This window comes from Thunnus maccoyii, chromosome 9, assembly GCF_910596095.1.
Source record: "Thunnus maccoyii chromosome 9, fThuMac1.1, whole genome shotgun sequence".
Lineage (NCBI taxonomy): Eukaryota > Metazoa > Chordata > Actinopteri > Scombriformes > Scombridae > Thunnus > Thunnus maccoyii.
This window is the reverse complement of record NC_056541.1, coordinates 25,665,822-25,810,000: the sequence shown is the minus strand read 5'-3', so window position 1 is coordinate 25,810,000 and position 144,179 is coordinate 25,665,822. Positions and strand designations below refer to the sequence as shown.

The 144,179-nt window shown below is 39.5% G+C and overlaps 1 protein-coding gene and 1 long non-coding RNA gene across 9 annotated transcripts; one reads left to right on the top strand and one right to left on the bottom strand.

Annotated features, from left to right (window-relative positions):
* Positions 1-62,623: 62,623 nt before the first annotated feature.
* Positions 62,624-121,350, bottom strand: pbx3b (pre-B-cell leukemia homeobox 3b). 8 transcript variants are annotated; one of them, XM_042422330.1, is made up of 11 exons: positions 119,888-121,349; positions 119,175-119,248; positions 75,516-75,757; positions 74,327-74,517; positions 73,179-73,314; positions 72,337-72,366; positions 68,240-68,405; positions 67,574-67,651; positions 67,011-67,123; positions 66,026-66,115; positions 62,624-64,337 (listed from the first exon to the last, which is right to left on the bottom strand). In XM_042422330.1, exons 1-11 carry the CDS (start codon positions 120,133-120,135, stop codon positions 64,245-64,247), a joined length of 1,461 nt encoding a protein of 486 aa, XP_042278264.1. In that variant the 5' UTR covers positions 120,136-121,349; the 3' UTR covers positions 62,624-64,244. The 8 variants fall into 8 exon arrangements, with proteins under 8 accessions (XP_042278264.1, XP_042278266.1, XP_042278265.1 ...); XM_042422332.1 differs by lacking the exon at positions 67,574-67,651; XM_042422331.1 differs by lacking the exon at positions 72,337-72,366 and having other exon boundaries at positions 119,888-121,034.
* LOC121904539 lies at positions 73,592-75,512 on the top strand. The gene is made up of 3 exons (XR_006098250.1): positions 73,592-74,258; positions 75,151-75,194; positions 75,442-75,512. It is a non-coding gene; the product is annotated as an uncharacterized LOC121904539 (long non-coding RNA).
* Positions 121,351-144,179: the final 22,829 nt, after the last annotated feature.

Here is a 144,179-nt window from a genome sequence, read left to right as displayed (position 1 = left end):
CCAAACCTACATGTCAATTCCATGTCACACAGTCCACGGAGCGAAAAAAGAGGTAGAGGTGGTCTGTGATAAAGAGTGAGCTGACAGAAAGCAGAGCGATAGAGAGAGAAACGCTGGTAATTTTGGTAGAATGAACCCACATTGCCAAGCAACCTCCATCCAGGCATGAAAAACACAAGCCTGCCATGACAGTGACTGCAAACGGAGAGAAGTCACTCTGAGCCTATTCACAGCCTTTATTACATTATCAATTACAGATTATAAATGTACTCCACACGGTCTGGTTCTCTATGCCTTACTCCATCATGTTGTGCCATCATCACTCAAACTGAGGCCCACACGGGAAGGCCGGCGGAGCTCTCAGGTTCCTAGGCGCCCTCTCACCGTTGCTATGGAATGCAGTGGCTGTTTTATTGCTTGTGGCAGTAATTGCACTTACATTTGACGGTCTTTTGTTGAGATAAACCCCACAGCTGGCTTTCTGTTAGCCCCTGCTACAGGCCAATACAGTCACAACGCTCTTAAATATGTGACAACTTGCCGACCTAAAGGCAAATGCACATCTTTTACCTGCTGTGTGTACAATGTAGGGATAATAGTAGGCAGAAGTGTGTGTTTTTCTCATAAGCCAGTGGTTAAATGATTCCTCATTGTTTTTATTTAGGACTCCCAGCAACATGCCTTTAACCACTGCATTAAAGCGTCTGCTGCAGTCATTTACTGGAAGGATCAGAAGTGTCTGCTGCTGTTTGAAGTCCACATCTTTGATTTTATGGCCTTCCTATGAATGAGCCAAGCAAGTGTTCATATTGATTTGCACATTAAATATATTAGTAATAAAACAACATCCTGCTGCAAACCAATTGTAAAATCAATAGTAATTGGAACCAAAATATTATGAGTTCTTGGTCTGCAGTCTTATTGTCTCTGTAACTGACCAGTGAAATCCTGTATGTTTGTGGGATAAATGCGATAAATATTGATAACAATGTCAAATGAATGTATGGGTGTAATTCTGAGAGCCTAAATATAAATTGAATAAACTCTGGGAAGATGGTCTGTGATGGAAAAGCAGGAGGTTAACAAACCAAACCAGAACTGAACTTGATGAACTTGTACAGAAGCTGCTATCGATCCACAGAAAATTAGAAAATTTGAAGGGGGACACAGGGTTTTGAAATCATATGAGATCACACTTTGTACAAATTCAGGCCACACGCACTGTTAGCACCTGAACATTGTTTCCTGAAGTGTTATGTTATTGGTTACCAGGGTTGGCTCTAACTAGAGTAAGTATTTTGTATCAATGAGCAGAAGACATCCAAAAACATGCAAAACATTTTCTGAATATATGAACAGTTTAACATATATAATATTTCTAATAACCAAGGAACAGTTTGACATTTTGAGAAATATGCAAAACCACTTTCTTGCTGAGAGATTAGATAGAAACATTGCATGTCTGTACAGTAAATATGTAGCTGCTTACAGGGTAAGTATGTATGTATGGAAAAAATGATAACATGTTAGTTAGTGAGCTTTTCAGGTGCTGCTGGGCAGATTTTGTTACCTTTGGACAAAGCCAAGCTAGCAGCTTCCCTACTTTATGCCAAGCTAACTGGCGACTGGCTGTAGCCTCATATTTATGCCTGCCTATGCTTGTTTTCTTTCTCTCTGCTGTACTCAGGTCTCTCTTGCAAAAGAGATATTGATGTTGATATATTTATATAACAGACAGACATGAGAGTGATATCACATATTTCCCAAAATGCTGAACTACTCCCTTAAAGTCATGATATCACTGAGATTAAATGTGTGATATAAACTCCATCCCGTTTTACCTGACTTTCTTGAATCTCTGTTATGAACCAAAATTATGCACAAATTTATTAGACAAATTGTGGCTTGTCAGGACCAATTTAAACTTACAGAAAGCAGTTACCAGGAATTCTGCTTAATGTTTTAATATCCCCAACATTTCTGGTAAAATAACTTTTCTATGTATGACTTTATACATTCGATACAGTGCATTAAAAAACAAGAAAACTTTCTTTACCTGAGAGAATGTGTAAGCAAAGATATAACTTATAGTACTTTTAATAGAAAGAACTGAGATACTGCTCCTTTTATACTCTGGCTCTCCTCTGGTGTGGGATCCCGTGGAGCAGGAAAACAAAGCATGAGGTGTGTCTTATTCTCCACAGAGTGCCCTGGGGCCAAGGAGTGAGCTTGCTGCCATCCTGGAAGCTTTGAGTGCTTTATAACAGCGTACACAAAGGACTAGCTTCCCACAGCCCAGTCATTAACAAGTGGGCAGCAGTGAAGGCAAAGCCGGAGAGGGGACTTCCACTGTCCTGCCACCACACCTGCTTCCACATTCACAGAGCCAGTGCTGGCCCAACATGAAGGATGACTTGTAGTGTGCTGAACTCCAGGGAAAGCAAGCCGCCTCTCCTGTCTTGTTTGTTTGATAATTCAAGAGTTTCTGACAACAGTCTACAGCTCAGTACCACAAAAACAGCTGAATTCTGCAGCTTTGTCATCATCATTCCCATCAGTAAAGCAAGCGCAGGAATTTAAGAAGGAGCTTTTTAGGCTACAATACAATTACAGTTGAGTTTGCAGTTCAGTACTGTAGCTAATGTCACTGGAGAACAGATACCAGATTTGTCTGAGTCAATGTGAGGTATTCTGACATACTGAACATATGTTCCTGGAGGATAATGCACAAATATTAAAAAAAAAAAAAAAATCCTAATCCTCCATATCTGAGGTGTATTTCCAAACACTATAAAGGAAGACAAATCTTAAGATTTACAGCCTTGCTTAACATAGAATCTTACATACATATAATGTGAACATTTTATTAATATCTAAGCTCAGAAATTACATTTCTCAATGTAAAATGGAAACTATATAGCCTACACATTGTAAAGGAAACCACAGTGTTTCAAAAGTGGATGCCACATTACCACAGTTTTAGATAGAAATGCCAATGTCAACAAAACACAAGAGTAAAATTTTTATTTGTGTGTCATTCACACAAAAACACACATACATTTACAGGTATGAAAGATACTACCTCAGTTATCTGTTTGCTGAGACTGAAACCCTAAATTGTGTAATATATTTATATATGAGATCTTACATGTAAGAACAACTACATAAACAAACATTACATTCCCCATAAACAACCCCCCCATTCACACACACACACACTCACACAAAATGAATTCAAGTCATCTGCAGAATGATGTATAAGAATAGAGAGGTAACATTTACTTTTGACCACTTCAGATCAAATACCAAACCTGCTATGTACTCAGTGAACAATGTCAACGGGCGTCAACACATCACAGACTGGACTGGACTAAATTTTGATGGATGTCAGTTGGGACCGCTCGACTTCAAGTGAAAGCGGATATGTGACATTTACTTACAGAGACTGCTCGCCAGCAAGTCACAGTGTTATGTAAATAGCACACCTGTCCGCCCGTTGACGTGCCTGGCTTATATGGAAAAATCTGTCTTTTAGAGTTGGAATATTGTATAAGCATAACAGTTTGTACCATCTGTTAGAAAATCCGGAAAGTCAAGTGAAAATAAAGGAGTGTGTGCTTTGACATTCAAGCATAACTTTGCTTTTGTCTGATTAACTGTTGTATAAAAAAAAAAAAAACTTATTTCTTGAATCAATATAGTGTAGTTGACAGTATGTCAGCCTGTATAGTTCTGATGTTAGTATGTGTGATGGACACATAATAACCTACAACCTCTAGTGCTGCTACTTGATCATTTGTATTGCTATAATAATTCCTATTACGATTTCACTACGGTATTAACAAAGACAAATGCTGTCATTCTTCATCATAGTCAGGTTTTGATATTGAGTATGATCACTCTGACTTCCTTCTCCAGGTTCGTCCTGTCTTTGAGCAATAGTAAAATATGAAGAAAAAAAGACCAGGCTGACAAGATGGTGATAGATCACAACACCATCAATTTTATGATGAGTCCCTTCACAAGCACATCAGTCAGTTAAATTTACATTGTTAATATTGTGTAATAATCTACAGCACAGGTCTGGGATAGCAGATAAAACCATGCATAGACTCTCTATTTTTCCAACATGTGGAGATGTATTGGCATTACTCCATAAACAATGAGCTCTCTTTGTTGTAATGGCTCTTAGGTGCCCCACTTGTGTCTCTCTAATTACTTTGGTTTCATCAGGTCCTGCAGAAATCTGGTGAAGAGGAAAATCCATACTCGATAACAATGAAAAATTCATATTGTTGTTTTTTTTCCCCCCATCCCTCTCTGTCTCCCTTCCTCTCTCTCCCCTCATCTCACTCACTCACACCCCGCTCTCTCTTATTCTGTGATATATTTAAATGTTAATAACCATTCATTCCTGACACCCTATCTACCAAGCCCCAAGTTTAACAGGAAATCTATTTAATCTGAAGAATCTCATTACACGATCATGGCAGCAGCTAAAGCCCTGACTATTGTCGATAGATGGGAGGTAGGAGGAGGGAGGGGTGGGTGGAGAGAGAAAGAAAGGAAGGGCTTGCAGAGAAAGAAGATGATGCACAGAAAAAAAATGAATTCAGGAATGGATATTTAATTTAATCATTGTGCATGAAGCAACATAAAGGAGGCATAAAGAGTCTTGCTTCTTCCTTCATTTGAGTAGATAATGATTAAATGTTTTCTATTGTGCTGTACAGCTGAAAGGTTTAATCATTCCAAGCGCCATGGAGAATGGAGAAAAAGAAAAACATCACACCCTTTAGTGCATTTGACAGTATTCTAAATATGAACTTCTTTTAAGGCCATTAAAAGATTATCACTGATTTAACAAAATGCCTGTTCAGAGCATTAGCCACAGACGGTTCCCCAAAACCCTTAGAACGCCATTCTCCAAGCTTCTATTATCTCATCCACCCAGCACTATTTAATTTCATTTCCATGAATATGCAATGAATTTAATTTTGAACACTATTTTCATCTGCTCCTGTAATCACAAAAAATGCCAGTGTAATTAGTTTCTAATTACTTGGTGTAATTGTTGTAGTAATCATTTTAATTACCCAAATGCAGAGACATTAGATGCTAAAAGGAAAATAATCTGCTTGTACCTCCTACTGTGTCTCTCATTCTCCAGAGTTTGATATCTAGATTGTGACATGGACTGCTTCACAGTCAAAGACAGAAGCAATAGAGGGCTGCTGTGTGTGGATGTTTTATAGCACATGATAGGGGAGGCATGTACTGTATAGAAGGGAATGTGAGGGAGAGAGGGAGGGAGAGACAGAGGCAGACAGACGGGGCCAGACTTACATTGTAGCATCTCTGCAATCTGCTCTGTGGAAATTTGCATGCCCCGAAAAGCCATTAAGTTAAAATATACAGTTATTGTACCTTTCTGGGACCGGCGCCATACAAATGCTTATTGCATGTGCTTATAGCTCAGTCTACCAGATGGTAAATCATGAAATTTTATGAAATTATTGCACCAGTGAGGTGTTTTGAAAAGGAGCAGCTGTGAGGGAGATGGGACATTATAAACACTCACAGGTGTTCTGTCTTTCCCCACCGCCAGCCACAACATAAAAAATTAAATTATAAACAAACCAGCAAATGTTGTAATCTCCTTCACAGATACACTACTTACATGAGAAATTGCTTAAACTAAGCAAAGAATTTAATTTTAATTTGCATAAAATATTTATTGTGGCTAAGAAATTTCATAGCACGGCCCGCTCATCTGCCAAGTTTGGAAATTGCCGAAACGTACATTCCACTAGCATCTCAGTGCCATGGATGAAGATCCATTAGGGAAGGCTCTAATGGGCACTTCACCCAAGCACATATGGGCAAGTACACCTAATAAGAGGGAGCTGGTCAGTGCCAAACACCACAACAAGCTTGTGTTTCTCATTAAGATTTTATTCCTTCCTTAGTATTTAATTAGCCAGTCTAGCACAGGGACCAAGGAAGATAGCTTCACATCCACTATGTTGCCACCTTCCAAGTCTCCAAGATGTAAACTGGAGGTCTCCTGCTCCCTGGCTTACAAGTAGTGTATTATACGAGTACTTGTTGCTTGGAATGGAGTCGGATTCTCTGCAGAAACCCCGTGGCTCTGAGATACAATGTGCAGACTTGGCTTCTCTCGAATGAGCTCATTGCTATCATGCAGATGCATCTGTGCCTAGTGTTCAAGAGGGATTTGAGGCAATGGCGATGCTGACATACTCATCAAGTCATGACCTCAATCAACTGGAAATGACTGACTTGACTTCATAGATAATTATATTGTCTGTATTACTAATACTTCAGTCTGCTAAGGTAATCTCTCATATGGTGAAAGGCATTAAATCAATGGCAATTCACTTACCTAAATACTTTTCAACATTGTCAGTGAAGTAGGTGAAAGTAGGTTAACTCTCAAACCCTCAAATTACAGCTAATGGCAGTCATCCACTTGTGTGCTCCAGGACCCCAGTGTCACTTGGAGTAGTTTTGGGGTATTTCATCATTTGCTCGATAAATATTTTTCATGGACATGTATTTATTGTGCATGACAGGGCTTGTAACATATTCAAATGAGATGCATGTGTATTCTTTCTCTGAAAAGAGGCTGGTGCCTGGATACAGAGTAGTGCTGCAAGGGTAGCTGGCATAGTCATGCATATTCAAATCCACTGCTGGACATGGCTGCCCTAAATAGGCGAAGAGCGTGCAGCACTCAAGGGTGGTTTGTTTTCCATGTGTTTTTTTTTTCTTCTTCTTTCAAGCACCTCTAGCACATACTGATCAAGGCCCTTTAAGGCATTTATTTTACATTAGCTGTAGGCCGCGCATGCCCCTCGTACCCATCAGCATCACAGTTGAATGGAGGCAATGCATGAAAATCAAAGAAGCCATGTGATTAACCAACTTTGGCCTTGAATGGCAAGGCTGCTTGATATCTATCTATCTATCTATCTATCTATCTATCTATCTATCTATCTATCTATCTGTCTGTCTATCTAACTATCTATCTATCTATCTATCTATCTATAGGGTTAGGGTTAAGTTATCTATCTATTAGGAATTTAAACAAATTCAAATACATTGTTAGGATATGAAGAGATTGTGGCAATAGAGACTACAGTACCCATAATGCAGTGTAAGGTCTTCCAGGTGACTCAGTAAATTGTTGTGGTTCACCTAACTCCATGGCGTCCTGTCTTCTTCATTATACATGGTGTCAGAGAGTAAAAAAAGAACTCAAAATCTCCGTGCTCTACTCTGCTAAATGCTGCAAATGTTTTTCTCAGTGAGTAGACACTTGGGGAGCACCTTAGTAGCGCAAAATAAGTGCAGAAACAGCGATGAACGATGCATGCTCTCAAAGACAGAGAAAGCCAGCGAGTCTGCTCGACTCTGTGAGGTGCTAGGCAACGGAGCCTGGCTAGATACACACACGAGGAGAGAAGAGGAGAAACAACGGAGCGGCATAAAAGTTTTTCCTGAATGTAAAACAACGGGGGGAAAGACAAAATGGCAGTGGCAGCTGTACAAATATCAGATCAAAGCCATTTGACTTCTCAAATCTGTTAGAATGGTCAAGATGGATCAGACAATTTGAGAGATTTCGTGGGAGTTTTGTCAATGACTGATGAAAATTAAAAAAAGGAAGCATTCATCACAACAGTGCACAAGTTAGCGGAACATTGTAGCTTTGAAGTGCTTAAAGATGAACTCATAAGAGACCGAACTGTGGACTCAGAATTAACCTTTACAAAGGCAATGCAAAAAGTGAGACAAAGTGAGACTGTTAACAGTAGGGTTGGTTACCGTTCACATTTGAACCGATACCATTACTGGTACCTGAAATTCGGTACAGGTACCCAACAGTACCTTTTTTCAGTACTTTGCTCTCTCTGTAACAACTTTGTTATTGAGATAAGCATGCTAGGCTAACAGTCCGTCAGCTGTGTGACTTTATATTCATAGCGTACCGTCTTCCAGAGCACACAAACACCATAAACACACCTGTCACCTGCCCAGCACTGTCCTGTTAAACCGGAGACATAGCGGTGCCAGATCCACCTCATTTTTATACAGTCCATGGGCTACACACACCACGGCATAGTTATGCTAATGATGCTAGCTATGCTAACTAGCTGCTAGCTGCTGTGCAGGCTGGTAAATTGAATCCATTGTTTCTCTTTGTATCCACGGGTTGGTGGTCCTGTCAGTGTCGTAGCCTCCTTGTGAGATGGTAAATGTGTGTTTTTAAAACTCATTGCAGGGCTGCACTCCCACTGAGAGTAAGCTATGCTCGGGGCTGTGCTCACTCTCAGTCCCGCTTAGAGTAAGCTGTACTTGGGGCCGCGCTCACTCTCAGTCCCACAAGGTACTGAAATTTGGCACAGATTTGATCTAACGTAAATTAGACTTGGTAGTGCCGACATAATTCGGTCCCCTACTGAAAAATCCAGCTTGAACTGGTAGCTGGCAACCAGCTTAACCAGTTTGAGCTAGGTTTTTGACAGCTGGTAGCTAGTTTGAGCTAGGTTTTTGACAGCTGCTTTGAGCTAGGTTTTTGACAGCTGGTAGCATGTTAGCAACTTTAGTATACAAGCGCGGCTAAGGTAAGAGGCTAATGCTCTCCTGTGGTTTAGGCTTACATACCTTTATCTTCTTGCCTTTTCTCTTCTTCGAACCTCTTCTTTTTTCTTTCTTCATGTCCAGACAAATATTTTATTTTTGCCAGCCCTATAAACCTGAAAGTCCGTGACCTTGGATGTCCCTGACTGACTGATCAACGAAGTCTTGCCACCTCTTCCTGTATCCATTTCAAATTAAAAGGCTTTGTTTCAAATTTCTTCAAATTAAAAGCCCTTCAGCGTTTCATACAAGGTCCAGCCATCCAGGTTTTGACCTAGTCTTGTTTTGGCAGACATTGTAAGAGTCTCTGAGCCTGTGACAAGCAACAATGCAAACACTGACACTGACACACGTGCACAGCAGTTCAGGATCAGGCAAGCCTGGAGAGAGTCTGATCCTGAGCCGTCAGGGCAGCTGATTTGTCATAATAAACAACTCAATGAATAACCACTATGCTTATTATGCTTAGTATAGAGAGCTGTATTTCTTTTTATTTTATTCTTTTTTGTTTCATATGTTGGGGCACTCTGTTGGCCATGGGGCCCTATGCCACCACAAAGCTTGCTTATTGGCTCAGCCTGCTCAGCATGTTCTATGTTCAGCATGGCCATGCTGGTCTGAAACCATCTGACTACTTACACCAGCATGGCCATGCTGGTCTAAAACCATCTGACTACTTACACCAGCATGGCCATGCTGGTCTAAAAATATCTGACCAGTTACACCAGCATGGCCATGCTGGTCTGAAACCATCTGACCAGTTACACCAGCACTACCAACCTGGCTGCTCACCTCTCAACCAGCTACACAAAACTGGTCTACCAGCTGATCACCAGTTAAACCAGCTTGAACAAGCTGGCCCACCAGGTAAATCCAGCAAGACCAGCTAATGACCAGCTAAAGTTTGAAGCTGGTTCTAGCTGGATTTTACAGCAGGGTCAGTACCCTTAAAAGTACTGAGTGCGGTACCCAACCTGAGTTAAGAGACAACAGACAACACTGCACAGCAATGCAGTGAAAGGAGACCCCAAAACAAATGTGGATGCCATTAGGACAAACATGACAAAATGGAAAAAGTTCCAGCACACAGAACAAAAGACAAAGGCCAGAAGGCAGATACTCAAGGTGAAAAGGAGTGTGGCCAATGCGGAGAAGGATGCAAACATGCATGGAAAATCTGTCCAGCTAAAGATGTCGAATATTGAAATTGTCACAAAAAAGGATGTTATGCTGTAGCCTGTTGCAGTGGTCAAGCAATACACACAGTTACACAAGACCTGTCAGACAGTGATGCTCAGGACTACACTTTCTCAGGTGAAGTGGATTCACAAACTACAAGGCCATGGATGAAAAAGTTCATCTGAATGGGGAAGCCATTCATTTCAATAATGACATGGGAGCAGATGTCACATCCATACCAGAAATTGTCTTCAAACCAGAGCTGGGAAGACTGCTTAAAAGGCTGTTTGGACCAGGTCACAATCTACTGAACGTAAAAGACTGCTTCCAGAGCAGAATGATGGCAAAAGGGCACTCTGCAGATAAACGTTATTGGGCCTATTAACAATAGAGGCCACAGGACTGGTATACAGGGTAGATGAAGTGACAGTGACACAGACTAAGACTTTATGGCAGCATATCCAGCATTGTTCCAAAGGCTTGGTAAGCTGAAAGAACCATACCACATAGAGCTAGAACAGGGGGCTACACCATATGCCCTCTCAACACCTAGATGGGTTCCTCTACCTCTAAGAGAGAAAGTACGTGAGGAACTGGATAGAATGGAAAACATGGGAGTCACTAAGGAGTACATTATTTTTGTCGGTCACAAGGTTACTACAAAAGGCATCGAGCCAGATCCAAACAAAGTTAAAGTAGTTTTACATAATGCCAGAGCCAACATGTATGGATCATGCAACTATTTGGCCAAGTTTGTGCCACAGTTGGCTACTGTCACCATGCAACTACATGACCTACTGAGAGAGAAAAATGAGTGGGTCTGGGCAGAACCACAACAGTCTGTAGGGACTGAGGTTAACAAAGGCACTCGCTCAGTATTCCAACACAGAAGAGACAAAAGTAGCAGTTGATGCATTGGCATACGGAATTGGTGCTGTTCTTACATAGAAACGCTAAGCGCCAATCAAGAAAGAAGTGCTAGCAGTAATGTGGGTGTACAAAAGACCTATTACCTGCAGGGACAGCATTTCACACTACTGACAGACCATCAACCCCTGGTCCCACTGTTGAGCACCAGAAGTTTGGATGATCTGCCACCCAGAGTTCTGAGCTGCCGTCTGAGACTCTTAAGATACGACTATGACATTGTCCATGTCCCATGTAAAAATCTTATCACCACAGACACATTGTCAAGAGCTCCACTGAGTGACACTCCGTTGTCCAACGACCTACAACTAGAAAAAGATGTCCTGGTGTTTGTGGATGCTGTTGTGACTTCTCTCTCTGCAACAGACAAATGGTTGGAGGAAATCAAGCAGGCACAACAAACAGATGAAATATGTAAAACAGTGGCACACTACTGTCTAACAGAATAGCCAGAGGAACACAGACTGAGACCAGATGTTGTACCCTACTGGAAGGTTAGAACGGAGCTGTATCTTGCAAGAGACCGTCTCATGAAAGGGGAGAGAATTGTTATACCTCAGGTACTCAGAGGGGAGATAATGAATAAACTCCATGAAGGTCATCAAGGGATCTCCAAATGTCGTGCCAGAGCCCAGGAATCAGTATGGCGGCCACATATCTCTACCCAGGTCAGAGAGACAGTAGACAAATGTGAAATATGTCAGAAACACAGAACACAGCACAGAGAGCCATTGATCCAGACCACAGTCCTGGACTGGCCATGGCAAAAGGTGGAGCTGGACTTGTTTGAGTGGTCACAAAAGACATACCTGCTTATTGTGGACTATTTTTCGAGGTACAGTGAGGTAGCAGAGCTTAGGGTCACATCAACAACGGGCCGCAGTTCTTGTCAGAGACATTCAGAATATTCGCACAAGAGAGCAGCTTCACACACATCATGAGCAGTCCTTGTTACCCACAGGCAGATATCAAGGCTGAAATTACTGTTCAGACTGTCAAGAGTCTATGGAAAAAAGACACTGACCAAATCAGAGCACTACAGGCATACAGAGCCACACCATTGGAGCATGGGCTCTCAAAAAGAAACCTGCACATATAGGTATCCCAGCCTCCAAGTGGGCTGGATCCTAAATTACCAGAGTTGTAGGATTTTCGCAGGAAGGATGAGGAAGGGAGGCGTAAGCAAGCTGCACACTACAACCTCCACCACTGTTCCAGAGCACTCCCAGAACTCACCTCTGGACAGAAAGTGTGGATCACCACAGAGGAAGCTCCAGGGCTGTATTAAGAACTGCCAACATGCCAAGGTCATACTTGGTAGAGACTGACAAGGACATTCTAAAGAGAAACAGAGTCCACCTTTGAGCCACAGGGAATCCTCCTGAACAACCACCAGTCACTAGATCAAGCAGAGTTTCTAGGGCTCTTGAGAGACTTGATTTATAAGGAAAAGTGAATGTAACCTGAGTTCATATAGGAAAAAAATTAAAAGGACTTGACAAAGTGATATAAAACTGTTCCTGAGGAATGGCTTATTTTGAAAAGTCTGTTGCTGAGCTAAAAAGAGGAGGTGTAGCAGTAGAGACTACAGTACCCATAATGCAATGTGAGGACTTCCGGGTAACTGTAAATTATCGTTGTTCACTTAACACCATGGCATCCTGTCTCCTTCATTATACAAAGATATGCGTTGAACAGACTCAAACAGGACAACATCTGGATTTTTGCAGCGATGGATCAATGTCAGGATCAGTGTAAACATGTAGGTTGTCGGCTAAAAACATGTGGTATACGTAGATTGTGTAACTTAACAGTAGGTAAGAAACTGATGAGCTGAACTTAGGAACTCAAAAGTGTATGCATAAGGCCCAAGAGAACTCTTTTTGTTAATAGCTTATTCATTTTTTTATAAAGGTTTCTATCCAGAATTAACACAAATTTTAATCGAATTTCCAGAAAATCTGCAAAAGAAAATTTACTTATTGCCATTATGCGGATATTTGGCATAACAGCCAAATATCGTTGAGATAAACAGCTTGTCCCACAATTTTCCACTTAGGGGCCATTAAACTATTGCAGATGAAAAGTGTGCAACAAGATGTTACAATTAAAAAAATGCCAGTCAAACCATGAACTATGAACTATGGCATTTATTTTTGTTTCATGTATTAATTTGAGAAGCTCACAGAGCACACAGATCTTTTTTTTCCCCTTCTGCCACTATTTTGGCTCAAAACCTTTTTGATGATATTTTTTTTGTGATATTTTGGGAATTTTTCTTTGAATTTTCTGCATTTCCACTTGGGTTTTCTATGCACAAATTAAAAATGCGAACAAAAATAGGTTGATGGAAAACCAACCAACTTAATTTCATCTGAACCTCCTCCCATTAAATACACATCTATCTATCTATCTATCTATCTATCTATCTATCTATCTATCTATCTATCTATCTATCTATCTATCTATCTATCTATCTATCTATCTGTAGGGTTAGGGTTAGGTTATCTATCTATTAGGAATTTAAGTGAATACAAATACATTATTAGGATATGAAGAGATTGTAGTGGTGTATAGACTAGAGTACCCATCGGTTTATTTGTTTTTGGCAGTGTTTTCCACATAGACATTTGTACCCGTTCACTTATGTCTGATTAAATTCAGGGCTAAAAAACAAAACACAGCTTAAGAATGTCATCTTGAGTAAAACCTGGAGTTTAACAAGGTCTAACGTCCAATGATTACTTCATATGAATCCAAACTAACTCTCTAGACTTATTGTTAATTTAATTGCAGCCACATTATTTCACTCCTGAGAGGATAAACAAGGACACAATTATTCTCTAAATAAACAAGTTGAAGTGATGTATAGAATAAAAGAGTGTGTGGCTGATCCTTTTGGAAGAGAAAAGCATTGTGGCATTTTGTTTATGAGGCTCTAAAACCAAGCAGCATCTCACACCACCAAACAAAGCCTCTCACCAGGAGAATCTCATTATGACTCGTAATGACAAATTCACCCTTTGCAATTATTTGCTGCCATTTCAAAGCTCTATCTTGTGGAGAGAGGATTCAGTTTGTGCATGGTTGGCCATAAACCTGGTGAGGTAGTGCATGAGGCTGGACAGTGATATACTCTCTAACTGCAACATTACTGATGAAATGCAATAGTGTACATGGGACATAAGTGCTGTCCTTGTTTTGGCTGAATAGAAATCACCTTCTAACTTACATAAAAGAAGTTTTTCAGCTACTTGAATATGAATTATAGCACTAAAAGTTTTCTTACAACAAAAATCTCAACAATAGCCATGGAACATGGTAATTGCTAATGCAGAATATGGTAATCAAATGTGCCTGCAAATTACCTCAAACTCATCAACAAGAGCTTTTAATGAAATAACATCCTTAAATGAACACTGGGAGAGAGTGAAAAGTGAGCAATGGCTTTTCAGGGTAGTTTGAATTTTTAATTGCCTGTCGGGAGAATATTAGATAAAGCTTGATTAGAAATAAATTGAAAATCTCTGCTGAATGCATCTACTGATAGACGCACTAAAAGAGACAGGCTATGAAGGCAAGGCATCTATAAAAAGACCTTTGAAGACTTTTGATTGATTGATTTCTATCTATTAGTGTTTTTTCCCTTAATATCTTAATAACCATCTCTCACACATGCACAATTACAGTATATTTGCTTTACATAACATCTTTTTATTTAACTGATGCAACCTGAGGATTTTACTGGACACTGATATAAGTCCCACTGGTCGGCTGCTCTCCTTCTGTACATATGTCTACCTCATGCAGGTTTCCGACCTTTGACTTTTCATTCTGATTTATCCTGCATGTCTGCAGTCATCATTGCTTCCTGGGCACTGGTACAGTAATACCCAATTAAACCTAAAGGTCTACAGGATGAATCAGACTGGGAAAAAGTATTTGAACTCTAGTTATGTAATTTCCACCTCTGCCTCACATGAATTCATGGCTTTTTATTTAATAGCCAATATCAATTCTTCAAATGACTTATTAATTTCTTTAACCTCTGATAAAAAGCAGTGAGCCACACCACATTTCTCACTATTAACTCTACGAGGAGTTACAGTAACATAATCTGTATGTCATTGGTATAGGTATTTGATTTTGCTACTCATTATGGAACCTTTTTTTCTCATGTTATAAACTTAAAGACCCCCTCCAGTGAAAATCAAGTTTTTAACTTTGTTAACATGTCCATGTGGTGTTTTTCTAATGTTACAAGACATATCAGGAGCAAAATAAGCATCATGGCTGAGCATTTCTACTTTGAAACTGCAGTGTACCAGGGACAGACTCAAAACAATGATTCAGTCAGGCAGGATTTCATATGTCACAAATCTAAGGAACCAATCATTTATAATTAAAGATAATTATATGCAGAGTCTACTTCCTCTGGTTTTCCCCGACAGCTGATTCTGATCTGCATGGAAGAGTAGTAACCCATCGAGTTGAAAAGCCAGGTCTGCCATATTGCAGTTTAGTCAAGTTTCTGTCAGGAGAAAAAACTCAACAGTTCCTCATCTCCTGATGATTGCCCAGTCAGATCAGATCCATTTTGTTATCCAGTGAGCAAACGTTGACCAGAAAGAGCAATAGAATAGCTGGACTGGTCCCATTTGCTTTTAGCATGGCTAACAGACCGGCCTGCGTACCCCTCTTTTGCTTCCGTGCATAACACTTCACCTCACCGCTTCCCGGCAGATTACAACCACTGTTGACCAACATTTATTGTTCAACATTGATAGCTCCAATTCCAACATGATCCGCTCAGTTTCAGTCGCCATTGTTTGAAGTACATGAAGAAACCAGAAGAAATTCAACACAGTGGCACTGACTAGCGTTTTGGTGGTGTAATTGTAGAATTGTAGAAATGTGGTGTAATTATAGAATTACACGCAGACACACCACCACACAAGTATAAATGCTCACAACAGAGTAGGCCACTTGTGTAGGCTACGGTGTAGGTTCTGCATAGATTCAACACAGAAGTATAAATCAGGCATAACTGGGAACCAGAGAAGCTGCTGCACTGCAACATGCTTCCATGAATTTATTTGCATATTCGTAGAATCTGGAATTTTTAATGAAAAAACCATATCAGACATACATTATTGTTCCAAGCTGAGTATTTATATATGCCTTAATACATGTCTGGTTGTTGTGACATTTTAGTAGATAATATAGTTGGCAGTTTAGTTTGCGGCAAATATTAATTTATGAAGAAAATATTGCAAGTTTACAGACAGTGACTTTTAAATAGCTTATCTTGCAGAAAGACTATACCAGTGTTTTTGAAGGCTTTAGAAGAACAAATCACAAATTATTTACATTACTGCTGACTAAAATAACTTTGTAGTAAACCTTGTAGAAGCCATTGATTTCCATTCATTCAAATAAGTCTTGTTTTATTTTTGTCAACATTACTTTATTGTGTGTTAATGCAGCTAAGAGAGTACAGAGTGATTTAAAACCAATGCATTCATTTATGGAGCTTTCATGTTCTGCTGGGAAGCGTCAACACCCCAGATGTCGAAGGTCAATGGCCGGAAAATTAAACTTAAAGCCACACCACAAGTAAACATGGAGGTTATAAAAATTGATGATGTGAATTTGCTAAATTATTGCAGTAAAAGAGAATAGATTTTTGCTGACTGTTGTCATAGTGTTATAACAGGTTATTGTAGAAAAATGGCTTTACAATAGTAAAGTATCATATGTGTGTAAATGTAAACAATTTTGTGTAAATGAAAAATTATGTTTTCTCACAAATGTTATTCTTACTTCAAAAGTTGCTAACTGTCCCAAAGTAAATAGCAGTATAATACATTTTAATATCAGCCTTTCACAGCTAAATAGAAATGAAATATAGCTAACACACACTGTCTTGTTTAATACTGGTACACTTATTTTGGTCTACATGACATTCATTAGGTATTGTACAGTATACATCCACATAAATGCTGGGTAAATTATCCAATCACGGGACCACAAAAATTTGGTTAATTTGTGCATGAAACACTATAATTATACATACACACATTGTCATCCAGGTAATTAGGCAAAGAGAACACTTACACTGTAAAACATGAACACTATCAAAAGGTCATAATTTGGTGAAATGAGAATGACATGAGGGCAAATGTACGGATGTTCATGCCTTCGACAATATCCGTATACAGTAACAAACCCTACTATCCAAAGGTCAAAGAATTAAAGAAATAATTCAGAAAAAAAGGTCAATGAGAACAAAGGACCACTAGTCCTACAGTAATTTATTTATTTCATGTGTACAATTTGAAATGGGAAATCATAATTTCTACTCAATCAAATAAAGATTAAAAAGTTAAGTCATCGGACAAGATTTTAAATTCCCATCTGCAGTGATAGTTGAGTCTTAATGGATTCATAAGGGCGTATAGATCATGAAAAACCCTCAATGTTAACAAAAATATTGCTCTAAAGACGATTGCTCAAATTCCTCTCTGAGTAATCTCTTTAATGATTATTTTCAATAAAAGACCAGCAGTGAGGAAGACCATCTATATGAAATAACTGCTTCCAGATAACAGAGGCCATCACAGTGACAGGCGGGTCAAGAGGTCAGCAGACTGCAGAGCATGTGCAGTGGGCTGTGTGAAATAAAGGACACAGGGGACAGTGAGCTCGGCTCATCTGACCAGCCTCAAAATATAGGCTGCTCTTTACTCACAGCACAGAAAACAGTATAAACAAACCTGAGAAGAAAATATGTACACAGTGTATTTCACTGGATACAACATGGCACTGACATTGCTCTTGGTTAGAGGTTTGAAGCATTAAAGATATGAATTACGTATATTATTATTGTTGTGGTGTTCTATATTAGGTGTTGTATTGACCATTATTAGGGTATTGTGTTTGCAAAGATGTAGTTTTGAGGATTATCTTTCAGAAATATTAAGTTAGTCATGGTTTTGTTTCTTTCAAAATGTGTGAGTTTAAACAGTGAAAAAGGAGGCACTAGTTTTTCCGAGCCATCACTGCTAAAGCAACTCTACTGAGAGAAGGCAAGTGTTTCATTTATTTGAATCACTATAGGTACATTGTTTATTGCTTGTTTTCTATCTATATTGAATTCTGCCTGAATCTAGGCAGCCAGCAAAAAGCTACAAAAAAAATTTAAACTGCTTATTCAATCCTGAGCATCACAGCAGTTTCATGACCAAAAATCGTACTGAGTATGTGTATGTGTGGAGAGGAGGGAGAAAAAAAAGATGTATTGTTGAAATGTGTCCGTGTTGTTTCATATATCATTGATTAGACAAAATAAAAAAGCCATAACATTGGGTCAGGAGAACACGGGGCATGGGTGCTGACATTCTATCACAGCAGACACATATTGACTGGTGCTCTGAAAGTAGTCACTCACTCATCAGTGTGAGGCAGGCTGATTGAGTTGCCAGCAGCCACTAAATGAGGCCTCCATCCAGTGTGGGTCGAAATGAACTGCAATCTTTTTAGACACCTTGTTGCAGCCAAGAGACCAAGTGAGCATGTGTGTGTATTGTGTGTGTGCGTGTATTTGTGTATGTGTGTGTGTGCGTGTGTGTGTGTGTGTGTGTGTGTGTGTGAGAGAGAGAGAGAGAGGTTTAAAACCCAGGAGGATTTCAAATAAGTTTACTGGAAAAAAAAGAGAAGGAGAGAAGAAAGCCATGAAAACAAAGCAACCAGAGATGCTCTTATTTCAATGCTATTGTGCTCTCTTTGATATCTTATAGATTAAGCCTGAACTATGTCATTCTCTCATCAAAACATTTTACCACACTGAAGAATAACATAACTGGTCAGTAGAAAAGGGCCATCCCAGCACACTTTTTGCATTTTCTCTCTAGCATCTGTACCCTCCGTCTCAACTTGGACTCTCTTGGTATTGCCAAGACAGAAAGCATGCAGTTAATTATGGCTAATGAAAGCTTGTTTGAACAGAAGAGGAGGGGTGTGCATTAAGGGAGAGAGAGTCAAGCGGCTTGAACCAGAGGGTTCCACACACAATTTGTTTGAACCTGGGTCCTCCTCACTCTCTGCATGCTAATTTACCTTGGGGCTGCACCGCCTGTTTTTAAATATCGTTAATTGACTTAAGAGCTCATCAACGTGCTTCGTCTTCATTAGGTTAATGAAAAGGCCCAGTGTTTATTTTTCGTAACAGATTGTGGCAATGACATAATCTAATCGGTTACTTCCACTTCCTGAAGGATTGAGTCCTTCTCATGTGAGCTGTTGGTGCCATTCAGATGTTCTATGTTTGTGGGTGTCTGTCTCTGACAAAGCAGAGACGGGGGAGGAATTAGAATAAACACATTTAGCCCTTGGCATGAATCTATGTTGCCCTTCTCTAATCGACAGTGTGAACTAACAAGAACGTAATGGTAGTTTTGATGTGTGGGTTGTCGGGGAGGCTGGGTGAAAAAGAGGGGACAGCCTCTGAAAATGGGAGGGTTGCAGATTTGTCTCCGTAATCCTAATGGGTTGAAATAAATCAGCCATAGTGGAATGTCCATGACCCATGTCATCAACCTAAGGGGCCTTGTAAGATTCTGAACAGAAAAAGGAAAATATTCCCTGCACTTCTAGGGGTGATACGCACTCTAGGACTGTAGGCTGCAATGAAATGAGAATGTGACTGGTATAAAAATTCATTTTGATATTGTAGGGGACTAATTTCAATATGTGTCAGTTGCTTGTGCAATATGTCTTAAAGTGTTGCTTAAACAAACAAGCTATAACATTGATTACTGAGCTTTAGAGGTGATTGTTGGCAGATTTTGTTACCTTTAAGCCAGGCTAGCAGTTTCTGAGCGTGTCCTCCCAAGAAAAACAAACCCGATACATTGGAGTGACAGGTGCTATCTAGCGGCCGTTGTAATTATGACCCAGAGCAGTGGCGCAGTTAAGATGAAGTATATATACATCAAAAAATTTCCACATTCAGAAGAGGAGGGTTTGATGGGGGAATAAACCCAACAGTGGACTTTGTAATGATTTTGGAAAGCACAGACAGATGATGTTGTCCTGCTGATTACTGACAATAGGATCACTGGCAATCTGATTAGAAAGTGTGTATTGTCCTGGAGTGCATGGTCAAACATTGGTCGTTTAATTTGGAGGACTTGTTGCAGTTTCCAGTCTTTGGGCTATGCTAAGCTAACCAGCTGCTGGCTGTAACTTTACACTTACCGTACAGACATGACAATTTTATCAATCTTCTCATTAGACTCTTAGCATGAAAGTGAATGACACTATTTCCAAAAATGCTGTACTGTTTCTTCAAGGTTAGGTTACGATTAGGTCGCTAAATACACCTGGTTAAGGTTTAGCAAAAGATCATGGCTATTGTTAATAAACATGCTAACATGAATTGCAGGTCTGTGACAAGATGCAAACGCTGGTCACCAGGAATGAAATCAGAGCTCCTTCGCTACTTAGAAGAACTGCCACTTCCTGAGTTGGTGCTGAAAGTTGGCATTGGAAGGATTGTAATTCATAAGGTGTAGAATCAACCAATATGGATGTAATTCCAAAGGATACTAGGCTGATAAATTTGCAACATCAACTCCCGTCAGCATCAAAGTTAACATGGGAGAAAAAAACATCAGTGACACAAGTACCTCATTAAAAATGTTATTGGCATGCATCTTATTTTTTTGCTTTTCTATTTGTAATGACAGAAGATCTCAAGATGTAAATACAATTCTGTAATTTAACCTTCCTTCAGGCATCTCTTAGATACACATTGTGTCAGCAGCCCTTACACGGTGAACTCCGGCTGAAGCAAACATACAAAGCCAGGAGGAGCACACATTAAGTGAGTAAGTCTGTCTGAGCTGCTGTAACACTTAGGCAAAGCGCGCTGATCTTCCTCCTGAGGACAGTAACATTTGAGGCCATCTCTAGTGGTGTGGCCCATAAAGAGTGACATGGTGGTAAAATAAATCACAACGCCACCCCCCCCCTCGACCTCAGACCCCCACCATCCACCCTCCCTCACTCCTTACTGTCTGGGCCATGTGGCCATTAGAGGGCTGCAAAAGCTCATCAGTGAGAACTTGAGAATCCTCCCAGGAGCTGTTCTGGGGTCAGCTCGGCCTCTCCACGCCATAAACAGCTCCCATCGCAGTCACGTTCATCACTAACTGTTTCCCCCCACACTTTTGCTCACTGTCCATCCTTCCACTCCCCATCCATAGCACCCAATAGCAGACGTTTCCAATAAATCATTTGACCCCTCCTCTTGCCTCTTGTCTAGAAGCCCCTGTCTGTCCCCGACTTGGCCCGAGATGATGTGTTCTGCTGAAGTCACTTAAATAAAAAGATCGCAGTGGGAGACATAATGTGTTAAAGTAATAAGATGGTCTCGGGCAGGTCACGGCCCCTTTCCCTGCTCCAGTGCTCCTGTGGAGGCTCTTTGAGTTAATGGGCTGTGGTCAGTGCACTGGTGAGCCATAAAGGCTGCCCTCCGAAACTACAGCCCTATTCAGAACAGGGGATCCTCCAAAAGCCACTAACTGGCCCATCTAGATAACAGCACACCCAGCACTATTTCCACAGTGCATCTGACACTCCCAGGACCTGTAAATCTCTTGTATTTATCATCTCCTCTTGTACCTCTCCCCCCTGACTGCTATCCTTACACAACTGTCCTTCAGTGTCAGCTGTTAGCTGGATTTCACAGTTTGTCTGGTGAAATACAGGGACATGATTTTCTTTCCCAGCACTTTTCCAACTTGTCTAAATGTGCTTGCTCTGAAATTATCGGGATGCAAGCCATGCATAATACCCTTTTCCATTTAAATCTTACAACACTGAATAAAGTAACTGTGCTTACTAATTAATTAAATTGGAAGTATTAAGATTGGAAAGCTATAACAAATTATCCCATTGCATTTCAGCAGCAGGTTATTTTTGTGATGGCTAGTGTGACTTCACTCGAGTGTGCAGACTCGCTGAACGGAGGGAGTGACCGTTAATGAATGTAGCTTAGGGGATTAATAAGAAGAAGCAGGGGACGTGTCATGGAGAAGTGTTCTGGCATCATGACGACGACACTGCAGCCCCCATCCTCGTCTCCACTTACAGTGATTACATGTGAACCCCTGTCATGTGCTATAAGTGGTTTTATGAAATTGTATTAAATGCCATTGTTTATGCCTCACTTTTCACTTCCTCATTGGTCTTCCACTGTTTTTTTGTTGCCTGCCCTTAGCACGCTTCATTTGAGTCTCACTCCAGATTTCATCATCAAGGCGTTAGCATGTTAAGTCAAATTAACCAATTATTCCTCTTGCCAGATTTGTGGAACCTTGCATTTTTTAGCCTACTGAATAATTTTGCTTGTGAGTGATTTATTTGTGTGGTTCTCATAGAGCTCTATCAGTAACAACAGCAGAGAAAAAGAAGCTTTAGTAACATAGCAGTTGCTGAAGCAGGTGGATTTACCACAGCAAAAACGTGTACTAATAAAGTTTCTGTTCATTTAAAGGTGCAGTGTGTAGTATTTAGTGGCATCTAATATTAATAATATGATAAGTATGTTTTAATTAGTGTATAATGTGTATAGTGTATAATATTTCCCATGAAGATAAGAATTGTTGTGTTTTCAATACCTTAGAATGAGCCTTTTATATCTACACAGGGAGTGGCTCCTCTTCTACGGAGCCCGCAATGTTTCTACAGTAGCCTAGAACGGACAAACCAAACACTGGCTCTAGGGAGGGTGTTACGCATTTTTCGCGAGGTTCTCCTACACGCTTGAAAGGGAAGGGGAGGGGGAGGCATTTTCAGTTGGTTGCAATCTGCAGCCTCACTGCTAGATGCCACTAACTCCAACACACTGGTCCTTTAAGCCTGCAGAACAATCCAATTGTTGGCTCATTGGTGACAAGCATTAGAGCAGAGGGAAAATGAGGACCCACACCAATATTTGTTAAGCCACAGCGAGTGGTGGGCTGATAAAGTTAAGTCAAATGCATCTAGGACCCAAATCAAACAAACGTTTATAGCTACACTCCATTACAGTTCTGAGCAATTACTGTTTAATTTTCATCAGAATCATCAATCAGAAAATGTTTGATCAGAATGCACTTTATAATTTAAATACCTACATTTTGAAAAAATCAATAATTGATATTTATTGAATTCAATTATTTTGTATCAGCTATAGACTGATGTCTCTCAAACCTTCACTTTTCAACTGCAAATGCGCCTTTCCTTTTATATTCAGCTGTGTTTACATGTTTCTTAAACAATTTTCTGTCACTATCTTCCCCTCTCTGTGTAACATATAGACACATACAAACAGAGAGAGAGCAGCACACTAGACCGACGGACTGCCTCCCCCCAGCATGGCTATAATAACCTCCTGGTGTTGGAGCACACTCTCTGAGAGATATCCTTGAGCCTCACCTCCATCTCTCTAACAGGTCACGCCGAGATCCAGGAGATAGTGAGCTATAGTTAAGGTCCAGATCTGCTATCTAGACTTGAATGATGGAGGAAACCATGTGGCGACATGTTTATTGTCACCCAGATGGTCCACAATGCAGTGGCTTGGCGAGCCACATCCGTCCCTAATATAATTCATGGGGTGGCACCATTGTGGGGTGACTGATAAGGCCTTCACTTTGCCCTGCACTGGTCACTTGTCTCAAGGAGACTCCAAAGAAACTTCAGTCTGTACAAATGGTGGCCAAAATATCTAATCCCACCAAGGGTTGCACTTTACTGCTAAAACTTGTAGCGAGGTTACGGTGCTGAGAAAGGCCATTTATAACAGGAGAATTCTTGCTTTACCATTTGGCTCTTTGGAAGAATTCTTATTTAGAGGAAGAAAAAAAGCAATTTCTTGTGAGAAAACAGGACAGGGAATCTAGAGTAAATGAGAGGGACTAGAATAACTCAGTGCAAGCCCACCCAAAGTGGGACTCCTGGGCAGTTGTGGCTGTCCACACAAAATTAGGTCTCCGGAGACTTTCGCTTTGGCATGTCAAAACATTTTGGTACCTTCAACTTAAAGGATTTCACTCCACAGTAAAAAGCTGAGAAAATGTTATTCTTACAAATTATAAAATTGTGGTGTGTTTGGTGACATTTTGATAGCAAAGGACACCATCAACACAGACATTTTAGCTGGGAAGGTTAAATGGAACCAAATGCACTGTTGTCTCAGAAAAGAGCAATGTGGTCACTGATGAGTAAGATCAGAGGAGATCAGCTTGGTTCTGTGTTGACTCCTCAAATCTGTTTCCCATCAAACCACTGTGGTTCAGATTCTTCAGAGAAATTTTCTCTGACAAGGAAAATGTGTATAACTGCGTTCAGATATTTAGAAATCTGTTCACCATTATCATAGCCTGTTATCACTCTGGGACTTGACTCACAAATGTGTTATTTCACACCGTTAACACTCACAGACCTACCTGTTCATCAGTTTGCAGTTTTATAGCACATAAATTTTAACACAATCAATATGTTACAAAATGTAGAATTTACACCAATTACTGCTTTCTTCTGCACATGAAAGACAGCGAATATAAAACTCTATAATATGATCATTTATTTGGATTTTTTGTCAAAACTTTACTGAAAATTACAGTTTCTCAAAAGTCTGTTAAGATATTGTATGAAACTGAAGTAAATAAAAATTTCTCAAAACTTAAATACAAAATTTGACTTTTTAAAAAAGATGTCAACATCAAAAGCTTCTTTCCCTCAATCATCCAATAATTATGTGATTATTAGTGATTATGAAAAGGTTCAACTGTATATATCCTCCAGGTATACAGCAGATTCCAGTGCACATATCTTATACTATAGATGCTCATGTATGGCCTGGGTATAGATAGCATGCCTGGATATCTGTCTGCAACAGATATTGTGTGTCTGTCTCCATGAAGCCTTTCACAGCCATCTTCCAGATACCTAATAAATATTAATATTCTCCTTGTGTTTCTTTATCACCTTTTCGCCTTTCAGCATCACCTTTTGATTGTTTCTGAGCTATCGCTGCGTTAACAAAATACACAAATACAACAACAAAACACACTGAGCAGGAAAACAGAAACACCAGTGTGATGCAATACAATGCAATACAGTATTCCTGCAATGAATACTTCCTTACCTTTATTACTTGTTTATTGACTGCACTCCATGGTACAGTCTGAGGCTTTAGTGATGTAATTTTGTTTAACCGCCTCATATTTAAATGATGTTTTTAATACTTTCCTACTACATTTACATATGTGGAGGAGTAAAAGAGTGCAACCAGTTGTTGAAGGTCAACATAGGTCAACAGTGCATGTCCAAAAATTGCACTTCCATAGATTGTGAAAATTGCATTCAAACATATTGAGTTTAGTGTGAAACATTTTTGGCATAAATGCTGGTGTTCACTTTTTGCTCTCACCTACTGTTTTCCTGGTACATATGACTGTAATGTTGCCTTTTGTTTAGCTGAACAAACAGGAGAGTTCACTTTGGCTGTCTGCACTGGTTTCTATTTGAAGAATTTAGCTACTTGTGTTTGAACTTGTAGTTGTCTGTAGATAGTAATTTAAATTACTATTATGCTAAATATACAGCATTGCATATTAAGTGCAAAAAGTGTGTCATAAACAAACTGACAAGCAAAATATTTTATGAAAGATCATTGTTACAAAACATTAAAAATCACAATATATGTCGAGTGAATTTTCAGAGGACCTGCTACAATGCATGGTCTAGACCATGTAGCATGCAGCATAAGTGTAAATAAAAGGAGAGTTAAAGCAATACAAATGCATTTTTATAGACAAAAGCTGTGTTCATGCACTAAAAATTCAAAAGGCATTCATAACTGGACTTCCAGCCTACATCAGCAGCCAGAGATTATTTTTCAGCAAGACCAATAGTTGGAGTTCTGCCTATCGAAGCAGCATCTTTATTCGGATGGAAAATGAATCCTCAAGGAACATGGCCAGGCGCTTTATTGTGTATGCAGTGTGTGGCCAGGTTCAAATTGGCAATCAATTATCCAATTAAGACTGACAGAAATGCACATCAGGAATTCCAGCCCATCAGTCCAAGCTTCTGATTGGAACACGATTAGAGGGACTTAATTAAACCCTAGGTGCTGGGTGTTTAAACATCATTTGTGCGGCGTCGGAGGGCTTGGAAAATATAAATCTGGACTCTGGATTCTCCACACCTATCCCAGTTACAGTCCAAGCAAGACAGAAAATCCTGTAAAAATGTCCCTTTGACTCCATCCTTTATGTGACCATGTTGATTATTCAACGGGGTGCAAGGAGCATGGAATTGTAACATTAAAACACATGCCCTTGGGGAGATCAGAAGAAAGAGATAAATATTTGTGAAAATTGCACAGTACAATGCAATAACAATAGCGACCATGATATTGTGCCACATTAGTCTTAAAACCATTCCCACAGTTTAGCAGGTTCTGAATAATTCAAGGACACACCATACCATGGAGAGCACTATAAGTGTGATGTGTGAAATGAAATGCAGCTTGCTTCTGAGATTCTTAGTGGTGTTTTCTTACTTGGCCAACCTCTCCTTCTCCTGTGTGGTTGTTTAGTGCCTGTATTGATTTCTGAGCTGTTTCTTCCTCCTGTGTCAGACAGTGTGAAATGGAAGGCACTGCATTTTAATATTGGGTTGTGAATTAATCATTTTTCCTGATAGCCAAGCTCAGCTCTGTCCCTGTAGGAGAACACCTTATCACAGCAAATAGGATTCAAAGGGAGAGGAGCAGTATAATCCACAGCTAATTGGATGAAATGGCTGTGCTCTCTCCCTCCTTCCAGGGGCTAGCGTCCATGGAGCCCCCTCCACAGGGATCTTGCAGCCACCGAAGAGGTTATTACAGTTTGTCCTAAGGGAGCATTAATACCTTAGCCCTTGTTCAGACATGCAAATAATCTAATTCAAGGTCTAGCTAATTAACAACTTAGCTTCAGTAAAGATAAAGAGGCTCAATAATAAGCCACAGCTTTTTGTAGGAGGGCAATGTACCACCTACCTCAGATACACCAATGTCACAAAAACACAGTGGCTGCACTAGAAATTAGGAAACAACCTTGTATTGTAATGGAAAAGAGGCTTTAAGCGAAATGGAGAACAATTAATACAAAAGGCTGGTGTGGAACTGGTCACTTAAGGGACTGTATGGAAATTATTAAGGAAGGGTAGTCTCAATTTTTTGGGAGAATGGGGGAGAGTCTTTAGTGATTGAACGCTATGTCTCCAGAGATCACGTCATTTGTCACTATCCTTTAGCAGCTTCCACCTTCACTTTATTCTGCATCTTAACAGAAAGCAGACCTACACTAAAGAACAATGATGAAAAAAAATGGCTGGAAAATTTGATAAACATGAAGCAACATTTTATTATATTTGCAAAAATTTGGTAACTGCTTCTTCCACTTCTATTGAGCAATTTGGTGGCTATGTGAAAATTATTATTCCATTAGCATATTATAGTTTTAATTGAAGTACAAAATCTTGATTTTTTGTGCACTTTTAGTTATTAATAGAAAAAATTAATTGAACCAATCAATGGTGTTAAATTACTTTGAGATATTGTAGGGAGGGTGTTGTAATTTTTCTCCTCCAAAGACAATATTAATAATGCTTTTTTTGTTGTTGTTGTTTTTTTGTTTTTTTAAGTGAAACATTATGTTCAGCCCCTCTCCACACCCTAATAATTTTTGCACAGTCCTTAACAATAAATAATGAAGTACAGTAAGGCTGAAATGTTGATTTTGTCTTACGAAATTGAAACGAAAATTGTATTTTCTTTTATAATAACAAATGCAATTTCATATTTAGATAGGTTTATTACAGCAAATACATTTTTGGTTGTTTATAGAATAAATGTTGAAATAGTTTAGTAGCCCTGGCTATTGACCCCTGGGATTCATGTGCTACAATATGTAAAGTGATATGCATGTGATGTTTTCGGTGAGCAATCAGATGGATATGTCAACATTTTTTTGACACTTAGCATGCTTAAGTCTAATAAGAGTTTCTCCTTGAGTGCTCATGCAGCATACTATGGGCACTTATTTGAATAGCCTCTGTAGGCTGTTGTCTCATAATAAGCAGCAGAAAATGGAACATGTTTTAAGGCATCTCTGGCTTTTCCAGGGTAAAATGTTAATCCAGCTTTAGCAAGGTTACATGGTCAAGGTTGCCAAATTACCGACAAGCACTAATCACCCCTGCCTTGGAGCGAGTCTGGCTCAGAAGCAAACACTGTGGAACATTGCTCCCAGCCCCCGCTGAAATGCCTCACCACTCTCACAACCACTCTCCCTGCCTTTTCCTGTGTATGGAATTGTGATTTACAACATCAATTTACATCTGCCAATACCAAATAACTTTTCCTTAAACACATGAAATTTCTGCTCCAAAGGGTCTGTGTTCTCATTTGAGCTTATTTAAAACATATACTGTAAATATATCAGACCTAAACAAACATGAAGATCACTGACCTTTAGAAATTACAACATTACCATCAACAGGAGATCAGCATCAATTAACAGTGATATATTTCAGACTTGAAAATATGCACATATCTGTTTCTTTGTTTAGATTTTTTGAAAATTGATCATGAAAAAAAAATCACTAAATGTATTCACCCTGAATAAAAAGATTGGCATTTCAGAAAGAAAAACAATATATATTCAAACTGAATACTGCTTTCTTTGAAAGTTCAGTCTGGGAAGTATCAAAATAATAACTGTACATATGAATATATGCATGTTTTCATACGCTGTACATTTTGTACAGTATGTGTGTGTGTGCCTGTTTGTATGTATGGATGTGCAACTTTAAGTTCTTTTCATCTGTGGGATAACCATAAGGAAGATATTACTGTATAATGACCATTTAGGTTCACCCTCAAGCAATGTTCCTAACAACTGATGAGGTTCGTAATTTGTTCACACACTGAAACTGCTCATTGTTAAGGAATAGGTCTGGTGATATGCCGTATTTTTCTTATTGTCAACTAATCCCATGAAAAGACTAAACCTAATAATGGATCATTCCTACTTGTACTGCCAACCTGATAAAGTTTATTCTTCTCCTAAAACTATTAAAAGCACATCAATGAGCTACACCATTGTACCAGGTGATTATTACACTGGGTGATTGCATGTTCCTTCATTACAATGAACATGAGCACCAACAATCCTCCAGATTAAACAAAAAATGTCCTTGGCTCATGCAACCCAGAATTACACATGGAAGCGTTTTCTGATCTGAAACCGCTTTCAGCAGTTATCAGCAAGACAACATCATTTGTCTGTGACTCACAAATCTGTTACAAATCACAGTTGAAAAATAAACAGGTTTTATGATGTGACAGTGCTATGTTGAGGTTTGGTCAGGATTAGGTGCAGAAACAGCTCGGTTAGGTTTCAAGAAAGATCATAGTTTGAGTTAAAATCTGTACTTTGTTAAGGTTAGAGATACATTGTGGTTTGAGTTTAAATTACTACAAATTTAAAAACCATCCATCACTGTTGGAATATGGGAAATAAACAGCGATCTCCAGTGTTCAAGTCCAATGTTTGGTTGATCCATCCATGACCTCCCTATGTGAACTTTGTTACTATATCATAAAGTCACCTGATATCCTCCTTTGCCCCAGTCATAATTACCCCGACCAATGGAGGGTTTCTGTCATTTGAAGTAAATATATATAGTTTTAGGGCACTTTAGGACAGCCTGTGGGCAAAAATGTGTATTCATCCACAAATGAATAACAAATGCACTATTTACTCCTGTTGGAGTAACATTTGCTAAAAAAACCCCACATCAAATGGCTTAGGAAATTACCTAGGTTCCAAAAATATGCAACTATATATTTGTGACTGAGTTTTTAAGATTTACATCTTCAGTAGGAACCAGTGGGCTTGTTGCTGAGTGCAGCAGACAGGTGGGGATGTCAGAAAGTATTGTAATTTTGTATTGTAATTGATGCATTGTTGATTTTGGCCTCTTTTGATGACAATGAGCAAAATATAGAATAATGTTTACCTTATCCTTTATGAACCTGAACTTAAATAATATTATCTGAGTCTTTCAACAGAAATAGTGGTCATGAGGCAATAACTGCTCATGGCTTTATTAATGACTGAGGTGTGATGAAACACAGTGAGAATATACAGTTTCTATAAAAACAGAAGTTATGGCCCAAACACAAATAATGACTAATTTCCAAATTCTGTCCCAGCCATCAGTTGTTACCATGGAACAATGCATTTACAGCCAGCAATATACATAAACTGTACATAAGATGCATATGCATTGTACTAAGTATCATTTCAAAGGGTTAATGAAAATATAAAATTTGGTATACCAAGTCTTAGAGTCCAATCACTCTCTTTAATAGCTTTGTAGCGGCCAGAAAATCAAGTATTCATGAAGATTGAGGAAGATGATCCAGTGAACTTCAATTTAATTGGTGCAAATTAAAACAATCCATCTTTCGCAGCTGTCTATCTATCTGCTATCACCACTTCATTGCTCGTCTTGCACCTTGATTACAATTATCTTTTAATAGCAAAACTTGTCAGCAATTTCTCTCCCTTCTGATTTACGTCCCGGCCCAACACAGCGTTGTTCCACTCATATAATTCATGTTTTAGTGTAATGCAGAGTAAGCCTCCACTGGGCAGATGCAAGATGTATTGACACCATCACCTCATATCTGCTGGGTGCTATGACATATGGCAAACTGTCTCTCTGCAGTATAGGCTGCAATCCTTCCCCCATTCATACAAAAAGAGCGTGTTTGCATGCCTGGGGTTTGATCCCCTCAGACTACGCATAGAGTGTGGTACATCAATGGATTACAGAATAAATGCATATGCAGACACTATTTTTGCAGTGTCCAATAATGCTTCCAGGCAATTAGACCGAAAGATGACACACTGACTTTTAATTTGGGACAAAGTGATCTCTCTCTCCTTTTTCATCCTCCCCTGACTCTCACCTGATATGCTGAGCTAAGGCCTTTTTCAAAAGAAACATAGCTGTAGTCTTATTTTATCATAAAATGGGATCTTGCCATTTCCTCGCAATGACTGTAAGTTGAAATGCTTGTCTTAAGTGACTTAAGATTTCATAGATGACACGGGTAGTGGTGCTTTGGGAATGGAAGGCATCAATAGCTGTTGAGTAAAGCAGAACATAACAGATTTGCAAGATCCAAGCAAAACAACACCATAAAATACTGTGAGTAGCCGAGAACAAAGGGCGCTCTTTTGTATTCAGAGTATGCTCTGACCCCTTTCAAGGCAAGACTGAGCACTAACTTTTGGAAATCAAACCTAAGTATACCTCTGCAATAGCTTGAAATGTTCAAGTGAGGCCAGAGCGAGTGTCAAAACAGCCTTCATTAGAAAAAAAAATTGATATTCTGTATAAATCTTCCCTCCAAAGTATCGGCAGCAGACTCATTGTTGCAGCAATAAAATATATCCAAGTCAAGAATTTCAGCCTTTGAAATTGCTGGACATTACAGTAAATGAGCCATGCATGGACAATAATCAACAGAGAGATTGAGAAAAAACAGAGCAAATATAACTTCATATCAAGATATGTGATCAATGGGAGAAAAAATGTTGCTCTCTTGTATTATGTTGGCAATAATTATTCACTTAGCAGACATAATAAATGCATTACATAATGCATTGATGTAAGGCACTTGGCGAATGTAATTTCTTCTGTTGTAAAGCACTTTGAGCTGCATTTTTTTGTAAGAAAGGTGCTATACAAATAAAGTTATTATTATTATGCTCTTAGATTTACTTATAAACCCAATAATAAAAAGACATACAATTGACAATTGATATTTTTTTGTTTGTAACGCTGTAGTTGGATGTAAGTGTCCCCCTAGCTTAAAAAAAATAAATCTATTGGTGCTTAAGGGAATTGTTCGGCCATTTCCACTGTGCCCCAAATAAACTTGGATGTTCTCCATCCATCAGGTGACTACATGGAGAGCTGACCTGTCATAAATTCACTCTGTGGGGAAGATGACAGGGCCGGAGCCAATCTTCATGAAAGAATAAAAAAAAAAAATAAAAAAATGGCAGTAGGTTCCCATCCCCCACTCCCTGAGCCCCCTTCCAACCCCAACTCACCCTTTACCCTCAGTACTGGAGCACCTTCGCTCCCTATCTTTCGGCCTATCTCTCTCTCTCTCTGCACTTACCCGTTTCTCTCTCTCTCTCTCTCTCTCTTTCACCCCCTTTTCTCTCCATGGGTAAGCAGGTAATCATGAGCTGTCACAGAAAGGTGACCCATTAATGTGATGGATACGGTGTGAAAAACAAATGGTGTGAAACGTGTGGATTGCTGTCCTTACTGCACCTTGGCCTTTTGTTCTGTCATATCAATATCCACACAGGGCCTCATTACACCGCTGCACTACACAATGAGTGGAGAGCCAGGGTCAAGACTGCGCCACGCTCCCTTTGACTGGCTCCGACTGGGCTTTTCAGCTCAACCTCACCCCAAAGGACTCCCAGGTAAACAGTAAGAGGGCAGCCTCTGGAGCCAGAGACAGCGCACATCATCCCAGACTAAATAAGCAACCCCCTGCAGACCTGTATCCATCAGAGGTCCTGACTTTGTTGCCTATATACAGTATGTCTGCATGCAAAAATGACATGACAATACATGGAGAAATCACTGAGTTTTTGGTTGATGCATGAACTAGTCTTTTTGAATTTTAGCTACACTTGGAAAGTCGAAGTTTCCATTGTGGGGAAGCCTGGACATCATTTGTGTGTTTAAATAGTTACAATCTATTTTTATATTACATCTACAAGGTCAAAAACATCTCTTGCTCGTGCTGTCGATTTTATTTTTTTCTGCAAACTTTCATGTTCCTTGGCTATAGATCACATTTTTCCCAGACAATGGCAGGTCACATAGTGATAATTGAAACTCTACATTGCCAGACTATGTGTGAACAGCAGCAAAAGGATCAATAAGTGGGACTTATATGAATGTGTATGGACTCCTAAATTGCTTCAGGCATACTGTAAGATGGGCACTTAGATTTTCAAAGAGCCATACTGCCAGTCAAGGTCAAGAGGGGAAGGCAGTGAGGAGCTATCATAGTCCTGGCCTAACCCTGCACTGTCCATTACACTTCCCCACTGCCTGGTCAAGCACTTATTAAAGACCAAGGCTAATTCCACTGCCAAGACCTGTGGTCCACAATGTAACAGCTAATCACCGATTAAGAAATATTATGGATTACAATCAATTGATTTTATGTGCAGGATTTAGACTTATGGGCCCCAGAGAATTATGCCTGGAGCTTCAGAGTTTCTCTGAGGCTTTGAATATCCTGCATACAGGTCAGACTTGACTTTTGATAATCCATGAAAAGACTCATATTAAAGACTAAAACTACCTTTAAAAGCTTCTTCCAAATTTTCGAAGTAGAATTTTTTTAATGGTTCCTTGTCTTTGATTTGACAGTAGATCACTGCACAATTGCAAGTCTGACACACCACAGCGGTCTCTACACGTAAACCAGTACAAGGAATGTCGATACACCCTCTGTGTTCCCCCTGAGGTCTACAGTGGTGGTCTAGTGGACACCTCAGATGAAACACTGGAGACTCTATTAAGGACAGTGGTTACGGGCCACAGACTAATCTAGTATGACAAACTGGAGGTGTCCTGTTATTTCCAGACCCGGTGATGAATCGAGGGCTGTAGTCCTCCATGCTGTCATGTCAGAGTGGAGCTGAAACAGATTGAGAGGGAGCAGACAGCAGATTGATGTTCCAGGCTTCTTCCCTCTCCTCTAAAACCCACAAAATCAGTCCATTAGCCCTCCTCCCATTTGCCTTTCATTTTACACAAGCAGCTACCCCCACATTCAAATAGACTCACCTACTGTAGGGGCTGAACCAAAGACACGAAGCAGACCAGTTAAGTCTTTAGCTTTCTTAGTTCTGTAAATATTATTTTTGGTATTTATAAAAAAAAATGAAATATGTTTTTATTTACAGTAATTGTTAATTTTTTATGGAAAATTATGATTCCCTGCAAACTAAAGGTACTGTAGCTGCATGTGACCTTTAGCTTCTTGATGCTGGATAGATCTTCCCAAAGAAAAATATCAGACACAAAGGAGGAGATGTTGTAGTTAATTTGTTTAATTTGAGGAAGCACAGAATAGAAGAATTGAACATTTAGCATGGCTCAGTCCACAAGAAAATAAGACAAGAAAACACAATACTGGGATTTAGGCTACAGAAACTCAAACTTTAAAGGAATTGCTAGCATTTGGGAAATAGGATTATTCACTTTCTTACCAAAAATTAGATGAGAAGATTGATACCACACTGTCTGTTAAACATGACTTTATGGCCAGCACTGTGATTAGCTATTGGCTTAGTAAGAAAGGAAGTAGAAGTGACTGTACTTGGCCAGGAAATACTTAAGCACATGTAAAACCACAACGTGTAGTTTTTCAACTTCGGTTTTTGTATGAATTAAACAAATGAGATATAAAATATTAATTATTGAGCTTTAGAAGTCTCAGTATGTGGACTTTGATACTTGTCAGAACCAAGCTAGCTGTTCCCCCATGTTTCTAGTTTTTATGCTAAGCTAAGCTAATGGTCTGCTAGCAGTAGCTTCATATTTAACGTACCATTACAGTTTTTTACCATATCAATCTTCTCATTTAGCCTACCTCTGGGCAAGAAAGAAAATAAGCATATTTCCCAACATTCCTCAAACAGAAATAGACCAAACAATGTTGGCTGTGTCGTTTATTAAAATACACTGCTGTTTTTATGTTGCCAAGAAGAAAACTGTCAAAGTATTTCCATTTAACATTCATTATAATGCTTTAAAATGTTATGCATTTTCAAATCATTCCATTTAAACTGAGTATACACACTGTATTTCAAAATAGGTTTTATGATGTTAACTTGATGTCCTGTACAAACACTAATCTCCTAACTTTGGAAATGTTCGGAGGCTATAATTCTGAATTCTTTACACTAATAATAGCCTAGAGGGAATCTTCAGCAAAGGGGTTAACTATCGTTATCATTAATGGAGGAATGAAGACAATGACAGTGCTCCATAGCAGGTCCTGGTGTGTCTATCTCCCCCCCTCCCCCACCCTTTCTCACCCCCTCTCCCTGCGATGACCGCATCCCCACTGTAATGTACCTGTGTGTGTGAAGGACATCCCGACCGGCAGGGCTATCACAGACACAATCTCACAGCACTTTAATAACTTTGAGAGCGGTCAGCACCCTGTGCTTTAATAACACTCCCTGTCAGCTCACCCCACACTGCGCAAAATTGTCTCGTTGGAATTCTTTATGGTGGAGGCCAAAGAACTCTGGTGATGGGGATGGAATATAGCCACGATCAACCCGCTTCTGCCTCTAAATGGTTTTCCAAGAGTATGTTTTTATCTTTGGCTCAAAACAAACAGGAGAGAAGACAGACACTCACTTTATGACGCGGCAATAAGCTTTTAAAATCTGCACTTCTTTGAAAGAAATGTAGGCGTTTTCTTAGAGTGTGCCTAAAGTTCACTCACTCATATGATAAAACTGTCAGAGCTGGGAGGGCTGTTGAACGCACATAACACACACTCAAGAACTTTCCTTCAGAATAACTTGTAAACCCATTGATAGGTTAAAAAAAATAATTGGGATGCACCCCTATCTACTGTACTTAGTCACAAATATAAAGTTATTAGTGAAATATGTACTGTTTTCAAGTGTTGGACCGTCCAAATATGTTCTTGTTGTTGTGTATTTGGTATAATTTGGCATAAAGCATCAAATGTGGAGTGTTTGGGTTTACTGCAGTCACATTACATGATTTCTAGATATCGAAGTGTAACATTTTCAGTTTCCTCTCACTACAATTTGGAGCTGTTGACATCCAGAGCAGCCTGGTGTAGCTTCAGTGTTCTTATCATTATGCAAATATTTGATTATCTGTTAAGGGAGATCACAGCTAGTACCTTCACAAATGCAGCATGTTTATCTCCAGTGATACATATTAAAGGAAAATTCAAGCTGAGCATGTGAAGTGTAAATCACCCTGTGATGCACACAGTATGCAGTGGTTGTGTTTCAGAGCTAATGATGGGCTCGGGCTGTGTTTTTGTGATGCATCTGAGATTATAGCCTCTCCTGCAGCAGTGGTGCTACATTCCTGGTCATCACTGCCTGGTACTACTGATTAACATAATCAGCCAACATTAGTTATTCATGTGATGTGCAGAAGCGCTCGGGGGTCAAATCTTTGCCCTGTCTAATAACCTATGTTAAATATTAAAGAAGTACATGGGCCGCCTGATTTACATGCCTCTCATCCTGCCTTTAGATGCACAAGTAGTACAAAAAAAATCACTGTAGGCCTGTGGTCCATTACTTGGATGCAGAATATAGTGTGCTGAAGATGCATTGCTTTGAAGATCTAAGGAGGAGCTGTTGTAATATCACAATGTACAACAACTGTATCCAATAATAGATCATGTGTAAGACCTTACTGTGTGGTAACCATCATTGCCCTACATGTGTGTGTGTGTGTGTGTGTGTGTGCAGTATAAGAGGCTTTTTCCACTTGGCTTCATCTGACTGTCTGACAAAAAGGACCCCACTGGGCATGCATGAACTGACTTGCTGCATCTTTATGCCTCCATTTCTTGATTAAGAACAATGAGCAGAGAGGCTAGCCAAGCGTTGAGCTGCCCATGTTGGGTGGGCCGTGCACTGGGTGGGTGGAGGGGGAGACCCTATGGGCTGCAGAGAAGGAAGCCGGTCATGAACCCTGAGGAAGTCATTAGAAGACCAGTGACCTCACTGGTGCAGAGCTCAAAAAAGCTGCCCACTGGCATGATGTCATTCTTCACATGTCAATCTTCATTACGGCTGCACAGTGAAGAGCCCAAAACTGTGAAAACTGCACCTGGCAGCTTTACCTCCATTTGATGTGTGTGATGTGTTTGGCCTCACCTATGAATCAAGCAGATGAGCATCACTTATCTAAAAACAGTCTCTATGAGTATTAATGCACTGAACCAGAATCAAAAGGAAGTGTAAGACCCCCAAAATTGACAGTACATTTGCATATTGAAGCCCTAAGGATGCATACATACAGTACATATATTGTTGTTGTGTAGTACAAAAGTACACAGGATTTTGAAGTGTAGATGCAGGTGAAAGTAATCTTCCTGTTATTTATATATCCACTGCATTACTAAAAGAAAACTGTGTATAAACTTTAAAAACCTAAATCATTTGCAGCTTCAAAATACATTTAAAGACCATTACATACCTTGGAGTCTTTATTTCAGGAAAGTCTCTTTGGGAGTTATAAAAAAGCCCTAAATATAGATACAAACAGAGCTACAGCAGCAGGTGGATCTCAAAGGTGGCACTATATTCCAACTCCAGACTGGGCCTTTAATGACAACTTGTGTTGTAGAAGTGAATGAATGTACAATTTATCACCCATATTCCCTCACCCTGTAGGACCAGGAGGACCAAGTGTGTAGACTAATGAACTGCAAACTCTCCTCTAGGCTTCCCTTTGTAATGATGGAACTACTCAGGATGTCTTTTTTCTTTCTTTCTTTCTTTTTTTAATTTGGTCCTTAAGAAAATAACAATCCTCCTTGGCCCTGCTCATTACTGCTTGGCTGTGGTGACCATTAGGAAATGAAAATAACTTTGTTAATTTTGTGTAAAGCAAAGGCCTTTAGGCGGAGGCTCTGAGTAAAGAATTGAATTTCTAAATATAACTTCAGTGCTCACAGGCTGCAGCGCTCTCATATAAAGAAATGTTGTGATGGGCTAGTTTACAATGCCACTAAATTGCAAATAGAATCATTGTTTGGTGCAAAGCAATGAATAAGAGATTTAAATCAAAACGTAAAAAAGAAAAACTTCCTTGTGCTTTTCCTCATTATCCTTTCATGGGCAGATTACAAGCTACTGTGCGTGACTATGCAAGTGTTGAAAGGATGGGTGATCTCACCCCAAAATGGTTTCAGTTGTTTTTAGCCCTTTGGATGCAACTTGTGGGCACCCACAGTGGGTGTCAAGAGCCACACAATCTTCCTTTTCATCATCATGCTGTGATGCTGTCAGGAGACAAATTCAACTGTTTCTGTACAGCAGATCAGTCAGTCAGTCAGTCAAACATCATCACGAATCCCACTGTCATTTTCTACAAGAAAGGTCTTGATTTACTGAGCAGAATTAAGTAGTGTTATTATATTATAAAAAGTAATAAAATAATATAATAAAAAAATATTATAGAAAAAGTATATGTAAATAGGTAAAGTAAAAAAAAAATGGGTCAGGCAGAGCTTTTTTGTTCTAAAGTTATATAATGTTATTGTTATTGAATGTTATAATGAACTGAAAATGTATGTAAATGTAAGGCGCACTCTCAGGCACTTATTACTTTAAGAATGTTTTGAATCATAAAACCACATGTCATCTAATCTAATCATGAATTTTGTGAATTGTTACAACCCAAATACATACAGACAAATTAAAAGAAAACCCTGAATAAACGAGTGGAGAAACATAAGAAATGCAGATGCTTCCACACGGGTGCACTGCATGGTACAATTAAGCAATTAACATCCAATCATGCTCCGTGGCATGTATAAAAATGCTGAGTAAAACAACACATAAGAGAGCAATTTATTGTAAGGTATGTTATCTGTTTGCTAAGCTATTTTTGCTGACTTTCTGTTGCTAACATTAAAGTGAACCAATGTACTTTTTACATTTAAGGAATAATGGTGAATGCTAAAACAGTGTAAAAGTAGCACAAGTAAAGAAGAGTCATTAAGTCATCAAACTGAGTCGGTAATGTCAATCATACATAAATATCTATTTAAAGTTAGTTAACATTAGCTAATACTAGCCACCATAAGCTACTGTTCATACAAGGCTGTAGCAACAAACTGCCTGTCTGTGTTGAGTTGAGAAACAGTGCATATTATTGATTATGAAGTCAACTTTTCTTTTGTAAGAGAGAAACTGTGTTATTTCATCTTTAAAAAAATTACAGTCTCACAAGCTAGTGCTACATAATAGCCCTGTACACTTGCTATATACAGTCAGGCATTTTTCTTCATAGAAGAGATAAAAGCAGATTTTCAACAAGAGAGACAGACAACAAGATCGTATTCAAATAAAGTGTTGATTCATTGGATTCGACACTGTAACACTGAACAGCTTCTGCTCGTGTCAATATTTGTGTTAAAATTGGTTTGGTCTTGGTCTTTAGGGAGCAAGGCGCAGAAATGTAAAGTCTCACAGTGCTCGTACACCATCGATTCACTCACTCCAAACATAAATGTGGTGGCAAGCACGATGTATTTGGCAGAGACCAATGTCCAGTGGTTACTGGATGAATGGGCCACAATATTGCACTGAGTGAGCGCACTCCCACATCGAGGCTGGACTGCTGTTTAAATCAAGCGGGCGGTCACACTCGATGTGTACATCACCACTGAGGCATGGTGAGCAATGAGACGCCTGTACAAGGCCCCTGCCGGCCCATTGCAGGGCTGGACTGCTGAGGCCCCTGGGCTGCCTAATCAAATCTGAAACCATCACATTCACTAGGCTCTCAGGCAAGGATGCATGTAAAAAAAAAAAAAAGTATATCACCAATCATATACCCCTCCCCCACTGCTCTTAAATACCACCATTAAGAAGGCATTACAAATGAATATATGTAAGTAATGGAAGTATAGCATCTAATTTCTTTCTACTGGTTTCCCATCAGAGTGTGGCTTTGTGGTTAAACAGAGGTTAGAGAAATTGCAGAGCGTAGGCCTGTGCTGGTTGATCCAGCCAGTGCAAAAACACTTGTGATGTACAGTACAGTATCTGTATCATCAACCATATGCAGCTGATAACTACAATCTCCCCTCAATCTCTAACTTTCCAGACCTATGAAATTGATGTGTTTATTTAGCGTGTCCAAGCCAAGGCAGAGCAGTAATAGCCTTGTCTAGGGGGTGAAGATGGAATCCCGTTGCTTCACCATCGATGTAGGATAATGGTTTCCTTTGATGGAGATTTGGGCCATCTAAATATAATTAGGCAAGCGTGAACAATGATCTCCATAAAGTGCAGAGTACTAATTAAAACTGTTCAGCATTACAGCATTTCAAACATGACAATAAAAATAACAAGAGGACTCAAATGGATTGCACACTGTGCCAATAGTTCCAAGGAAAACATTGTATCAGATATTCAAAGAGCATTGAATTCACTCTAATGGAAATACAGCTGGGCAAAAAAATTTAATTATAGAAATATATGTGTATTAAATCAATCACTTCTCAGTAGTTTTCCTTTATCCTTGTTTCCCCTCTCTAATGGCATCTGTAAAGTTAAAACTAATTGTAAACTAATTGTAAGATTCTGTCACAAAAATCTACTCTGAGCTGCGAATTAAGGCAAAGAAAAGTTATTATATGAGAAATTGAAAATCAGATGTCATTAGCACATTTTAACATGCAACATCAGTCTGTTTTTGGTGTTAGATGTGTGGCAAAAAGAGATCCTAACTCTACAAAGCACAGCACTTTATGAATTTAGATTTTCCTGAAAGATATTACTTATAGAGTATGAATGCAAACTGTATATATTAAGTTAAAGTCTTATGTTTTGTTCACTGCTTTCACTTTGTTTTTTAAATTCTTATTAACATGTTTCATAAGTGTTCAGTTAAGCACCATTACATGATAGCATTTTGATAACTAAGTACCTGCAGTCCACTAATGCTCGCTGTCTGAAAGCATTTAAAGCCCAGAAGATCAGAATAATAACAAAAAGGTTTCCAGTTGTGTGTGTGTGTGTGTGTGTGTGTGTGTGTGTGTGTGTGTGTGTGTGTGTGTGTGTGTGTGTGCATGTGTGTGATTCAAATAGCCAGTCTCTTGAGAGGCACATTGATTCCTAAATGAATGCAAGGCTAGAGAAAAATGGATTTCTTCCTTAAGATGTGACTTTATATCTCTTCTTTAAATCCCTGCAGCACTGTGTGCATTTGATTACACACTGAGAAGGAGGAAATCTTTGCATCTTTATAAAATATTCATCGGAGTGGATGGGTGAGGCAAGGCTCTGTAGATGGTTGCTTGGTGATGGAGGAAATCTTTGGAAGTTCAAGTGGATGGAAACAGAATTTGGTGTCTGCTGTGTAAATCACATAAGTAGGTCAGATATTTTAAATGCCAAAACTGCTTAAAATCACTGTAATTTTGTAACCATGTCAAAGATATGGTCCAAAGTATCTGATGAAGTGCGTCCTTCTTTTTTTTAATAAATGATGTGCATCTAGTAAATGAGCTGATCAAGTGATTTACCGTTGTGAATCAGCCACAGACAGAAGAGGCTTTTGTTACAGCATCTTTCATCCATTTTACCCTGACAAAAGATTGATTTAAGATATGATCATGATTAAATTCCAGTTGGATCTTTTATTACCCACTTGGCAGTGTCTGTTTTGGGTTGCCCATGTTAGTTGAGGCATTTTTTATATTCTTCAAGTTTATACATCCTTTTGGTGAGATTCCTGTAGTAATTAAAGTCACACCAACTATCTCTTATATGTCTTACAACAGTGTACTATTCTGTGCTCCCATCACTGGCCTTCTGTTTGACTTATATAACAAGTAAAAATAAAGAAATACATATATTACCAAACTGGGCTCAATACAGATGTTGATCTGATAATTGGCCCACAAAATGAATGGTGAGTAATGAGGTTTTAAAACACAAACGTTGAAGCAATTAGCTAGTGTCCTCTCAGGAGTGCCTGCTGTTAGATTTATTGTCTTTTGCTGGCATGGATATGCAGGTATATCTCTGGCAAAGACAAAAAAAACATTTAAAAAAACATATGCATATGAAAGTTGTTACCGTAGCAATGTAATGAAATTACACCCTAAATCATCAATCGAGCATTTCTAAAAGCTTCTATGCATAATCACATAACTAACATAACACCAACATCATGTGTAAGTGACGGCTGATAGACAAAGCTCTCAAATTTACTTTATCATGAAAGCACACATGAGCATAAATTAATCTGAGTCTAATTCTGACTGCATGTGCCTTAACTAGCTAATAATTCATGATTTTCAATGCAAACATGTTTCTAACTTTTAGTCAGAGTTCCCTTATTTGATTCACATGTAACAATCACATAGCAGTAACTGAATTATGTGAATGGCTGGTTGAATTGTCTCCCAGTGAAGATAGAGGTACAGCAGTTAATGATAATTACTACTTTGTAGCCCTGATGCAAAGTCTGCCTGTGTGACTACAACATGTTTTCAACATGAAATAGTCAGTGAGAGAAATTTTAAATCCAGTCATACTTGGCCTTTTCAGAATGCCAGAAGGTGTCACTGTTCATGCAACACTTCCTCACTTCCACTGGGAAGTTGAAAGCAACCTCCTGGTACAGTTTGCAAAGACTGTGCATGAATCACATTTGTAACTGAGTTCCATTACAACAGTGAAAGATGAAAAATATCATATTGGAAGGTACTGATATATTATTTGGAGATTAATCAATTAATTGTTTTAGGTAAATTGATTTAAAGAAGTACACTTACAGCCTTAAAGTAATTACAAATGGGTACTTTATGTATCAATAAAATACATACATATTTTCTTTTTTGAGCTATAAACTACTATTACATAGCTACTATAATTTAATATACCAACACTGTGATATAAATCTTAGTAGTAAGTGTTAGTATTTGTAAGGAAGTAAGTCTGATTTGACTAACAAGCAGCTGATGTGAAACAACAGCTCTGAAAGTGAAGAGCCAGAGAAAAAAGTAGGCAGAGCAGAAAAGGCACACGCACACACACACACACACACACACACACAGGTTTAGTGGAGGGGCTTGTCAAACGAGTAATACCCCTTGCTTGGTATCTTCAAAACTGACTGGATGACAAACATGTCTGTCAGCGCTGTGCCAATATAGTTTAGGGCCTCTCGTGATGGGGCACACACCCAATGACAGAAGCAGGTCATTTCCGTTCCCTGGCATCATAAATCCACCGTCTGGCCCCTGTCCGGCTGCTGATGCTGCAGAACACCACACACAGTGGACCTGTCGGAGCACCATGAGCTACTGCACTGTCCCCATGGCACACAGAGACACACACACACACACACACACACAAACACACACTACAAACAATCTATCCTTACATAGCAATAGTTGTGGCCAGCACAACACTGTCCCATCTGCTGTTGTATGGCATCTCAGGTATGTGAAAATAAATAATCTGTCTGTCTGTTCTATCTATCTATCTATCTATCTATCTATGTATCTATCTATTTATCTATCTATCTATCTATCTATCTATCTATCTATCTATCTATCTATCTATCTATCTATCTATCTATCTAAGCATAACTTTTGTTATAGCTTACAGAGCGTCTTTCAGATTTTTTTTTTTCTTGTCAAAAAATAAAGCAAAGCTGCCATGCTGTGGTTCACCCGTCCTTTGTGTAGGACCTGACAGCTCATATTCCTGTCTGCAGTAAAAACTGCACTTAATATACAGTATCATAGCAAGAATACAGTGCGAGCACGTCAGCTGGGGGATGAGGGATACTGCACGTAATATATTCATGTTTGCTTAAATCAGGCTCAAGGTTAAAACAACACCTATTTCTCTTGGCGTCACATCTCTTTGGCAGAACGCAGAGTTTCAATGTGCCAAACATGACACCTCCACTCACTAATACAAGAGAAATAAAGGATGAATGATAAATAAGTCTGCATTTTCACAACCTTCCACTACACCCCACACTCACGTTCCTCTCCTCTCCTAGACAGAAATGCAAATAGGTCATTGAGCTTCATCCCCCTTTTGCCCTAACATGCAATGACAGTCTTTAAATTTCCGTTTGAAGCCACTTCCCTAAGAAAAAATATAGGAAACTCTTCCATTTAGCATGAAAAGGTACAGTATTAATGTTTCCCAACGTAAGGCTAGGGATCAAAATATGTGCTTAAGGGAAGCCATGACCGCTCTCAGGAAGCCATGACCAGGGTTGAGCGGAATGCTAAATGCCATACATCCTCAAGGTTATCTCTGAAGACAGAGCCCTTTTGGAATCTGCCTCTGCTTTATTTTCTTGAATGCATGCATCAAGTCAGCTGAACGGAAAAGATGAAGGTGACTCCTAGAACGAGTCAAATGCTTTCTCTCTGTGCACGCTGCTGGTGGTTGTAGGGTGTACACCTTGCTGTGTCTGCAATGAATGGTTGTAATTTGGTGGGTCCGTACCAGCCGCGCTCTCTCTCAGTACAGCGTGCGGTTCTGTCTGTGGACTGGGATTAGGCAGAGGTACAGTAAGCCAGGGGCTAATATAAAGCACTTAAATGTGAAAAGTGTCATTTCCATCCCCAAGTCCCTGAATATTGAAATTAGGTCATCAGTGCAGCAGAGGCCAATTTTCACCCTCATATATCATGGCTGCCCCTGCACCCAAGGTCTCATTACACCATACATGGTCAATAAGCCATTAACATGCAGCAGACAATGTGTAATGTTCACTCACACAAAGACAATGTATCTACTGTACAGTAACAGTAGTGAGTCAGTGTTTGTGACATACAATAATACAGGGCAAAAAATATACAGTTTATTGTAATATATAAGATGACTTAGAACCATCACTTGAAATATTTTGGATTATTTTGATGCTGGTGGTCGTTTGGAAAGGGAGGGAGAAGCTTTTTTTTATGCAGCATCCTTTTTCCAACATCAGTTTGCCAGTGTGATATTCATTTGTTGGAAGCTGTGCTGCATAAACAAACAACGCCCAAGGCTACCACTGGCTGGTTAAACAACCACAGGCTGTTTTCTCTTTTCTCCACCATAGCACATTGTAAATTCCTTGTTGGACCACAACATGCTCCGCTATGTTTATTTAACAAATAGCCTACATGTACTGACAATTCCAACTTACAATATTTACACCTTGCACCTTAGAAGAGTGTATGTTAGAAAGAGTTTGCTTGACTGTGTGTGTTTTTGTATGTACAGGCTTTAATTAATTAGTCAAAATGGCAGACATAAAAATGTGTCAAATATCATCTGAGGATGATAGTGGAATTGTTTTAGTAATGATTGAATGGTTTACACATCATATCCTCCCTAAGTCGTAATGATATAAACGTTCCTTTGTTTGTCGGCATCCTACATTTCTTCCTGCCATTACCGCGCAATAAACTGAAGGCATCAACATTCTTCTAACAAAGCAAAGGCAGATTGAGGCCCCTGGCTGCCACTGCTGTAACAAATGGGGCAAATCATTGTCACAACCCATGTTTCTTTCTCCTTTAACGTGGTTACATGACTGTGCTGGGACATTTATGGACTGCCTGATCCAGTGCTGGCAGATTAAAACAAAATCAAGCCAAACCGGTTTAAACCTCTTCTGTGACGAGTCATCCAGCATATTGTACTCCAAAAAAACAAACATTTTATTACCAATAAAACATTGTTTTATTTTATTTTCTTGCTCTGATTCAATCTATTTTCCTCAACATTTTTTTCCCAAGTACCTTCTTCCTGCTTGTGAAAATGGGGTTTGTATTGATGAGCTGGGCCCAATATTGATTTCCCATCATTCCTGGTGTGGACATTTTCTGGTCTATTATACTACAGTCGCAGCATATTCCCCTAGCAGCCGTAAAGTGGATATATGGACAACCTGACCTTGGCAATATGGAGATAATGAAATATCCTTAATGACCCTTCCTGAAAGATTTTACAGGCTGGACTATAGACTGCCAACCCATGTACAATAATAGTTAGTGGAGGAGGATTTTAGAGGCCCAACTAAATCTAGAGCTCACTACACATAGTGGGAGGACTGTTAACTTGTCTATTTTACCAGGTTAATGTAACCATTAAGGACACACAGTTATATGACGGGAGCTAATCTAAAAGTCTGGTTTATATTTTAGGGCATTGTCAGCCATTGCTCACTATCTCACAGCATTATCAGAGAGAAAAGGAAAACAAGGCGTTTATTTTGACCTCCTCATTTAGTATTTATATAAGCAGTATATAAACACTATTTATATTCATGTTTGGAAAGATGTAGAAAATAATCTAGTAATCTAGTACAATGTTAACATTCTGTGGCCATCATTAATATTAATTAATAAGTGAAGGACTTTAATTAGTAGTTTAATTTTACTTTATGTCCCCTTTCCAGTGTAATAAATGGTTAACAAAGAGGTTTATACAACATTATTAAATATTCATTGGTGACTGTACTAACCTGATGAATATGTTTGCATCGGGAAATGATTCTATCGTAGCTCATAGAGTTCATTATAAGATGCACCTTCATGCTTAGCAAAAGACAGCATTTTTTGTATAACATTTTAAGTGCACACATTAGTTTAAGTCCCTTGTAAGGATAAAAAATGTTAAAAACTATGTTATTACAACATAACTAACTATTCGGTAGTGGATTTATCAGGTTAACTGAGTTATCAGGATAACTTGGCAGAGTTATTCTCACAAATTCTCACTTTGTACATGAGTCCCGGGATCAGCAGATATCCTTACAGCTTACAGCAATTAGTGGTCAAGCAACATTTATAGAGAGATTGTGCACATGTACAAATCCATGTGATCTAGAGCTTAAAACTGTTATACTGTTATAACAATTCCAGTATATGAGGTGATGTGTATAAAATATATTGGCTTATAACAATTTTGTGTTGTAAAGCATTTATTAGTTGTTTGTACACATGCAGTAAGTTTAAATGTGTATATCGATGCATTTAAAAGTACTGAAGATATATGATTACAGCTGTTATACTGTGTTATCAAGCATTTGTCAGTTGTTTATATATTAGTTATAAAAGCTACATAGGAGGAGTGAAAGTTATTAACACAAGTTAGAAAACACTTAAAAATATCCTTATATCTGCTTAAAACTTTATTATGTGTGTTATTCTGTGTTATAAAACCACTTATTTGTTTTTATACAGTACTTATAAGTGCAAAATAGGAGGGGAGTTGAAATTTCAATAATTTCCATGAATTGTCTACTTGCAGACAAAGAAAGAAAGAAAAAAAGTGAATCCCTGAACTCTAGTAGTACTGTAGGTATTTAGGTGTCAGAGTTGGTTAGACGTCAGCAGGTGAAAAAGGGAGATCATTATTCGCATGTCATGCTGACAGTTGTTTCAGAGATTCGTGCCGATAGCAGCTGATAATCATCCCCAGAGCGACGCAACAATGAACTTGCCCTACCACTCCACTGTCTTCAGAACACTTCAAACATGCTTCACTTCAAACACAAAAGCAGCCATCTCCTTTGATGTCATTGTCAAAAAATGAGTTTTGTTCCATCGCATTTAAACTCCACCCCCTCTGCTGAAACCTAGACGGAGACGTGCCAGGAACAGATTTTGAACATGAAAAGAGCAGCTGTGTTGTCTGATACAGCCCTCTATCCTCAGGCTGCCACACTTCTCCCGGTGCCTCGCCAGGATAGGAAATACAGTCAGAGCTATGCATTAACACCACATAACCTTTATGCAGTTCTATAGATGGAGTCAGTCATTTTCATGTGAATATATATTTACAGAATATAATTAATTATTTGTAATTTTCCCCCTGCTGTTATGCCATGACTGCAAGAATCCATGGTAAGCCATAGAGTGTAGTTGAAATATCCACTATTACATCTCCAGCCAGCTCTTTGTGCGGCTCCTTTACTAAACGGGGACTTGGTTGCAGAGGCAGCTGGCTGAGCATGTCTGCTCCTGATGAAATCTCACTACAGACACGGCTGCTTCATAATGACTATAATCACAGCAGATAAGCAACTAGTGCATGGGAAGGAGGGTGGAGATCAGAGGGTGAAAGAAATAGAAGGAGAGAAAAAGTAATTGAATCTTTTGGAGGCACATTCAGATGAAAGCTATTGGCTGTGTGGGAGATGCTTTTCAGTGAATGACATTTAGATTACAGAGGTGCCCTGTTCACCATCACGGTCAATACCTCCTTCTTCACAATAGCACTCCTAAGTCTCAGCAAACCCGTGCTCTCGGAATAAAGAGGGCATTTCAGCAGTGATGTGGATTTTGGGGATACAGAGTTTATTGTGTGGATATTTTCAGGATTTAGGAGGGGAAAACTGGCACTGCATTAAAATATGTGAGAGCATTTCACCTCTACAATAGGTTACATTTCTGTTTTGATTGTAATACATCATCATCATCATCATCATCACCATTATCACTGTCATCATGATGCACCACCACCACTGCTTTTTACATTCAAATATAAAAATATTCAGTTCGCGCTGTGTACGGTCATTTGAAATATTCATTGAACTGCCTTATCAAAATGTAACCCACGGCAACTTTCTCCCCAACTCCCCCTACCGCTTTTATCCGCTCTATCTCCTGTATTGACACAGACCAGCATATTCCTAATATTAGAGGGATCACATATTGCCCCGGTGACACACTTCAAATGTATCTCAGATTAATGATATATCACAGTAAGGGATCTACAAAAACCATTAGTAAGCCTGACACTTTGACGTCAGATTTTAAAAAATTTCCAAGTAATCTTTTTGATTTATGAATGTGTGTCCAGGTTCATCGGGAGTGATTCCAGATTTATCACATCCTGGTTAGAATTATTAATGATTTTCAATTTGTAAATCTGATGCTGCCATGTTCAGAGGAGCTCCGCGGAATCACCAAAGGCTGATATCAGAGTCCGAGGTTTGCTCCTGAAGCATGATTACTTTATCAAAATATTGCTACCTATGACTTACATTTCACTTATTTTCCACTCTTGCAGAGCCTTCCGCATCGCCTTCATTTCTCTCTCCTCACGTATGAGTGCCACAAACATTTTTCAAAAAAACGGGCTTCTAAACACCAGAGCAGCCACACAGCTTATGTCATTGCTTGGCTAATCTTCTGAAGTTAGACATTGCACTATTAGTTCCAAGTTCCTGACACATGCACTTTTAAGGACCTACTGTGTCAACATGTCAAATGGATGTAGCCCGCAGACGGCTGTACACTGCAATCTTTCTCACTGTTGATGAGAAGCACTGCTAAGATCATCATCACTTTCCAAAGATAGCCAAGGAGTGTTGAGGTTTGCTTTGATGTCATGTCGATGCATCAGTACAACTACTTTACTTGTACTCACCGTGCACTCTCTAAGTGAAATCACTGCTGTGCGAGGGGCCCTTTGTGTGGCATATGCCCGCTCAGACATGAATAAGAATGGCACTTTGCAAGTAAGCACTACAAACACGTACAAGATGTATGGGTGTGACACCTTTTGCTGAAATGTGCTTTTCAGTAGAAGCCATTGGAACAAACCAGTTGACGTGGACGATAAAAATATAAAGCCCTAACAGCCTGGCTTGTTTTGTAGAAACCCCTCAGTAATTACTTTAAAGGCTCTGCTCCATAAATAATTACAGGATAAGGATTTTGCCAGCATTTCTTGTTGGTTGCTGTTCCCATTTCGACTACTTTATGGTGCATCTCACTTCAAAGGGAATCAGTGGACGTGTGAAACTGTTGATAACCCTCTTTATTCCCCGTCCTGTTCTCAGATAAATACAGCCCTTCACCACATCCATGATTCATTGCTGATAGTGCCAACATGAATGTGTTAGTAATAGTGTCTCTTTACTTATTCAAAAGACTCAGCCTCATTGTTTCCTCTGCTGAATACCACAGGCATTGTGGTGATATTGATACTTACAAGTCATAGCTAAGTAAAAAAAAAAATATCTGTGAGATGTGGATGAGAAAATGCCTGGTAAAACATTAAGGGAATTGTTTGACATTTTGGTAAATATGCTTTATTTATAAGATATAATTTAAATATGAGTTAGATGAAAATGTAATCATAAGGCTACAGTCAGGTAATGGTTAGCTTAGCTTAGGATAAAGACTGCAAACAGGGGGAAACAGCTGGCCTGGCTCTGTCCAAAGGTAACAAAATTCGTGATTATGGTCCTTCTGACTGCATTATGACCAATCTTCCCGCAGCCCACGCACACAAGCATCATGCCCTTAAACAGTGATTAAACTGGAATGATTGCAAATGTTAGGAACAGCAGAGTGCTAACAAGTAACTTGGCATTTATTTCTCTGCTACAGTGCTACCGCACAAAACCAAGCCAGAGCACAGCGTGTTGCATGTTAAAGTTGGACCAAATTCACTTATAGACCAAAAGTACACAATATCTCTGTATTAGTCCCAACACTGACTGCTGGGCTGCTGGTTGTGTTTTGAAATGATAGAAAACAATGAAGAAAATCTGCCATTTACTTGCTGCCATATTCCAAGTCTGCATGGTCTCATTTAATATGCCTGGTTTTCTATTTGATATACTTGGTAAAATCAAGCATACATATGCAAGTGAATTCATTGTAAAAATCAGTAAATGATTAACTATTTCCGAACAGCTGTATCTGTAAAACACCACTAATGTAACAACTGAAGGCAGATACATGCAGCGCTGAATGTGTTTTATTGCTCTAGAAACCATTTTCCCTAATGTAATAAATGCTTTGTGAGATTCTGCACATTCCACGTGAGTTAGAGTGCCGAAATGTGTAGTATAGTCTGTAAAAAATGAATCTCACGTTTTCCCTATTGCCTGTGTATTACCTAAATCTAAGACAAAACAACAACCTTGAAATGTGAAGAAACAGGATAATCTAGGACAAGGCAAGTGTGGATCATTTTCATAGAAAACATGATAACTGCACTCCACAGAATTAGAGATTTAGTTACATGCCTAATAACTTCAGTAACAAGCTGCTATTATGTTACAGAGGTAGACGACAGACAGTACAGTATATTTAATATACTGAAAATAAGATGCTGAGTTATATAGAGCCAATCAGCTTCTGCTCTACATATAAAAGTTACACTGCCATGTCAAAATGAATTCAAAATACAGATGTTATACACATCTTACAGCAGTAGTTTGACATTTTTGGAAATGAGCGTAATTGCTTTTTTTTTTAGATGAGAAGATCAGTAGAGTGGTGAGGTTGGAGGAGCGTCTGGTCCTGGAAGTTTTTTTTTTTTTTTTTTTTTACCATTGTGTAATCCCATTTCAATTATTTCTTTCAGTAATATTCTCAGTGTCACTTAATATAGCCACATGAGACTCTCCCATATATGTTCAAGTTATGGCCCCCAGTTTTAATAATTTCAGTTTAATTTCTAAAGAGATCATGTTTTGTCTGTAATTTTGGCACCAACGGCTCAAAATACTACAGTTCCCATGAACCTCGACCTTGGCTGCTGTGGAGAAGAAGCCAGTCTGAGGCACGTGTAAGAGTGGCAACAAATTCAAAAAGTGAATTGTATTAAGCTCCAGAATGTGTTTTCAGTTTTCTCAACATGCTAGTCTTTAGCTTCCGCCTGCATTTACCCGTCTGTAACAGAAATGTTTCTTGCCAAGATGCATGTTGGGAGTCTACCTCAAAGTTTTTTATGTACACAGGCTTGTACCTTCAACTTTATACCAAAGAACCAGATATTTTTGCAGTTGTTAATCTTTTGTATAGATGATTTAAACAAATAAGATGTACCATCAGTGAAGGTAAACAGCGAAGGTAGGATACTGACTGAAGCCTTATATTAACAGTAATGGACAGATATAAGAGTGGCACTGATCTTCTCATGTAGCTTTAAGAGTGTCATATTGCCCATAATGAGATGTAAAATATGAGATAACATTGTACATCATAAGTGAACAGACACTACAATTCAAATGTGTATCAAGTTTTAATCACCGTGGATACTTATAAACAGCCAATATCAAAGCTCTTTTTCACAAAGTAGCAGCAGAATGAAAATGAAAGGAGTAGCGCGTTTATTTGGTGTCTTGAGGTCAAATACAGTCAGAAAATTTTAAGTTTTAGCAATATGGAAAATGGCTTTTCCTGTTTAATTGGTTACTTTTATTCTTGTTTCTTTTGCAGTTGTTTGCCAATTGGTGAGTCAGTGTGCTACAATGTTTATTGCTTTTTGTTAAAGAGCCCAGGGGAATGTGTTGTGTATTGCTGTGGCAGTAATTAACAGAGATGGAGGGGTGGCAGCACAATAATTTCAAGTGGAATGACAGCTGACTCCCCACTAGCAGATGTTATCATTTTTCTTTTCTGCTGCTGATTTCTGTATTTCCTCTTACCGTTTTCCTGGAGTGCACAGCATTCTTTACCTACTGTATGATGTGAAAAGCTTTTTTTTTTAGATTGCTTCAGACTCTTATTAATATTCTCAGATGTTAAGAATTGACTGTGTCCGTTCTTTGGTCAAAATACAGAAGGGATGATTTCCCAATCCTCTCATCACATTTCCATCATGTGTGCTTGACTAGGGACATAAGACTGTTAACCCTCAAGAGCTGCCCACAAGAAAGGCCGTTATATGTGTTACTCTGCTTCACTGTGTTAGAGCTTAAGATGATCTAGACACGCTTAAGATAATTTATATCTGTTCATTATTACCTTGGCAAAAGAATCGGACTCATAAGACACACCTAAATCTGTGTATTTCCGTGTACTTTCTGTAGCTGAAACAATTACCAAGCATAATTTCACATTAAAATATACTTATTATAATAATTAGCATTTTCACCCTTATTCAGTTTTACTGGGAAATTCCTTATAAAGCGTCCAAGTTACATTTAATTTGAACAGGGATGTGTTGTAAAAAGCCAGATGCTCTGAAAAGAAACAGAGACAGGCTGATTTCTCCTGGGGGGTGAAAGATAGAGAAAGGAAACATGTTCTATCCACCAACAAATCTTGTTTTTAAAAAATCCCTCAGTTAAGCAATGTGTCTGTAGTGGTATCATATATATAATGGTACATACTTTACATTCCCCTATGACGTCACACTTCCTGGAAATTTGTAGAGGCGAAGGGAGACAGCACGACTATATTTTACGCTTTGGCTCAGAGGCAAACAAGAGTTTTGTGCAGATATTGTAGGTGGGATCAGAGTGTGAAAATCACGTTGCTCTCTCCCTGCCAGTCTGTGCAGCCCTGACAGGCTTTGACAAAGGGAGCTGCAAGCTAACAGACTTGACAACAAGTGCCTGCGACAACCATACAAATTAAGGATGACTTATGATGAAGTATTGTGGTCTGAGAGGCAAGACAGAAAGTACCAGGACTTAATTTGTGTCAGACTAGCAATGATGGTAATGAATTCCTGCGGTTGGACTCTGTGCCAAGGTCTTGAAATTCACGCAGTGAAGATCCTGCATGTAGATTCCAAATACACCAGCGCTATCATTTATTGTTGAACCACTTCTTAAATGTATTGCTCTTGTTCCTTTATGTGAATCAATTCATTGATCTTATGTCCTTGTCAATTTTGTAAATACATGCTGTTTTTTGGTCGTAGCTCAGACCACAATTTTCAAGTTCATTTTATGCTATGAGGTTCTCAGGCAATGGAGGCTGATCATTTTATCCATACAATAAATGACCTTTTATTGAGAATGTCAATAGGAGGATCTGGTTACCTATGTTGAGGGAGAGGGAGGAACTTAATTGCTCCCAGTGAGTGCAGTCTGAGGACTTGATTAGACCTTGAACCACTTCTCATGTTTTTCATTTGTGTGGTGACGACCTTCCTCCCGACTGAAATCAGCCCGGGCTCATTCCATGTCCACTGCTCTCTGGAGATTCATGCCCCAGTGACTCCAACTGACTGCTGACTTCATTCTGGTAACTCTGGAAAAAAAACAAAACTGTTAGCTCTTTAAAAAGCATTGAGTTCATTATATTCATTCTGAAAAAAAATAGTATTAGTTTGTCGACGAACACAAGTAAATTCTCAAAAATGCAAACAAAATTAATTTATGTAAAATCCTTCTCTAATTTGGTAGAAACAAAACAACTTCACTTTTTTATCACAGTGATCTCAGTTTGGAATTAAAGTCTTTATATTCAATAAAATAATCAGTTCAACCAAAGGCCAAATGTCTACAACATTTAAAAGCACTGAACTTCAAATCTTGACAATTTGTGATTCTTCGCTTTTAACTGAAAACACAATTGAATTTGCATATCTACCAGAAGATATGTTATAACAAGAGGGTGAACATGTTGATGGCAGGCAGAGCTGTCTTCTTTTAAAGCTGGTTTTGCTATTTTTATTAGATCAAGGAAATGCAGCTACAAAAAAGAAAGAAAAAAAAAAGGAAATCACAATTATAGCGCTCAACTGACCCACCTGCCATTAGCAAGATGAATTAGCTGGGTCCATGCTAGTGACAACAGCTACAGAGGGAAAATGATCCTGGTGCCTCATAGACCTGGGCTCCCAGACACCACCAGGAAGCAGACAGGGGCCGCTCGGACCCCAGAGACCTCGAGAGAGAGGGAGAGAGAGAGAGAGAAATAAACAAGATAAACACATTTACTAAGGCTGCGATTGTGTGGAAGAGTGATAGGGTTTACTTCTTGTGCAATAAAATTAATTATGCAGCACAGTGGTGCAGATTGTAGCACAGATCAACATAGTGTATAGTAGCCACACACTGGTTACACTGGCTCTTTCCAAAAGCACATTGAGGCTTAATACAAAGAAATGTGAAAAGTCTAAAAGGGGTTTTGATGAATGCAAATGCACACAGGTGTTTGAATGACACTGCCTACTTTACCAGTAACCTTACAATTATTCTTCTCCTGGTTTATCATGACAAACCAATTCCAGTAAGTTGAAGGGCTGCGGTATTAATATGTGCTGCTGTTCGCAACATACAGTTGCAGTCTCTGGCTACAAATGAAGCATATTCTTAGCTTGATTGGTTACCATTGACCATCACCATCTAATGTTGGTAAATTGTAGGGACCAATGCACAGAGAAGAGCTGACTGAATACAAAATAATAATATAATTCATTAGAAGATATTAATAAATAGAAGCTATTTATTGCTCTATAGGATAATATGTATTGTTCCAAACATGTGGTCTATCATAAATAGATTTTCCACACTCTTTAATAATCTGGCCACCATACTACCTTAATTTACAAAACACACCCTCTTTCATTTTTTGGGTGTTGTAAATGTTTAAAGTTGCATTAACTGTTATTTTTTTGGCAACATGGGGGCAGCGAAAATAAGCTGTGAACACAACACTGACATATTATCTCCTTATAAAGTTGTTGCAAATGTGTTAGCAAACAATTTCCTATTTGCACGTCCAGCAGATACAGATTAGCATTAGCATTTATTTGAAATTGTGAATTGAAATTGAATTGTTTCTGGCCACCTGATGAATTTAAGTCCAATATTCATCTACTATTAGATCTGTTTTGCTCTCCACCAAAACCTGATTGAAATATCTAGCTCTTTTGCTACTAAATGCTGTAATACGCTTTGTCTGTGTGCTGTTTGGTGTTGTGCAGGTAGCGTTCAGTGGGTATTAGCTTTTTTGCTGGAGCGGAAAACAAGGCTGATGAGGGTGGCCAGACTGAACCAGTATGGTTGCAGGTAGGGTTTGTCACTAAACACTGCTCATTTCACATGCAAATAGTCAAGTTATCACTTGCAGGAATTTGTTTTTGGCACATCATAGAAACAACAGTACACAGTGTCATCAGCATTACATATTACACAATATATAACAATCACAATACACAAGGACGAACAGGGATTTGATATAAAGATGCAGAATTCAGAGTCCTTATTGCAACTCGAAGATGATCCATTGTTAATAAAAAAATATTGATTATATGTGCTTTAAGGTTAGGATAATGGTAATCTCAGTTAAGCCTCTGTCTTGTTAAAATCACAAGATTGTTGAAAGAAGGCAGAGACACACATTTACAAAGGTAATGGAATCAAGAAAATCTTGGGAAATGATGGAAAAGTGAAACATACCTTTATCCTGTAATTACATATGTGGCCACAGTGGCTGCTGTGCAGCACAAATTATACTGTATGTGCTTGCTTCAAATGTGCATATAACTAAAATTTTTAAATTGCATTAAGAACAATACAGCAATATAATTAGGGTGCAATCATGCACTTTGTAAACACATAGCAAAGGTGTAGTCAAAAGGTGACTTTAAAGACCAGTGTTGATCTCAGAAAGCTTAACAACAGTCTTATTTATAAGTAAGTATAAATAAGTATTTACAAATAAGTTTCATATCTAAATTTAATTTACCTGCCTGTAGTTTTACCATGAGAGGTTGTTGTGAGGGCCAGATGTGCACTAGGTACTATGATGCAGGATATTACCCAAGTGCTGTTTTTTGCACATCACTGGACTAAAGTGACAATAAGCCAAAAGTCATGACCAGAGATCTGTGGGAAAAAGTCCACATAGAGTGCAAGCTCACTTTAACACATTTCCTCTTCATGATACTATTCTCACATGGTCAATATCTGTATGCTTGTTAGGTTTGATGGCCAGCAGTGGTAGAATGACTGATGGCATGTAAAATATGACATCATGCCAGTGGGCAGCTTTTTTGAGCTCTGCACCAGTGAGGTCACTGGTCTCCTTAATGACATCCTCAGGGTTCTTCTCTACAGTGCAGGGTCTCCCCCTCCACCCAGTACAAGGCCCTAAACACTTAGCTAGCCTCTTTGCTCATTGTTTTTCATCAATAGTTGAGGATAGATGCAGATAATCACAAAGAATTTATAGTGTTTTAGTATGCTTTGTTTACACAATGACCTCTCAACTCCAAACAGTAGAAACAGTAGACGTATTGTGATCAAAAGCATATATGTTATTTATGAAAATGATCAGGATGTAACATTAACTGATTCATATAAAACAACAAAATACATTCCTTATAAATTAACAATAATTTACTACAATTTCTTTTTAGATTCCACAGTTCACCACCACATACCACATTAGGTGAATTTCAAAAATGACACATGCTCTTACAATTTTAACTATGTGATGACATGCATCCTGGTGGCTTGTATAAGATGAAATGTCTCATACACGTCCCTGTGAGAGAAAACCGTGTGATGATGTTTGCTGAAGCTAAAGCTCTGGTTGCTGGACAAATATGTCCTCAGTATACCCGCCTCACATCTGTATTTGTTCTGCTCTGAATCATAGGTGGCCCAAAGCTGTCTTGATAAATAGCTACTCCAGGCAAGTATGGTGTATGCTCTCTGACACTATAGGTCACATAACCTTGTTGTCGGGACTAAGACTAATGCAATGTGAAGTGTCAAGTTATTATACTGAAACTAGACTGTGGAGCGGAACCTGAGCCACTGTGGTGATAGCAAGTAGGTGAAACAAGGCAAGGTGAATGTAAAAAGGTCATAAAAGGGGGAGATACTGAGCAAATGAGAGGGTATGGAAGGGAAAATATTCGATACTAAGTGGGTCTTGTTGGAGGTGAAAAGAGGCACCGAGGTTCTTGGTAGTCGACGTAAATCATAATTGGCTGCTCTGAGCTGGAGCGATGCAGAACACAATGCTGACTTGGTAGTCGCACATGATGCCAGGAAGGGAACGTGTTTGTTTATTTCAGGAGAACTAAATAATGCAGTAATAATCCACCTCACCATGTCTCCCGAGCAAATGCCTCAGCACCTGTCAAGAATTTGCAGTATGTTGTCTATTGAGAGAGTTGCAAGAAGAAAACATGTTATTATTACAAAGCCAAGTAAACTAAAGTAATTGTCTGCAGATGGCAAAAACAAGCCACAGCTGTTAATACAGTGTGAAACATAAGATATGAAATATAAATGTTGCAGCGAGGGACTGAGAACAAACTGCATCAGACCAAAAGCTAATGACTTCCCATTACACAATGTAGCCTATAGCCACACTGCACTAGATAGTGCATAGAGGAGGGAAAATGTGTTGCAAAAATTAGTTGTTATTTCAAGTAATTACCAGAATCAAAGCAGCTGGGTGGTGAACCTCAGATTTGGATCGATTTCAATAAAAATGAACATTTCACCAATTTATTATGAAGGGCAGTGTTGTGCAGTAGTATTTCATTTTCATCTCGTACTTTTGGACAATGTTGTGTGCTCTAAAAATTATAATGAATGTGATGAAAGGATCTCAGTGAAGAAGTGAAGATCTCATGATTAAAGCAGTAGTTTAACATTTTGTGAAATACGCTTATTTGCTTTCTTGTGATGAGTAGATTGATACCACTCTTATATCGCCTCTAAATACGAAGCTACAGCAGCAGCTGGTTAGCTTAGCTTAGCGCAAAGACTGGAAACAGGGGAAACAGCTAGCCTAGCTCATCTGCTTTTACACATAGAACACAGTGGGAATACACAGAAGCATCCAAATATACTGTAAGTAATGATTGGTACTTTTGCAGCTGGGAAGAAGCACTAAGCGTTACTGTAGGAACAAGTCCATGGTGTGTTCATTTCAGAGTCTACTGTAGTTGCACCCAGAACAAATGACTGCTCCATCCTCTCTGTAGACTCTCGGAAGTGTAAACCTATTGCTGAAACAACTCCTGTGCTGCAGCAGCAAACTGTGATGTGGGTGAACAACAAAGTTCACCCAGATTATAAACCTCAAATATAACTCTGACTGTAGAGTTCCTTCAGCAGCTCAAAACTATTCTGACTATTTGCAGAAGCTGTTGATAATCTTTCTCAGCGTGTTGTCATCCTCTTTTGAATCATCCCACTTCCACCATGTTAATATGTAGCATAAGCGGGCCATTTTATGTTTTTTGGGGAAAGAAGTCATACACATATTGTCACTTTATGTCTGTTTTAAAGCTTGTAAATGAATTTAGTCTGTTGTCTGGTGTACTTATTCAGTGACCCACTTGCCTAATCTTGATTAACAATTTGGCTCAGCTGCTCTGTCTTTTTTCCAGAAATTGACAACAGCATCATTTGTTTTCCAGTCACAAGCCTTAGATGGAAAAATAAGAAAGTGTTTTGTGTAACTGGCACTTTTAAGTCTTGACATGTTTTCAGGGTGCAATGAGCCATGTTGGCATTGTGTTAATGTATTATATCCCTGCCTCTAAATCACAGAAATGACCCGTATTCATTTATTTAAAAACTTTAAGGATCAAGTAGGAATTTTAATCCAAAGCAGATGCTGCACCTCTATAGATCAAATTTAAGAGCTGTCAGCACAGTCAGTTTTATATTACGGCACTTGAACCTTTTGTGGCTTTATATGAACCTGAGCTTCATAACCTCCATAATGTTACATCTATCAGCCTCAGCCACCTCCACCTGCTTTGAATGTTATACAGTCAATGTTGAGATACACGGCTGACTGATGACATCCTCATGAAGCCAAATTGAAAGGTTCAAACCTTAAATAACTGCAGCCATTGATTTAATAAAGTTACATGATACAATTATTGAATTTTTATTGTGCGATGTGTGTGTGAAAGAGAGAAAGAAATGGACAGAGACAGACAGAAAGATACTGTTCTTGTTTTTTTTTTCTGCTGTTTTCTATTTTCTGTGACTTGGTGTCAGGATATTTGAGCAGCACAAAGGCAGCCCTTGCTTGCTGACACGCGTCTGCTAAGAGGTAAGGCAAACATCTGTCTCCTGTCACAAGCCTTCACATGCCTGCTTTTGCCCAACAAGGTATGATAAGCCACCATCAGTTCAGAGACGATGCTACATGTGATCCTGAAGCAATATTCGAGCACCTAAAATGGGTGAATGGGTTGAAATGAAATTGAAAATGAACTTCTAAAGATGTAAGGAGAGGTAGGATCAAATGTTAATTAACTCCACTGTTTTAAGCTCAAAGGCCACTCAGGACTCATCTCTTAATAGAAGTCAGCGCTGCTGTGGGGATCAGTGCAGGCGGTCTCTGGTCCATTATACTCCTTCTCTGTAAATCACACTACTGTACACTACTCTCAGGCTCATGTATCCAGCTTGATGAGCATCTAATGAAGCAAGAATTCAAACAGTGGAGTATTCCAGAAAGAAAGATTAGCAAGTTAACCAAATCTGTTAAATTGAAATTAAGGGAAATCCAGCATTTTCTGTTCCAAAACAGTTAAACTGGGTAATGTAAAGTATAAAATGTAAAGCCTAAGCAAAGCATGTTAGCTAACTTATTTGCTTTTCCTTTTTTATACAGTGCCATATTTGTGTGTTTTAATACAATTAGATTTAAAATTGAAATGAAGATAATAATATCTAAATAAGTTCATGGCTACATCACACTATGACTATTATTGTCAACATTTATTCTTATTTCAGATGCCATATTGCATGAGTTGAGTGTGATTAAAGAAATACGTGTAGTATTGTTGTGTCACTGGCAGCTGACTTCATTCTTAAAGCACTATTATGTCCATGTAGGTTTTCAAATACATGAAAACTCTTGCTTGAATATCTTGCCTATAATTGTCAAACACACAAAGGATTCATGCTATTAAACCCAATACTTTAAGTGCATGAACACACTGAGCTAACAATGCATTACCTAATGTCTGTATGAGTTTTGTTCCATTATGTCCACCCTGCTGAGCCACAATATACATTCACTTTGGTTCTCTGATACCATATACAGCAGGTTTCCTGTGGTGGAGAACACTGCATCTGTCTATTGAAATCTTTGCCCTCTTCATGGGGAATTGGTGTGTTTTGGGCTTCACATCTCTGATACAGTGTGTGTTTTAAAATCAAATACATAAGTGATCCTGATGGTTGAAGTACCTGATCACGTTAGCTGTTAGTTTGTGAAATGATGTAAACAACTGTCTAGTGTTAACTGAAATAAGCTCTCACAATAGCCCCATTTATTTCTGTCCTGTGAACTATAATCTATTGGGTTATGATATTTTATATTCTTTTTGTGACTCCACTCAGATTAACCTATTTTTTCCTTACAGAAAACACTAATTATTCCATCAAATCCAAAGTGAATGTTACTGCACACATTGTTGATGTTTTAGGTGGGTTTTGTGTGTATATCACACTGCATATAGAGTCACATTTATAAATGAAAAATACATATATGGCATCTTATGAATTTCTGTTTGAACCTCCTACCTATTAAATTTAGCAATAACGTTGATTCAATTACAGCTTTTTATATTTTAATATAAACAATCTCTCTATTGAAACACAGTATAACATGGGTCTGTGAACAATGCACTATAAGCAATAAATCAAACTGAAAAAATTACATTCTATATTTAATCTAATATGAACTCTACCTTAATAATATAAATGATATCTTTCTCTGATTTAATTGGCACTTGCTTGGTGCATATTGCTAATGTAATTCTGGATTTCCATATTTAATGATGCATGCTTTTCATGGTGAATTTTACTTAGAAAATGTCGTATTTAATGAACCTTAGAAAAGTCTCTAATAGGCATAATCTCAGAAAATGTTCCTTCTTTATTTAAAAGGTTCTGAGGCCAATTTTGCTGAGTGCAGTACTTAAAATCCAATAGTTGAAGTCTTGAGGAAGCAAATGTATCTATTTGTAAAGGTAGAATGAGCAAATAGATTATAATCCAAATGGCAGAGTACAGCAGAACTGGACCTCAGACTCCAAATGCTTTTATAATTCCTGTGAGAGGAAATATGTATGCATATGCACACTCCATTATTATTAGAAAAGAATAGTCTTAAACAGTATTGCATGGAGCATACTAGCATGTGTGCATGAACTTAATGGTAATTAAAACATTAGAGGAATGCTGCACAATCTCCCCAAAGCAGGATTCAATCATTATTAATAATAATTAAAATAAATAATGATATGTAAAGTAGTTTGGACATCTGTGGCATGGGTTTCAGGTATAAAGATATGATTTTCACAGAAAGGTGTTCAATGAATTTCTGCACTGGTTGAGTGGACAAACATGCTCTCTCGGGAAACAGTCTGTGCATTGCGCTTGAATTAAACTCATGCTATGCTGTTACATCTCACTTGTCTTTTTCCTGTCTATCTACACTTGTGTGTTGAAATCAAAACAAATTATACACAAAGGCTCAAAAATTCAAATTAGCTGAACACCATGAATGGTGATATCCTTGATTTGCTGCAGTGTACAAATACGGTATGTTTCAGCAATATTTATACTGTCAAAAATCCAGGAGGGTCCATGACTGAGAGACATAAACACTGGACACAAGCACAGGAGAGGGAGACAGGAATGAAGAACTCTGCTGAGAAAATGAGAATAAATGGATGTCAATTTCCATGTGGAATTGGTAACCAATGATCCATTAAGGCAGCCTTTCCACAACAGACAGACAAAATAGCCTGAATTAGAAGTGCCTGACATTTCAGTTAATTGCACTAACAATGTCAGCTCCACAGTAGCTGCAAACCAGGTTAAGTCCTCACCTTCTTAAATCCATATGAAACAACAACCACGTACAGAGCTTATACTGTATGTGCAAGGATAACGGCAAATGATGAATGAATTACTTGAAATATTGTATTGACATGAATTATGTTTTGATAAAATTCTGTAAATAAGGAAAATACACAAGAGGTGTTGTTAAATTATTGACTGGTGCTGGCTTAAATGAGTTCATAGTTAATATTATTGGACAGGTGCAGCACTCCCTCCATTAAAATGTATCCTTTACTGGCAGTTTATGAAGAGGAAAAGTGCCTCTCATACTGACTTAACAAACATGAAAGAAAACACAACTTGCTGTCATGAAAGCAAAAGGTTTATTCATGTTTGAAATTACACAACTACCACAAGGAAGACTTTTCAGTCCAGGGTGTAGTCTGGTTAGAAAGTAACACTAAACATCTTTAATACATTAGAATCACTGCCACAAATCATTTGTCATGACTTTTCAGTTTCAGAATCACATACAATAGAAAAAAGAGAAAAGAAGGTTTGAACCCTGTTGAACAGAGCTGGAAATATACAGTTCTGAATACTGAAACCTCTATGCATTACAGTTTTTATAGTGATTTTTTTTCTTTCTTTTTTTGCATGATTTAGTAACAAGATGAGCAACATTCAAAATGTTTTTTTTTTCTTCAGTATTTACAACAGTTTTACTGTTTGGTGTTAATTTATCAACAATGTTCATCGCACCACCTTCATAAAAGCCACAGACCAACAACTTCTTCACCCCCCCTCCCCATCTACTTTTCATGGTATTAATATTGTTATCATTTTCATTTTTTTATTTTTGTCGTTTTAAGCTGCAATACAGCAACCGCATTTTATTAAAAGATTAAAATATACATTAGATTACATAGAGAATGAGGAAGTTTACAGTGTTACAAGATGTAATCAAAATAACTACATAAAAAACATTAAATAAAGGCAACAAAAGAAAAACTATGGTGGTGATATTGTTTAGAGGTAGTAAGTGAGCACTCTAAGCTACAGAAATGTTGGAAATTGTTTGTTTCTATGAATTTTAATGAGGTAATAAAGCTGTGTATTGATTGGTGGGATGTATAATTACTCTTAAGCTATATTATGTACAATTTTTCGTATGTAACAGGGCCTGATCCTGTGTGGCATGAGGGAAGGTAATGTATCTACTGTGGGGGGGTTTGTTGATTTCCATAAGCAGTACAAAAAAAAAAAAGAAAAATGTTTACATATGTACATACTAAACATCAAATTATAAAATATGGAATGGTGTCATGTTATAGTCAAGCAATCAATTACACTTCTTTATGTTCCAGACTTTGAATAGTCATTTGCTTGTACTAATGTATACGGCTGTAAGGCAAAATAAATCTCGAAAGTAACTACAAAGCTGCCATTGAGCTGTCAACAGTAGCATTGATGAGTTGCTGAACAAGATTGCAAGCACATTACAGTCAAATAAACAGCTGCTTTAATCTATGTATTGTAAGAACTGAAAGAGAAAGCAATTATCAAAATGGAAAACGGTAATTAAATCAAGAATCAGATAAATGGCCATTTAAAATGTCATAAAATGTCATGTAAAATACACACAAGTGTCATCCAGTATTTTGGGTTCAGAGGAGATAATTATCCTGAAAGTTTACTGAGTAACATCCGAGGGCTGTTTTATATTTTTACATGTGTGTGCTTACCCCTACAACAAACAAATAAGAGCATGGTGATTTATGGAGACAGAAAGAAAACACTGAACAATCAAGAAACACTGGGTGTTCATGACGGAGAATGTCATTTGCGTGTGCGGCATGGTCGTGGGACATTTTAAGGTACAGGAAAATGGATCTGTTGTGAAAAGGTTTTGTATATCCTCTGCTGTTGGTCAGCCAGTTAAAGAGTCCATGCCCAGCTTGAGGCTAAGATGCGTTATTAGCGGATCAATTCGAGGTATCGGAGTGCACACTTCCAGGTCCTTCTGTCGGAGATATTACAGAAGACGGAGTCGTTGCATCTTGCCATCCCCCATTAGCCTAAGACATAAACAGGAAATGGTTGAGATTACAATCACATTCTCTGCAATATGTACAATTTAATACCCAAAATGCAACCAAACACTCAAAAAATGGAGAGACTTTGAGATTCTGGTTGCACTTATGTGTCAGCTGATATTTAAATGTTTTGGACGCAGTGATGCTGTGTGATTAGTCCAGACTCTTAGCACTCTTTGCAATTCAGTAACATCAGCAAAGAGACTCTTGGAAACAAATTTGTCTCCTGTCCCGACCAATGGGAGCAGTCCCTGAAATCAGTGTCTAAGCAGATTTCAGCAGCGGCCGACAGCTTGTCGCTACATATTCTCCTGTCAGTCAGGAAGAGGGAGGGCTCGGGCTGGGTGAGGTGGGGAGAGCTGAGTGAAAGTGACAGGGCAGGGCCTCTCCAAGAGAGCCAGTCTTAGCCAGCCTGACTTTGCTTTGCTCCAGGCATGACCTAGCCTTTACAGGATCCTTCTACGTCACCGCCAACAAAGCTAAAGGTTAGTCTATGCTAATATATCTATAAGGCTCTTTCTGGGTTGTTGCTACAAAACAGGAGCTTTGCAATAACTGGACTTATTCGAGAATATTATATTAGTGTAACTAATTTTATTTTGATTCTCTTTTTGTCACATGTGAAGGTTAGTTGAGTACCGTCAGCTGCTGTTTTAGCAGGGATTGTACAGAGCTCTGGTGAGCCACTAGGCACAGGTCTACACTGCACATGGAAGTGAGAAACCTTGTGAGAAAGTGAAAAACACTTGATCCTGCTGGGAGTTGACATATCTAAAGAGCTTATAGCAATAAGGCTTCAGCAAAGCCAAAATGACACCAAAAGCACTGAATGCTGGCACCATCCTCCACCATTTGTTTATATAAAATGTGTTAACTGTTTTTCACAGAATATATATATTTTCATTTTCCAGTGAGATTGCTGCAAAATTCATAAATTTAATGCTTAAGCTTTAAATAATATCAGACTGTGAATATGCGTGCATTTTACCCAACAGGCATAACAATATAAAGTGAGCAAATACTGAGCTTCTGATATAGTGAGCAGAGAGAGAGAGAGCTGTCTGATGCTATTTCTCTCTCTCTTCATCCTCTCTCATCAACGAAATTAATCTTTACTCTGATAGCTTCAGATTATGCGCTGCTTTACAAAAAGGCGCCATATCAAACCTCATCAAGGAAGATGGAATTCATGTCTGGAAAGAGCTGCAGGCGATCACATGTTCATATTTTATCATGAAGATAAGGCTATGGAAAATTCTGTGAAGCATTTCAAAATAGCTAAACGCAACAGATACCGTGCAGAGAAAGCCTTTTTTCATCTCGTTTTGGCTTGAGTCAAACAAAGTATTAAAAGACGTCTATTAAAGTAAAGCTGGAGGTTCCTTACCCCTGCCCCGCAATATGCTTTATTAAATGTTACTTTTACTCGTGTCAGGTGGCAAAGTGACAAGATGTTTACAGCAGCTAATATTTTACGACCCAAGCTTCTTTAAGAAGCCAAAACACGTGCAAAGATGGGTCTACCTGTATGTGTGCAATGCAATATAATGTACTACACAGTCATTAAATATGATTAAAAACGGTGTAGCGAATTCAGAACAGCATGAACTCATGTCACACTGCCTATATCTTACCAATGTATATGTGAAACCAATAAAACCTCTACTTACATTTAAGCCATGTGGACTATACATTGTGTTTCCCCCAAGAGCATCATTGTATCCTGCCGTCTGACTGATAACATGGCGCAGGGTATCCACCTGAAGGGGACAGACAAGGTGGACAGGCTGGTCAAGTCGGTGTCTCGCAGCAGGCCAACACTAACTGTAAACATGCTCAGTGAAGCAACAGATACTGACTAGTGTGAAATCACAAAGGGACTCCTGAGACACCAAATGTACTAACCAGATTTGCAACACAGCTAATAGATTTTCTAATGAAAAAAAAAAAAAAAAAAAAAAAAAAAGGCATACTAAAGTTACTAGCATGCTCAAATCCATGGCATCTGCTATAGTGGCTATGGATTACTAAATAAAAAACAAAAGCATAAGTGACAAAAACATAACACATACACTATGGCTGTTTTAAATTAGTTTTTATTTTTTACCTTAATCATGAATAAGCATAGATTGTTTTCATAAGTGCATGGTTGCGATTGTGTGTCGGTTGCGTAGCTGCGTTAAAACTTACAAAATGGAAGACATCAACAACAAACGATAACAAGATGAGACAGGAAGATAGCAATATAGAATACAGAAAAAAGGGGAAAACACAGTACCAAAAACCCAATACCAACCCAAGAGCTCAAGTCAAAGCCAAATGCATTCACAAAATGTTATTTAAGATGTTTGGAATAGTAATCAGAAAATTGCTTTGCGGCATGATACAGCAGTGGGGTGGGATTATATTTTGGCTGCCAAAATATTCCATCCAAAGCGAAATAGTCAGTAAACACTTTGTTCACATCAGTCGGAGGTATCGGAGGCCTCACGGTGGTAATTTGAACTGCCCTCGCATGAGCAGCATGGTTTTTCTTATTTTCTATTTTTGGTTTAATGTGCTTCAGACTGCACTGTGGATGGCTCAGTACACAGGCAAGACAAGGACAGCTCTCTGCACTGGTAGTCAGGAACTGTCCCTGATTGTTGATCCTACCTGTGACTGTACATTGGCTCCGACTTGTGCCCCTTGGTAAGAATCCCCATTCAGACTCTGCATGCTCAAGAACATGTCCCCAGAGTTTGGGAGGTTAAAAGAACCTGAAGAACCTGGAAAGGGAAGATGTAAGTAGCTGAATACATGAGAGGGCTATAAAGGGAAAGCACACACACGCACACACACAAATAACGCAGACACACACACCACGCATGTGTCTGCATACACAGACCCAACTCAAGCAGACACATAGAAATACACTGAAGAAAAGACTCCCATAAAGCAAGCAACTACAAGGGTTAGGGAGGAAAGGAGGGAGAGCAAAGAAACAAACAGAAGAGGACGATATGCAGAAGGACTGTAGAGGATATACAGATCTTTTTACAGATGCGGTGGGGACACAAATGAAATGAAAATCACATGACACAAGGGACCGGTTCTATATGTGGTTGGTCGCTTAAGCTCCCAATTGTTCCACATCACCTACTTCCAATCTAACGTTGGCGGGAGGTATCACATGGTAAATGACAAGGACAATAAGAAGCTTATGAAAAGACCAGTACCAGTAAACATGTTGGTTAAAAGAGTGTTTTTGCTCTCTGCAGAATCCAGCTGAAACTCTTCATCTTTCATCTGGAATCCTGGGTGCAAGAAAAAGGGACCACTTCATAAGCTTACCACATCCCGACGCAGGTCATCCTAGTCCATTACATTACTCATTATACCGGACTAAATATGCCCTTTTAGGCTTTGTGTTTTTATATGACTTATTTAATATGAATTGCATATAATGTCATTTTGATATAATAATATCATTGTATGTAAAATGCTCCCAGCAATTATGTTTACCCATATTTAGCAAAAAAGCACTACCATTCACTGGAACTACATACCATTACATTACAAATGACAGGAAGTTGACAGAAAGTCAAGGGAAAACAAATCCCATGGCATCATTCTGAATTCTCGCTTTTTTTTATTTTGCCAAAAATACATGTGTTCTTGGTTCACAAGTCAGGAACGCTCTCTTTATGCATGAGTTTGCTTGGCATCAACTGTCTTATAGACAGGAGACACTGTGATCCCCAAGCTGGGAGCAGAGCCTGTCACTCTTGCCTGTGTGAATGGTGCATGAGAGAGTGAGGCAGGTAGGCAGCAGGTTAAGGGCTGAGGTAGAGGGCAGATCTTTTTTTTTTATTTGTCTTTTGTCTATATGCAGGAGTGCCTACCGGAGTTAGGTGTGGTAGGGGAGTTGGCCTGGCTGTTCTGCACTGCAGCGGCTGCAGCGTGTGCTGCATTTACAGCAGTCTTGGCAGCATACAGGTTGGCTTCTTCCTGAAACTTGCCGATATTTTTCTTGTACCGGATCCTTTTGTTGCCAAACCAGTTGGATACCTGTGTGGGAGAGCAGAGGGAGGAGGAGCAGAGGAGTCAGACGTCAAGCAGCCACAGCACCGTGCACTGAGCAGTGTGATTGTTTCAAGATGTCATGTTTGGGTCCATCAAGTACCCAATTCCCAGCCCCTGCAGTAATGTCCACCGGGTACACAAGCTAATTAAGCCATAATCAGGAGCCACTTGTGTCTTCTCATGGATGGGAGCATGACATGCTCTCAGTTCTGTCTCCTGACAAAACTAAAACACAAGGGGCTCCTACTGCATAGACACTAAAGTTATTGTATTATATGTATATATATATATATATATATATATATATATATATATATATATTATATATTTTTTTCATATCAAGGCCTGTTATTAAAGATATAAATCTTAATGTTTCCCCACTTGTGAAATATATATTTGATCATATTTACTCTCTACAGGTAGGTTAATATTTTACTAAAATACTTACATATTAAAGCATGCATACCACCTCATAATATAATAAACTGTTTCCTTTCATTAATGGCTGGCATGAGCACCATTCTTACTGGAAGTGCTTTAATTTTGATAATAAAAACTTTAATACAGCCATGAGACATTTGTTTATATGTCTTGGAGTGTGTGCGTGTGTGGATATGTGTGTGTTATGGGGAGGTGGGGTGGGTCATGTGCTCAGTGATTCAGAAAGCAACTTTTGTTTATAATTATCAAAAACAAGAGTTAGAGGCTAAAGACCTGTAGACATGAGAAGCAGTAAACACAGATTATTGGGGCAGTCAGAGTTAATTGGTGTGTTAAAAAAAAGAAATTTTTACCAAAGAGAAATGGAACTCTAAAGGCAGGAGGGAAAATTATTATATGAAACTGGGTATATTCAGATTTGGAGCAGTTGGGCACGCTAATTTTGTTGAATTGAAATGATGACATCTAACATTAGTCAGAGACCGAAAAGTTGTATGAACCTTATGTGTGAATGCTGGCTCTGCAATAACAGTGGAATAATAATGAGATGATGCTTGCTTTTAATGGTCCTATAAATTAGAGTGTCTTGTCGCGGTACTGCTGCCCCCCTCTCAGGCTCTGCAGCCCACGGCTGGACCAGCCAAAGAGCAGCTGCCCCTAATGACGCTTTATTTAATTTCCACCCATGTGCTTAAATTTTAATATCCCCAGCAGCCCGCCAATGTTGTGGTGTAAAAACTGACTGGATTTGCAGGACATCAGATCATTTCTATCCTGCACGTCTCTGTGCTCTAAATCTTTAATATCTAGGCAATTAAAATTAATGACCATTCAGGCGAGGCCCACTGTTGGCAGGGTTTCCTTGACATCAATTGTTTGATGGGTTTACCTAGAGGTTAAACTAACAAGCAAGGTTTAATTGGAAGCAATGAAAGCCCTGGCCATCATCCTTTTTACTTAACCTGCTTATAGTGGATTGTAGGGCCAAAGACGATGCAATATTCTCGCTCTATAAGACAGCTTACAAAGTGCCCGCAAATGCCTGGAAATCATAGAAAATGTTTTCCCAACCTCATCAGTCTGTTTAATTTAACAATATACAAACAAATGTGTTAAACACAAGTAAATGTATTGAAATGTAAATTGTGAAGACATATTTATCATTAAGTGCGACTGTTAGCAGTAACAGACTTTACACTAGTTTACTTTTTGCCACATATTATTACTTTAACCAATGTGGCAGCGATGCAATCAAATCCTACAGATTTATAGTAAAATGTGAGTGATTATTTCAAGCAGTAACAGATGAAAGATAAACTTTTTGTTCATTCTGCTCTTATCCTTTGGGATAAAGTGTGTTATGACTTGATCCTACCACTGTATGGTGTTACAAGACTAAACAGACTCAGCAGTGTTGGCATTAAATCCTCTAGATGTTATACCACCCCTCTCCGTTCTACACACACATTTCTCTCCTGCCCACTGAACTCTGGCTTTAGTGATTCTCGGGTTCAGCTAAATATTGAACAAATGCAAGGCACTGTAAGGTGTGGAGCACAACCCAATCTACAGAACTAATTCCCTTTTATCTTGTGGCAGGCCATGCATTCAATTGACTCCTATGTGTGGTGAGAACCAGGTTGTGAGACTGAATTACCTGACATCAGCAGCCTCAAAGGCAGCGATTGTATAATGACCATGCAGACTCCTTGCAAGAACACGATACCGTTGCCTTCGTTGCTCCCCACCGGAGAGGCCGTGGAGCCGTAGTTAATAATTCAAACTATTTCACCCTATTTCAGGTCAATACTCCTCGCTAGTCAATGAAAGGTAATCTGTCTATGATCTCAATATATGAGCTTATAAAGCCCTGAGCCTTAAATACAAATACAAAAGCCGGTCTCGCTAGCTGTGATACCATCAATTATACAGGCTGCGTTAATAATGAATGATACCTCACGTCTTAGTTTCTCTAAATTTACTATGATCTGAAATATTGAAAAGTGTCACTCAGAGGAATAAATCCTATCAATGTAGGTAATCTAAATTAATATCTGCATTGGGATCTGCTTTAAATGTTGAACACAGCGTCCCAATCACACAGATTATATCAGATATGTCTTCTGAAACATCCATAAACCCTAACACAAACCAAAGCCATCCAATCCCATGCTTTCATTCAGCACGGCACATGCAAGGTGACTGCGGAAATAAGACGCATCCTGCATTTAGAGAGCCACCTCTAAGTAATGTCAGCAGCTCATTTCATTCAATTTTTAGCAATAAGCAAGCAGGATTCAGTATTAGTCAAATCAGACAAATCAGATAATAATGTATACATTCAAAAATTCTGTTTGTTTGTTCATCACTGAAGCTTTTTCTTGAGGCCATTTGAAAAAATAACACTGCATCTGAACTGCAGGAATCTGGACTTGCACTCAGGGAAGTCGACAGTGCATCACTTGCATTTTAAATGATCCCTGTTAGAATGATGCAGGGTGTTTCGTCAGCGATGATGTATTGAGCAGAGCTGCGGACTGATATTGGCATACCATTCACGACGGATGGTTTTTACTTAATGAACTGCTTGTGTAATCAACAAAGCCCGCAAAAGAGTTTGGGGTGTTTGAAAAATGACTTAGCTGAGCCCTCGGAGTGGCCACAGCGAGTGGTTTGTGACTCTGAAAGGCTGGAGCACGGTGAGGGATAACACACTTACGGCGCACTCAGCATCATGTCGAGCCTCAGAGTTTGTTACTCACTTAAAATAAGCCAAAGCACCAAGAATAAGTCAATAAGAATGTCTGCCGTGGCCTCCGCTCGTCGAGGAATACACCACTAATGGGGCCTAAGATGAGTTCAAGTGAATTTTTAAAAGCCCTCTAATTTCTGCATAGACTGATTTGTTCTCATGGGAACTCGTACAGTGGCCTGTTTAGCGAGGCACTCAGAAATCAGAGTGGAGCTCCATTTGTGAGGGTCGGTGCCCATTTCTTTAACTGCTATGAAGCACACAGTGATCGGAGGTGGGCGGGGGGGGGGGTTAAATAAACTCAGAGCGCAGTTTGAAGATTCAAAAGACCACACAACCTGTCGACGCTCTACAACAAACAAAAATAATGTAGTAAACAATAGCAAAAAAAGTGGAATTTCATGTGACACATTTTGTACACACAGAATATGGTGATAACATGGGTGTGGTTTCAAAATATGAATTAATCAAAAGTAGTCTGTGTACTTGTGTGACTTAAAGGTGGGATGTGAATGCTGAAAAAGTCTTATCCACTCTTTTTTTTTTTTTTTTTTTTTAAATGTAAATTTAAATACTGTCATTTATGATAACATGAGCATTGAACCAGTAGTGTGAGGGAGGGAGGTTCTGTGCAGTGAAAAACTGTGAGTCTATTACATACATAAATAAACAAAGGAGGTACAAAAAAATGAAAACAGTGGATCAGGAGAAGTTATGACATACCTGTGATACTGTGATGGTGCTTCCCACCCCCTGAAGGCAAAAAAGAATGGGCTTTTACAGTATCTGACTCTTCATGACTACACTCAATATACCCCTCAACACCCCCTCCCCACACAGAACAAAACACTGCAGATTAATCGTTATTGTATAGATTAATGTTTCTCTGATATCGTGTCTCATGAGGACAACCATAGAACAATAGAGTATAAAAAAATCTAGATAGTAGTCACAATCATAGCAGGAAAGGGAGAGCACAGGATAATAATACTTTGGATGTGGGGGTTAGGTGTGAGAGATATTGCCTTCAGGTTTACCCAACAAGGAGGCTAGGCTATATATATATATATATATATAAAGTGGGAAAGTCACATCTTGTAAAATTTAAAACATAACTGTGAATTAGCAGAGTTCTGCAAGGTCACTTGAACAGCAAACATACAAAAAACAAATACCCAGCATCAACAGCTTTTCTTACAGTAATGGATGATGCCATTTTTTTTCTTCCCAGCTTATGACCTGAGCGACTGACCAGGCAACAGAGAGAGCACACATGGTGGATGGGAATGAGAGGGGGAAATGGCAGGGGACCCAGCGTTGGGCGGCTAAGGAAGGACAGCATAGTGCTTTGATTGAGGCCAAGATGATATAGGCCTCCCCTCCCTGTGGCCCTGCTCTGACTGACTGGGACCAGCCTTGACTGAAGCATCATTAGGCAGTCACAATGTCAAGGTTAGCTAAGGACATTGTGTCTTGGTGGTGTGACCTTCGGTAACTATCCCTCTAGGCTTCAGCCTTTCCCACCCTGATTACCCACCAGCTACTATTAGTTGAGCAGTACCCACCTGGGAAACTGTGATGCTGCACTTCTTGGCCAGCTCCTCTTTAGCCTCCTCGCTTGGATATGGGTTGCTGAGGTGCGAGTAGAAATATTCATTCAAAATTTCCGTCGCCTGCTTGCTGAAGTTTCTCCTTTTCCGCCTGAGTGGGGAGCAAAACGAGAGAAAGGCCGAGCAAGCCTATTAGTGGGACCAGCATTAACTCATCCATTTGGATCGCACAAATTGCACAATCAATCTCACACATAAATGGTGAAAATAATGAGGAATGGGCTCTAAGGGCCCTCAGGAGCAGAATATCGTGTCCTGCTCCAAGAGTCTCATCAACACACAGAAGACCAGACTCCAACCAATAAACTGACAAGCACACACACACAAACAAAAACACACGCACGGAAACCACAAAACACATACAATGTTTAATTTGGTCTGTTGGTCTCCAATCTCCAGTCCAAGCGTGTAATGTGTAGAGTTTAGTGCAGCGGATGGGTGGGCTTCGTGATGGAGCGCAAAGCCCAGTCGGAGTGCATCTCGGTACATTATAGAAATCATGGCATGCACAGTTGAGCATTGTTCCTGAAGTGCCACAGCCCCAGGGATCTCCAGTAGAAACAAGCAAACTCTAACTAGATCTGGGTCCCCTTCTCTCCCAAGGGCACTACTTATCATGTTGTTGAGCATTTGCTTATTTTGCCTTGTTTACTGCACTTCACACAGGCAGTGGGCAGCAAATGTGCTTCCACTTGGGTTATTTGGCCCGAACTTGTGCCGCTCTCTGCACAGCACCCACTGCACCAAACTGTTAGTGATTAGAGTAATCCACAACACCTGCTGATGACCTCTCCTCCATCTATTACACATGACTCGGTCCCCATTTCATTTGGTCTTAACTGCTCTCAGGTGTGAGGGCATGATTGTCTTGAAAATGGATAAGGCATGGAACATGGACATAATTAAGACCATGCATCTCTGTAGTGCTCATACTGTGTGCTGTGCCAGAAAAGTGAGGAACAAACTTTAGACCTGCACGCAGACTAAAAATGACCTCACCCACTGGATTTGTCTATATGGGTCATATGGAAGCAGGTAAAGTTTCTAGATACCAAATACACACTCACTTACACACAGACATATGCGCACATACACACACTGACCTGGCATCAAGGAATCTGGAGCGCAGGATCATGACAGCCTCACAGGTGCTCTGTTTCAGTTGCATCTGGATGGAGCTGAACTTACGGTGGATGATTCCCACCATGCGCTCAATCTCTTTGGGAGAGATGGGCCGCGTGCGAGACTGTTCCCTCAGCAGGTTCATCACATGGGTAGTGAATTCGTTACATGCCTGCCGAGTGAAACGGACAAAAACAAAAACAGCAAAAAAGTGAGTTTTGTAAATATCACAGCAGTGAGCTTTTCAGAACTTGCAAAAGCTCTTTGAATGTTGTTATAGATTTGCATACATTTATCATATAGGAAATTAGTTCTTTGCATGCTAGCTCTTTTGGTTAAAAGCTTTGACAGAGTGCAGTGTTTATATATTACTTTGATGACATAATAGGTGAAGTCATCTATGAATATAAATGCCAATTTGTAATTTGGCTTGGGCCTAATGCAGAGTGAATTCAAACAGCTTTTCGTTAAACCAGTAGTTCATACATGATTAATTAGAATAACTCATTTACGTAGTGCACACTTTAGCTCATTACTCTGAGTAAAATTCGTTAAGTATTTACATTTAGATAATTAAAACCTGGAAACACCCTTAAGAAAGATGCATTTACTCCAGGCGAAGTGTTGTGTGCTCCCACAAACCCACCTCCTCTCTCAGAGAGCACGGAGTAAATTAGTCTAATTTACCTCACTGGCTTGCTGAGGCATCACTGTTACACATTCTATTTTCGCCCATAACGGCTGTGTTTAATGGCAGGCTCAAAGTGCTAGGTAAAGGAGCTGATCATACTTTCATTTAACACAGATGACTAAGGCACTCCTTGGATCTCTATAATCAACTACAACACAGTGAGTAATACAGCCATTTTTTTTTCCAAGCTGATAACACATTCTCCCTCATCATGCATGCACTCTGCAATTTTCTTGCTACAGTAATGCAAGGATAAGCTGCTCTGGGTGCTGAAGCAATGTGAAGTATTGAGTACAAGTGAATTAGCCCATTTGAGAGCAAACTCAAATTTCAAATAAGTAGTGGTCACGTGGTTATTTTGAAAGGAGAACCAAATTTGTGTTATTCTTCTTTTCTTGGATGTAGAGCAAAAGTGCAATCCCGAAGCCGTTCTACTGGGGAGATCTTAACCTTGAGTTTGCAGGGAGACTCCTCCTTACCTGCTCGTATTTCTCCAGCTCTGTGTGGTAGATCTGTCTGATCTGGGTGAGTTTGGCTCTGTAGTCGGAATGTTCAATGGAGTTATCGGCCGCCCCGCCCGAGGCTGCGGCTGCAGCTGCGGCGGCAGCAGATCCGCCACCTTTCTCTGGTCCCGCCACGCCCTCTGCCAGCAGCATGTTGTCTAAACGCATGAGCTGGGGGTCTGGTGGGTCCTCCTCCTGGGCGCCACGGATGCTGAGACCTGCAGCAACACACAGACAGAGACAGAGGGTCAAATAAAGCCATCCAGTGACATTTCAGGCTGGAAGAAAAAAAAAACCTAATAATAATGAAAAATATAAGCAGATCAAGTAATAAACAGTAGACCCAGACTGAATTTTTAAAGACATTATGTCTGTGTAGACTGCTGTAGTGTGATGTTTCCCCTGCAGGTATGTACTGGGTGCCTCCTGTGTATGTGCTGTTTTCCTGTTGCCCATGTCTATGCCTGTTCTCTTTTATTTACACACTGCGCTGCACACTGTGTGTACGGGAAAGCTGACATGACAGCAACATCCATAAACTGACAAATGCTCAATGGTGAAGTGGCACTTCTACTCTGTGAAAGGATGCTAAACAGAAAACTATACCTCTAGTAAGTGTCTCTGTCTTTGACACAGTGGATGCCAGGAACTCCAGAAAATAACTACTGTTTTCTTCATTTCTGTTTGCTTATAAGATTTAAATCTTATATTATTCTACACCTCTGGTTTTGCAGTATCCAGCGTCTAAAGCAACACAAATGTGCTAGTGAAATAAAAAAAAATCCACATACAGCAAAATGGATGCAGGCTAAATTTTATGCAAAGTGCTCATTCATTAATTCTGTTCATGCAATCAGACCCTGCTGTTTATTTCCTCTGGTTTTCTGTCTCGCCAGTCTGTCAGTGAGTCGTAATCACCCAGCAGATAGCATATACACCTGGATGCATTGGCAATGCAACCACGATGCCAGGCTTTAACAGAGAATAAACAAACAAAAAACCACTGCGGGTCAGAATTACAACAAAAACAAGCTCGAGCAATCCAGTCTAATAAGTGGATAAAAATGTGGCTCAATGGGCAGTAAATACTGAGTGGCTACTCGAACGTTATGATTACCAGAGTTGTTTCAATTCAATAATCCCTCCCGCAATTCAGGGATTTTCAACAGCTCATTACAGCTTCATTAAGATATGGCCAGCCTCTGGATTCTAAATAAGAAGATTAGTGGCTCTATTGTGTCAGCCAGTAGGCATGCAATCAGAGAAGCCCTTTTACCACGCTTTGACCGACTGACCCTGCACACCATCCACAGGAGTAAATACTAGAGAGAAAACACTCCTTTTTTTTTTTTTGTATCTTTCTTATAAACACGGGCCCCAAATGAGAAGGAAAAATTAGGAAACACATCATCTTGTAGCCACTCCTCTGGTGTTTTCATCTCTGTTGGTGTTTTGTTCAGCTGCAGTGCCACTGAAAAACAAATTTGCCTCTATTTATGGATCGGCTGGCTTTGAGTCTTTTAGGTGTAATGGTGTGAGAGGAGTGGATGAATGTGGCTATTTGTGTTGGAGACATTGAGATGCTGGACAAGGCTCCATCAGGCTTGCAGAGCCAAGCCATCCATGTGGACAATATGCCACTGCTCCACTAACCCTCATCCACATCGCACTGCATCTGCACAACTCCACCCAAAGCCCTCGTTCTGGACAGGCTCGGCTGTTTCTCTTCCAGTTTGTGCAGCATGAAACAAAACGGCACACGATTCAAATGTTGACTGACCAGACGCCGGGCTACATATCTCAACATGCTCTAATGGCTGGTGGTTTGCCTGCCACTACAGTTCATATTTTCCTAATTCACTATTTACTCCCACTCTCGGATTCAACACAAGCTCAGCAGGCTGCACTTTTCTTTTGTGCTGCGGGTGGTGGTAAGTAGGTAGGCACGTTTTTCATGTCAGGTATATTAAATATAACTCTGGGACGCAGCGTACATTTCCACACCAAACTCAGTTGTCACTTTCACTCCACTCACTCTATATCCAGGGGAAATGCAGCTGAGGGAATTTACAGGGCTTTTCAGCTAAATGGGCATAAATCACTGGTTTCATTCAAACTAAATAATCACAGGCCATAAAGAGCTACTTGTCTCTTACCATATATTACCACAAAGTTCCTGTGTGCAATAATGTGGCCATTCACGGCAAAGGAAAACAGAGCGAGACATTAGAAAGTGACATGTAATCCTGTTAGTCCACTGACATGTGGAGTGGCCGTGACATTTTTATCATACGTGTCCATTTCTATTTGGGAAATCAGCGGGATAAAAATGATTACTCCGCTGCCCCGAGAAGCAGACGGCCCTGCAGGAGTCCACCAGGGTGTATTTGTGCCACAGCAGCTACGGCCAGCCATTCATAACACACACATGTTGGGAGGGATGATGCGTCTGTCTCGCGCCCGAGCACATAAATAAAGAAAATTTGAAAAAATAAGGGGAAAAAAAAAGGCAGACAGAAAAAAAAAACAACCCTATTTTAAAAACAGTGCAATGTATGTCTTTCTCGCTGTCTCTTCCTGTGCACCTTTGTTGGGGAAGCTGAAGATTGCGTATTCACTGTCTAAGCTCAGCATCATCACGCAACTTCCACAAAATGGGCTTGAGTGAGATAATATCTTTAATTTGCTGTGTGGTTGACAAATCTGTATAGTAACTTGCAAAGCCACAGTCACATCCTAGCACTGAAATGCTGCTTGCCTGCTCAAATCTTTATCCTTTTTTTGTCTGATGATATGGGTATTAAAACAAGTTTGGGCACCCGAGTTAGCTCTAATCCACCTCCACAGTCAAAGTGGGATTAATCTCAGTGCAAGGGAAAGTGCGGGAGTCGTGTCACCTTGGTAAAGCCTGCGAGCAATAGGAACTAGAGATGAAAAATCTATACATGGTCCAGTTATTTCACAGAACTCTAACGATGCTGGCTCACTTAATTACAAGAACGCATTTAATGATGTAAAAGAAAAAAAAAATCTGAAACTCTAATAATAATGTAACATGTCCTTAATCGGCCTCATTTGTCATTCAACAATACAGGTGGAGTAGCAGGGAAAAAGCACTTGCCTATATGATTGTTCCTCATTTCTCCTCTGTGGATGAGACAAAAGGAGACACTGTGATTAATCCATCCCTATCAGTCAGGGGTGGTTCTTCTTTTCATTTTTTACAGGTTTCACCGTCGGTATCTGATCCGAGGAAGTAACAAATTTGACAGATAAAGACAATGCAGCCCTTTCTCTCATATACTCTCCCTGTTCTCTGTTTATAATCATTTCCGGTGTGGGGCTGTTGTCTCGTACATCATTCCCTGCTTGAAGCCCTGACAGTGATCTGAGCACTGCCTCGGGCCGCTCTCCTTTCCTCCCACCTCTTTTCCCCCTGTGCCCTCTTTTATTCTGTGGGCTTAGCTGACCTTTGGCCCGCTGCTTGTTTACTCTCATCACTGAAGTGTGAGCAGGAGAGCCATAAAGGCAGAGCCCTGCTGGGTTAATGTGGCCTGCTGAAGAGGGAAGGGGTGGCTCAGGGTTTCTCCACCTCATTCTGCTGCACTGACTGCACTGCCAGACGCCACACAATACACTACAAGAGTTGCACTTCTTGTAGATAAATCCAGAGATTTTTTTTTTTGTAATAGGTTTTTTTTGCAATAGCTTTTGTTTAAGATAGTGTTGTGTTTAAAAAAAATCCAGCAGAATGTGTTGCAGTAAGCTGGTCTTGCCTGTGTGTTTAACTGTGTAACGATACACACTGTGACTCGGTTACTTCCACCACTGTTTCCAAAACATCCTGTTCATTACAAGTAACTCTGACCTCCTGCAGCTCCTCTCCTAGCCAGTGCCTCCAGTGGACGGCTCCGGCCACGTATCAGCACTGTGTTCATCTAATTGCATTGATCCACAAAGGTCTCCCAAAGTTAACTAATCGAAACAGAATTTATTTTCTGTCAATATTTGCAAAGGTCATCTCTCTTAAAGCCGCGGAGTAGACAGTGTGAGCAGCGAGGCGGCTGGGAGGAGGAGGAGGAGGAGGAGGAGGAGGAGGAGGAGCAGGACCGTGGCATCTAGCCTGTTACTGAGGCTCGTCCAAGGTGAGCTTTAACTCTGGCTTGGCACTCAGGATCCAAGGCTTCTAATCCACCGTGTTATTAAAACCCGCTGCCAAAGCAACACACTAGAGACTACAGAGGGCTTAGAGTATCCATTTCACAAAGAGGCCAGTGTCACTACAGCCGCGTTCCACGTCTCCTTTGACTTCATATCATCTCCTTTGTCATGGCGCCTGGATCAGTGACTTTCAGCTCCAGAAGCGGGGAGCTGGATCAAATTACCATTGAAAATCTTTTGTTCTGACAAATGAAACATAAGGATCCTCTTTCATTGACGTTCTTAAAGGCTTTTTTAAGCTTGGCCTACATCCACATGGCACAAAGAATCTGAGAGACTGCCTGCGGGCTCTCTCTAGCATGTACAGTAATTAACATGCCATTAACACATTAATACACATTAACTATTCCCAATGTTAATGGCAGAGTAATTACCATACCTGATACCACACTGTGGGGAAGCAAAGCACATTTGCCAATTTGTGTTTCACTTTCTTTGTTGAGTGAGCTGAAACAAATAATTCAGAAGATGGCTCATTTCGCTTTCCTCCACACAGGGAAAGTCTTGTTTTTGACAGTTTCTGTCCATGCATGCAATGTCTCCATTTCAAACAGCAAAGACCTTCATTCCAAAAAGAAAAAAGAAAAAAAAAAAAAAAACGCACCTGAAATGAGCAAACTTCTCATCTCAGGAATGGCTTTAGAGGTGAGGCTGAAATACTGGAGGGGACAGTGAGTCGGGTGATTAAATGCAGAGTAAAAGGAGGCAGGGAACGGGCCCTAAACTGGGGAATCCCTGTCTGGAATGATGATGTATTTCCTCCCAGTGCGGTGAGTGATAAGCTAATCAGCCGCGCTGACAGTGAAGTGTTACAGCCCCCCAGTGCTGGGTCAAGACTTCTCCCATCATACACCACCAGCACACACTAAACAGACAGCGCGTGGAGGTGATGGTGGGCTGGGGTGACAAAAAGTGGCTCTGGTCAGAAAAGAAGATCTCTGTCAGTTCAGGTAGCCTTTGTCCCTCGATGATGATGCGCCCCCCCCCCCCCTCCCTCCTCAAAGGGCTGTGACAGCAGGGGCGAGGGACGAGTGGGAAAGGAGAAAGGGGGGAGGGGGGTGCTTGCCACTCTCGACCCACGACTCCAAGACATGCGGGGAGCGGGGGGTGGGCAAGGGGGTGGGAAAAGACAACCCAAACAAACATCTTGAAGACATTTTGCCAAGCACACCAAAATTAATCACTGTCCCACGGTGGCACTGACATTTGTGGGAAGTGACACACAACATGACAGACTAGAGGGAGAGGATGAAAGGAGAGTGAGGGGGGGGTAGGGGTGGGGGGGGGGTGGGATCGGCTGGGTAAACAAGAGCCACTGTCACTCGCTGTGATCATGTGTGCATGCGTGTGATATGTGTGTGCGTGTGTTTATATGTGGATGTGTGAGTGCCCGCTTTGTTTCCTACCCTCTAAGACTCAATGTGGGCAAACGGCCAAGTGGTGTAGTGATGGCTGACCAGGCCTGGCGGTGGCGGCCGCACGCAGCGGTTGGGGAGACTGGCCAAATGAGTGGACAGGACCTCCGCTACAGATCAGCACACTGACTGACCCTACAGGACACATACAGCATGGGGCTCCAACATAGGGCTCACATGGGTCACATGGTCTGCTAGTCACAGAATGAGCCACAATCACTGAGACACTCATGTGTTTTCAGCCAGACATCCCATAACTATGATGAACATAAAGGATAATATACTCAATTGAATAGTCAAATGATATTTCAGTCTCTGTGCTGTAGGTAGACTCACAGTTATTGTGTCTCGTGTTTCAATATTTCATTTTATCCCGCTATATTGTGTTAGCATGTTTTGTTTATTTCTTTTCTTCACTTTCATTTTATATTTCATATATTGATGGTCTTGAGCTGCTAGCCTGAATTTGCTGCAAAGGTAGGCTGATTTGTTATTCAGACCCCAAGCAAATAATGCAAATGTGGCACTGAAAGCCACTTATGAAATACCCAAAGGCAACTAATCACTCCTCCTCTCGTTCCAGCCTTTCTGCAGCCTCCTAATTAGAAGATGGAGATTGCATGAAACCAGGTCACACAGCAGGTCTTGTACACACCGATAACCAGGCAAATATGCAGGCAAAACTTCATCCAGACACCAAGCCAAGCATGCATTATTTTAAAGGCTAGAGGTGAAAAAATAATGCTATTCAGGTTATTAATCCCATGGTTCAGGTTATTAATCCCACTGTATGCTTCCAAAGAAAGGATTTAGGCTGGAAGCATTTTGTGTGTGTGTTCTGTATTTGTGTGTTTCTCTGTGCATACATACAGTATGTGTGTGTATAGCTGTGCATGCATACGCTCATGTCTGCATGTGTGCATGTGAAGGCTACATGCTCACATAAACAAAGGAATGGCATTGGTAGCATACAGCCAACCATGATCTACTGCCAGAGAGATTATTCTTTGCAGTGGCATTTCTGCAAGAGAGTTGACAGTCCATCATTTAGATTTTGCAGTGTATCCACGAAAAGGCTGCATTGCCTGAAGCAGAAGGAGCTGCTCTTTCCTTTAGTGTCTTTTATAGAAGAGAATTCAGCTCCAAATTATAAAGCCAGAATCCTTTGCTAGCTGTGCTAGCGTGTAAGGACTCTGCTACGAGGCAACTGAGGTTATGGCACTGGAATAAGACTGCGCTTGACGAGCCGAATCTCAGTGCTTCCATTTGTGAGAACTGATAAAGCTCACAAAAAATGCATCCACCTCCAGTGTCTTGGGTTGCACGCACCTGAACAAGAACGCTGTTTCTGGAAGCATCCTGAGCATGATGTTGCAGGTTACTACTAGGTCTGTAGAGTGCAGTACAAGGAGTGGCTGGGCAGATCAGGTCCAGGCCAAACAACAGCTTGTGACAGAAGCAGGCCAAAGAGGATGTAGACACGCAGAGACTTAACAGGCAGCCGGCCTGCCATCCACTCTTTTTCAGCTCTCCTTATACTCAACACATCACTTCAGATCCATCCCAAGTGTCTCTCAAAGAACATGGCAGCAATAGAGTTTCACATTACCATAAGAAAGGAGTGAAATAACTATCATGGCCAGGGTTTTCAAAGTAAATGAGTGAATGATTGCTGGGAGAATATCATCTCCCTCATTTCATTTGACCAGCCTAATAGTTTTATTGTACACCTACAGATGATACTCCACCTTTTTGTGTTGTGTGATAGCCCGCGAACAAGGTAGCGAAAAAGGTTATTTAGTGCTAATTATTGCCAGCATGTACTTTACACACCATTTAATGAGTTAGACTGGAGGCGTGGCCATTGGCTGTGACTTGCTCGCCCAGTTATCCAAGATGAACCGTGCAATCTCCCTCACGTCACCCCTGTCATGTGTACCAAGTCCCCCTCTGCATCCAATTCCCTGCTAGGGCTTCACTGGAGCAGAGACGAGGCGCCAGTGAAGCAACACAACAGCTCCCGTAGCGTCTCCGCACACCGGCGAGGGAGGGGTTGCGGGGGGAGGGTAGGGGGGGTAGAGCTGGGAGCTCACTCTCATAATTACAATAATTAACAGTTGCAGATTTAATTGGAAGGGAAGGCATTAACAGGAGGAACATTGTGGTGGCGCGTGCAAAGGGAACCTTTGCTGCAAGAAGCTTTTGTCTTCTCTGTACCTAATGGTGCCTTGGCTGCGGTTGGCGAGTGCTGACACAACACAACACAACACAACCGAGCTGAGGGTTCAGACGGTGGGGCTTGTCAGGACTCAGACTGGAGGCAGATAATTAGGTGCCAGGTTAATGAGAGCACAGGCTCTTGATGGCATTTGGTTACTGTATGTGGGCAATTAATGACTTTGTTTTTGTGTTTTTATTGCCCACTTGAGTGGAAAACATAATACATTATTCACCTCAGGCCTGTATGCGATGTTTGATGGACTAGCAGGGACTCTGGATAAAAAATCAGTTTTATTCACTGTGGCGAATGTTTAATACAAAACAATGCACTATATATGGAGTTAGCAAAATGTAATCTCAGTTCGCTCATGGCTACCATGCTGTATGACCTTTTCAGAGTGTATTGCCTCATGTCACTAGTCATGATGTTAAAAACTCCAAAGATGTCAAGCAAACATTAAAGTTGCAGGTCAGGCACAGGACAATGCAGCCACAAAAACACACCAGAACAAAGAAACCAAACCCATTGGCCATAAGTGTTCAGTTAATTCAGCGTATCACGTTTCATAATGTATTTGTGAAATTCCATACCCCCTAGAAAAGCCCTGCTTTCATTCCAGAGGATTTATTGGCAATGAATCCACTGAGAGGTCTTTAGACATCCTCTTCTTTAGCCCAACCACTCAACGCCTCCTATTTTGGAGTTAGTTGTTCTCTTGCCTGTGGTGGCCAATTAGAGTGCTATAAGATAAATGGGCACCCACAACTTTGATGTCCATCTTTTTAATAAGCTTTGGTTAAGATGACATTTGTGTGAAAGAGTTCAATATCTTCACAGTGGGGGAGAAAAGAGGTTTATTCTAAAATGAAACATCATGTAAATACTGCTGGAGGTTTAGGCTGGGTGGGGGGATCATAGCGTTGGCTGTGACTCTGGTGTTGGCATTCATTATCTTCCACTGCAGTTGTGCAGATTAGTCAGCGAAAGAAGATTTTTAGAGCCTCATGAAAGCTAGGCTTTTATACTACTGAATCAGCTTCAGCATAAACAGAATTTCTTTTTTTTTCTTAATGTAGTATTCACATATGCAGAATTTATCAAGCCTGAAAAACAGTATGCTGTTTTTTATACACATTTAAAACAGAGAAAGACATTTAATTAGCCTAAATACTTGCTCATTCAATGTTGGCAATATGCAGCAGTAATAGGGGAAAAGTACAGTGTAACAATATCTAAAATGGTGGGGTAATAAAATGGTGCATGTATGAATGTAAGTGAGAAAGAGGGATGGAAAGAGAGCATATATCTAACCTAGCCTGCGGACGTGCTCCTTTATACGTGTGTGTAACTCAGTCAGGAATAATGTAAATGTCTGGAGAGTCTTAAGACTGAGCAGCCCCGTATAAAAGCACCCTGTTTCAGGCTAGTAAAACAAGTCAATAAATACAGCGGAGAAGCCGGTGCTGTCTGCTGCACTCTCCTGAATGAAAACAGAGGTGAACTGCTTATTTTCAGTCTGGCACCAGAGGTTGACAGCGGCATTATGGGCGCTCATACATTCTGACTATCACTCGTCACAAGCTATATCTGTCAACATTACACTCAAGTGCATTTTAGATGTAAAACAAGCGTTCCCTGGAAAGACTATTTATGACTCCATGTGGTCAGCTGCTAAATGAACTAAACGCTTCCCACAGCGTGCGACTGACCACAGTTATCATGTTTTTAAAAGACTTCTCTTTCTCACCCAATTCATCAGTTTGTCTTTTTGTTGATTCTCACAGACAGAGCAAACACAGAGGTATTACACACTAAGCCTCAGTAGGCCAGCAGTTACTGTAGGAGAAGGCAGATCCTTCCTGTCTGTGCTCCAAATGGGAAGCCGATGACACAGACTGAGGCTAAATGGAAACACCATTAGGTAGGCAAACACTTCACTGCGATAACTGCTACCTGATTACAGCGGGAAAGCGCAGCCACAGTTCTCCTTTTTTTCATACTGTGTCAACACTTTGGGAAAGCAAATATTTCAGTGACTACCCTGCCTGCGCTTTAATCCATATGGTGCATTCTGTTTGTCACCACAGATGTTACACTCCCAGGATGGGTTTTCAGAGTAGGAAGAGCTACTCCTCTACAAGCTGAGGTTCGCTTGCTCCGTGCTACACAATGAATACACAGAGGTCACACACAATATCACACCGGGGCCAGCGTCAATCCTTTATTAAATTACCTAGCTATCTTATTTTCTGTCACCACACTGATATGAGGGTTATCTTTTTCATTTATGTAGCGGATTTTCAGGGGATTATGCATTGAAGATTAAGGGTGTGTATACCTAACACCTCAGCACAACAAAATGCAATACCTCAGACAGTGCATGGCTGATGTGTGTAAGGAAAGGGAGGTGCTATAAAACAAATCTTCAGCAGCCAGGACTGGGCAGGGTTTATTCTCCTCAGACAATACAAGCTGTGACTATACAGAATGTTTCAACCCTAAAATACTGTGGTAAGCAATACAAATCCCTTGGACAAAATGAAATGTATTAAACATGTGGATTTCATAAATCTCCCTTTCCTCAGTCTGGGTCAGAGGTATATTCACAGTAGAGCTCAGCAGGCACTTTTCCTTCAGCATTGTTACTGTGAGTCGCAAGTGCTCCGAGTGGTTTCAAAATGAATGTCAGCAAATGCTGCACGTGTATGGCAAACAGCAGATCTTCACAGTAAAACGGTTCAAATCACTTACCCCTGCTACTTTATAAGAGTATTACAGCAGTGTAGGGATTTAAAGGTCTGCTATATAGAAATATTACAGTTGGAATAGGGAGCTAGCGGTCAGGATCTACATTGTAGATGCACCGTGTAAAAATGTTCCAAAGATGAACAGTTTTGGATACACCAGTTCTCCAGGTTCACTCTCCATAGTGCAGATAGTGTCAAAAAAAAGGGGGGAAAAAGCCATTCGGATCTGAGCACAACACTATTAAACACCCAACTGGGATCCCTTTAACCTTGAGTAGCATACCAAAGGTAGAGGCAGCCTGGGGCTACGGGGGGACTGGCTACCACAACTCCCAGTGCCATGCTGTTCCACAGTGGGGGCCCAACATGGCCAGATTGCCAGAGAGGCCGGCAGAGGTGGTGCTACAGCGTTAGCAGGAGCTGATCATTCATCTGCTGCAACACTCATTTAAGTTGCCCCATTATCTATTTGTTTTTCTTTCTGTTCTGGTCACCTCGCCGAGGAAAAAGTGCACCCGTGTTCACCTTGTGGGTGTTAGAGCATCTGTCGGTGGCTTGTTCATGAGACATTCGCACTAATTATTTAGCTAGCTTGATGGATAATCTGTGATCATTAAAGATCAGAAGAGCTAAGAAAAGATTGGGAGTAATTATCATTTCTCTGTGGTTCTCACTAATAATTGAAGGGCTTTGGATACAGTGGTCTATTCAAAATGGAAAAGGAGCATATTTTAAATACTCTACCAACTGGCTCTAGTATTTTTTATTAGCTTCAAACTAAAAGCTGGTAAACAAACTATGAATGATGTATGAATGTTACACTTTGCTTTGCTCTGTGTGTGTGGCCTGGGAGAAAAGATGAATAAAGATAGAAGATAAATTAGTGTGTGAAAGGAATATTCTTTCCCTCAAGCTCACGTTAGGGCTGAAGCAAAACAAATAAAGCCTACAACCTATGAGTCACTTCAGTGCCATTGTATAATTCAATCATTTTTGTGACAACTGACAATTACTTCATCATCGCATAAAGACAGATTAAAAAATTGTCAAATTAAATATTAAAGAGGGACTGCAGGCAGTAGTGAATTTTTAAAGGAATAACACAGATTGGAGATGAAATGAGGCACCTATATGCATATTTTATGCCATAGGGAACAAATGCATATATTTTCCTCTAGGCCACCTACTTTGTAATAAAGAATAGTGAGTGTATAGATGTGGTAATGCAGCACGGCGGAAGTGATATGAAAGAGAAATTGGTTTTACATAATGATGTCAAAAGGAATATGGCTTTGCATGGTCATGCGGAATAAAGATAAGATTCTCTTTCTCTGTGAGTGAATATTTTGCTAATGGTTTCTTCATTTCCTTAAAGAATACAGAAGCCAAGCTTTGTATGAACCTTGAATGAGTTTCTATTGAATGAAGTTAACATTTATCTTTCAATGGCAGAAGAGATCTGTTGAAAATACCCGTGAGTGGAGCAGAATACTGAATGTAAAAGCTTTGTCATCTGTTGAAATAAAGAGAAAGTGACAAGTGACAGTAATGCTATCACATTTTTCCGTAGAAGGAAGGTTTGAAGAGGAGAACAAAGCAGTTAAAATGCAACGCAAGAGGGTTAAATCTCTATAAAGAACAGAGAGGAGGCTGCATCTCACAAAGTCACTATCGATTGGAGTAAACAATGACTGATCAATACACACATAAAAGGCTCTTTCTAACAAAGACTTGCATGCAGATTTCATATATCATATCTCACAAACAGACTGTATACCACACAGAGAATGTTTTCTTAAGCCTGTTGAATTAGCGGCAGAGCACCTTTTTTTATTAGCGCTGTGATTTTTTTTTTTTTTTTTTTTTCTATTCAGCACTAGTACACAGATACACTCTGGTGTCCATACACACTTACTCATGCAATAAGCATCATTGTCACAGAGCCTTCCTTTCCAAATGGTTCAGCCTCCACCATCTGCAGGCGTTCCCAGACACACCGCTTTGAGTCTGCCATAATGATGCATGACTAAGTACAGTTAAAGTGTTGCAGTCTGTTGGCAAAAAGCAGTCAAGCACTTTGCTATAGTGTCACTACGGATAAACCATACAGCTGAAGGTTGACGATGGATAAAAGGCAGTGACAGGCCTAGTGATGTGTCTCTGCTTGTGTGTGTGTGTGTGTGTGTGTGTGTGTGTGTGTGCGTGTGCCCATGTGGATTCACATGTGTATGAGAGGTTAGAAACCATGGCACAGCAGATTTGTAAGTGTGCTTAACTAGGATGTGAAATAGGGTTGGACACTGAAATAAAATGCTGTGCTGGAGTCTCTTGAAACTGGGACATGGTTGAAAAGTTATTCTCTCTGCCAAAGAGCAGAAATCTCCTTCTACTACTGGGGTTTTTAAGGGCATCACAACCTCATGGATTTGCACATTGTATTTGTCACCCAAAAGGAAGTCTTCAGCTGTAATCCCAGCAAACACATTTCCTTTTCTTACTGTATTTTGGCACTGTCTTCTGAAATTGATCTATTTTTGGATTTTTGATACACAGAAGGTCACGTGTGGTCACTCAGTCAGTCAGCCCAAGTCCAACCTTTGCAGAGCACTGCTTATTTGGCTTGTTTGGCCTTGAACACCCTACTCCTTTGGTGAATTAAGCAATAAGGGACTCAAGCCTCCCTCTGGGCTCTAACCCAGCCTCTCTCCTCATTTCACTGTCTCCTCCAGCACTCTTCAGGGTAGATATTCAGTATACAGTGAATACAGAGGAGACAAAGAACTATCCGTTATACTGTACTCTCTTTGCCAAAGTCTTTAGTGTCAAACGCTCCACAGACTGTGTTGCTGCTTTGTCGCTGCAGCTGCTTTCATGTAAATGATCTTGAATGTTATTTTCTAAAGAATGCATTTTAAAAAGAAATTCTCATCTCTGCCTCTGCATCTTGTCACAAACCCTTTTCTCTGCTATATCCTCCCCTCACTCCCGCTCCCTCCTGCCGCAGCCATAGACTGCATAATTGATGCAAATACTGTCACATGTGTCAGGAGTGGAGGCTCTTCTAGTTTACTTCTGTGTAACACTTTATCGAAGAACATTAAGTGGAGAAAGCAGCCTCATGCCAGGGGTGGAAAATCAGCTTGTCAGTGGTCTCATTCACATAGCCATCGCTTCGGGATTGTTTCATCAAGGTGATTGAGAACAAAAAGTACGGGAGCAAATTCCAGCTTATGTTTAAGAGTCCCGCCACATACATTATTTATATTTATTGCCCACCCTAGTTTCTCCAGCCATCTGAATACATCATTGCCTAATTCTCAAATATTTCCTCAGATTTCCTCCTATTTGCACTATATCCTTTCTGCATCAACCACGCCAAACCATTAGGCTTGTAGAGCACACTTTTTTGTATGTGACACAGACCTGAAATTATAGATGGCTGCTTTCAAGGAGTGCTAGGGCCTGATGGCAAAGCTGTAATGGCTGTAGAGTGACTGGAGTGCAGTCAGAGACAGAAAAAGGATTTCATTTACAACAATGATACAGGAGGAATTATGTAAAATGGTAACATTCCATGCCATTTAATGAGCCATATTCACTAATGTGTAAGTCTATGGTCTAGCAGTAATAAAACGCACCGCCTACCAGAGCTCACTGCTACACTGTTTCTGTCTATTTCAAGCTCTGTATGAAACAATGGCGCATAACAGAACAGGCAGACATTTGCAGTTCTTTACCCTGCGTGCTGAATGCTCTGCCTTCAGACAGAGAGAGGCGCTTGTCTGCTACCCTATCCCCTCCTCCCTCTCCCATGCTCTGCCTGTCCTCTTTTTTTTTCTGGCCCTAGTCTGTGCTACAGATTAAGTGACTTGATCCTGCAAACATCTGAAGAATTCAGCTCCACAAAGGGGTCAGACAAAGGCCAGGGGATAGCCTTACAGGTCCTCCTCCATTAGCAGATCCACAGAGGTGTCATCAGGAGGGCTCTGCAGGCAACAAAGACACCTTAAAAAGAGCAGATTGCCAATTGATGTTTATCTCTGGACTCATTATCAAAACCCTCACAGCCTGCGCCTGCTTGGACATATGATCTCTGAAATTAATGGGAGAAATTGATTAGCTTGCTAGCTTGATGTCACGCGTGATGGTTGAAAAAAAAAATGGACTGGTAAATGTAATCCTATATCTTTGCTCTTTGTCAAATCTTCACTTTTTCTTATTTTGCACAAACAAGTTCCTCGCTTGTGAACTGCAATACTCAAGCCAAGTAAACTGCAAGTGCTGACTGTCTCTTTGTTTACATGTCTCTTGATATAGACAAACAAAAATACCCCGTATTTTCTAGGCAATAGCATTCACAAAGAATATCTGGGGCTCCTAGAAAAACATTTCAACTGTAATAAGCTTTCTCCATGAGAGTCTGAAACATTTCAGAGGGCTCCTTTGAAGCTCTCACTATGTTGACTGTTCATATATAGACAGTGCTTGGAAAGCCTGAGCGCCATATCGCTGTAACCTCTCAGTGCTTCTGCATTAATAATTAATTTCCAATGTGAGTAAACACCACTGTAGATACAAGAATGCCCCTAACAACACAAACTCTGCTGCTCCCACTTAAAGCTGTAGGCTCAACAAATTTGGCTGGGTTTGCGGATACATGCTAATGTTGCAACTGTATTCTGTCACATTTGTTGTGGAGAAAAATCTAGCGGTAACTTCTGTGTATCTATTCTGCTTTGCACGTGTTGCAAAGTTATTTGGAATGACTGTGATTTACTCAATTCTTTAAAAAAAGAAAAAAAAAAACCCATGCAGCAAATGCGAGTCAAGAAGGAGGCTCCATCTTTCATTCTGCAGACTCCCATGTTCTAGTCAGACCTGCTCAAGAGGAGATTTGGAGGCGTTGCTCTTGTGTAGTTACCCTTTAGCTTACAGGCAACATGCTGTGAGTTTATGGCTAACACAACCTCATTTATATTACTTATAGTGAGGAATGTATGTGCAGGGCCTGTACAACATGCTGACCTTGTCACTGTAGCAGCATCTCCCCTTGCTAGTGAGGAGCCTGCTGGTGTTCAGGTACTGTTACCCAACCACTCAGTGGCTTCCTGCTTGGGGTATACATAAAGAAGAAACTAAGGGCCTCTGAGTATAACAGCAGAGCGGTTGCTTATTTAATGGCTGAGTAACATAACATGCCCATTGAGCTCTGATTAAAAGATTTTATTACATATACAGTATGAGATCATATCATAGCAAAGGGCGATATCTGCTTTTGAACATCCAACTCGTTTCTGAGTAGAATAAAAATGAGAGGGGATGTAATATATAATATAATGCATACACTAATCATATTACAACAGTTGTGTATGCATCACCAGTGAGCCTTATTTAGCTTTTTGTGGTGGAATATGACCTGCTATTCAGGATTCAGGAGAGCGTCTTTTATCTTACTATAAATCCTCATTATTTCTAATAGCACTTCTGAAAGCTAAAGAGTAGAGCAGAGCATGTTCTCTTTATTCTGCAGTCACTGACAGACATGGCCAAGCACTATGGGTTAATGTAATATCACAGTTGGATGCCTCCTCAACTCACTTACATTCCCTGTTAGCTTAAAAGTCCTTCTGTGGAAAAAAGGGGGGAAAAAAGTATGCAACGCATGAAAGGAGGTGACGATTGTGGAAGCCCATAACAGCAGACAGCCAACAAAAACTTCAAAAGCATTATTTCAAATAATATATATATTTTAAACAATGTTTCAGGGGTCCTATAAAAGAATAATTCTGATAGATTAAACAGATATCATATTTGAATGTTTTCAGTCAAGCAATATGTTATTATATTGTTATAAAATAACATCTGAAGAAAACAAAAGACTAAAAAATCCACATCTGTGGTATCCATAGTTCCATTTTGTCATGGGGAAACGTTGATCTAAGAATAGAAAAATGGACTGTAAAAAGTCCATGGTTCATCTACTGAGACTGGCATATCAATTAGGATTGTGAATAAGAGTGTAATTGAAAGCAACAGGAGCAGAAAGAAGCGGAAATTCATCAAGGCAAGCATGGAAAAGCACAAATGAGTTCCGAGCGAGACACAGAGAGCCCCGTCCCTATTCTTCTGCTCTGTCTTTGCCGTGAACAGATCCACCTAATCTCTCCTACCATTACCAAACAATGAAATCGGCAACCAAACAACTCTGCCGTGTAGTTTCCTTTAATAATTCTAAGGAGGCTAATTGTTTTATTAGAGGTACAAATAAATATTTCTGACTCTCCTTCCAGCCACCGCAGATTCATAAACTTAGTGTTAACAGCACATTGGGTGCTAAAGTGTGCAGCCGCGGGGACCCAATAAGCGGTAAATCTAGTTTTATAAAAGTGAGAAAGAAGGAGCTCGATCTGTAGCATTAACCAATTACTGTTAGTTCATCAGTCACAACCTGTTGAAGTGGCTCGCCGCCTCTTAGCATGTAATTTTGAGAAAATGAAGAAATTTAAGTGGTGTTGAGGTCAGAGGTCACCCTCTGGGACTTTTATAGGTGGGTTTTATTGGGTGTGTTGGTGCTCTGTGCCTGTTATTGCTTTGCAGGCCGTGCTTACTACTGAGGAGCTTGCTGGCCAGGAGCATCTGTGTCTTCCTATACTCTTATCTCTGCTGGCAAGCGAGCACACTGGTGCAAGCCTGCCACACAATCATTGTACCACGGCTCCACTGTCACTAAATGGCACGTTCTCTCAGCCCCAGTCCTCCCTTTCCTAGGCACAGGCTTCTCCAGCTGCAGCCTAATTTCCTGTGACTTGCCTAATTACTGTAATTAAGGATTAATTGCCATTAATTATTCACACATAAGCTCATCGCAAATCATGGGGTAAATGTCTTATGAAAGCTGCCATACAAGCCATGTATAAACACACTAGGATGCTCCAGGCTGCTGAATCGATCACTCAGCCCTCCAGCAAATCTCCACGCCACACTTAGGAAAACAGCGATAACTCTCCCCAAAATCAACAGCCTTTCCAGGTGATGGAGGAATCAATTCACATGCTTTATTCGTCTCAGTTACTTTCAGTTGCTTCAAGTAGTGCTTCCTGAATCTCTGAGAAACCAAGCAGACAGAGAAAAATGTCTATGAAATGTGCTGTAAACAATAACTTTTGATAAAAAGGTGTGACGTCTTCTAACACAGCACTAAGATAATGGAAGGAAATAAAGCTGAGTGAGGGATAAGGATAAGTAGAGGCTAATTCCACTTTAATCTACTCCTGTCATCTTATCCTTGATGTCAGTAGTGTAGGAATCAGTCCATTGGATCTGCTATCACAGCAGAGAGGTGAGGAACATGAAACTCTGGTAGGATTTACACCAATCTGTCATGATTAAGGTCATTCCCTGAAAACTAGGAGGAAATCTATTCATGCGGCACTATATTTTTCATTGTTTCTCTAAATTCTGGGAAGTCCACTTAAACCTGAAAGATTGATTTTGGGTCAAGGCGAAACACGTCATTAACCCCGACTGGAAGAAGCTTTTATCTCTTTGAAAAAAAGTGACCACCGACGTCTGTGTCTGGGACCTTCTGGCTTTTCGTGGGAGAGAAACTCAAACATAGCATAGGCAAATATTTACACTTGCCAATACTCTGACGATTCCCAAGCATTTTTGGGGAAATAGTTTGCTCCAGCATCATAAAATCATAATAATGGCTATAATGTAAATCTGCTGAGTATGAAATGTCTTCCAGGGGGCTGCATGCAAACAGTATTTAAAATCAGACATTTTTACAAGGCTTTAAATCAGTGGTGCAGCCAAACCCTTCCATGTGTTGACAGAGAGAGAAAAAAGAAGAAGTAAACTGTCTGGTGCTTCACACCAGCTCTACAAGACCTCACAGCAAACCCTACAAACTTCGTCATAATATACAAGACTGACAATAATTTTTTGAATACTGGTGGGATGGGCAGTGACATTGCGCACCATGTGTGCTGCTCTTTTTTTTTTTCTATAAACACTGAGTGAGAGGTGGATGGGATGAAAGGGGACTAATTGTTGGACCAAATGCAGATGTGGTAGATTAATGCAGGAAACATCTTCATTTTGGGCGCATAAGATTGTGTGTGTGATTTAAACATTTATGTTAATGGACCTTCTGGCAGCTCTTTAATGCGCTACATTCTCTTGTAAACAGCCTCTTTGCAAATCCATCATTGGGCCATCCTGCAAAATCCAAGCTGTACAAGGAGAGGGGACCAGATAACACCATTCCAGATCAAGACAAGGGGATAACAAGACTTCAGACATAGAGAGGCGGCTTGAGCCAATGCTGGCAGAATTTTCCCCGATCAGCATTATTGCAGCCAGAGTTTAATTTATAGAGCTGAGCCAGTCCTGTTTTATGCGTTTGTTAGATTAATGTGCAGAGCCATACTTTTTTACTGCTATGGTCTTTGATCAAGTTCAATTTATTGGGATTAACCTGAGGTTCGAGTGTGGTCTATGATCCATTTCAAGCCATTATAAGAAGCCTCTATTTTTCTCCAGCTGTGATTGAGTTTTTAGTCTGTCAAATCTGTCCTCAAATTATGACGGTTCTTTAATAACCCTGTGCCATAACATAATAAGTTCTTCTTATTTTTAATTTAGTTTTCTAGCTTTTCGCTTTGCAACGTGCCCCTTAAATTAGTATGTGTTAATTGTTACCTTATGAGCAGGGCAATGCTGTGATAAATACTACTTTTCACTGAGACACAAGAGAAATGCCTGATTGTACTGTGGTGTTAATATGGAAACGTGTTGAACAGTCAACGTGTCACTGCGCAGTGTGTCAGCATGTGAGTTACAAGACCCCACAGCCTGTGTAACTTTCTGTGGACTCTGCTGCCCCCACACATTTCACACTCCCACCTCCCTCGGTGTGACACCTCCCAGCACGCACATGCATCATCGCGTCATTGATGCCTAATTGATACTTCCCCATTTATTGTCACCTTCCCTCCCTGTCAGCTGACTTAGTTCTCCATGTCGCTTTGCATTTATGGACTCCTGGCTGCCTTGATCTTGGTAATTAGAGTTTATGTGCTAATTGGTGTAAATACAAAGATGGGAGTTGCAGGCGAACACTTCACACTGCAGCTATAAATTGTGGCTCGGATAAGTGTGGGTTGTAGTGCTGAGGGGATAGCAAAAGTGTCTCTAGGATGCCGATATTTCTGTCACCAGCCTAGTCCTTCTTTACACAGTACAGCTTGTAAAATATTTGGACAGCTTAAGACATCTTTGCATGGTCTGGCTCTGAAAGTCAGATACTATTTTAAGTCCAAATTGTCAACTTGATGTTTCCAGTCTGAATTAAATTAGGATATGTGTGATCTACAACTACTTTAACAGTAATGGTGACTCAAACATGAGTGTAAGTTTAGTGTAAGAGATAAGATTTTGTTTTTGAAATGATTCATTCGTATATGATCATGAACATTGGAATCATGAATACTGGCTTTATGCCACTGAGTTGCTCTGGATAATGAGGGCAAAGACATGAATGCTAATACTTAAGTCAGCCTACAACAAAATATCTTTAGATATCCTTATATGGAGATACGGGTGGAGTACATGCATAGGAGAAAAATAATAGCAAGATATGATTTTGATCTTTCCAAATCAAAGCTACCTGTACTTAATGTTGAGTGATTATATCCTTTGACAGCTAGAATAACATGAGTTCAAAGCTGTAACATCAAAAAACAGGCTGTGTGAGTCCTCCTATTACTGTATAATATGTTTCTTAAGCCATCTGCTTCAAAATGCTCCATTTCACTGAAATGTAAGACACAATTATGCAGATATCAAACTGAAAACTTTTGCACTGATTAAAATTGCGGTTCAGCCATGTGCTTTTCACATGCAAACACACAGATGTATGTTTCTTTCCCCCCTTTTCATTTTCAACTTGGTTCTTTTTCAACTCTGTGTTGTCAGCAGATGTCCTTCTAACGGAGACAAAGAAAATGAGAGGGGGCTGGATATCATCAGCATAGAAATGAGCCTCCTCTCGATGCCCCTTCTAAGGCACAGCCACAGCGCCGCTCCAGCCACTGCACTACCTTTTCAACTTGCAAATGACAGTGTCACCAAATGCTATCCTTCCATCAATCAAGTCGGGGGGGTCATGAATATACAAAAGGCAAAGCGGAGACTGGCTGCCTCCCGCAGCTCTACTTGGCCTAATTATACAGGCTCAGCTTTCTCCTCTGAGCTTCCACTTTTTGTTTCAGTCTAAAGGGTACAGTCCTAGGCAGCCCCAGGCTTAATCAAGGTAGGTCACGCATACTGGACCTCTCAAGTGGACTGCAAATGCAAGTTAAATGTGGACACCAAATGTCATCTTTCTTTTACATCATTACTGCTAGGGGGCTAAGACAGCAGGGGTCAGTTCCGCACCCCTTTTTCTGTGCACACTCTGCCACATCCCATGCGCAGAAGTCCTCCTATTTTCTAAAACATAAGACCAGACCACTAGGCTGCTGCAGCCCCCTCCTCTCCTCTCCCAGAGCCTCTCTGTGGCAGCCTGCTTGCCCCTTTCTTTACCCCAGCTGTCAGATCATAGTAGTGAATTAGCATTCTAACGGATACGCCTCAACCCAGGGATGAATTAGCACACAGGAGTAACTAATGACCTCCCTGCTGAAAGTGGACCTTGTAGTCGATGGCACAGCTGATCAATACCACCTTCAGCTAAGCTTACCCTCTTTTCTCTCTTGTTAGTTTTCACTGAAATCCTTTCACAGCCTTAGAAAATATATGAGAGAAGTATAAAGAAGTTTATATAAAATGAAACCAGATTATTATAGGAGCTGCATGTTTCCATTTTAATTTGAATAATTAAAAAAAAAAAAAAAAGTGAAACTCATCAATACACCTGAATGGTGACTGTTGAGCACAAAGCACAGAGGCCAATAACATCTTATTGTTAGGTGTTTATTATGATGGAGAATGTAAACAAGACAAATCCATGTGTTAATGTAAGTAATGTTACCTGATAGCATCAATCACTGAATACAGCAATTGTGTTCTTGCTCTGTGTTGACAAAGTGTTGCGTGAGCTAACTAATCAATCATCTCATTAAAACTGATGATTCTAATTGTTTTTGATGAGTGTGGCACTGATGCAAAGGTTAAGAACATTTCGTTACATTGAAAGCAGGCTGGTTGGATGGATGTGTTATAAATATGTCACGTAAAACTGTAACGCTGATGAAACAGGAGTGGACTTAGTGTAACAATGACTTCTTTCTAAAGCTCTATATAATCACCCATTTCTGCTTAAGACAGAGGAGCCAATGTCAGTCTATCCCGGAGAAAAATATAAAACATTGCAGCTGTCAATTTTGTTTATCAGACCATCCAAAAACAAATTCACAGATAAATGTTAAGTCTCGAAATAGATGTGACAAGCAGTTTTGAACAAGCTTTGATCAGCTTTTTTGATGTGTTAATGTGTCAGTGGACGCACAGCAATCAAGCCACAATAAGTCTCAGAGGAGTGTGAGAAAGCAGAGGGTTAATGTGGGCCTACGGCTGAGAAAATAAATTACTCTAAATATGTAAGTGGACGTTGGAATGGGCTCTGTAAGAGCAGAGTGGGTTTGGGTAAACCAACAGTCTGTCTGCAGTAATTTATAGACAGCTATGATAAATACTATTTGTCCATGACAGTCACATGAAATAATAAACCATGGCTGGCTATAAACATTACTAAATCCTGACACTATTGATTTATAATGTCTAACAGTGACATCAAACCAAACAACTGACAGAAACAATGCCAGGGCTTTAGGAGCAGTTTGTCAACTATTAATTCTGTCAAAGGGGGTTTCGCTCTAAGCCGAGAGAGCTTGTCTTGCAGTTGTCAATCCCTCTGCTGGAAACGACTGCAGCACGTCCGCGGGTAAGGGCCCTAGGCGCTGCTCCGTTAGCCCTAATTACCCCCATCCCTGCTTTGGCAATGACAAGACCAGCCTCTATTTAAAATGCATGTTAATTATGCAAATTATTAATTGGGCTGGTGCTTGAGGATTTGTGTTTATGCCCGGATTAGAGTTAATAACTGTATCAAGCTACGTTTTAAGCCTGACCTATGACAAGTAATGCTGAGGTGCTGAAAGGGATATTTTCCAATACATTACCCTCTCTTCTCTTCCAAGTCCGTTCCCCATTACAGGAGGCTGAATAAATGACATACAGATTCTCCAACCCTCGCAACAAGAGCCAGACAGTTTGGATCTACACCATGTATTGTATAACATCATTTTACACTGCTGCAGCACAGTGCTTTTTGAAAGGATCGTGTGGCAGTGTGGCAGTTTATATTTGCTGGTAACTATACACACATGTATGCACACATATGTGCACAAAAGCAGACACCTAAACACACACACACACACACACAGTCACATAAACAGTAGAGGGTCTTATTTCATGGCAATCCAGGACTAGCTGTCAAGCTAATTGCACACACCTGTGATGGGGACCACACATGCTCTGTCACCACCTGCCATGGAGAATAGTCAACAACAGTGTGCACTCTGGTCACCCAGTTATCAGCAAGTTCAAGCAGGGATCATAGAGGAGACCCAAATGTCTTGTACTCCGTTCCAGTCAAAACTTTTTATATGCACAGTGGCGATTCTTGTTTGTAGAAATTTCACAACTTAATAATGTTAGTGCACAAAGCATTAACTTATCGAAAAATTACAACATCTATATATCCCATGAAATAATGACTGTATATTAATTGTGGATTCTCCTCAGTTCCACTCAGTCCTCCACATTTTGCCTGAGCTGGCCAAACCTCTGGGAGCTCTGGGAGCTCTGGGAGCTCTGGGAGCGCTCCCTCGATGGGGTTAAGCTTGAGTTTGTGTGCCGACAGTCATGCATGAATGAGGAGCAGCTACACAATACCCAATAGGTATGAAAGGAATATCTACTGCCAAAACCTTGGTATTAAAAGACCAGATACACATTTCATTTATCATGGTGTTTTCCTCTCCTTTAGTTTGTTTCATTTTTTCACAGGTCAAGACACATTGTATCGACATTTAACACTATGATTTCAAAACAGATGATGGTCTGTGAGTAAAAGACTAGCCTTGTGCTTTTGACAGTTTTTAGAGGTACCCCTTGATATGATTTAATGCTACAAGTGAAATGTTATCTTGTGTCACTTACTGTCAACAAACTTAACCATTACCCAGCCTGTCCTCACAAGAAAAACGACAGTAGAAGTCTAAAATTTAGGCCGGCAAAAATGACCTATAATTATGTTTACGTCATCTAGCAGCCATAGAAATTATGACCCTGGGAAGTGACGGAGTTCAGATGATGTCAATATAAGGTAACTTTATAAGATTATTTTGCCTTATTAGTAGGAGGTGGGTTGGGTGGATGGCTAGATTAGGTTAGATGGCAAAAAGTGGACTTTGCTGCAGGAGACCAATGTTTGCTTCCTGTTTTCAACTGCGAGTTGGAACATTTTTTTAAAAACTTTAACATTGTGGTGTTAACATGAAAACAAAGGTTGCGTAACTTTAAAGAAGTACAAACCACGTTTCAAGTGATCATTTTAACCCAAACCATCATCTTTCCCTAATCCTAACCAAGTGGTTTTTGTGCCTAAACCTAACCAGACCTTAACCACAGCATTGTCACACCATAAAACATCATTATTTTTTAACAGTTATTTGTAACGGTTTTGGAAAGTGACATATTACACTCCTATTTGTCGTTCTGGAGTGCATTACAACGGCCGCTAGATGGCGTAAACATAACTATAGGTTGTTTTTTGCCAGCTGAATTTTAGACCTATGCTGTCGTTTAATTATGAGGATGTGTTGCCATTACCTTGAGGATAGCTTGTTGTATTATAGTTAAAATGTACCCAAATTCTATGCTGACCTCACAGTCTGCTTAGCAAAATATGTTAGCAAGCTAAAATATCTAGCCTACTATAAAGATAACTCTTGACAACTGTTATTCTGGTGTGCTTTTCAGAAAATCAGACACACTTTATGATTAAACAATAAACAGACTGCAGAGGGTGTCAGCCCCAGTGTCACCCAGTCAGCAGTCTTTCCACTTCCTGCCACGACTGAAATGGTTAAGGGCGCATTAAGCTGTTTTGCTCAATGGCCCTTGACCAATATAAAGAAGTACTGAGATAGCATGTTCTGATTTATGCCCTGTGAAGACATTATGAATGCATGCAAGCACATGCATGAACACCAACACACACAGTTGCTGATAAATAAGTAAATGTAAGAAAAAAGATAAGATATAAAAGATAGATAGATAGATAGATAGATAGATAGATAGATAGATAGATAGATAGATAGATAGATTAGGTTCAAAATGCATTATTTTTAAAATTAATTAAATAAGGGAGACTACGGAAATAAGCCTGATAAAAGACAAAATTCCTAAAAAACAAAAATGCAAATAGACTTTCTGTTTATTTTCAACAGAACCTTTTGTTCAGTTGGATCTAAATTATAGCTTGATTAAAGTCTAACAGAGGGCTACAGTAAATCCTGTGTGAATGTTTGCTGCAGTTCCTCTAAAATGGGAAATATTGATCAGTATGATTTCCCTGGGTAGTAGGGAGCTGTGGAGGAAGAGTGAGAGACATTATTTAAGGGACATGGAGCCTAAGTAAAAAAAAAAAAAAAAAAAAGGGAGGAAAAAAAATGTTATGGACTGCCTTGAAACATGGCTTAGTCTGAGTGGCCTTTGATGGTAAGGCAAAAAGGTAGTTCATCATTGTCTGCATGGGAACTAGGGGGGTGGTTGTCTTGTGTTGATTTTACATTATTAATTTGAGGCACACAAGGTCATTGGGGCCGCTATAGTCATGAGAACCAGTTGTTATCTTAACACAGCTGTCGAGCTGAATCTGCATTGACTGATTAAGCCATTGATTGGTAACACTGTGAGAAGGGAGCCTTTATGATATTACACTGAATTCACAGCCTTTTCAGTACTGTGATTGCATTTTGCAACTGAAAACATCTCCTCTAAAGAGGCGTTATTATTTCTATTTTACAGTCTCCTCTGTGTTAACCAGGCACTGTAGCTCCAAGAGTGTTGTATAACCATGTCTGAGACACCTTCAATCTGCTGTAAGCAAATCAAATGTAAATGTCAAATTGTTGCAAACATATGCTAATGCAGGAAAAACCTCATGTGTGAGGAAGAGGGGGGGGGGGGGGACTAAATAGAAAATAAACATTACAAAAACTGTGAAATCTTAAACAAAGGGGTTGAATCCTGAGCAGCTGGCATGGAATGAACTCTTCTGGAGAGGGAATGCCAGTTTCAGAGCGCCCCGAGCATCGATTTGGAGCCAAGGCAGTAAACAGCTTTTATCAGCAATAATGATGGCATAATCCCAGCTAAAGAGGAAAGTAGCATATGGTGCAAAGCTTACAACTGCAATCCCAACAAAGTAGGGGGGATTTTCATTACTTTGTCCACTTGAAAGACACTCTGCCAATTTTTTTTTTTTCCTCCTCGCAAGGATCATAATCTACACAGTAAAATTAACATAACTTGTGTAAGATACAGACATTTTTCTCATCTGTTGACTCTAGGCCAGTGTGATTTATAGAGTCATGCCAGTGCATATCTCCAAAATGTAAAATTGCATTGCAAACACTATAATCATATGTACACATTACAGCACGTAGGCTTTACAAGGTGACAACTGCTACCCTACAAGCAACCAGGGAGTCACTGTGATACTGCATTACAATCCCACATATACATATAAAGTGTGGATATAAGCAGTCATCTCCCCAGCAGCAAATTAAAATAAATTTCAAACAGTGCATATAGCTGCCACCTACAGCGAAGTCAAACATTCTTGGCTGCAATATCTATATTTCAGCTGTCAGATTTATTGTATCCTCCTTCATTAAACCTATCAAGTTTTCCTTTTGATCAGACAACCAAGGCTAGGAGACAGCTCTTTTCCAGGAATAGTGTAACGTTGCCAAGTAGCACTCTAGACTGGCTTCAACCTCTGTCATTGATTTTCCTCCAAGCTGTGACCATTCATTGTTTGTGACATTCTCCTGTCGGCTCTTTAACACCCTTCAACCAAATCAATTTCATATTTTTGTCAATGCCTTGCAACTGGATGAGCCAGATGGAAAGGGACGTCACATGATTTAGGATGTCGATTTTCTGGCAACAATTTTATCTGCAGTTTTTACAAGACTTAGAAAGCTGGCACGATGGGTTTATTTAAAGACATACAATAGAGAAGAATAGATACACATAATTGTAGAGCTGAAGCAATTAGCCATTCATCGATTAGATGATTGACAGAAAATTGAAAGACAACTACTGAAAATATTTATTTCCATTTTTTAAGCATAGATGTTCATTATCACTTAGTTCCAGCTTCTATATTGTAGGATTTGTTGCTTCTCTGAGTGATATGTCATGTAAACTCAATTTTGGGGGGTTTTGGGCCATTGGTTGAGTAAAACAAGTAATTGTGAAGGGGATTTTTCCCAATTATCTGACATTAAATTAAATTAAATCCCTCATTAAATGCAGCACCATGTTATTGTCTAAAAAACTACAACCAAACAAATTGCGAATTTTCAAGTTCAGCTCAGAGGAACATTTGCAGATCATCAAAGTATCAATGTCAGCTATTTGTTAACAGTTACCATATGTATTATCAGTAATTAATTCATTTATTACAACTAAATCAACTCATCCTTATTTTCTGACTCAAGCTAACACACGACACAACAAACATCAACAGTTTGACAGTGGAACCTAAACAGCATTTGATTCCATAAACTGGCAGATTATCTGTCAGAAAATGTTATTATTGATGATGATGGCAATGTTGCTGTTGGTGGTAAGTGTTTTTGTACAACATTTTTTTGTTGGTTTTAAAAATTAAATAGCTATTTATAAGCAGCAGTAATAGTCATGAACGTGTCAAAAGGAACCCAAACTGCATATTACTTCTTTCCTAAACTCTAACAAATGACTAAATTTATTCTTTGCCTCTTCATAAGCCTAGCAGACCATATGACTTTGCCCTCTATTATACCCTCAATATCACACACTAACAATGACAACAATAATAGCATGAGTGACCTTGACTTCCCGTCTGGACTCTAAGAATAATATTTGATAGCAATATTAAGTGCAACAATAATGAGATGAATATTCCCTATTTAGTGTAGACAGCTTTAGGACAAATTCTGAGGGGGGAGCTGCCTGCTGCAGCTACATGCTGGTCACTCTTAGTTGTCAAGGCTGATTTATTGCCTCCTAGCTGTTCAATTTCACATTTTGTCCTCGTCATATCCCCGACTCATGATCATTCTGCACTGACCCTTGTAGGGCAGGCAGGGAATATTGATAAAACAATTATCTGCTTGCCGTTCATTTGATTTTCCATTTCAATTACGGATTGGAGGAGGCAAAAAGAAAAGATTGCAGCATTGATTTTTTTTTCTACCTTACAACAGGAAGGAGGCAGGCTTTGATGGGATGCTTTGGTGACATGGAATAGGGCATAGCTTTAGGCGCTGTGCTTCTCTTTTGCTGTTGTAAAGGCTTTGCTTTATGGACTGTTAGTGAATTAAGTATGATTTAAATGGCAGAAGTAGAAAAAATATGACAAAAATAAGCACATACAGGCTCTGCATTTCCCTCTCCATTCTATACCAGACGCACGCATCTAATTTGAGTGCAGGTTATTTCACTGATTATTGATTTCAATGATTCAAATGTGATGACCGTAACAGGCTGGGCTTTTCTCCATGGGGAACCCGCATGTTCACACTGCTGCTGACCTGAGGTAAACACTGTATGTGCCGTGCACTCTGGAGGCCAAAGGACCCAAAGGTCATAGCAGTTTGTCAGCGACACTATTCCACTCTCTCCCCCTTTCTGATGGTCTGCCACTGTCTATTTGTCACTCTAAAATGACAACAGAGTTGCATCATACTTGTTTTTCCTGCAGCACTGACACAATGCTCCACCACCTCTACATCGTGCAATATTGTACTGTGATGGAAAGCATAGTGCGAGGACGATTTGAAGGCATATACGTGACAATCGGCACTAAAACAGATAAAAATAAACCAAACATAAAGACTACAGTAAAGGTTTCAATTGAGGGAAAGTGCATGTTAAATGTTCAGTTTCTTCAGAGCAAGCCATGTCAAATGAAACCATTACCACATAAAGTAAATAGATTCTTCTGTAAATGATTTGGAACATTGGTAATGGGTAAAGACCTAATGGGAATCCTGGTAAAATAGCCTTTGGGGAGCCTGGGAAAATCTGCCTCAGTGAAGTGGCCGGCTCTTGGCCAAAACCCTGTGTAGAGGGGAAGGGGAGGGGAAGAGTGGGGAGGCACAGACTTCACAGAGATGACAGAGAGAGAGAAAGAGGAGGAGGAGGAGGAGAGAGAAAGGCAGACAGAGAAGAGTAAGAAAGAGAGCGCACTCTCAAGGAATCTCCACCCATGGATGATGTTAAGTTCCACTGTTGGGTATAATCGCGTAAAAATGCTGAAGACTTGAAAGGGCTGATGATAATGCTATTGCTGTCCAGTGATCCAGCACGGTCACAGGCAGCAGCAGCAAGGCACAGTGCTGTACTACTTCCTATATCGCAGTCCGCTTCGGCGCACACGGCGGCTCCCAGGGGATTTCACATGGCTGACCTTAAATAAGTTTGGCTTTGATCAAAGTTTAGCGTTAGCACGATTGGTCTGCTTGCTGCAGATCAGGGGATCAGGGAGATGAGACCTGGGCTAGGAGGTCCTGGCAAAGACTCCTTCCCAAAGCTCCAGTGCACCCTTCCAACACCAGATTATATTGGGCAATTAAGGTAATGAACTGGCTAACGCAACAGCGCATAATGATCCTTTTTATCCTCGCTCTCTAAGGTGCCTCTTGTAGTTTCTCTGACACATCTTCTTCAGCATCACCTAAAAACAATGTGCTCTATTTGCTATCTTCTATTCTGACGTTTGGTAATTGCTAATACAGGAAATTATATCACAGGTAATCCAAGACAAAAGAAAACCACCACTGGATTTGTCTGTGAGTAAAACAGACAGAGTTTAATGGCACAAGTGGAACAGTGGAGCCCTTGTTCAGGGTTTAGCCAGCGAGAGGAGGCCAAGAAAAGTTTACATGGCCTTGGTTGAATAGGTAAAGAGGAGGAAAAGCGCAAATGCACCTGCATAGACATGCTCATGTGTGCCCATGTGTATTTGCCTGCGCTGGTGTACATACGAGTGAGTGATCAGGCCTTGCGTCAATCTGTGTGGCAGAGAAAGCCTGCATTCCAGTTCCCCCAATCAACCTCCCACCCCATCAGTGCGCGACTTGTCTGCCTGCTCCCTTTTCATTTGAACACATTTTCTAGCCAAAAATTTCACTTCAATCTCACCTCATCTCTCCATACTACATTAACCCCTGGCAATTGCCTTCCAAATGACCCCATTAAGCTGTAATTGCCTCAGCAGGCCTGCTCCCTCGCTTGTAATTCTGTGCAGCGAACCCACCAGACGTTCCCCCGGCATTGTTTCATGTTCTGGCTCCCATCAGCCAGTTCAGATGCTGACCCCCCCTCCTACCCCCCCCGTTACTCCTCTCTGTCGTGGCCGGAGCTGTTGGTGCTCACCACTACCAGTGCCACTGGCAGACTTTCCTAATCTCCACAGTGAGCTCACACAGGAGGCGCCATGCCCTCACTTCCTCCTCCACAGCCATACTCAGTCAATTACACAACCATATACATTCACTACATGAGGCCCTAAACAAAATAAACCTCAATGTGGCTTTTTATTATCTCATTCCTACAGTAGGGATTTTTTTCATAAATACAGCAAGTGCACAGAGCAGTTATCTCAAGACTAGCAACAAAACGATCGAAGATATTTGCTTTTGGTGTTCAGATTTCACTTCACTTGTCAATTACAGAATTAATTGTGCCATAAAATTTGTATGTTAAACCATAATTTCTGTCTTCACTTGTCATTAGGATTCTGTTGGGTGCAGAGAGTACAGCCCACCGATGACACCCGCCATGGCACCTTCCAGCACAACTTCACCTTTTCTGTTCCCACAAGGGAGCTAGTGTCAAGACTGCTCAACTTTTTGACGAAGGCCTCCGCGGATAAGTAACGCGCAAATGCGGATAGGTGGAGAAAGCGATCCTGACAGTGATGTATTGCAACTAGTTGCAGGTGTCAAAAAGGAGATGCTCTGCCAGCCATTGGCGTGCATGCACTGTATATATGCATGCATGCACACGTCTGTGCCCCTGCGTGTTTTTCTGAACGCACGTCCCTCTGCACATCATGTATGTGTGTATCCGTGTGTGTGTGTGTGTGTGTGTGTGTGTGCGCTCGCAGACGTTTGATGTGTGTGTACATGTGACTGTTTATAATGCCTCCAAGCTTTTACATGTGACTTGGTATGGGGGGGAACTCGGACTAATAACCCATTCAACACTCCCTCCATCTCAAGCAGCACATCCTCCCTGCCACCCATAACAGATTGGTTAGCTCATAAAAGCTCTACGCTGACACAAACTCACTCACACACTACCTCTGTCTGCTATTCAACCCATAGTATAATCAACAACACACCATCTTCAAAACCCTCTTCTACTATAAATTTGTATTTGTTAAAAAAAAAGCAGCTTACGAATGTGGAACCAACCACATATCGACAAAATACAGTCCGATTTCCCTTTTACACTGCAGTGATTTACTGTGATTTGAAATGTGGATTCTAAATTAATTCTAAAGCCTGAGATACAAAATCTTTCTCTGAACACACAAACCTTCAGAAATGCTTTAGATCATTTCGTTCTCTGGTTGCCCGTTTATTTAAATTAATTCTTTTCCTAAGCAAATGTTCCCAGGAATATCAAGGTGTTTTTGTTGCAAAGCTCTAACTGATCCAGGGGGATTTGCTTCCAACAGCCTGTCTCTCCCTCGCCTTTCAACACAAAACTCTGCGCTCCAATCAAAATGAACCACCAGGGACCCCCCTTCCCTCCCCCCTGAGCTACGCCTGCTCCGAGTGCTGTGATAGCAGCCTCTCTGCCATTGATCGCGGAGTTTAGCACAGAGCATGCATGCCACCGTTAGCAGAAAACAAAGACCTCTCTCCCTTTAATAGTGGCGCACGCCGTTAATGCAGCTAACGTCTTCTGTTTCCCTCTGCCCTGAAGAATGAATGAAAGAAAGCAGATAGCAATTAAAAAGGTTAACTAGGGTCCACGTCTAGTCACAACTCATCTTTTTCACACAAATCTTTTTACCTCATAAACAGATTGATATCTGGGGCGCACATTCACTTGCCACAAGTGATAAAAACACGCATTCATGTCTTACTCATAATTGTGTTCCACGTTGCAAATCTAATTGTAGACACTGAATTCAAAAAGGAAACACAGCTTTATTGATCCACCTAACACAGACCAGGAGGATCTCATGAATTAGGAATGAGATAAATCACCATTAACCCCAGAGAACCCAGCTTGTGGTCGACCACTGACATACCGCACTGACTTTTTTTTTTTAATATTCGGGATAATCCTTCCTGGCAAAGGATAAATATAACTCTTGAATGAATACAGCATGTGTCTGTTTATTTAATCAAGGGCTGATTTACTTGTGACAGAGAATAAATTCTTCTATTTTCTGTGAGCCTCTATAAAATTGCCATCATTTTTAATTAATTCTTAATTAAAATATATTACACCACAGCTTCTACCCATCTCTCTTGATATTCTAACATAATCAATTCAGAACCATTTACATATCATTAATTAAAAGCTTTCCTCTCTCATCCTTAAAATCATAATGAGGGCCGATTCCTCATTAGTAACCTATAAGGGAGAAAATAACAATACAGTAGAGAATGGATGGCGCATTCCACAGTGAGTCCTTTGTCTCACAGTTTCTAAAAAGCTTTTTTTTACGCTTCTCAATTGGATTTAAGAATTACTGAGTCAATTTTGTGGACTCAATGAAAATAAGTGAAGCAACACAGGCTCTCTTAGTTTGTGCCTCCATGCTGCTTTGAAGAGGAAAACAAAGTCAATCAGTGTCATCGGTCGGATCGACTTCCGACTAAATTCTATTTAAACTGCAGAGAACTAAAAAGTACAATCCATCATTACAGATTTTGAGCTTCTTAACGGTAAAATGTACAGGAAAAAAATATAAATGAAAAGTTTGTAATTTGAAAAAAACATATATATTCTATATAGATATTGTACACACGCATTTTATTGTGTTTTCTACATTATACACCTGTGAATAATGATGCTGGACCAGAATAAATAAAAGTCCTAAGTTAGCCTGTTCAGTACTTGTTGATGTGGCATTAGTATACACACACACACACACACACACACACACATATATACATATATATATATATATATATATATATATATATATATATATATATATATAAAATTTAATTTAACTGTAAATTTTAAGTGCAGCTACGCAAATAACAGCCTAAGATCATTTATTATCCAGACTTTAAAAGCCAACACGTTCATACTATCTTTCTATCTTGAACTCCCTCTTAAAGAAGAGTAATAATATCAAGTAATGATAGGCATTGTTATGCCGAGGATCAGGCATATCCTGATTTTTATCGCCCGTCTCTCACAGGTGCTCCGGCGTTACTTGTCAGGACTGCATGTCTGGGTCTTCCACATGTCAGATAAAAATCGCTGCACTTGGTGTTTCGGCAGCCTGACAGCAATTTATTTGAATGTTTTGTCACACTGGTGTTGGTGCATTTTGTGTGGGCTGCTCACCGGAATGGCAACAGCTCGCAGCTTCCTGACACTTGCGTACACATACACACACACACACACACACACACACACACACTGACTAGCACAAAATCACAGATGCATACTGCATGTGCTGCATGTCTACTTTGGATAATTAAAAGCTGTGTATGTAAAAAAAAAAAAAAAATGGTAGAATGTTGGTAAACTGAATGTGTTCATTAATATTTAACACTCGATAAAGCAGGTGACACTACATCATTAGCACTAGCATCCTTGTAAAAATATACACTTTCATTTACACCTCCATGACCATACATATGAACTCAAAATAAATTGTCACACCAGGCTTTACTAAGGTGAATCCACAAATGCAGTTATGAAAAAAAAAATATAGTATGTATTTATATGTAAACCTACTTTTTTTTTTACTTTTTCTAATAACTGTAAATAACATCTGAGTAAACAATACAGTTGATTTAAAGCATGCTAAACAAAAACCTTGCTGCAATCTTGTGATTCTTTGAGCTGACATGGAATATTGAGTAAGTTAATGAAATTCTCTCAAAGACAGGAACTCTATTTTTACACCATGATAATTAAAGTACGACACAGTTATAATTTACAGCCCTCGCTTAATTGCATAGGAAAAGTAAAATGGGAGAGGTCTATGAGAGGAGATTAAATGTGTGTGTGTGTGTGTGTGTGTGTGCGTGCGAGCTGGAGTGTGTGTGTGTGTGTGTGTGTGTGTGTGTGCCTCTTCACTCAAGAAGAGTGAATATAAAAGAGCTTCCTGTGCATCTAAACAACAGGATTGTATCTTTAAGCATCATGGAATGTATCAAAGATTAGGTAATGAAATATGCACTGTCCTATTTTTCTGCTAGCAGGCCCTTTGACAAATCGAGTACAATCCAAAATCTCCATAAATCACTATTAAAGACAAGTATATCATCACCAGCGCATATATCTTCCCCAGCCTGACCTGTAGACTAATGAGAAAAGGCCCAGACTATCTTGTCTGATTAATTAATTCAAAATGTCGGCTGTTATTCAAATGTGAGGCTGGTGTTATTTGAATAACACTTGACAGCGACGCCTGAAGAAATAATTTCTGGTTTGTGAGGCTGCTGCAGCATTACTGATGATGGCTCATGGAAATGTTAGAAGCCGAGGAGTATATTTTCCCTCTTCACCAGTCCTCTCGCTTTCTCTCCCTCACCTTCTCAGTCATGATAACTCCAAGAAGTATTTCATTACTTACCCCCCCCCACCCCCACCCCCCCCTTTCACAATTATGGCTCTTACCGGTTTTTTCCACTGTCTGTCCTTTCTCTGTGTTTGTATTCCCTCCCACAGCCAGCCCAGATCTACAGGGCAGCGCTTTGGCTCTGCAAGAGACATGCTGGCAAAGAGGAAGGTCATGGTTTTTACAACTGCAGCTCCCCATTGCTGACAGCCCGTGCTGCCAAAGTGACACACTCTGTTTGGCTTTCCCACGTTCATAGAGCTCCACAGCACTTCGTCTTTATCACAGAGCACGCCACACACACACACACACACACACAAACACACACATTTAATCAGCCTCATAGCTGCATTTCCTGTCAATGTGCAACAAAATGATCACACAGACAGACGTAATCACGAAATATCGCAACAGACAGATCTGGAAATTCTCCTATACGCTGGTTCCTTTTTCTTTATTTTTCTTTTTTTTTTTTTTTTTTTTTTTGCACAAAACCCAGTGAATTGGGGCTAGTGGAAAAAAAAAGGAACTGGAGAAAGAAAACCATGAACGTACGTGCTAGGGCCCAGGGGCAGTGCTCACCCCTCTATCGCTTCCCTCATCAAGCATGGATTCTAATCAGGGCTGGGGAGATATAAGACGCTCAGTCATTAAATAAATTAACTCTGCCACTCCATGCTCTCCTTCAGCACCCGCGAGAGGCCCGCCGTGCTCTGCATACTTACAGAGGCTCCAAGCATCACACGCACCTCACCTTCATGCCACAACCATGCAGGCCTGCCAGCGCGCGCACACACACACACACACACACACACACACACACACACACACACACACACACACACACACACACACAAGTTAAGAACTACTCTTGAATATTTAGAGAAGGAGAGGAACCACACCTCCTGTCCCTCAACAACCAATATTCACATTCACATGGAAAGCTTTATACATAATTGTATTAAACGACCAAAAACATTTCTTGGGAAGAATACAGGTTTGTCCCACAATTATGCCTTAAAAAAAAATCTATGTGAATGTGAGTCATAAATAACCTCTGAGGACCAATGCTGATTCACAGGGTTCGGTGAGACAGCGTAGACATGAGTTTTTTGAGGATCTGTGCAGTGTGCTGCCATTCATCAAGAGGAAGCAAGTGCAGTGAGAGCTCAGTGTCGGCTCGGATCACTGACACAAACAATCAAAGCTGACACAGTCTTCGTATAGCACCTGCCACTCCGGCAACACAAATAGATCAATATGAGGGGAACTCATTCACTGTTTAAAACTCATATCCTTGCACCCACATCATCTTCCAGAGCACCGTGATGTAAAAAGTGCATGCTTAATACGTATCAATCACTCTGACAGAGGAAATGCTTATTTGAGAAGCCAACATGAGGCAAATACACCGTGTCAGCAGAATGGCCGTTGTCAAAACTTGCCATTTGAATTTTCAACCGCATTGTGCGGAGACAAATGTCCTTAGAAATCCCTTACATTGCAATTCATATCATTTTAATGTGTGCTTTAATTCTCCATTACTTAGAGAGGAAGTACCTGGGATGGTGGAAACACATTAGAGAAAGTAAGAAATGAACAGAAGGGTCTGGGGATCTCTCTAGCAGACACAATTAAATATTCATGTGTCTCCTCCTAGGACACAACAGATACAGATCATTATCATGGCAACAGCACACCACCATTTTGTTCACACGTTTGGCTCTGAATCGATGTATGTGTGTGTGTGTGTGTGTGTGTGTGTGTGTGTGTGTGTGTGTCTGTAAAATTCCATAGGAACAGAGGACTCCATTATTAAAATTAGAACTGCTTCTTTTTCAGTCCAACGGGTCATAAAAAATATATCTGTAATTATCGCTGTGATATTCAGACTTTTAATTATTGCAGTTATGAACAGTGTGTGAAGATCTTTTCAAAGGTATTCAGGTATGTGTGTCTCTTTGAGCCACATGCCATGGGGACAATACACTAGCTCACAATGTTAGTGAATCATTCCAAAATTCATTACAATACGTTCAGTCCTTTCCTTCCTCCTGCTTGAGGAAAAAGCAAGAGAAGAATAGCAGTAATGTACTCTGGATGACCTCCACTTTCTAAAGAGAGGAGAAACCAGCCTTTTTTTTTTTTTTTTTGCTTTTCAATCCCCATCAAAGAGGAGCAAAAGGAGGGACAGCATTCCCCTGCTCGCCGTCATTAATCATAGCTTTCTGGGAGCAAGCGCATATTAATTTCTGTCATCCCAAACATCATTTGGTATTGTTATGCCACGGCTTAGTCCTCATTCACCAGCAGATGCCGGCCGTTCCTCCTGGTTGAGGGAAGACAGGGCTTGTGTGGCTGTGTTTCAGAGCAAGAGGCCTTTATCCCTGGGGCTCTGACACCAATTAAGCCATTTCACCGAGAGACGAAAACAGGGCCCGCCGTTTCACTGTAACATGAGCCAGCACCTAGCTGTTGGCCCCACGCCATCTTTCCATTACTTCAGACACAAAAATGAACTTCAAGGACTTACAAAAATAAAAAAGATGGTTTCTTAGCCAATGGTCATACTTTACTGACCGCTGACAAAATTACAAAGAGAGGAATGTCAGCATTTGTGCATTGATCACCGGCGGTAGTAGTCGATACACTTTTCCTGTTCTTAGCTCTAGTAACACGATTAATTCAATTTATTTTAAATACATATTTAAATTCACAGACAATATCAAAACAATATGATAGTATTACGCCTCAACTGATATAGAAAAATGCTCAGTGTGCAGTTCCTTTTACGTCTTTTTTTTTTTTTTTCTCCCCATAGTTGCCTTTTGGCAGGCAGCAGAGTGGAGCTTGTCTTAGGGCTAAAGCAGAATAATGCAAGGTTTGTTATGAATTAAATATTAGAAATCTTAACACAGCAGCCAATAAGAATTATTTGCCTTATTAAAGCAGCAGAAGACGCTGATTAAATTTTCATTGCATTGCAGTCTTTTTCCCATTTCTGCCTTCAATATATCATTCTAATGTATGAAACATGTGGAACAATGGCATATGGAACAATGGGAAGAGGGGCTTCATTTCCAAGCTTGCAAATGAGGAAAAAGACAGCACACATTCCCCCCTTTTTTCTGCTGTTTTTTGGGAAAACAATCGTGTAAAGAAAAGAAATGTGACATCAATGCATCATTCTGTTTTTGTCAACGGAGACTGGTAACAAGCTACAGACTGCCACTGTGTCAAAATATTACACATGAGATTTAAAATGTGTCCATTTACGGACTTCTGCCTCTAATTCTTTCATCGCTTGATCTACAGAAATCCATCACCTGTAGGAGTAACACCCCCACACAGTCAAACAATACAGGCGTTTAACTGCCTACAAAACAATTTTTATAACAGTGAAATGCAGAAAAGCAAAAAACTGTGGCAAAAGCAGGATTGTTTTCAGTGTCCCTGCACTCACAAATGATAGGTCATTTAGTTGTCCACATGTAATGTGTACAGAGTAAATGAACATCATGGTGTCTATCGTCCCATGAGGAAAACTCTTCCCTGAAACACTAGAGCTAATGAAATAGGGACCTATAAATAGCAGAGTCATTACTGAGAGAGGACTTGCTTTGCACCAGTCTTTCACTCTAACCCTTTTTACACTAATAACCGGCTCTATGGCATTACATTGCTCAGCCATGGAGTGACACAGTAATGAACATTGTGATACAGGAGACATAGGGAAAAAGTTCAAGTTTAAAAACTTTTTTTTTTCTTTTTAAGTTGGAGCTGAAAGCTGATTGATATTATGCACAATGCTGAAGCAAGATACACTCTCATAAGTTAATTTCAATTTTTGCAGCTGTGTGTTTCATAAACGCAGGTTGACTTATTATTAATGTTTTTTTTTCTTGTGGGGGAAATTACTTAGGAAGCACAAATATGACTTTTTGTAATTTTGTCAGATCAATTAAAAAGTGTGAAATATTGACTAGTGCGTGTTGGTAGGATTAACTTTATTTCCAGCCATGAAAACTCCATATTTCAACTTTTGAAAAAGGAAAATTTAGTTTAAGTATGTCTGGCAGGTCAAAGGTCTTTTACTGTTTTGACAAGAGTGTAGCTCCAGTAATGCAAAAAAAAAAAAAAAGCTTGCTAACTCATCCCGGGGTCCTGACAAGAAGAACAGTTGGATCGTTCACATCTTTATTTATATCAAGAATTACTTGATCTATTTCTACATGGGTCATCGTTTGATCCAGCTTCTCCTTGTCTGCTTCAGGTTTATATTTTTACATTCAGCGACAGACAGACGCCGCAGAAAGCGCGAGGGGCATGCAAAGAGTCTCCACCAGCCACGCTCCTACTGCTGTAAACTAATTTCAATCAATCCTTCCTTTTTGCATCCCAAGCAGCCTCTGCTGGCTGCCACCGCCTGAAGATAACTATTTCACCACCTCTGTCATGCCTAATTAACAACTCAGATGTACAATTCAGAAATTTCGCAATTAACCTACTAAAATATTGTTGGAGGATGCTAATTGTTATGCCAGTTGCCATAAAGACTCATTTGCATAACGTATGTGCAAAAAACAATTATGAGCTGTTGATCGCGCAGGAGCCCGCGGAAAACGCTTGCAGCCATGGGGGGGGGGGGGGCGAGAGAGACATGTGCAAGATGGGTGCTCGTGGGTGCAGATGGAGGGACAGCACTGAATCATCGTGCAAAAACCAGATTTGAGGAGCCGTGCAGATACCAGGCAGCACCGGTGCAGAGGCATCTACCTCCACAGCACAATAGCATTTATCCTTCCAAATGAAACTGATATGTACTCTTTGTTTTTTTTTTCCCTTTCCTCTTTGTCTGGCTCTCCTTCTTTTCATCTTTGCAGATGGGGAAATGGAGGGTATTTGGGAGCTACTTAGATAATAGCCATATCTTCCCAGTCCCCCTTGTGCTTTAAAGGAGGAAGCACTAGTGGCCCTGCCATTGAGCCAGTCAGGAACCCAGCTGTGCACGAGCTATTCGGCACAACACTATCTAGTCACTGCAGCCGCATCACTGGGGCTCTCTGAGACAAAAAGCAGCCAAAGTCAATTGTCTCTCCTGCTGAATAGCTTTCTGTTCTCTGCCATGGATTTACTGGAGCTTTTTCAGCACAAATAAAACCACAAAGTGAAAGAAAAAATAAAATAAAATATTAACAAATACAATTTTTTGTTCCCTGGCTTGTAAAAAGGATATTTAGTTGCACCTGCATTAACAATAATAATAATAATATTAACAATAATAATAATAATAATAGTAATAATACTAATAATAACAACAATAATAATAATGATAATAATAATACATTTGTATTAATAATAATAACCCAATTGGAATGAGAAGGCTCATTAACTTTGTCAGGGAACATTGAAATTAATGTTCCCTGTAGATTTCAGAAATGCTTACCTCCTCAGTCCTAACTCTATTTACTCCAGGTAATGCTTTTAGTCAGCCTTGCATGTGGTTAATTACAGGCTCATCCTGAACTGCATTTAGTTAACACAGTCTTCCTAGCTGAACATTACATATAGCGTGGACGAGCCAATAAACATATGTGAAAGCATGTTTAGCGGTTTACAGAAGGCAAATCAAACATGTGCAACAGAATGTCGACATTGGCTCGGACCGTGAGTGTAGTCCCTCCCTAATCCACTGCTTTAAACAGTGGATCGAGCATTTATCAGCCTGAATGTGCCACTCTCTCTCTCTCTCTCTCTCTCTCTGTCTCTCTCCTACCTCTTCAGACCCCCCGTTTCTGAACCTGATGAGTCAAAGGTCAGGAAAACAACAAGTCAATACGCAGCCAAAAGAAGCGCTATGCAGCTGAGAGAGCTGTGGAGAGGGCTTAGCCTCTCTGTGGCACTCCGTGATTTAGCCTGTAATAGTTTTCTGTAATCTCTTTCTATTGATTAAACCTCACATCAAAGAGGAGTCTTGCTACAGAACCTCTCTTTTCCTGGTCAGAAATACCATATGGAGGTAATCTTTCACCTTTGTTATTCTTGCCGCTCCCGCTGCTGCTGCTGTGAGCCTCTCTTCCAAAGCATGAGAGCAAGACAAGGGGAGTAGCCAGCAGGATAAAACAAACCCAGCACAGAGGAATAACTGCAAAACTCATCTGAATCGCGGGCAATTTTCACTGAATGCATTCATTGTCTTCTCATACAGCCTAAGGGAAAAAGGTACAACATGAATGTGTCCTTTGTCCTGAAACAGCAAGAAAAAATGATTGTGAATAATTAATTGCCATTTTTTTTAAGTATGTAGCAAAAGAAAAACACATCACATCTGAAGGACAAAGAACACCACTTGCCAACCGAATCTCACATTTAGCTTATCTAAATGCAAAACCAAGAAAATTTGGGGAAAAAAAACCCTCCTGCTAAAAACACTCAATTTAGTGACAGGCAAATGACTTCATGCTGCCACTTAATCTCATTTCTTGCATAATGCTCTCTAATTAGCATATCAAAGTGAATTAATACTTCTAGGGCATTAGCAATGCAGAAATATGCTGTAGCTCTACAATAACAGTTAGAAGGGTGCCAGAAACTTCTAAACACCCTGAAAAGTCTTCAAAATATCTCGCCATTACTAGAAAATGCACTTCCTCACATCTCCTTTCTAAAAAAAATAAAGAAAGCAACATTGAGATCATTGTCACCACTTTGATTTTATCTCACCTCTGATCTCTGATATAACACTAGAACACTTCTTTCAACAGAAACTTTGTAGTAACACTTTTAAAGCTTCGAAGCCTGTGCACACAATTCATGTACACACTAGACAATGCGTCCTGATAACATGATACATGCACGCAGTAATTACACTGATGATTATTGGACCGCTTTCAGATTTATTATTAAAAGTCGTTTTCAGCCAATGCTGGATCCCATGACTAAGACAGCCAGCCCTGTGCCATCTGAACGGACATGAAAGGGCTAACGATGCTACAGGAGCCAGTGAAAGGCTCACTGTGTGCTGGAAAAACAGACCGGTCAACAAGGCCACCAGACCAGCTGAGCTCTGTCAATGGCTAAGAGGGGGAGGCTGTGACTCTAAACCACAGGTTAACCATGCACACACACACACACACACACACACACCACACCAGCTCTTTCTCACTCTCCTCCTCTGTCTCGTCTCTTTCATTCCCAGACACATACACTCTGCACGCACACCACCATGAACACACACACATCTACATGTATTTATCTTAAGTTTTCATCATTTTCGTCTACTTTTTAATTCTACTTTGAGCGGCTGATTTAAAGTTTAAAGAGCGTGTTTTACAGCAGACACTTTCCTACCAGACCTCATCACACAAGTTTCGACAAACAAATCGGTAAATAGTCTGATTTTGATGAATCACAGAGTGAAATGCTTTAAATGTAGGGGTAAGTAATGTAGGGGTAAGTTTGAAAATAAAAAAAACCTTATCTAGTCATTTTTTCACTAAGGTCTAAGTTTCACAGATGCACTGATGCTCCTATACTGAAAAAAAAACACTTCAACGTTAAATCAATGATTGCTTGCAAAATAAAATCTAACATACTGTGTGATTTACATCCTTTGTTTTTCTTGCTCAGTGTCTTGCATTGTCTAAACTCAACAGGCATTCACACAGCAGAGCATCTCGGCTAGACTGTGGACCCTCTGCCAGCCCCTGTGGACGCCACCTGCGCTGGGGAAGTTCATAAAGTTTTATGATCTCCCCCAAGCCAATTTCCTCATAAACCGCACAAAGGTCACAAATCTGACAAGGCATCAGGTTTGCTAAATTACACTAAATCCTACAGCATTGTTTTTTTCCTGTTCTATTTTTTTTTTCTTTGCCTGAGAAATACACATATAATCTGGGAAAATAAATAGTGATGTGCAATAGTTTGAATATTTCAAGTATCTGTTTATTTGGACTTTGTTTCTCGCAGGAGCAGAGCAATCATGAAAAAATGCTAAATTCATATTACAAAATACTGCCTATGAGAGTAGTTTATCCTTAAAAAGAGTATGTCTGCATTTAAGAAATTTAAGTCTATTATACATCATATAAGTATTGTGGAAAAATAAAGAGCAGAGGTTCAAAAGCGCAATCTGTCTACACAGTGGTGACCTTTCTAAAATATAGTATAGCAGAGTTTGAGTTATAAGAAAAGTTATGAGAAATACATTAACTATAATTACATCTGTCTCTTATATATTTGTGTATATGCACGCACACACACTGGAAGTTGTCGTAGAAATCTGCACACTTGATGCTTACAAAGAGCACAATATGCAACTTTCCCCCCTTCTTTTTTCAAAGTTTAGATTTATCAATAATTTTAGATACAAGCAATTTGCATTTTACCAGAATTCACTGTCCACATTTATAGGAAAGGAGTCTTCATGTAATTGCAATTCAATAACTGATTGAAAGTGTTGTTTTCCTCATATGTTGAAAATTGTGTTTTTTTGTTATAAAGCATGAATTCAGTGTGATCTCAGTTATTAGAGCATATGCTACGGGATTCCCCCGTCCTGTTTAGTGCCAGGGTAGTGAGGGTGAAAGCTGGAGCACACTTTGTGTTTAAATCCAAGCAACCAGTGCTGGAAAAGAAAAAGATGCTCCTGAAGAAACATGAGCAACTTCAGGGCACAAAAATCTACCTCTGCATGCTGTGACAACAGGACGGTTTCTGTGTGGCACAGAATCATATTTAAAGCATTGATTGATTAAATTGGGCAGAGGTCCCCTGTAACCTGGATGCAGGCTGCCACCGGATCACTAGGAGGTAAAACTTGGCTGATTGTGCTGAGGTTCCAAATTTTTTTTTTTTTTCTTTGGGTATATGAATAATTTTTTTGAACACATTCCACAAGGATCTTACCTGTCTTTTCTTTGATTTCACAGAGAACGCTGAAGAGTGCTGGTTTCATTCTGTGACAGTTCAGTCCATGTTTCCTGTTTCAGTATAAGACAAGATAATACTGAAATAAGTTCACTGATAAATCACATGTCAGACATTTACAAGAGGATTAATTATCACTTCCTTATGTCTTGCAATGTTCCAACCCAATAAAGTTATCATTTGCTACTATATATGGTTTAGTATTTGCTCAGTAAAAAAAAAAAAAGAAATAACAGTAACTTTTAATTAGATTAGACTAATAATAATGCTCCATTATAAATATAATGCCCATTGACAATTAATTCATATAATTAACTGACTGAGATTAATTTCATTTTTCCAGCATCAGTTGTAGTTTTGCTGATATGTTACTATAGGCCATGTGTGCACACAAACTTTTTTGAACAACACAAGCTCACTCAGATTCACGTTGCCATAGTTTAAATTAAAAGCCTTTGTTCCCTCAGTAACAACTTTCTCATGTGTTAGAGCTTTGCGAGGCAGTAAATGCACCTGTGTGTCAGATTATCATTAAAGGCACCCCAGCCTATTGTTATGCATGGTGAAGTGAAGTTAAGCGGGCCACATCTCAATAATGATGCGTTCAGCGTTTTGGTGGGGGGGTGGTGGTGGTGGGGGGGTGAGGTGGAGGAGTGGGGGGCGAAGTTAATAAAACATATAAATCAACCAACTTTGCTTGCGCCTCGTCCAGACTTTGATCAGTAATGGTCATTATTTGATGAAGAATGTCACCAATGTCTTGTTTTCTTCCGTCTCCGTCTGTCCCATCGTGTCCATGTGGAGGCGGCAGTGCCATGCCTCCTTGTACCGAGTGGCCAGCCAGACTGACACCGCCGATCGACTGCATGATCCGGGCTTGATCGTCCATAGTAGCCGCTAAAGAGTCTGTGCACTGAGCCACACAAATTGAAAAACTCATATACGAAATCGGCTAGAGCATGTGCCGCAGATTAGGGGGATGTACGGCTTTGGGATTCTTCAGCGATATAGAGCACACACGTTTGTTTGTTTTGTTTTTGTTTTTTGTTATTTAAAGAAGACTATAGTGATGTTTTAGCGTAAATCTGGTGTCCAAGTTGTCGCTGTCCTCTCGCTTTTTTACGCGCGGTCCAAAGTGCCAAAACGCGTGACTGTGTTGGTAGAAAAATGCATAAATCTTTATCTTTTTCTTAAAACTTCTTTGTCAAAATTGACGGTCGTTGTCCATCGTATCCAGCAGGAATCCTCATGCCAATCTGTCTTTTCTCTGGGATTTGACGGGTGGTAGGTTGTAGACAGAAACGCTCCTTGGTGATCTCTCATTTATTAGCGCTCTTCATGGGATTCCCGGCGCATTCCCTCTCAAAAAAAATGTCCAAATCCTCCGCGTGAAGCACCGCCAACAAAATATCCAATGTGAAAACGTGTAAACAAATAATAAAAAAAAAAATCTTAGGCTTGCAGGTTGCCAACTATAAATGTGCAGAAATGATTCCCGCGACAACTGGCAATAGGCCTATTTAAAAAAAAAAATACACAATCTGCGGCATAGGTGTCCAAATGTGACTATAAAAAATATGAAATGTACAAAAAGTTGGGAGATTTCTGTTTAGAAAAAAAGCAACAACGAGAAGAAATTAATTAGGATACAACGCTGTATAAAGGCGATGCGCAAAAAATATCTTGCCCTGCCGAAATTTATGAGCTCCAGCCTCTGCCTGTGTGTGTTTTATGTTGTTTGATGGCAGCGGTAGTGAGCGATTGACAGTGTGCCAATGCCACTCACTCAGTGCAGACGTGTCAGAGCAGGGAACAGGAGTAAAAAAAAAAAAAAAAATACAAATACGAAATGAAAATGCACGCTCCGCCCTGCAGAGGAGGGGTCTATATTCTTGTCACTTCTCGCCTGAACACCGAAAAACAAAATGTTAGAGCTAATACTTAGGATGGTGATTATAATGATGAAAGCACGGCAGAGTCCCCTCTCTTTTTCTTGCAGCGGCGGCAGCAGGGTATCCTCGTTTCCTCACGCGTGCACGTGCAGCTATGTGCATATTCTCTACCAATAATAAAGATTTACCCCTGCAACAACACAGGCAAATGCATAATGAGAGTTTTATACAGTTTGATGTAGAACTGCATAGTCCCTTGTAAGCCTTGGTTCAAGCCAGGCAAGCAGTAGACTATATTATTGGAAAGTGAAGCTCCTCGACCAATCCCCGACCAGAATGACTAAGACTGACGATCCGTGTGTCCTATTACTGGCAGATGCATGATGCTGAAAGCCCACCCACTCCATCCCTCCATCTTCACACTGCTCGTACAAAAGGATGGGAACTTCTGATTGGTCGTTGCCACGAGTGACATCCATTGCACAAGCAGGCGGCGCTGCCCGGTGCTCCTCCGCAGTTGCTATGGCAGCAGACAAGTTGTTGAGCTGGATGCGAGGCAGCAAATATACTGTGTACCCCTACAATGAGCAGTGTTTATAAAGAAAAAGAGAGAAAAATGGAGGTTTGCCTTTATTTTATGTGCGTTTCATGTTAAACATGAGGAGATAGAGTGCAGAGATGGTTCACCACAAGGCCTTGATGCTGAACTTTTGACAGAAGGGGTTTGTTTGATAGGAGTTTGAGGATGAGCAGAGAAGAAAGTCAACAAAAGCAATACATGTGCAGTGCTCTTTGCTCATAAGATATTATATTCTCCAGACACCAAAGTAAACACAGTGAATGTCATCGCTCACAGATCTAGAGGCCAGATAAACAATAAAGCATGACTACTAAGTGGTTTGGAAGTACCAGATCATGGATAATTCCAATTCAGTATTAAGTTAAGATTTAAAAAAAAAAAAAAAGGAAGAACAGATGACTTGAAGAAATGTGCAATGTTCTCTGATACTGAGAAGATCGAGCTGGTATGTCAGCCACACTCTTCTCTCTTTGAAGTTGTGATGAGCCAAACAGAGACTGGAGTCCAGACAAACTTCATCCTCATGGACCACACTTCACTGAGAAGCTTGATCTACTAGAGGTGTTTTTTGAGTCAGCAATGGTGGCGAACAATTCAATGTTTCTGTAGAAATTCAGAAAACAGCTCCCGTGTTTTAGAGCTCTTGCTGGTGGTAGTGGATTTACTCAGTTTGTCAATAATGGTTGTGCAGACAAAATGTTTATGAAACATAAAGATGCGACATTTACACTATTAAATGTACTATGTAACATTTTATGGTGATTTTTGCATTTCTTTGACATTATTGTAAATACCATTAACAAAAGAAATCATAACTTAGATGACGACATCTCAGTATATCTACGTCTATGCTGTATTTTACACTGGGTGCCTTTGGGTTAGATTTGGCAGGAAATCTGCAACAAAAAGAGAGACTGCTTTATAGTAAGACAAATAAAAAAAAACACAAACAGAGCCTAAGATTTCATGAGAATGAGTAAAAAAACATTGTTTTTCAAATGTGCTTGAAATGTGTTTTCCTCTTCAACAAAAGTTGGAAGAAAACAAACATTTGCAGGGTGACACTGGGATTAAGTGCAAGTGGAGCATCATGTTTATGACAGGAAGCAACAGGGTTTATGGAAAATGTGGGTTTAATTTTTATACATAGTAAACAACATCACTGACATGAAAGCTGTTGGTCTTATTTCTTTATGGTGATTATACGAAGGTATAACATTTCATTTGACATACTGATGTTTACTCAAAGTGTTTAGTTAACCCTTATGATACTTTAAGTCACTTTTCATCAGAATAAACAAATGGACATAATCCCCAACTGTGACAAAGTGGTTGATGATAAAATACAAATTTCCTTCAATTCTGTTTAATTTAATTGTTTGTTTTTTTGTCACTGGAGACATCATATTCATTTGGAAGAAGCACTGAGATAAGCATACAAATTAACATATCATCATTAGAAGGAGTGATAGTGAAATATGTTCTTTTGGTCAGCTCAAAGCAGTGAATAGATCATGGACTACTTGGTCTCAAGGAATGATTCATTCCTGTGAGTCAGAACTGAGTGAATGGATTAATCCTCAGAAGCGGAAGTTTTACTTAAAATGATTTCAATTAAAATCATTATACAGTGAGTCATTACTTTCAAAAAAAAACTTTTAACTTTTGATGATCCTTCTGGAAAATGCATATTGCCCTTCTGCCGCCTGTCTGATTCTCAATGTGAAGTCCAGGAAATGGGATGAGGATGTGTCAAAGATGTCCCAGAATGAATGAGAAATGACATTATTTTTAGTGCACTTCACTTGATATAGGATCAAAGGAAAATTAATGAATTTGTTTTGTTTTTTAATGAAAAAATCTGCATCATATATTAAGAATAAAGCGTTCAATTTGTCACTAGAGATCATTTGTGGACACCATTGACGTTTAAATGTCCTATACGGTTCACATGGCTTCAATCTAAAGTTGGAAATCTTAATATTAAAAAATGTCTATATATATTTAAAAAAGCAGATCATATTTGGCGTTCTGTGTGGTTCTGCTCATTCATTTGACCTTGAAGTATCAGAGCAACACACTCTTGAGTTTAGTGAATGGGAGTCCCAGGACTACTGCATTTATCATTGAAATACTGAGCTGTCAAGTCACACTACATACCTGTCAAGAAGGGCTCAAAGGTACAGCTCCGGCTCCTCTCCTCTGTTGCAGTGCATGATTCTTCATTGCATTGCATAGCAGGCCTATTCACCGTTGTTTTCAGCCATATGTCAACATAATTCATTTCCGTATGTGACAGCTCCTTACAGTAAGACACTGTGGCACTACTAGTTCACAGAACTATGTTTACATATCAGGGGTCTGTGCTATTCACCTTTTCCTGCTTTTTCTTCCTCACGCTTACATTTCTAAAATTATATCACATTGTGTTCTCAGAAAGCTGCAGGTCAGTTTCTTTGATGGGAAAAATAAATAACATGTAATTTGACAAGTTGTTTTCACATGTACTGTACATTAGGTGACATAAAATGACAGTATTTTTACAAATGAGGTAAGCAAGGCATAAGAATAAGCACCTATGAGTGTAGAGACAACACTTTGTCATCATGCTTCTCATTGTGACATCTGAAAAGACCCACAGGTGCTGTAGAAAGTGACTGTGTTGTCATATTTCATTTAGGCATCCTTCTGCAAAGCTGTAATTGCCTAATTAGCTTGTTAATTAGGAGATTAGCATTTACTGATAGAGTGGCTTGCTCTGTTGTGATGAGAGTAATACAGATTAAGTGAGAAGTTATGGGTGCATGGTTTCACAATTTTGCTGTCCACAAAAGGGTCACAAATCATTAAAAGATTTGTGAAATTGCTGCGTGTTTTACATCAGAAGAGGACGCTCGTCGTTCTCTGAGCTATCAGAAACGCTGTCGAAGACGGCGGAAGAATGCTGGAGCCCGGTGAAGGCAGCCTGACTGACACACGGCAGCGAGATACCTCCTGGTCTGAGTGTCGCCTCTATGATCCCCTGTTGCTCGGGGAGATTGGAGGAAATGACTGAGCAGACGGTGCCAGAGACATTACTAACCCAATTATGAACAGTCTTTCATTTGGTTTGGATACTTTATTCTTATTTATTTCCTGGTATTTGTCGCTGCTGTGCGTGCTCTTTGTCTTCATTACTGCTCTGCACACGTGAAAGCAGAGAGAGGTAGTATGACTATTTGTGGAATCTGCTCCTTGGAATCGTGCAGTGAACTAATATCCAAGGAAGTGTGCCTCTAAAAATTCCAATGTAAGGATCAGAGATGATATGCAAAGTTTAAAATGTCAGGTGTGGTGGATTGCACGCTTATAAGTTACAATAAGTAAAAGTTGCAATACCACAGTGTAAAAATACTCAATTACAATGAAAACTCCTACATTTAGGAGTACTATCAGCAAAATGTACTTAAAATATCCAAATGTAAAAGGACTCATTATGTAGCAGAATGCCACACTCTTGTGTTATATTATTATATTTTACATTATTGTATCATTGTACTGATGCATAAGCTTGTAATCAGCATTTTACTGTTTTAGCTGGTCTAGAATGAGCTAATTTTTTATATTTAATAAAAAATTTTGTATAATCAACATGTCATATTTTATGAGTTGATCATATGTTTCATATGAAAACGAAAGAACAGAAACTAGTAACTAAAGATCTCAAATAAATGGTGGAGAGAAAAAAAAAGGAAATACTCAAGCAAAGTATGAGTACCTTTAAAATTATACTTAAGTACAGAACTTGAGTAATCCCACATACAGAAGAGAGCTTGAAAGGTAGATAACTATGTAGGAAATATTGTATCTGCTAATGAGTGCTGTTAACTCCCCCTGTAGTTATTAAATCATTTCAAGTGTTAGTGTGGGAGGTAAACTAATAAACTGTTAAGAATGTTAAATGCACAATTAATGCGTTGATACATCTTTAACATATTTGTCAGACAGAATTTAGCGGCTTACTTTGTAGTTTGTTTGTGGTTTGACAGTCTGGACTAACAAGCAGTCTCCTCTCCCAAAACCACTGCCATCACAATGCTCTCAATCAATACACTTACTGTAACTCCAACAACTGGAGCTGCTCAAGTGTCCCACTCTGACACCTTATCCATGTGAATGTATTAAAATATGACACAGGACGCAGCTTAAAAACGTAACCTTTCGATAAAGTTTTAACCCCAAGTGCAAAAACGTATCATATCTGAGTAATCTGTTTCTTTAGGAAGTCAAGACAGATTTGAGAGATCAGGAGCAGGCAGTAATCAGGGGGGGGAAGGTGAGAGGTACACAGCTATACTGCTCACCACGATCAATCATACTATACTTGTCCTCCCTCGACTCTCGCTGTTACTGTCTCCACTGAATGCACTTCTCTCTTTGCTTAAAATTATTACACAGGCCATAAACCCAGAGAGGTGAGCGTCCTGTTAATGTGGGTACATGTAGTGGTTGCAGTAACCTTTAAGATTGGCCAGCGGTGGCGGCTTGGACACGGGCCATATATTCTGGTCAATACTAGACACAGATTGACTTGAGGGGGCATTTTAAGGCTTTACGTTTTAATTGTCATCCAGGCTACAGCCCAAATTGATTCCCATGAGCAGAGCAAAATCAGACCTTGATTGCACTGCTTTCATGGACAAATTCACCTTCATTTGGCAGAGTTTTTTTTGTGACATAAAGCTGGCAGAAGTTGCTGCTTGCCCTGTTGCCAATGTGACAAAATAATCTTAGAACAAAATTGAAGATTTAAAATCATACTATCTATCTGTGCTTCATTTAAGGACCTTTAAATGAAATTTCTTCTGAGCAGTAGCTCAAAATATTTTTTCTAAATTTGAGTTCTCAAGTCTTCCTGAACTGCAGCAAGCCAACAAATGACTTTAGGTTTGATCTCACATGCTTTATCTACTTCATATATTTAATTCTAAAGATTTAAACATTAAATTTTACAACTTTTTTCTCCCTTCAACATCAATTTGTCTGGTAATGAAGAGAAAATCTCTGAAGAGGTCATGGTGTGGCGTGTCTAAATCACTGTGGCCAGACTGCCCTCAACTCAGCTTGAGTATTGACATTATGCCAGCTATGACACCATAACTCAGCCCACTGCGATGGTCATTTGATAAATGGTATCATAAATTGTTGACAAAACAATTTGTGATGTATTATGTTACCGATGGGTTGTACTGCTTATCAAATCAAATAATCTGGCAGGGCTCTCCATTCATCAGCATAATGCAAGCACTCGCTGTAGATAGTGATGACTTTGTTGCTTTGTTGACATACAGTTCAAATGTAGTGTTGCTGGAAGCAGGAAAAGCAGCTTGCATCAGAGTTGCATTATTTTTATGAGGCTTTTATACAGGTGCACTACTTGTTTTCTCAATTGAGGGAAACAGTGTTGAACAGAATATTGTGCATTGCTCAGAAATCGACCATCCTGTCTAAAATAGTCATTATATTGAAAATCTTTGATGCATGAAAGGAAAGTCAGGTGCAAACATACATTACATTTTGGATAGAAATTAATGAAACAATAGCAAAATGAGAATGATGCATATATTGTTTGTGAACCCTGAAAATGTTTTCACCTGTAATAAGCTTTACAATGACCAACGCTAAAGGAGGAGTTTGACGTGTTTATAAGTTTATTTATTTATTTGACATGGACATCACAATAGCATTGGAACTGCAACATATGCACAGGCACCAGATGCACTATATTTAGTGTTTGTAGCGAAACACTAAATTACAACACCCGTCCACAGGACATAAATAGGAAATATGCTTATTTGCTTTCTTGCAGAGAGTTAGATGAGAAGATTGATAAATATGAAGCTATCACCAGCAGTTGGTTAACTTCGCTCAGCACAAAGATTGGAAACAAGGGTTGTTACACTTTTTCACTTTTTTATTGGGGGAGCTGTACGGTTAAACCTGTAACCGCTTTTAAATAGATAATTAGCTTTAGAAGTGCTGGTAAGTGTATTTCCCCATTGCTATTGCAATTCAATTTAACATATTTTGCATGAAGTTCTGCAACATAAAGAATACTAAATTCATGTCATCAAATGTTTGTGAGCATGGTTAAAATAAAAAAAAGTTTTTCTTCCAACGCATTCCAGATTCTTAAAGGTACAATATACAACATTTAGTCCCATCAGATGTCGCACTAGCACCAGCATCTCAGACCAAAACAAATGTGCACGTCGTTTACTCAATAAAGTTGGGGAAAAAAAGAAAAGAAAGCAGCCCCTGAATCGACAGCTCACAGGACTCAGATCAAACTGTCAAACTAAGCAGTTCTGATCAAATATGGATCAAGATTCTTTTACTGCATTGCCTATTTCTCGCCTCAAATGTTTTCAGAAACATGTTTTACTGTACTGTGACCTGGCTGCCTTGTTGAAAACAGCCATAAGGAAGACAGTGAGGGAGTCACATGCACTAACATGCACGCGTGGCCAGACTGGCTATGTGTGAATGTGACTTTATTCTCTGCTTAGGACGCCATTATTCCACTATATCTTCACATAGCTAATGGTTGTTTGCTGACATCTAGTGGAGCTGAAATGTCATATATTGCACCTTTAAGTAGAAACTTGAAATTACTATAAGCTTGAAATTTCCTTTTACAGTAATGAGTATGTTTACTTTTAATGTTTCAGTTTGACATGCTGTGACATCACATGGCAGGCAGCAGTTAAGACAGTTGTTTTTTTCCCCTTTTCCAAACATTTGTCATCTATTCTATCTCATAAAAACACACCAGATAGAAAACAATCCTACTGTACCAAACAACTCAATAGTGAGTTCATTAATGTTGGAGCACTGACAAGTAGTGGTGTGAATGTGACCGTACTCACCAATACCTGTCGTTTTATATAAAGTGTCCTGAGCTCAAAGGAAAGAAAAATGAAAACAAAAAGAAAGCAAAAAGAAAGATCAGGTGTGTCTCAGCAGTCAGGCTGGTTTGTGTAATCAGGAGCATTTTAATAAATGTTAAAAGCAGTTTTTTTTATTTTTAGCTTCTATGAAGTCACGAGATAACAGTTTTTATTGTCAGCTTTCTTCAGACATCGTCAGGTGAATGTGTCTGTCTTTGTCCCGTTTGTCTAGTTAGCAAAGCATTCATGTGAAACATACAGTACAATATTTATGAAGTACACCACCATACAGCCTGTGCTACAGCCAATTTTCCACTGAAATATTTGATCTTAAAAGCCAATGCTCAATAGCAGCCTAGTGCTCTTGATCAAGAAACAATGTTGTGTCTTTTCATCATGTGGCTCTTTGGTGGAAGTCGCCTGTCCATCCTTTCTCTGACAGTGCCATTTCTGTTTGGCTGGCAGTGGGCGACCCTGGGCTTCAAAGATACATTGAAGTTCTGCAAATAATCTGTCAACCATGAAGACCAATGACTATTACAACATCTGTCCACCACATCTCAACAATCCTATTCATGAATGCGCCGTTTGTTGTTGACATGATGGAAAATGTTTGTTGTCATCAAAGTATTTTAGCGTGGTGAAGCCCTTCAACACAGCCACTGCTTATTCCTTATCATTGTTTTAATGCGGTTTGTTGAGGGAAAAAGGGATTAGATGACCCACTGGTTTGTGACATTTAGTATCCACTATCTCACTGAGGAGGCGATGGGATTTATGAAATGGGTCATACACATGCACATGAGTCTTACTTAAGCCTCCCGTTAAAGCCACATGACCTTAAGAGAGAGGGAAACGTATCACTGGAAAATGCTAATGTGGTGCATTTGGTGCACATTAATTCTGTGCATGAATACGACACATATTTCACTGCTGGAAAAATGGGGCTTTAGAGTGATGCATTCTTTTCTCTATCTTAAACATTAAGGGAATCTGCTATTTAGCAATTAGGACTACGTGTAATTTGTTAACTGATGATATCATCGTGGCCATAATTATTTTTCTTTAGATGATATGCGAATTAGAGTAAATTGCTGATTTGAAAGGTTTTCAGTACTGTATGTCAGCAAGAGCATCTTAAAATTTAGTAATTACTGTGCATGTGTATGTCAGTCTCTCAGGGTGGAAGGTGTGATAGAAGATAGGTGTTAAGTTTTTGTTTTAACAGCATCATCAGGTACGTGGGGGGATTTACATCAGCAGCATCTGAGTTGTTCTGTTTGGATGGTAAAATACATTCTCTCCCTAACCTATGCAACACAGATTTCTTTGGAAAGTGTACTGCACTAAGATCTCAAGGTTAATGCTTCTCTGGAGCTTTTACCTCTGGCCTTCTGTGCAGATCACGGCAATTAGGCTCCTCACTTGTGAATTAAAACAGTTTGAAAGCAAGAGGTCAGCTTTCTTCATCTGACCCTGTGCCCTCAAAAAAAAAAGATAACACAGAGTTCAACAGTGTCATATTACAGGGCTAGGATTATGGTGAATTCTGAGCTGTGCATAATTTGATGTGCGCACTCCAGGTTTTTACTGCTTTTCTTGCCAATGTGTGCACATATTTGATGTGCTCAACTAGGCCTTCATTCATTTGACACTAACTTTTTGCCTGGAATGCAACCATGTTCCCTAGAAATTAGGTTTATATACATTACTTCTAATTTGTGTTCCCAGTTAAGTTTTGAGGGAAATGTAATTGCTTCCAAGATTATGCTTAGTGGGAATGTTTTTTTTATCCATTAGACTAAGTGCTATATGGTCTTATACAGCATGGAGGTCATAGGGAGACAGTTGGGGTGGATAGTGGTGGGACTGTTAGTTTTAAGCAACAAAAGCACTTCAGTTAAGTTTAGAAAAAGATGGTTTGATTGATGGTTTCAGTTAAATGTTAAAACAGGACTAAGACTTTACAGCCATACTAGCAGCTCTGTGTGGCACAGCATTGCTTTGAGCTAAATGTTAACATCAGAATACTTACATGCTCTCAAAACATGCTGTTGTTTAGCAGCTATAATGTTTACCATGTTCACATTCATAGTTTAGCCTGTCAGCATGTATGACATGTGCTTACGTAAGTTTGAACCAACCAATAATATCATGTCATCCACCCATCAATCAGTCGTCAACTTTTAGAGAGCTAAGATTCATCATGACACACTCACTTTTCAATGTTCAAATCAAAATCCTCCCAACGTTATATCCCGCCTGTTTATCTGATTCACTCAGAAATATACGGAAGTTAGTTAGTTACTCTCGAAATGCCGTTTTGTCTGGAAACTAAACTGGACTAAACTGAAGGAGTGGACAAATTAAAAATTTGGCCTGATGATAGTAGTATATTAAATGGTAGAGGGTTACCAAATGTCATTTCAAATTTCATTGAATCCATAGTTGTTGAGATATTTCACTAAAAACCAAAAATCTCAACCTAGTGTTTTCACTAGAGGATTCAGAGGATCACCAAAGTCATTACGATTTATCCTCAGAAGGTCACAAATGTCTTTACAAACTTTCAAGTCAATCCATCTTGTAGATGTAGAGATATTGGACAAGATAGGTGATAATTTTGACCTGCTGGTGGTGCTAGATGAAAAATTAGGGATCACCAAAGTCAGTAGGAGGAATCCTCTGGGCACCATGAATGTCTCTACCAAATTTCATAGAAATCTATGTGACATTACCGTCCCAACTTAAAAGTGAACACATCCTGTCTTACTTCAAGTCACTGTTGACTTTTTCAATATTCAGCCAAAACCAGGATCTTTCCTGAATTTTAATAAAATGCTGTGAATGCCTTCAGACAACCACACAAAACTGCTTAAGTCTCTAAAATAGATATTGTAGAGAAAATAAATAAAATACACAGACATTGTACTGATACATTCAATATAAACATTTTGTGACAGCATTATGAGCAACATTACATTTCCTTCCAAACATATTTGCGCTTGGAAGTGTATAAAGATAACTTTTAGGAGACTAAACCAGATCAACAAACATCTGCATTTTGGAGTGGTTTAAAAACAAAACGTAGCTCACCTTTTGCCTTTGAACGCAACATTTGCCACATCTGCAGCATCATTATACTGTAGCTTCTCACTCTGAACCTAATAAGCTAGCTTGTTGTTAAAATGAAAAATTATAAACAGCTCTGCCTGAAGAAGAAAAGGAAAGTGTGGTTACTGACTGCAACATAATGTTAGAAAAAGTGATTGATGAAGACAACACTAACAAGATTGACTTCAATTGCAATTAACCATGCTAACCATGTGTCTATTGATATTCTGGGAAAATAGTGCACATTGCAATTGAATGTATTGAAAGGCTGCTTGAGATGGAGCAATGTTGCCTGTGTGAGGAGAGATAGCACAAACAGTTCTGTTGATCGAGGACAATTTTTTGCCATTTCATTGTACTGTGACATATCTTTCATTAAGGTTTAAGCATTAGATTAAACTAGAACCAGTATCCAATAGTAATTAACTTGAGTATATCGGGAGGCCATTATTCACATTAAAGTAACCTTTTAATAGCTGAGCCTTTAACTCCACTGCAGGTAATGACTTTAAAGAGTGCTTATTAAAAGAGAAATGGTAATGAGCTTTAATAAAGCAGAACAACTTTGAAATGAAGAGCGCTTTTCAATAGAAAGGGATGGAGGGATTGGACCTGTGATTCCATTAACGAGACTAATGATTCTTTATCAGCCCTCTTATGTGTACATGGAGTTAACATTAACAGTGATTGAGGACGGGTTTCAGTGAAAAGATGGGCCTTTTCATTGCCCTTTAAAAGATCAGATAAGAGAGAAAGAACTTTAGTAATTTAAATCATTGAGAATTGATAACACAAGTCCTACGACCTCAAACTCAGCAAGCGGAGCAGAAATCTCCTTCAGCACTTATGGACTGTAACAATACAGTACATCTGTAATTATAAAATGAATCTGTCTCATTATGTGTGAAAATGAACCGAATGAAAGGAAGTAGATTAAGTGATATGAGTGTCAAAATTTGGCTCAGAAAATGTGTTTTTCAATTTTGCTGCTGCTGCTTTGAAAGATTGATGGAAACTTTATTTTTGCGTGATGACCCCCCCATGCAGAGATTTGAATATATATCATGTATTAAATGAGCATTAGTTTTGATAACAATAGAGCTTTTGGATTTCATATCATCATGGAGCCAAGACTGAGAAAGAAGCCAAAAGGCAACAAGGTAGAGAAGACAAAGAATTAAAGAAATACAGGGACAGAGGGAATGGAAATAATTAAATCAATCTCTGGTGAGCAGCTGGAGCAGGGCTCCAGCTGACAACAGCACCTGGGTGTGCAGCACAGGCTGCCTGGGGCTGCGCTGGCTCCCCCAGCCTCCGCACGCCAACCCCCTCCCCTGCTGGAGCTCTGGCTGGTACCCCCACCCCCGTCTCTGTGTTTTCAGACAGCGACAGCGTGGTCACTGTGACGCTCACAGACTAATTAAAGGGATGATTTGTGAAATGCCATCTTTTTATTCAATTAATCAACAACACAAAGCCATAAAACCCATCATCTAAAAATATTCTTGATGGTTTGCTGTGTACCTAATAGATTAAGGTACATTAAAGAAGCAACATGATGATCTATTTTACAACGCAACGCGTGAATAGGTTGGCAAACCTCCCAATATTTTTAAGGCCTGTCAATCCCCTTGGTGTGTCAGCATCACGGCAACAATACAAAGGATTCCCTCTCGCTATTAGTGACAACAACTTGCTCTGTGTTCGTACATCACTTTGCTTTCTTTAAACAGAAGCCAAACATAGGCTACATGTCTAAATGAATGACTGTGCAGTTCTCAAACAAATGCTCTCCTTCTTCTATGTTCCTCCTCATCTCAACATGTTTTAATTAGTAGTGAAAAATGAGTTCATTTGGAAGATAAATAACAGGAGCTGTGCATGTCTGTTTTTGGTTGGCAGGGCTAAAGATGGGTGTTTTTCACCCCATTCTCACAGAAAGAAGAGAGACAATTTGCATAGCTTACGAAGCTACTTAAATGGCAACAAGGATGGTTTTATAATCCTTTAAATTATATTTAGTATCCTGCAAATAAAACAAGGGATTTAAAATATTCTGAAAATAGCGATGTGGGTGCTGTCACCATGTTTAAAGCTACTTAATTAAAATATGAATTTAGGAGTCTTTTCAGTTACAGACAGTAATCTTTTTTTTCTCTTACTTGTCAGTGTCAGTGAGTTACAGGATATCAATCAATTAGAAACACATTTTCAAGGTAGTTTGCAAGTTTTCAGAGGTTTCTGTTACCACAAGAGCAGCAATAAAGAGGCAAAAGTTAGAAGACTTAAAATAAACTTAAAAGACTGTCTTAGGAGGCCAGCTCATGTTGTAATAATTAATAACTTTTGATGGTCAAGGAACAGCGCTGACTGACACTTGTTTGAGTTTTTAATTGTTTCAGTTTCAACTTGCCTTCAATAAAGCCTTTCAAGTTTTCCACCTTGAGGAGCAGCCCTCGGCTCTTTTCTGCATTTCGTCTCGGAGCATCTTCAAACAGCAAAAAATATTCAGCATGTTGTTTTGAAAGTTTCTCATTTCATCTTTATTTTCCTTATCAACAGAGCTAAACAACTTCACCGTGCGCAGAAGAAATAACAGATATCATCAATAAATATTTATTCAGTGGTTGTGGTGAGCAATGGGTGTGAATGCAGGTGTAATTTGGTTTCAGTCCATCAAGATTAATTTTGTCAGGAACATGATGAATGCAATGCGGGGCGACGCTCCGATGCATCAGTGTCATTCCAGATGAGATTTTTCATGGGAGTTGAGAGTTTCTAAGATTAAGTGCAGTATTAGTCAGTGTTTTTGGGATAAGACTTCACACTAATTTAGTGAAGAGCAACAACCTGCAGAGGAAGCTCCATTAGCAATGACAATGAACTACAGCTCTGGTGGGAAAATCTGATTAACGCTGCACACCGGAATTGTGAACTCGTTGCGCCGGTTGGGCGATAATTCCACATTTACAGGAATACCAGCTCATAAAGTGTCTTTGTCCGTGCCAAATTCTCTCTTTACTGGAGTATTGTCATATTTCATGAGTCCCCAGAAGGTGACACTGTGGTTGGTTTTGACACAGAATTTATAGATATGACAAGAGTACAACACAATCCTGAACAACATATCTCAAAAAACATATCAGAGGAGAGGTATTTGTTCATGAATTCAGAAATATGTAAGAGCTCCTTTGTGCAGCGATGTAATGTGCCAAATTTCAAACAAAAGCAAGAGCGTGCCTGAGGCAATATAGAATATAAAGTCTGCAAAATGCTGGTAAGATTAGTGTGTTTTCTTGAAATATCTGCTCTCATCAGGGTATTGAATACTTACAGCATGAGAAAATTTCTGTGTTTTAACTTTATTCACAATGTAGGATTGACCTTTTGCTATGAAATATCTCTTCATTATTCCCTTTTTCAAGGGAAGTTCGGTTCCTCTATTGAGATCAGATGCTCTGAATATATAACACTGACAAGCTGCTGTCAGCATTGATTTCCATTTCTCCCAGAAATATGGTGTCGAAATCCTCTCCAGGCAGATAAGTATCTTTACACATGACTGCCAGATTTGATTGCCTTCTGTAAAGGGGGCTGTATTGGAGTCACTCTCAATGCATGCCACAGTACATTGTATTCTTCTTCTGTTATGCCATACTATGCCCCTCGCAGAGCCCTCATCTAAATAAGAATATTTCTTCCATGCTTGGCTGTGCTCAGAAGGATTGGTGTGCAGCAGGGCTGAGTTGTTGGATGTGCAGGGAGGGAGGGGAGGAGGAGGAGGGGGGGGTCCACTCTCTGCTTACTGTAACGGAACATGTGACCTTACCAAACTGGAGATGTCGGCTTGTATTGCTATAAGAAGTGGATTTTTTATGTACTGTGCACTTAGAATGTCTCTTTTATCCAAAAATGCATGTAGTGAGCAGTTTATTTTTGATCTTTTCTGCTCATTTGTTTTAACTCTTTTCAGGTGTATCCAAGTAAATAACCATCATCCATTATCACCCAGAGTAAACCTTTACCAATCACAAACAACAAGATACTTATTACCTAACACATCACAGTCATGGCAATGAAAGATATAACAAAAATGTTCTCTGTAATGTAACCACCACAGTTGTTCTCTCATGACAGAAATGTTTTCATCAAAGCAAATGATTGAAAGACAACAGTTTTGAAGCTGCAGCCATGTCTTTATGACAGACTGCTATTTGGCCACTGAAAGTAATTAGATCTCATCATTATACATCTTGGATCCCATTTATATCATGATTCTCATAATAATCTAATCTTTCTCATGAAAAACAATGTGTGCAATTAACAACACAAACCTCAATAGCAAGAAATGATTCAGACATCCGATAAACATTAATGAGCAAACAGTTACCCATTACACAGATGGGGTTTTTTTGCACTGCTTTTGACTGCCATCTCTGAATAATCTACTGTAGTATGCCCAGAAAAACAGTAATATCTCTTTCCTGCTCATGTAAATGCATGTTTCCTAAAGTTGGAATCATTCTTCACAAAATTAAGGACAGAAAACATTAAAAAAGTCAGATAATTTTGCAGGTCTGTGAAAGATAAATGATCCTAACCTAAGGCATTTCTGACAACACTCACATTTTCTGTACTGTATTATTATTTTGAGCAATTTGTCATTAAATGTTATTTATCCAATATATTGCAATAAAGTATTAATGATACTCAAAATAAAGGAAGGAAAATGTTTGAATGTTACTGCCCTGTACAGTCACTGCTAACTATGCTATTAACTTTATTCATGCTTTATAAAATCTGAGAATTTGAATATGTGTTCAACACTGAGAATATGATATTTATTTTACAGTGTGAGAGCATTGATGAGTGTGGTATGTTGTGATGAGGAGCACTAGATTTGATGGTTGCTGCTTCACACAGTGCAATAATAAATTTGGGGCTATGGGGGTCTGACATTGTCTGTGCTCAGTATAATTAAGCGGTGCATTAGAAAGAAGGCTGGAATAAAACATGAGTATGTAAATGCAGCCTGGAGCTGATGTTCTAGTGATTATTACAATGCAGATAAAGCATTTCTCACAACTGCCTGTGTCTACTGAAGCCTCCAAAAACATCTGGACCTTTTAATTGAAAAATGGCGTGGTGTTTCGCTGTGCTGCTTTGTGCTAAGTGAAGTCAACAATTAAGACGAAAATGTAATTGATAAGAATTGCATTGCTTCATTATTTGGTGTTCTAGTCAAGAAAATTGATTTATCAATTATTTACAGGTCACAGAGCAGAGGCCATGCATTTCTGTTCTCATTGCATCATCATCTCAAAACATACAGCACAGAGCTCAATGCATCTCTGGAGTTCCTCCACATGAAATCAATCATAACATGCATATTATGTTCAAACTAATTACTTATTTGTGCTGGTTGTGGTAAACCAGGATAAACCAGACTGCATGGGATGGTTCTGTACTCATGTAACCATTTCATTGTTGTCAAGTTTAAGTGTGAAATTGTGAAAGAAAAAGCAACAAATAAAAAATCCATTAATGTTTTTTGACAGCACTTAACTCTTAGCTTGTTTCTGTTGAGGTTGAAGGCACATCTTGTGAGTCAATTTGGACAGAAGTGTCTGTTCAGTGAATTGAATTTTATGTTATGTAAATAAGGCGGTTTAATTCAAACTCCTTACCTGCTTATAGAAGCCCATTCAATCCAAAAGTACTTTTTGATTTCAGTAATCAATAATGTGTTTTTTTTTTCGATGGTTTCAGTGTTGACATATTGTTAGCCGGGAAAGCTGGATAAACATATCAATCCCACTCCGTATAGAAATTATCATTCAGTGTTTACACTAATGTGAGGGTTTATACTTTCAATTCACTGGTCAGTCAGTGTGTCTGTCATAAGCCATCGCTATGACCCTGAAAGTGAGCTGCTCTTTTCTCACGTTTTGAACATGTGTAGTTGAATAAAAAGCATCATTGTTTATAATTTTGGACAGTGCAAATGTTAAATGATAAATATTCAAACCGGTGCAAACGTGAGTGATAAATTGTGATGAAGACTAAAAAACCAAACTGCTTTAACAAACAGTTTTCCTTTTTTTCCCCTTATGTAGCGTTCAGGTTGTAAAAAATCATATTATTCCATGTCTGACAGTATCACATATATTTTGAAACAACTTGTCAATGAAGCTATATGATGTTTACACTGAATGGAATCAAGGCATGACTGACCCACTTTTATAGTATGCTAGTGTGTTTACAACTGTGTTTTGTTTTTTTTTTGTTAAATAATGTTGAGTGTGAGTTCCTTCATCTGCTGTAGTGTGTAGGAAGCACTGACATAACAGTGAGAAAATATTATAAAGGTAAATTCTGAAAGTAACTTGATGGCATGTGTCTTTGTGAAAAATGGAAATGGCTGCTTTACATACTGTACATGAAGCCACACCTTCCATCACAGGTCACTGAAGCAAAGACAATAATACTGTGCATTTTATTTTAACTTTAAAGGCCTTTACACATTATGCAATTAATTCCTACATCAATATATTTTTTTGAACTGTTGTTTTTGTCATGAGTACCTTCACACAGAACATGAATATTATGCAACCAAAAAGCAACGTAATTTGTTTTGGAACGAGGTTGATTTTTCTGAGCTTTCACTCCGCGAGTTAAGATATCAACCCATCACGTTGTATGCAACATATGTCAAGTCATAACTCCTAATGACAATGGCTGACCTGTTGATTGCTTGTGTTTCTCATCACCCTGTATTGTATGACACAAAAAGACAATGAACTATCAGCACTAGCATCCCCAGAAGAACCTCAAACTATCCCACCAACATCTAAACACTAAAATATGTCTGGAACCGGCCGTGTATGAGTTTCAGCCTCTGTATGAGGCAGCGAAACTCATCATCACTGGATGATGTTGAATCCATCATTTTTTCTGAAGAACGAGCTGTCTAAAATTCTGTTGCAAATCCATGTTTCTGTTGCAAATTTGTATCACTGCTGGTATGAATAGTTTTGATGCGAAATATTAGCAAGCTAGTATTTCACATTTTCATGTTGTTTATTCATCACATCCCCAGTGTGTAATGGCCTTAAGTATTACACCAATTATTGCTCCCCTCCATGAGCGCTGAAGCCAAGGAGTCTGTATTTGATCTGACTAAAAAGAGTGAGTCCAGTCTTTTTGATGCTCGGCGAACATTCCTTCATCCTCCCTGTCTGAAGTCTCTAGATTAGTGGGCCTGGGGCAGAGGCTGTTCATCTGCCAATATGGCACCAGCCTGAGTGATGGGCATGTGGCGATGTCACTAATGATCAGACCATAATGATTCGCTGACAGGGGAGGAGAGCAATAGATTGTCACTGGGGGCTGAGTTAAAGAGGGGCCCTAATGATCTGCCTGCAAACACTGCCGGAGCACCTCCTATATCACTCCATCTCTTTACTATACTACTCATCAGGTTCCTCTCCAATGGAGGGAGCCGCTGTGTTGTGTCTCAATGCCATCTCGCAACGCACTGTAAACATCTGTCACCTCCGTATCTATATTTCATGCTATTACCTTTTAGGCCTTGGGCTGCGTGCTGTAAGCCTCGGGGTACTTGATTTCCGCCAGCGTGAGCTTTCAGTGGAGGAAGGATCAAGTCGTAATCATGGTGCTGCATGGCGGTGTTTTAGCAGCGGGTGTCCTATATACCAACATCCCAAGTGGTTCCAATTCTGTAGCACTCAGCGAAATGAAGAATACTTTATGACCTCTATTTTTATCAGATGCTCTGTTACCCCTGACTGTACTGTAGTTCTTAACCTGCCGTGAGAATTAATCTGACAGGTTAAAATTTATATAAAGCTATATATTCATAAAGATTCCTTTTTTCAGCATATTATATTAATTTGGAGCAGAGAAGGGCAAAATAAATGGCTGTTTTACTTTATCCACTACACATATTGTATACAGGTTAATTGTGTTGCAATTGAACTTCATAAAAAAACACTTTTTTTAACATCTTATCTTCTCACTCACGTACATCTGTACATGCCATTCCTGCACTTATCCATCACACTCTCACACACAGCCGTGTGGATTGAAACATAAGTGCCTCGTGCGACACAGCAACATTTTCAAACACCAGCAGCACTGGAGAACACTTTCACCCCATCAGTGTATTTAATTATGGTTGGACTTGATTCAACGCTCATCCTCTCAATATTATTTTATCTCATTTAAGGGGAAAAATGAAAGGAGGGAGAGAAAAAAAAGAGGCAAGTACTTTCGTAATTTAAGAGAGTGTTAATGAGTGGCTGCTAACCTTTCTCAGTTATCCATCATCTGGTAATGGAGGCAAGGATCCCTTTTCCAATCTGCTTCATTAAAAACTTCTATTAAATCTAAATATGACGCCGTGTACAGCTGAAATTAATAGAGTTTCTGAATGTCTAATTCATCCTTATGGTGCTAAAATCCTCCTTGAACATTTTAACCGCATTGATTTTATATGAATATTATTTAGGAAGACAGAGGTCCTTAAAAGCATGTCTGAACAATAAAATGCCCAACCAGAATTACTTGAGACTGAAGTTGCATCATTAGCGCCAAATTTATCATAGCTGCTGTATAATAAAGCGGAGTGTTTGTAGCTTCATCAGTTGATGTCTAGGCTTTATGGTTGAAGGAAAAACAAACTAAAGTAAATTTTGAACTCCTATTTGAATGGACTAATGGCCCAGGGTTACAGGGACACAGTATTCCCTTTTTAATGCAACAAATCTGTTAAAGTGCACAGAGTTTATGGTGCAGATAAGGAGCTCTTTGGCATCACAGGTTATAGTATTTACCATATGTTTATGAGTTTGAATACAGCACTTGACCCTACTGTAGGTACACATCTGTCTAATTTTCTGTTATGTTTTACGAAATGGCAACCTTTATAACTTTACAACTTACAAAACGTTACCTTCCTTCTTTACTAAACACACCCCAACACACACAAAACACACAAGTCTTTTACTTTAGCATTTTAATTTTTTTTTTATTTTCAATTTATCTGCCAATTACTTTCTGGTTTGCTCTAAAAAATCTTGGAAAGTATTGGGACAGTATTGCAGTTTCCCAGAGCTTATATGAGACAGAGAAGTGCAACACGTCCTTACAGTTGAGGGGTTGGAACTGTGGGAATGTTGGGCATTTTTTTTCTTAAGTAATGGCTTAAATGATTGATCGATTAGAATAAATTTTCTGTCAGTTTTTCTGGGATACATGACAACTTGATTATGACATGTCACTGATGTTATTACAGTAATATTTGACTTGGCTTTTGTTATGTTTTTTTTTTTGTTTTCATTTTTGTTCATTCATGTTTGGAATCTGGATGCTGGATGGAGATCCTAAAAGGGTTGATTACATATAAATTTGTGTCAGCAATATGTTTTGTCTGAAAGTGTTATGGGTGGGAAAGCAATTACTTTAGAGGGAGAAAAACTGAAGAAAAATGATCACTGTGGAGTATTTTAAATGTCTTGATCAAGACTTTAACTCTCTTTCGAAAAAAAATGCATTGCAAAAAGTTCACATTACTGCTTCCTTTAAAAAAACAAACCTTTTTTGTGAATTCAGATGAAAATCCAGCAAAATGCATCACATTTGGACTTTATTTCTATTACTGTATTTATTTTACTTTACTTTAATTCTCTATTACTGTAAGAAGAAAAAAAGACTTAAATCTTCTAGTCAGGCAGGTTGCAGCAATATTTCAACTGACACACCCTGCAGAAAACCTGCACTCAGCAGTGTTGTGTTATTTGAATCAGGGCTGGTCGCTGCTGTTGTCCAACAGTCAGCATCCAGTATTTCTGTGTGAGAACATATGCTTAAAAGATATATCCTCTCCTAAATCTACATTTACTTGAAAAAGCCCACAAGTGCATTGCTCTTATTCCAAGTTATAGAAGACTTGACAACAAACTCCTGAAAGCCAACAATGTGGCATTTATAAAAAAAACAAAACAATAATATTCTTTGTCATGGATACTATTCCCTCTTTTGCCACATCATATTTCCACTTTCCCATTTCCACCTATTTCCTTCAAATGGGTTGTTGGCTAGAAAAAGACCCAGCTATATCTCCAAACCAGATGTGTGCAGTTGCTGTGTCAATCCAATACCCCCAAACTCCTCTTGGCCGATATGGAAAAGTGCAGGAGGGCAAATGGTGAAGTCAGAGATTCCCCCCTCCCTTTCTTGTCATAAATCATGCTTGGCAGCACAGAATAAGCTACTTCTAGAGACATCGCTACTGGCACTATACCCATTGCCATTCATCACCTCCGAGGAACTACAAAAAGCTGGAAAAAAAAAAAAAATTCACCACAAGCTACCCATGTAACCTCTGGACCAACACCACCAACATTAGCAAAAGTGCATTCCTCTCCTGAAGACAAGACAATGTTTGCCACCTGTACAATCATTCCATTTTATTGCCATTGTGGCCTTTCGGAGAGTTTAACTGAACCAATTGCTCTTCATTTGGTCACAGGGATAATGAGGCATTTGAGAGACAAAAAATGACTTTCTCACATGAAAAGATTTTTCAGAAGGTAAATCTCTTCATAAGCGTCAGGGGCAAAGTTGAGGATACTTTTGCTGTGGTAAAAATATGTTTTTTTGTTGTTGTTTTTTTCTCTTTTTTTTTGGTCATTTCAACTTTATGAACTGAAACATTTGTCCTATAAAATCAAATCCCCGTGCGTCTGTTAGTTTCAGAACAGTTGCTGTAGTTTTCTGTATTTTCTCCTTTTTTATTTAGTGACCTTTTTTAAAAAGTCAGATACCAAATTCAGAGGCATTTTATGAACCTCCGGGTGTACTCTTGCTCTGGTATGCACAATGCAATACAGAATATACCAGCATCGAGAGACGCATACAAGAAAAAAAAAAACGTGCCAGACTCCCTCTACATGAACTAACCTTTAGCCTGTGCCTCAAAATGACTGCTGTTTTTCATTTCCCTCGAAGAGATCTGACGGGCATGGCAGTAATGGCGCTGATGAATGCCAGAATAAACAGACGGTGGGAGACAAGAGAAAGAAGAAGATGAATGTGTCTGAAGGTAGGATTCTTGGCAGTTCTGAATTCAGCAAAAACCTGGATTTCATTTTTGGAATTCATCTGTTTGCATGAGAAAGACTTCCAATGTTTGTCCAGACAAATATGCACTTTTATGCACACTTACTGTTTTCTTTACATATAGAAGTTTTGAGTATCAGCCACAACAATTTAGCCAAACTGGTCATGGCCATCTCAAGGTCTCCTTCTCTTTCTATGTTTCATATGTTTTTGTTTATAATCTTTGGTTTTCCTGACAGCTTCAGTAAGAGCTGAACGCCACTGCTCTGGTATGGAGAACGAAGGACTCAGTTGTCCAAGTATGTTACAGAATAAATATATTTCAATGCAACTAACTCACCAGTTTGTGAAAATGCACTGAACTTACTTGATGTATTCCCATTCATATTGAAATTGAATGATGATACACACTTCAGCTATGTGATATCCCAAAGTGAATTCTAAAAAATATTGCACAACTATTTAATCCAGATCTTGGAGGCTTCCTCACTGCTCGGCTCTGGTCTCCGTCTCTGCATCCCATTGGCACATGTGTTGCCACCATCAACTTGCACTGCACGCTGCTGCAGACACACAAAGTCCATTTATTTATTTGTAAGTCTTTTGCTGTAGCTCAATAGTGTAAATTACCCTTTCTATCAATCTAGTGCTGAGCTTAGAAAGCTATATCAACCACAGATTTATTTATTACCTTTTTATTTAAAATATTTACATATCCATTAGCAAAAAGTATGATCTGTCAGTCATTTATTGATGGTTAGGCCTCACATGGAGCAGTGGCACCAATTACTAAACGAGTGACAGCTACTCTTCATCTTATTACACCTTAGATCTTTTTTCCTGTATTTCTTTAAGAAATGCAGGCAAAAAAAATGATGAGTCTTGTTGCTTCTGAGTACACAAAATTGCTCTCAGATGGAGGATCAACAAATCAGCATCAAAAGTTTTGAGTTTTTGCCCAGTGTGTTTTGCAAAGCTGAACACAGACCCCTGATTATCTAATTTGTTGGTTGCTGCCCAGTTAGCTTCACAAAAGCTGTGAATCTATCAGGTTAAATTCTACATCACTTTTAAAGGTATCATTACTTTTTACTACCATTTAGCATTTACAAGCAGTATATTTATACTTAATAAATGGTTAATAACACACTATAATTCAGTTGTAAGCAGGTAGCCTATAAGTTTGTATGTTTGTTTATTTTTGTATTTGTCAACAATTATATATCTTCTTGTGACAAATCTGTAACTGGTGTATCGACAATCAGTGAATTATATAACATACTGTAGTTGTAATTATATTTAATACACATGAACAAATCATTACAAT

Coding starts and splice junctions, on each gene's coding strand:
- pbx3b (XM_042422330.1), bottom strand. CDS start 120,135: ATGAGTTTTTCAATTTGTGTGGCTCAGTGCACAGACTCTTTAGCGGCT. Junction 75,758..119,174: donor TGAAATCAAAGAAAAGACAG/GTAAGATCCTTG, acceptor GTGTTGCTGCAG/GTCTCAGCATCCGTGGCGCC. Junction 66,116..67,010: donor GAGCCAATGTACAGTCACAG/GTAGGATCAACA, acceptor TGTCCCCTTCAG/GTGGATACCCTGCGCCATGT.